At 56.3% G+C, this 120,287-nt stretch overlaps 5 protein-coding genes across 10 annotated transcripts; 3 read left to right on the top strand and 2 right to left on the bottom strand.

Annotated features, from left to right (window-relative positions):
• Positions 1–12,464: 12,464 nt before the first annotated feature.
• Positions 12,465–32,409, top strand: MFSD12 (major facilitator superfamily domain containing 12). Its single transcript, XM_044999004.1, has 10 exons — positions 12,465–12,874; positions 24,271–24,481; positions 26,600–26,723; positions 26,920–27,117; positions 28,360–28,452; positions 28,702–28,794; positions 29,278–29,448; positions 30,013–30,107; positions 30,485–30,615; positions 31,929–32,409. Exons 1-10 carry the CDS (start codon positions 12,598–12,600, stop codon positions 32,015–32,017), a joined length of 1,482 nt encoding a protein of 493 aa, XP_044854939.1. The 5' UTR covers positions 12,465–12,597; the 3' UTR covers positions 32,018–32,409.
• Positions 32,410–43,777: 11,368 nt separating this feature from the next.
• LOC123355958 (GRAM domain-containing protein 2A-like) lies at positions 43,778–69,476 on the top strand. The gene is made up of 13 exons (XM_044998841.1): positions 43,778–44,042; positions 55,380–55,514; positions 56,270–56,351; positions 56,925–56,994; positions 57,071–57,174; positions 57,470–57,568; positions 59,681–59,752; positions 60,730–60,801; positions 63,888–63,951; positions 64,397–64,459; positions 65,509–65,605; positions 66,380–66,484; positions 68,045–69,476. The coding sequence occupies exons 1-13, from the start codon at positions 43,990–43,992 to the stop codon at positions 68,058–68,060; spliced, it is 1,032 nt and encodes a 343-aa protein (XP_044854776.1). The 5' UTR covers positions 43,778–43,989; the 3' UTR covers positions 68,061–69,476.
• On the top strand, positions 68,683–69,666 carry LOC123355959 (translation initiation factor IF-2-like). Its single transcript, XM_044998842.1, has 2 exons — positions 68,683–68,978; positions 69,018–69,666. The coding sequence occupies exons 1-2, from the start codon at positions 68,683–68,685 to the stop codon at positions 69,649–69,651; spliced, it is 930 nt and encodes a 309-aa protein (XP_044854777.1). The 3' UTR covers positions 69,652–69,666.
• A 915-nt stretch (positions 69,667–70,581) lies between these two features.
• On the bottom strand, positions 70,582–76,340 carry C24H19orf71 (chromosome 24 C19orf71 homolog). The gene is made up of 4 exons (XM_044998906.1): positions 76,185–76,340; positions 74,718–74,950; positions 71,311–71,436; positions 70,582–70,773 (listed from the first exon to the last, which is right to left on the bottom strand). Exons 1-4 carry the CDS (start codon positions 76,256–76,258, stop codon positions 70,631–70,633), a joined length of 576 nt encoding a protein of 191 aa, XP_044854841.1. The 5' UTR covers positions 76,259–76,340; the 3' UTR covers positions 70,582–70,630.
• A 4,776-nt stretch (positions 76,341–81,116) lies between these two features.
• On the bottom strand, positions 81,117–119,321 carry FZR1 (fizzy and cell division cycle 20 related 1). Of its 6 annotated transcripts, none has more exons than XM_044998659.1 (14): positions 118,878–119,321; positions 102,848–102,990; positions 98,649–98,774; positions 98,275–98,338; positions 97,866–97,993; positions 96,875–96,957; positions 93,397–93,580; positions 93,101–93,166; positions 91,306–91,408; positions 90,427–90,611; positions 87,291–87,524; positions 87,084–87,188; positions 86,068–86,160; positions 81,117–84,762 (listed from the first exon to the last, which is right to left on the bottom strand). In XM_044998659.1, exons 2-14 carry the CDS (start codon positions 102,914–102,916, stop codon positions 84,721–84,723), a joined length of 1,482 nt encoding a protein of 493 aa, XP_044854594.1. In that variant the 5' UTR covers positions 102,917–102,990; positions 118,878–119,321; the 3' UTR covers positions 81,117–84,720. The 6 variants fall into 6 exon arrangements, with proteins under 6 accessions (XP_044854594.1, XP_044854593.1, XP_044854597.1 ...); XM_044998658.1 differs by having other exon boundaries at positions 102,848–102,993; positions 118,878–119,320; XM_044998662.1 differs by lacking the exon at positions 118,878–119,321 and adding an exon at positions 116,611–116,633 and having other exon boundaries at positions 102,848–102,993.
• Between the last annotated feature and the right edge of the window lie 966 nt (positions 119,322–120,287).

Below are 120,287 nucleotides of genomic sequence, written 5' to 3'. Positions count from 1 at the left end.
TGCTTTAAATTCCCAGCTCTGCATTCTGCAGGCCAAGGGACGTTTCTCTCCGATTTCTCTTTAGTTTTGTTCCCTAGAAGCTATATTTGTCAGCCCACTGGTTTGTTTTCACTTCCTTCTAGGTTCACTGATTCAAAAGCCTTCCTCACATGACAGATGGAAACTTTGAGCTGGCTGATGCAATGGCTTGACGATCTGCTTTGGTAATCGCGGGGGAGTTTCTGCAAAAGTCACAAGACCTGGTGATAATGGGAATTGTTTGCTCAGTGCCTCCCGGGCTCGGCCAGCAGAGCCTCCGAGAAGTCTACCTGGCAGAGCACAGGTAAACTAATCGAACAAAATCTGGCCACCTGTGGCTATTTTGAGCTTCACTATAGCAGTGGGCAAGAGAACCCAGATTCCGAGTCACAGCCATTTGAGCTAAAGGAAAATCTCTGTTAGTGGTATAGGGCCTATGACACGCAGCTGAGCAGTTCTGATTCCACACATCGGAAGGCAGTGGTGCATACACGCACTGTTGGGCGCTTTACCATATGTTGCATGTCTGAAGGACGTTCCACCTGACAGGCTCAGAGTTTTACAAATATTAACTAATTAAGCCTGAATGCAGCATGTGCGATTGCAGGCAGGTGGTGTACGTGTGTATTCAGCACAAACAGCTCCGGGCCCTCGGACACCGAGTATGGGCTCTGGAGACCGGAGTGACTGAACTGGAGGAGCTCAGGGAGACAGCCAGGGGCACAGACCAGGCTTTCCGGGACACAGCAGAGCAGGCCCAGCCCCAGTCTGGCAGCTTCTGTGCTACTGGGGAGGGTGAAAGTCTCGGGGAAGGAGAACAGAGGGAAACTGAGTCCTGTAGTTGGGACCCTCCTTCCAGAAGATGTCCTGGTATCCTCTCGCACTGAGGAAACCCCTCCAGGGGAGGGGACCCTGTTGTTAGGAAGAGACAGGAGACAGTAATCGGGGGTTGGTTATTAGAGAGTTGGGTTGTGATGACCGGGAGAACCACACGGGGAATTGCCTGCTGGGTGCGAATGTTGTGGATCTCTAGACAGACTTCAGTGCAGTGCTGGGGAGGAGCTGGTGGTCGTGGTACATGTAGGTACCAGTGACGTAGGGAAGGGCAGGAGCGAGGTCCTGGAGGACACATTTAGGCTGCTAGGTCAGAGATTTGAGTCCAGACCCTCCCTGGGAGCATTCTCTGAAATGCTTCCAGTTCCACGCACGGGGCCAGTAAGACGGACTGAACTGCAGGGCCCCAGCGCGTGGATGAGACCATGGTGCTGGGAGGTGGGTTTAGGTTTGTTAGGACCCGGGGAACCATGTGGGGAAGGAGGAGCCTGTACAGGAAGGATGGGCTGCACCGAAGCCAAAACAGAACCAGATTGCTGGCGTGGCAAATTCAGCCGTTCATGGAGGAGGGGGGAGCTGAGAGATGTGCAGGAGCACACGGTTCTGAGACATCCCTTAGGGGAGGATTTACTGAAGGGGATTCTCTACATCCTAGTAGAGAGGAGGGGATAGAGGTTGATAACGTGCAGGTAGGAACGGCAGAGAAACAGTCAAATGAAAGAGTCCCATTCAATGACATCACACGAAGGCAGACAACTAACTAGCAGCAAATGTTCTACGTGCTTGTCCACAGATGCTAGAAGTCTAAATATTAAGATGGGTGAAGTTGAGCACCTGGTATTAAATGAGGCTATTGATACAGGCGGCATCACAGAAACCTGGTGGAAGGATGATAACCGGGACATTGTAATACCGGGGTACAATATATACAGGACTGACAGAGTAGCTGTGCTGGTGGGCGAGCGGCGCTGTATGTGAAGGGAAGCACAGAGTGAAATATAGTGAAAATCAGACTCAGACGGTACCAGAGAATCTCTGTGGATAGAAATTCCATGCGTGAATAAGCACAGAGCAGTAGGAATGAATTACCGACCCCCTGACCAGGATGGTGACTGTGACTGTGACAGGCTCAGGGAGATTAGAGAGGGTGCAGTAACAATGGGGGATTTCATCTCTCCCCATACTGAGTGGGGACATGTCACCACAGGACGAGGTGCAGAGACACATTTCTAGACACCATTAATGGCTGCTTGGAGCAGCTAGTCCCGGAACCCACAAGGGGAGATTCTTGATTTAGCTCTAAGTGATGCATAACACAGCGACTATAAATGAAATTAAATTTAACGCCCTTGTAAGGGGGAAAGTACCAAGGAAACCCATCGCAGGAGCATTAACTTCAAAAACAGAACCGGCACAACAATGAAGCAGCAAGTTAAACGGATATTAAAAGAACCGTCGCAAGAGTGAAATGCCTGCAAGCTGCATGGAAATTATTTCAAAACACCATACTAGGGGCTCAAACTAAATGTAAACCCCAAATAAAACAAAACAATGAGAGGACCAAAAAATGTCACCATGGCTGAACAATAGTGTAAAAGAGGCAGTTGGCTGCAAAAAGGCTCCTTTAAAAATTGGAAGTCCAGTCCTACCGAGGAAAATGGAAAGGAGCATCAACTCTGGCAAGTCAAGTGTAGAAGTATAATTAAGCAGGCAAAAAAAAAGGTAAAGTGCAACTAGCAAAAGACACAAAAAGTAACAGCAAAAATGTTTTTTAGTACATGGGAAGCAGGAAGCTGCCAAACAAGCAGTGGGGCCACTGGACGACCGAGATGCTGCAGGAGCACTCAAGGAAGACAAGGCCATTGTGGAGAAGCTAAAGGAATTCTTTGCATCAGTCTTCATTGCAGAGGAAGAGGGAGATTCCCACATCTGAGCCATTCTTTTTTAGGTGACAAATCTGAGGAAACGTCTCAGATTGAGGAGTTGACAGAGGAGGTTTTAGAACAAATTGATAAATTAAACGGCGATAAGTCACCAGGACCAGGTGGGATTCACCCAAGAGTTCTGAAGAAATTCCAAAATATGAAACTATTAACTGTGGTATGTAACCTGTTGCTTAAATCAGCCTCTGTACCAGATGACTGTAACGTAAAGCCAATTTCAAAAAAAGGCTCCAGAAGCAATCCCAGCAATTCCAGGCTGGTGAGCCTGACTTCAGTACCAGGCAAACTGGAGGAAAGTACAGAATTATCAGACACATAGATGAACATGATAGGTTGGGGAAGAGTCAATGTGGCTTTCGTAAAGGGAAATCAGGCCTCACCAATCTATTAAAATTCTTTGAGGGGGTCAACAAGCATGTGGACAAGGGGATCCAGAGGATACAGTGTACTAGGACTTTCAGAAAGCCTTTGACAAGGTCCCCCACCAAAGGCTCTTAAGCAAACTAAGCAGTCATGGGATAAGAGGGAAGGTCCCCTCATGGATCAGTAGCAGGTTAAAAGACAGGATACCAAGAGTAGGAATAAATGGTCAGTTTTCACAATGGAGAGAGGTAAATAGTGGTGTCCCCCAGGCGTCTCTACTGGGACCAGTCCTATTCAACATATTCATAAATGATCTATGAAAAGGGGTAAACAATCAGGTGGCAAAGTTTACAGATGATACAAAATTACCCAGGACAGTTAAGTCCAGAGCAGATCGCAAAGAGCTACAAAGGGGTCTCACAAAACTGGGCGCCTGGGCAACAAAATGGCAGCTGAAAATCAATGTTGATAAATGCAAAGTGATGCGCATTGGAAACCATGATCCCAAGCTAAGTTCCCTGAAAGCCCCACCGGAGCTGCAGTGGCCAGGGGGAGGAGCCCCTCCCCGAGCCACCCAGCCCCGAGCTGCTGCAGTGAGAAAGGGCTGGGGGAGTCCTCTCTCCCCGCTGCAGCCCTGGGGCAGCCTGCACCCCAAACCCCTCAGCCCCAGCCCCACCCCAGCACACCCCCGCACCCCAACCCTGTGCCCCAGCCCCGAGCCCCCTCCCACACGCCGAACCCCTCAGCCCCACCCCCACTACACATCACCTCCCTACTGGTGCACATAACACAATTCATTCCGCACATGGATGTAAAGCGTTCGAGGGAACACTGATCCCAAATATAGATACAAAAAGATGGAGACGAAATTAGCTGTTACCAGCCAAGAAGGAAATCTTGGAGTTATTGTGGCAGAGGTGGATTAAGGTCTCCTGGGACCCCAGGCCAGAGCAAGTGGGGGCTGGTGCCAGAACGGTCACCCCACCCCACCCCTTCTGCCTGCGGTCCTGCCCCTGTTCTGCCCCTTCCCCTGCAGCCCTGCCTCTGTTTTCCCCTTGTGGGCCCATTGGATAATCCACCACTGCATCGTGGAGAGTTCCCTGAAAACATCCGCTCAATGTGCAGCAGGAATCAAAAACGCGAACAGAATGTTGGGCACCATTAGGAAAGGGATAGAGAATAAGGCAGAAAATATCATAACAACACTACAGAGACTAGAAGAGACTGTCTAGGAAGGAGTATCTGCGCTGGTGAGGCCTCAACTGGAGTGTGTCCAGTTCTGGGCACCGCATTTCAAGAAAGATGTGGAGAAATTGGAGCGGGTCCACTAGAACAAGAAGCAATGGGCTTAAACTGCAGTGGAATCTCCATCTCTGGAGATATTTAAGAGTAGGTTAGATAAATGTCTCTCAGGGATGGTCTAGACAGTATTTGGTCCTGCCATGACAGCAGGGGACTGGACTCGATGAGCTCTCGAGGTCCCTTCCAGTCCTTGAATCTATGAATAAATCCACGGTACATCCACATGGTGACTACAGCATGGAATTCTGGTCACCTCATTTCAAAACACTCCTTCGTGTGAAATTTCCTTCCCATAACACACGAATCACAGGTTCCCCCAACAAACTGAATAGCCAGATGGTTTAAAACAACCAAAAGAAAGTTCTTCACCCAACACACGGTCAATCTGTAGAACTCATTGCCAGGAGATAAACTCATTGAGGACAGGTCTGTCAATGACTATTAGCCAAGATGGTCAGGGATGCAGCCCCATGTGCTGGGTGTCCCTAAGCCTCTGACTGTCAGAAGCTGGAACTGGACGGCAGCGGATGGATCACTTGATAATTGCCCTGTTCTGTTCACTCCCGCTGAAGCAGGTGGCCTGTGCCACTGTCAGAAGACAGGATACTAAGCTAGATGGGCCATTGGTCCGACCTGGCAGGCCATTCTTATGGTCCATTTTTCAGATGGGGAAACTGAGGCACGGAGTGGTTAAAGGCCTTATTTACAGTCACACAGCGGATCAGGGGCAGAGCCAAGCCCAGAGCTCAGGAGCCCTGACTCCAGCGCCAGGCGAGTGAGGCACTTGCCTCAGGCACACAAAGCCCAGGGGCGCAGGAAAAAAAAAAGCCACTGGCTGGCACAGAGCTATCCTGTCTCCTAGAGCTGGAGGGGACCCCGCAGGGTCATCGAGTCCAGCCCCTGCCTTCGCTAGCAGGACCAAGCACTGATTTTGCCCCAGATCCCTAAGTGGCCCCTCAAGGATTGAACTCACAGCCCTGGGTTTAGGGGGCCAGTGCTCAGACCACTGAGCTCTCCCTCCCCCCTAAATATTTAAAATCCAGGTGATCCCCCCCCCTCCCCGCCCTGACTTGCTTCCCCCCCTTCCAAGCCTGGAGCAGAGCAGCTCCATGTTGCCTCCCTGCAGCGACTGCTGCCGCAGGGTCCTAGTGCCCCCACCTCACTGCCAGGGCAGACTAACTCTGAGCCTGCCCTTCCCCCTCAGACCCTTTCATTTTCCAATGGGACCCTCCAGCAGCACAGCCCCCCCCCCGCCCGCAGTCACCGCTCCTGCCCCACGCTGGGCAAGGAGGCAGCCCCATCCCCCACCCCCAGTGAGGCTACAGTCAGGGGCAACAGCAGGGGAGGAGGCGCACGCAGCGCCCCCGGCACCCACCACGGGGGAGGGGAGGGAGATTCCTGGACCTGAGGGGCCCTAGGAGCACACGCAGTGACAGTGGGGGGGTGAGTGTGCTGCTGGGGGGGCTCCTCCCCCAGAGCTTGCTGCTGCCGGCAGGGAAAGGGCTGGGGGGAGCCCTCCTCTCTGGCCCCTGTCCCAGGGCCGCCTGCCTGCACCCCAAACTCATCCCCAGCCCTGCCCCACCCCAGAGCCCACACCCCCAGCCAGAGCTTTCACCCCCCCACTGCACCCTGATCCTCTGCCCGAGCCCTGAGCCCCTCCAGCACCCCAAACACCTTATCCCCAGTCCCAGCCAGAGCCCTCACCCCCCTGCACCCCAACCCACTGCCCAAGCCCGAGCTCCCCCACACCCCAAGCCTCCCATTCCCAGCCCCAGCCCTCACCCCCCTGCACCCTGACCCTCTGCCTGGGCCCTGAGCCCTTCCCACACCCTAAACCTTCCATTCCCAGCCCCAGACAGAGCCCTCACCCCTACTGTCACCCTGAGCCCCTCCCACACTCCAAACCCCTCATCTGCAGCCACAACCCACAGCCCTCACCCCTGCACCCCCTCCCTCTGCACCCCTCCCATCCCCAAACTCCCTCCCAGAGCCTTAGGCATGTGAGGGGGGGAATTTGGAGGGGCAGGTTCTGAGCACCACCAAAATTTCTACAAACCTGCCACCCCTGCCCTGCAGACCTGAACTCCCAGCATTCTCAGGACACTTGCTAATCCCTAGTGGCCACTGCTGATATCCAGCACCTCCCTCCTCTCTTAACCTGTGAGTCCCTCTCAGGATTGGAACTGGACGGGAACCAAAGACCATCTTGGAAGCAACATTACCAGCCCAAGCAGTCAAAAATCATGAGTTGACTCCCCAAAATCACAGGCTCTATTGCCGCCGCTTCATCCATTCTTCGGCGGCAATTCGGCGGCAGGCCCTTCCCTCCGAGAGGGACTGAGGGACCCGCCGCCGAATTGCTGCCAAAGAGCCGCTCCTGGGGGAGGGCGCAATTTTATATTCTTGCTTCGGGTGCAAAAATACCTAGTTACGGCTCTGCCTGACTCACAGTCCTGTGCTTTAATCTCAAGGCCGTCCTCCATCTCAGTTGTGTCAGCTGATCGGCCCTGCGGAGAAGTGGGCAGCTCAATATTCCGGCAAAGCATTCTCAGCCCACATTGTTTTCCTGGGACAGTCGACCTTACAAACAGTGTCATAGAATCACAGAATCATAGAATATCAGGGTTGGAAGGGACCTCAGGAGATCATCTAGTCCAACCCCCTGTTCAAAGCAGGACCAAACCCAACTAAATCATCCCAGCCAGGGCTTTGTCAAGCCTGACCTTAAAAACCTCTAAGGAAGGAGATTCCACCACCTCCCTAGGTAACCCATTCCAGTGCTTCACCACCCTCCTAGTGAAATAGTGTTTCCTAATATCCAACCTAGACCTCCCCCACTGCAACTTGAGACCATTGCTCCTTGTTCTGTCATCAGGTACCACTGAGAACAGCCGAGCTCCATCCTCTTTGGAACCCCCTTTCAGGTAGTTGAAAGCAGCTATCAAATCCCCCCTCATTCTTCTCTTCTGCAGACTAAACAATCCCAGTTCCCTCAGCCTCTCCTCATAAGTCATGTGCTCCAGCCCCCTAATCATTTTTGTTGCCCTCCGCTGGACTCTTTCCAATTTTTCCACATCCTTCTTGTAGTGTGGGGCCCAAAACTGGACACAGTACTCCAGATGAGGCCTCACCAATGCCAAATAAAGGGGAATGATCACATCCCTCGATCTGCTGGCAATGCCCCGACTTATACAGCCCAAAATGCCATTAGCCTTCTTGGCAACAAGAGCACCCTGCTGACTCATATTCAGCTTCTCGTCCACTGTAACCCCTAGGTCCTTTTCTGCAGAGCTGTGTCTTCACTATCCTGTCACATGCTATCCAGTCGGATGTCCTGCAGGGGCCAATACCAGATGGTCAGAGCTGGATTAATTCTCCTGTGGGCCTGGGGCTATTAGATTTTGCGGGGCCCCGTATACAAGTCTTTTTCCTAATTTAAAACAAAATTATCATAATTATGGCATCGGGGCTATTAATGCTATATTCAACCTGCCTTAAAGCCGTTCTGTGGTTACATTTCAGTCTTCAGACATGTAGAATATAGTTAAGATAATTCAAAATAGCCTACTTCTTCCCTTAGAACAGCTGCTAGATTAGTTTCTTTCTGGGAGGGAGTTTGGGCGCACAGGGGATGCAGGGTCTGGGGCAGGGGGTTGGGGTGCAGGACGGGATGCAGGGTCTGGCAGGGAGTTTGGGCGCAGGAGGGGATGCAGGGTCTGGGGCAGGGGGTTGGGGTGCAGGAGGGGATGCAGGGTCTGGGAGGGAGTTGGGGTGCAGGAGGGGATTCTGACCTGGGGCAGGGGGTTGGGGTGCAGGAGGGGGCGAGAGGCGCAGGCTCTGGCCGGGAGGCACTTACTACAGGTGGTTCCCGACCGGCGGCGCAGCAGGGCTCAGGCAGGCTGACTGCGTGCCGTGGCCCCACGACACTCCCAGAAGCAGCCGGCTGCTGGCCCCTCTCTTAGCGCCTCTGAGGGGAGGGGGACAGCGTAGCTCTGTGCTCTGCCCACACCCACAAGCGCCGCCTCCGCAGCTTCCATTGGCCAGTTCCCAGCGCGGAACTGCCTCCCCCTCAGAGGCCGCAGAGACGTGCCAGCAGCCGGCTGCTTCAGGGAGCCGTGTGGGGCCATGGCGTGCAGGCAGCCTGCTTGAGCCCTGCCCCGCTGGACTTTTAGCGGCCCGGAGATCACGATCAGCTGGCAGAGGCTCCAGGATCGACCAGTCGATCACAATCAATGAGTTGGTGACCACTGAATTGTTTATAATTATGGATTTATTTGCGCGGGGCCCCCCTTAGCCTGAGGCCCTGGGCTGCGGCCCCTGCGTTCATCCAGCCCTGCAGATGGTTAAAAGGAGGATAACCCCCCCACACACACCCATGAGTGCCTGAAAACACATCCCACCACACCTGTACCTGAGGGGAGGGACATTCCTGGCTGACTGTACAGGTGATTGGGTTCTGGCCCAAAGCACGTCGGGTGAGCACCCCATCATTATCAGCGCTTGCACAGCTGCAATTCCAAGTGGCCTCCTTTTGAAAGTTCAGCCCTGCTGTTTGCCAGCACAAGCTCCTGTGGCAATGAGTTCCACAAGCTGCCCTCAGATTAGCCCTCCCGTCTACACTGCCACATATGGCCAGGCTCGCACTGAGCTGGGGCCTGGGTTTGAGCCAGGTGCCCAGATGTGGTTGATCTGGGGGGTGTCGACAGGGCTGACGTTAGAGGTGAAGGAGGCAGCTCTCAGGAAAAGGCGTGTGTTTCTGTGCGGGAGAGAGACAGACACAGACATCCTGTGTGGACTGCAAAAATAACCATGTCTGAACACAGCTGCAGCCAAAGGATGTTCCACGTGGTTTATTCTTGCCTGTGTGGACATGCTACCGCCAGGCGAGAGCCTCGGTTTGTGGTCTACGTGCCAGGCAGCTATAGCATGGTCTTTAGTAAGGGAAATAACCTGAAACACAAACATGCACGGGGAGCATCCATGTTCACATCAGGATGTCTGTGCAGAGTAAACAGGATCTGGGCAGGGGAGGGTCCTGGGTGAGTGGGCGGGAGGGAGAGTTAGACAATGGGAGCAGGTTGGGGCTGGCACCCTATAGAGCATGGAACCTCCAAACGCACCTGTGGGGAACCCACAGAAACGGGTTCTTTTCTTCTGCACCTGCTGGGCAGGGCACGGACCAGGGGGAGGGGCAGGGCTTCAAGGGACCTTGGACTAGCGCAGAAAAGTCTTCCCAGCCTAGGGAGATTTGCCCCAGGTCCCAAAAGGGTTGGAGGGGCCAGAGGTCAGAGCAGCAGCAAGAACCCACAGCCCTGCCGAGCTGGCAGCGTTCCTTAAAACCTGTCCGACACGACCGCTGCGCTGTGAATGGTGAAATCCATGGAAATCTCTCAGTGCCTCTGGAGTCGGGTCACTCGGCTCCGCTGGGCTAAGGCTAATTAAGCCAAACAATCTCTGGCACATGCAGGTTCCTGGCTGCTGCAGGGAAATGTTAAAAAGTGAAGCCTGCACTTGCACACCTGGGTGTCTCAAAGGCAGCCAGATCACTTTTGACGCTGGTGCATCTATCCGAGGGGTGTGCACTGGGGCAAAACCCCCAGTACGGAGAAGCCATTGGACACCTAACAATGGATTTAAGTGTCTGATTTTAATAATACAAATAATGCCTCACTGGTATGTGGCCGTTTCCAGCTGTAGGCACCCACGGTTGAAAACTGTCCTTCGTATTTTTTAAATGAAGTTAAATCTTAGGAAGTATTTAGTTAGGGCCTGATCCTGCAAACACCGGCGCGTAGCGCTCACTCCCTTCAGCTGGCTCATGGAACGCAGCAGTTACTCACTGCGGTAAACATGGCCAAGCCCTCAGCAGCAGTTAGGTGCATAAGGGAATTAGGAGCCTAACTACCTTGGAGGATCTGGGCCCAGATGCCTGGTAGTGTTCCCAGGATTGGGCCCTTAGATTGTAACTCTCTTGGAAAAGAGACATCGGGCCTGATTCTTGCCTGCCTTGCACCTTGTGTGATTTACACCAGAGTCAGTGGGTGTCGAGTGCTGGTGACAGCAGGGATCCTGCTTCGGTGTTTAGCACTCGCTTCGCATGGACGTACAGAATTAGTGCAGAATCAGACCCCTTGTCTCTTCGGTTGAGCCCGTCCTCTCTGTTGTTGTCTGTGCATACCTATTGCATCGGGTGAATAACAAGCTCGTCATAGTGCAAAACAATTACTCATGTAATTAGAACCATTGTGCCATATTTTTTTCATTGCACAGACACACGCCCATCGAGCGCCCCAGCTCACATGTGGTGCCGTGGTGGGGCCTAAAATTAGCGCTGTGTGTTTGCAGGATCCAACATTAGTCACATGAGTAGCTTGACTCATGGACTAGTCCTGTTGGTTGCAGTTAGGTTAACGGCCTCCATAAGTGCTTGAGAGACACAGGAGCAGTTCGAGTTTGACATTTGCAGCCTGGTTTGCAAAGCACTATTGTGGGTGGCGCGTAAGCACCATCTTTCAGTCAGGAGCAACGTAAAGGGGACGTGAGAACGGCAGGAGCAACTAAAATACAGGGCACACAGAGAGGCGTGAGCAGGTCAGATTCGATGGTCCCAGGGGGCTCTTCTGACCTTGGAATCTGTGCATCTAAGATGAACATGTGGCCAAGGGGTTTCAGAGGCAGAGGTTGTGGCTCTCAGTGTGGGACTGTTTTTGTCCGAGTGTGAGAGGAGGGGCACAGGCAGGCCAGGAAGCCCGGCAGACATTCACAGAAGCCCTGGGAACATGGTCCTGACAGGAAGCTTTTGGGGCACAGTGCTGGCTGGAAAAACCGGCTTGGACCAGCAAGCAAAGGAGCTGTCTGTCTTCTGCTGCTGCCTGAGCCCTGTGTTCAGGGAAACGGGACTTGGTGTATAATCGCTGTACACCAAGCGATTGCACCAAAGAACACACCTGGCTCTACCAGCAATTTCTCCTCCTACTGGAAACAGCTCACAGGGCCCCGGTTGGGTTACCAGGGTAAGAGCAGTACCCACAATGCCCCCTGAATACCCTGAGAAGCGGGACTTGCTTTCAAAGCCACGTTCCCTTTACTCCTTCACCCCTTGCCTCAGCTCTGCGGAGTCCCCCTTCTTTGGGCAGAGGCTCCTTCGCGCATGGCTTCATTGCAAGGCAGCTGCTTAGCTCACTGGCTGGCCTTGGGCACTTCCTCTGCACCAGGCGGTTCCGCATTCGTACCCTCAGTTCTCTAGACCAATCTTACCGGATCCAGCCAATTGCTGGCAAGAGCCCCACAAAGTGCAGGGCCTCAGGAGCGCCGGGTGCAGCCTGCTGCACCCCAGGGTAGCAAAGATTCCACTGGCTACAGAGGGAGCCAGGGCAGCTGCTCCCACCACAACTGACTCTGGGCCTCCCCTGCTTGCAGTGCCGCAGCCCCGCGGTTTACACTAGGACCGGCAGTGACCCCGGGGGCTGTCCGGGGCGCGGCTTTCGGGGGGGCACAGGGGGCACCTGGGCGCTATTTTGATGGAACAATCCGGGGTGTAGAGAACAAAACAGCAGCAAGAGGCAGGTTTTCTTTCCCCGTCAATCGGCGCAGCGAGGCGGGCCAGGCCGGCCCCCCGGGGAGCGGGTAACACGCCCTCGCCGAGCACCGGGGAGAGCTCCGGAGCGGGGTGTGGGGCCGGCCGGCCGGGCTGCTAACAACACCCGGCTCGTTCCGCCTCAAGGTGCTTTCCCCAGCGGCTCAGTGTCGCCGCCCCGCTTTCACCGGTGGGGAAACTGAGGCACGGAGCGGGCCAGCGAGCCCCGAGGCAGCGCTCGCCCTGGCAGCAATCACAGCCTCCCGCTCGCCGCCGGCCAGCGCCAGCCCCGGCCGCAGCCCCGGCTCGCCCCGCGGCTCCGGGGCGGGGCCCGGCCCGGCTCGCCCCGCCCCGCCGCCCTCCCCATTGGCCCCGGCCGCCGGCCGAGCCCGGCCCCGGGCGCGTGGCCCCTGTCCCTCCCTGGCCGCGGCGGGGCGGGGGGCTCGGCCGAGCGGGGCGGGCGCCGGGCCGTAAAACCCCCGCGCCGGGCGCCCAGCGCCAGCCGGCTCCATGGCAGCAGGCCCCGGGCGCGCCGCTTGATGCAGCCGCGGGAGCCCCGCCATGGCCGAGCCCCCGCCGCCGCCGCCGCCGCTCCCCGGCCCGGCCCGGCTCAGCTACGCGCTGGGGCACTTCCTGAACGACCTGTGCGCCTCCATGTGGTTCACCTACCTGCTGGTCTATTTCCACGCCGTGCTGGGCTACAGCACCACCCACGCGGGGGCCCTGCTGCTCGTGGGCCAGGTGGCCGACGGGGTCTGCACGCCGCTGGTGGGCTACGAGTCCGACCGCTCGGCCGGCTGCGGCCGCTACGGCCGGCGGAAATCCTGGCACCTCGTGGGTAAGGCTGCGCGGGGGCCGGGGGCTGCGGGCGCCCTTCCGAGGCAGCCCTTGGGGCCGGGGCTGGAGAGGAGCTGCCCCCCACCCCGATCTCAAAGCGCGGGGGGTCCTGGCGAGCCTGCGGCGGAGCAGCGGCGAGAAGGAAGGAGAAGCCGGCGGGGAGCCCTGCGCTGCTCCCTCCGGCTGGACTGGCCGCCCCCTGTTCCAGCAGCTCCCCGGCTGTCTCCGTTCCCTGGCCGCTGCTCCGCTGCCCGACTTCCCCTCTGGGCGTCCCTCCAATCCCAGGCCCAGGCGAGTCCCGGGGGGGCCTCCCTGCTGGGAGGGGAGGCTGAGGTCCTCTCCTCTCTGGAGAAAGCTCAGGTAAAGGGGCAAACTGACCTTTCCCAGCCACCAGCGGGGGAACCGCCCAAAGGGGATCGCAGGAGGCCTCTCATCCCTGCAGATGTCAAAGGGGAATCTCCTGTGACCATCTGCTCTGGCCAGGCCATGGGTCTGCCCCCAAATCCTTGCACTAGGATTCCAAACTGACAGGTGCAACCTGCCAGCAGGGATCACTCTCCCGCCAGGGAAATGCAGCCACTTCTGGGCTGGAATGTGGCAGTTGCTAAGCAGAGCGCAGAAACACTCTCTGTGCGCTTGGGACAGTGCAGGAGTAGCCATTGAAACGGCTTGGGGCAATGTAGGGCCTGATCCTGCAGACCGTGCTCCTAGGAGTAGGGCTCATCTGCACAGGTGGCCCCGTAAAGGGGTGGGGAGCCTTGCTGGGTGAGGGGCTGGGGAGACCATTGGGGCGCCTGGGTTAACAGTGTCTGGGCTAATCAAAGCCCCTGGGGTTTGTGTTTGAATAATTAACAGTACAAGCTTGGTTTGACTTGTAACAGACTCTGTATCCTGGGCCTGGCCCAGTCGTTAGCCATGCCGACGATGGTGCACCATCTAACGTAGGTGTGCCGGCCTGGGGAATACCGGTGTAACTAGCATCAGGCAAGCTCAGGGCTTCACGGGGGCGGCTACCCTTGTGTGCACTAGAGCCATTCAAACGGGCCCTGCTTGGTGTGATGTGTCCTGCTCTGAACCGGGATGTGAAGCTGCCAGAGCTCCTGCCTAGGGCACTGAGTCCTCAGGCTCACACTTAACTCTGAGGCTGTCGGTTCAATCCCCTGAGACTTCTCAGAGGCTACGTGTACACTACTAAGGTCAGTCGACCTATGTTAGGTTGACTTGCAGCCACCGATGGCTGATGTCCACACTACCCTCCTGCCGGTGGTACCCAGGAGCTTCCGCTGACCGAAGAGGGGCAGTGTGGGGGGCTGAGAGCCAGGGCTTGCAGATCCCCACTGGAAGCCCAGCTGCCACCCAGGGTTTCTCACCTCTGTGCTCTCAGCTGGGGGGGCAGCCACCCAGGGCTTTTCACCTCTGGTGGGGAGATCCATGCCCGGATGGGAGTAGGGAGCTGGGAACTTGGGGGGCAGCAGGGCTCCCGGTGGGGAGGGGATAGCCCAGGTGGCAGCCCGATTTGGAGCAGAGACCAGGTAGTAACCCAGCTTGAGATCCAGGAGCCAGATTTCTTGTCAATTTCATGGGTCCAGTGGCACAGTGAAATTGACAAGAATGACAGGGCTAGCCTTCACCCTACACCTTCCTTGAGCTGGTTTTATGATGTCAGCATAGCAGGGGAGTTGCATCAGCGGGAGGAGGATATCAGGGGGTAAAACCTCTGCTGTTTTGCAGTGTAGGCAAGGTTGAACCTTCTGCTGTATGGGGCACAGATGTCTTCTCCACTTCTCGAGGTATGTCCACACTTCAAACGCTACAGCTGCATCTTTTCAGTAGAGACACCACCTAAGCCAAGGGGATGGGTTCTCCCGGTGGCAATCCACCTCCCCTGGAGGCAGCACTATCTATACCCGGGTCAAGTCTGCATAACTGCTGTTCTCGGGGAATTTTTCACACCCTTGAGAGCCCTGGCCATGCCAATGTAAGTTCCTAGTGTAGAGCAGGCCTTGGAGGGGATGTGATTAAATGCATCGTCTACCATAGACTCCTAGAATAGAATCCTAGAATATTGGGATTGGACTAGATGACCCCTTGAGGTCTCTTCCAACTCTCTGCTCAAAGCAGGACCAACCCCAACTAAATCATCCCAGCCGGGGCTTTGTCAAGCTGGGCCTTAAAAACCTCTAAAGAAGGAGATTCCACCACCTCCCTAGGGAACCCATTCCAGTGCTTCACCACCCACCTGGTGAAATAGTGTTTCCGAATATCCAACTGTAACTTGAGACCATTGCTTCTTGTTCTGTCATCTGCCACCACTGAGACCAGCCGAGCTCCATCCTCTTTGGAACCCCCCTTCACATAGTTGAAGGCTGCTATCAAATCCCCCCTCACTCTTCTCTTCTGCAGACTGACTAATCCCAGTTCCCTCAGCCTCTCCTCGTAAGTCATGTGCCCCAGCCCCCTGATCATTTTTGTTGCCCTCCGCTGGACTCTCTCTAATTTGTCTACAACCCTTCTGTAGTGGGGGGACCAAAACTGGACACAGTACTCCAGGTGTGGCCTCACTAGTGCTGAATACAGGGGGAAAATCACTTCCCTTGATCTGCTGGCAATGCTCCTACTAATACAGCCCAATATGCTGTTGGCCATCATGGCAACATGGGCACACTGCTGACTCATATCCAGCTTCTCGTCCACTGAAATCCCCAGGTCCTTTTCTGCAGAACTGCTGCTTTGCCAGTCAGTCCTCAGCCTGTTGCAGTACATGGGATTATTGCATCTTAAGTGCAGGACTCTGCACTTGTCCTTGTTGAACCTCATCAGATTTCTTTTGGCCCAATCCTCCAATTTGTCTAGGTCACTCTGGACCCTATCCCTACCCTCCAGTGTATCTACCTCTCTCCCCTAGCTCAGTGTCATCTGTGAACTTGCTGAGGGTGCAATCCATCCCATCATCCAGATCATTAATGTTGAACAAAACCAGCCCCAGGACCGACCCCTGGGGCACTCCGCTTGATACCGGCTGCCAACCAGACATCGAGCCATTGATCACTACCTGTTGAGCCTGACAATCTAGCCAGCTTTCTATCCACCTTATAGTCCATTCATCCAATCCATACTTCTTTAACTTGCTGGCAAGAATACTGTGGGAGACTGTATCAAAAGCTTTGCTAAAGTCAAGATATATCACATCCACTGCTTTCCCCTCATCCACAGAGCCCATTATCTCATCGTAGAAGGCAATCAGGTTGGTCAGGCATGACTTGCCCTTGGTGAATCCATGTTGACTGTTCCTGATCACCTTCCTCTCCTCCAAGTGCTTCAAAATGGATTCCTTGTGGATCTGCTCAATGATTTTGCCAGGGACTGAAGTGAGGCTGACCAGTCTGTAGTTCCCTGGGTTCTCTTTCTTCCCTTTTTTAAATATGGGAACTCTATTTGCCTTTTCCCAATCGTCCGGGACTTCCCCTGATCACCACAAATTTTCAAAGACAGTGGCCAATGGCTCTGCAATCACATCAGCCAACTCCCGCAGCACCCTTGGATGCATTACATCTGGACCCATGGGCTTGTGCCTGTCGAGTTTTTCTAAATAGTCCTTAACCTGGTCTTTCACCGCTGAGGGCTGCTCACCTCCTCCCCATACTGTGCTGCCCAGTGCAGCAGTCTGGGAACTGCCCTTGTCTGTGAAGACCCAGGCAAAAAAAGCATTGAGTACATTAGCTTTTTCCACATCATCTGTCACTAGGTTGCCTCCCCTATTCAGTAAGGGGCCCACACTTTCCCTGACCTTCTGGTTCCTAACATACCTGTAGAAACCCTTCTTGTTACCCTTCACATCCCTTGCTAGCTGCAATTCCAATTGTGCTTTGGCCTTCCTGGTTACACCCCTGCATGCTGAGCAATATTTTTATACTCCTCCCTAGTCATCTGTCCAACTTTCCACTTCTTGTAAGCTTCCTTTCTGAGTTTAAGCTCACTGAAGATTTCACTGTTAAGCCCAGCTGGTCGCCTGCCAGATTTGCTATTCTTTCTGCAGACCCCCTGCTGCAGCTGCTCCTGGAGGAGCTGCAGTGGAGGCTTCTCAAATTGGCACAGGCTCCTGGGGAGGTTGGAAAAACAAGGAGGAGTCTTTGTGGCACCTTATAGACTAACAAAAATTATTTGGGCACAAGCTTTCGTGGGCTAGAACCCACTTCCTCAGCTGCCTGGAGTGGAGAATACAGAGGCAGGTATAAATTCACAGCCCGTGGAAAGATGGGAGTTGCCTCCCAAGTGGGGGGTCAGCGCTAACGAGCCAATTCAATTAAGGTGGAAGTGGGTGACTCTCAGCAGTTGGCAAGAAGGGGTGAATACCAAGGGAAGAAAGGTCGCTCTTGTAGTGCTGGTGAGGTCAGTGTAATCAAGGTGGCCCATTTCAAACAGTTGGCGCGAAGGGGTGAGCATCAGTGGGGAAATTAGTTTTTGTAGTGACCCAGCCGCTACAAAGGGGAGGTTGAGTTAATGTGAAGAAATGGGCGCCTAGTACTTTTGAGAGGAAAACCCCCCCAGGCGCTTCCCTCTGATAACAGTGTAGTAATGCTTTGAAACCAGCCCCTCTCCTGCTGTTCAGGCAGAATGCAGAACCCCCAGCTGTGGGGAGAAGAGCTGAATTAACCCTTGGGGCCCCCGCTTCCTTCTCAATTCCTCGCTTCATCTCTGCAGGGTGGCCTGGTACAGACAGGCAGATGCTTATGAACTGAAAGGTAGTCGGGCCCGAGAGACTTGGCTTGGAGGGGACTGTCCCCGATGTTCCTCTTGGGGTGCTTGTCAGCCTCAAACTGAGCCGCTCCCGGGACCTTTGCAGCCGCCTAGTGAAGCGAAGGCCTCTCCCCGTCCGACAGGTGGGTGGGGACACTTTTTAGACGCAAGGGGGTGGGGGAAGAGATTCGCTCAAGAGTCCGTGGCAAGAGCCAGAAAGAGGTTCCAGGAGCCAGACTCCTCCTGCGCTGTTAGAAAAAGGTTACAAAGAGCCGTGTGATGTGGAGGAATTAAGACCTTCTAGTTCATAAGTTGCCCGCTCTGTTCTGTTGTGTACGCCCGGCTGGCCACGATCCCGGGAGGGCTGGGGGTGTGATCTGGGTCCTGCTCGGTGGGTGTAGAGGACACCTGGCCCTTTGCTGGGATGGGCTGTCAAGTGGACGCTGCTCTCTCCTTGTCTCATCTCTTGTACTTCCATCCCCGTCGTATCTGAGCTCCTCACACCCACAGCACCATTGTGAAACCAGGCCTGGAGGGGCTGTGTCCACACTGCACACTAGGGCTGGGCTCTGACTCCAGTTTGAGCCCAAGCCCCCACTTCCACCCCCGCAAATCATTCTGACTCGGGTCAGCAAACACCCAGGATGTGGGTCCTAGGACCCTGCTGGCACGGGGAGGGGTCAGAGTCCTGCTGAGATTCAGGTCATTTTGCAGTGTGGACGCAGCTCAGGTCTGTGCAGTGTTAGCATGGCTGTCAGACCCGGGTCCTGCAATGGTAAACCCAGGTTTACAATGCAGTGTGGACGCTTACGCCAGGGCTTGGACAGCGAGTCCACAAGCCTGGGACCCACGCGCCCTGGTTTACAATGCAGTGTCACCGCTCCCCTAGTGACTTGACCACGGTTACCCTGCGAGCCTGTGGCAGAGAGAAGAATCAAACCCGAATGACCGGAGTCCGAGGCTGGTGCACTCCCTGGTGGGCCGCCCTTCCCCAGCTCGCAGGAGAGGCTGGGAGACAGGGCGGCGTGTAAGCTGAGCCAGGAGTCCCACAGCGGACTGTCGAGCCGCCTCTCTCTGCCTTTGGCCCTAGCGCCTTGAACGGCGCGTGCCAGTTCCGTGGCTGGCTGCCTGGGGCACATCCTGCCCCCCATGCCCAGGTCTCTCGCTGATCCGTGTGCCCCGAGGGTGCGTAGCCAGGGGCCGGCCCCTTTGAGTGGGGGCCTTCGTTTCCTAGGCTGCTGCTGCTGCAAGGGGAATTCTTCCCCCCCCGCCCCCCGAATTTGCAGCTCTCCTGAGCTGCTGTCACAGCTGCAGATTCCAGACATCTGGAAGTGTCCCTCAAGGAACGTCCGGGTCTGGGGGGTCGTAGCGCTCCCTGCCTGTGTTCTGACAGGCCAGAGCTGGAGCAGCTGGGCACGAATGCTGCTCACGCAGGACTTCTGGGCAGGGACTATTCCTGTCCGGGGGAGCCTGCACCTGCTCTGGACTGGACACGTGTGTACCGGCAGCTCTCGAGGCAGCTGTGTCAGGCTCGCCTCCCCAGACTCAGGTGTGGTTGGAAGGAGCTGATGTCTGCTGCCCGCTGACCCGGAGACACGCTCTTCCTCCCTGCAGTCGGGATTCAGAATGGGCAGTGTGGGCCGGGGGTGGTGCCCCAGCCTGAGACTTGGGAGAGCAGGTTTTGCCCCGGCTCTGCCACTGACCTGCTGGGTGACCTTGGGCAAGTCCTTTCCCTTCTAGCTACCTCAGTTTCCCCTCCTACCCATTGTCAGTCTGCTTTAGAGTGTGAGCGCTCTGGGGCAGGGACTGTCTTCCTCTGGGCTTGTGCAGCACCCCACCCACGGGGGCTGGATCTGCGCTGGTGTCGCTGTCACACCCCCACGATCCAACCTCTGATACTCTGGCTCTAGAGCTGGGTGGTGTGGAAACTGGCCTCCCCCACGGTCCCTGAGGCTCTGCAGCCCGAGACGAAGCCCAGTGTGAGGACTCCTGGGGACTCGGCGGGTTTTGAATCAGCCCCTGGAAGAGGTGGAGGGAGGTGACTGTGCAACCAAACCTCCCTGGCTGCTATTAATGGAGACTTTGACCCCTGCTAAGCACGTGCTGCTCATCCCTGGGCCCTGCCCTATGTAGCATCTGACAACTGACATGGAGCAGAACTGGGGGCTTGAGCCCAGTATCTCAACTGCTCCCAAACATGGCTTAGGTTTGGGTCCATCTCTAAATTAAACCCTTGTGAATTGCAGACAGTCCTCAGCCCCGGACTGTCTGATGAAACCTTCCGAGAGCCCTTTTATCTCCACATGACAGGAACCTCTTTCATCTTGTGTCTTGTGCAAAGCCGTTATTCACGTGAACCTGGCAGGAGGAACAGACCTTCCTGGGGCTGCTGGCTTGAGCGGCAGGAGTGCAGATGGCCCAGATGAAAAGCACAGTGGGTTTGAATCCTTTCGTTCCATTGCAGCTCTGCCCCAGCACTGGGGGCACGTCCTGACCTGCATTGAGACACAACCCCCATTGATGTCCCCACTCGAGGGCAGTGTACGGCCCCAATCTTGGTCTTTGAGGTCAGGCTTTTGATCCCGGGCTGGAATAAGGGGACACTTTCAAGCTTGGGCAGATCCAATTTGTCGTGAAAGGCATATCACAGTCCACTCAAAGCTTGTGGGTCCTGTCATGAGGCCAACTTCCTACCGATTCCACAAAGACTGATCTCTGTGCTCCGGGATGGCCAGCCGAGGCACCTAGCATGGAGCTGATCACAGATGGTAAATGTCTGGGGGACAGAGGTCTGGCTTAGGCTAGGAAATCTGCCCATTAGCAATGACGGTTGCAGGGAAATGTGTGTCCAGACCATGTTAGGAGGCCATGCCTAGCGCCAGCTGCACTTTTGCTCAAGCTGCTGCTGAACCTGTTGTTGGCAACAGGTAACTTGTCTAAAGTGGACCAGGCCTGCAGGGAGCGAGGGAAGAACAAGTCTAGCGCTGCACTAACTATGGGGTCATGATACTGGTTGCAAAATATGAGTGGTTCTCCCCACCCCGCCCCTGCAAGTGGTTCCTCTTCCAGTCAATGAGTCAGTTCTGGGGGGAAACTGTGCCACCTGGGGTGATGGGGGAATAAGTGATGCCATGGAGGAGAGAGGATCTCGTGGTTAGAGTTGAACTGGGACTTGTGAGATTTGGGTGGATTCCCCGGCTCTGTCCCCCCTTCCTGAGTCATTTTGTCCACACTGAGCCTCGGTTCCCCATTTTACAGAGAGTGCGGGGGGGGGGGGGGGAGCATTCCCTTAGAAATCATAGAATCTCAGGGTTGGAAGGGACCTCAGGAGGTATCTAGTCCAACCTCCTGCTCAAAGCAGGACCATCACCAACTAAATCATCCCAGCCAGGGCTTTGTCAAGCCTGACCTTAAAAACCTCTAAAGAAGGAGATTCCACCATCTCCCTAGGGAACCCATCCCAGTTCTTCACCACCCTCCTAGTGAAATAGTGTTTCCTAATCTCCAACCTAGACCTCCCCCACTGTGACTTGAGACCGTTACCCTTTGTCTTGGGGCTCGTGTGTGTGAGAGCTGAGCTGGTTTAATTTACGGGGAAATGAACCCCCCAGCCCCAGTGTGGATGCCCTGGCTCCGGTGTAAGAGGCTAAAGGAAAATATCTCCGAGTTGAACAGGTTTATGTTAAAGTGAAACGAGCTCCCCTTGCGCTGACGAGCATTCACACGGGGGTGGGCACGCGCTGCACTGACTTAGCATGTGCCAACACTACAGTGTTTCAGCTGCACAGCTGGGCGCTGCAGCTTGGCCACTGTAGTGTAGACGTGCTACCGCGGCAGAAGGGGGTTTCGATGCAGTAGTCGATCCACCCCCTCGAGGCGGCAGCCAGGCCGACACCAGGTCTTAGTTCAGTTTAACTGCACCTCGGGTGGGATTTTCACACCCCTGAGCTAAGTTTCAGATATAGACCAAGGTCTAAGGGTTTGTCTACACGTGGCATTAATCAGGAATGGCTAATCCGCTTTCCATTCCTATCCTGCCTTAATCTGGATTAGTTTTCATGTGTAGACGAGCCCTGAATGGGTTCAGATTCACACTGGTAGCCTGAACTGGTGCCACTGTCCTGTTTAGACAAGGCCTGAGATTGTTGGGCCTGCAGGGCAGGGACTTGCGCCAAGGGTCTGCAGCGCCTGGCGCGACAGGGCCCTTATCTGGGGGGAGGCCTCTAGGCTGTACAAATAAGCCCCTGCACAGAGAATTCAGGCTGCTGGAGGGGGGGCGGATGGACTGGGCTGGTCTGCACTGTGGGGGTAGGTCGGCTTAACCACCCCGCTCAGGGATGGAAAACGTTTCCTGCCCTGTGCGATGTGACGACTTCAGCCCCAAGTGGGCACCGCTGGGTGGACGGAAGAATTCCAGCTCCCGGGGAGAGCTCCTGCCGCAGGCGCACCCCGAGGGGACGATCTCTGCCTTTGCCGCACAGCTCCGGAGACAGGTTAGAAAACACTCCTGTTAGGAGACCATTTCAAAGCGGAAGGAGCCGGGGAGAGCTGGGGGCTCCTTGGCCGGCCTGACCAGTTCAGACCAGTCACAACGGCAGGAAGAATTAAAAATTGGAATTGTGGCCCAGACGCCGGGGCAGACCCATGCTGACGGCGGAAGAGATTGCGCCAGCCGCGGTGCCCGCGAGCGACCGGGAGCCCTGACGTAGAGCGGGGGCCCTTCAGCGTCCCGGGCTGGCTTCCGTGGCAGGGAAGGAGCGTCTCTGTGCGCTCCGGGACACGGGTTAGGCAGCAGGCCACGCGTGAAGGCTGCGGCCCAGTGCTAGTGACGTGAAGCTGGAGGGCAGTTTTGGCTCTGCTGCGTACGCTGACTGAGAGCCCGTTGTGCGGAACGGGAGCTGCGGGGAGCGTCTCTGGTTTCGCTCTGACTCCGCCTGGAATTGGTTTCTGGCCCTGCTGGGCTTTTTAGGAAACTGAAACCACCGCCCGGTGTGGAGAAAGCAGCTGGGCAGAACGGAGGCGCTGGGCTGGGACGCGGGGGGCCGGCGTGCAGACTCGCGGCGAGGTTCCTAGGCCCGCTGAGCCATCGGTGCCTCTGATGCACTGATCTCGGGCCCCCAGCCAATGCGCTAGGGCGCGGCTTGTGCTGGCTTCTGGCTTCCCTGTTCTCAGCCTGGTCGTTTGCCTCCAGCCAGGGGATGGAGGGTCTCGGCCTGCTCCAGCAGCTGAAGGAAATGGCCCGTTAGCCACGCCGTGCTGTCTCTCCTGGCCAGCCCTGTCTCGCTCGTTCCCGTCTCCTGGGGACGGTGTATGTGCCTTGTGGTAGCAGAGCCTGCTCCGGGGGTGCTGGGGCATGCGGAGGGGGGTGTGAGTCACCGGGAGACGAGCGGGACTGGGTGGGGAGACCAGCCCTCAACTACCACCGGATGCTGAGGGTCAGACCCCAAACCTTGTGGGCTTCTCTGGCCAGTGAAGGCCGCAGGCCTCCCCCAGGGGGTGGGGGAGCGTTCTCCAAAATCCCCTCTAGTGCAGTGCCTGTGAAAGGGTTCATGGAGGACGGGCTGGAGCCGGCGCCCTGTGGGGCAGGGGGGATAACCAGCCAGTGGGGCTGTTCAGCTGTCGCGTTGTGCTAGAAATGGCAAAGCCCCGAGAAATCCGGGGCTCAGGAGTGCAGACAGCAGCCGTCAGGGCTAAGCGCCATTCTCGCCTCATAGACCCAGGTGGGGCCGCGGCGGCGCCCCCAGTGTGACCCATGCCGCTGGGGTAACGGCGCTTGCTTGGATGGGAGCCAGGCGGCTGGCGGAGCCGCGTTGATGCTTGGGGTTGGGTGGGTTGTAGACAGGCTCTCGCGGACCCTTTTCCCCTGCCCCGGCGGCTGGCTCTGCCAACTCCAGGATTGGAGAATCCCCCCGAGCCCTCGCTGGCCCAGACGCTGCACTAGGGCTGCCCAGCTCTATGGGGGCAGAGTCTGGCGCGCTCCAGCCATGGGGCTGGTTCCTCAGTCCTCACGGCAAGCGAGCCGGCGGCTGTCTCTGGCCGAGATCTGCATTGTTCCGGCGTTGGCGGCTCACTGTGCCTGCGCCCTAAGGAGCCCGGTCCAGTGTTCGGATCAGGGCCTGGCGTCGTAGCGCCTGGGTCCTACGCAGGCTGGCTGATCCTGGGGCTGGGCGTGGCTCTGCCTTTGTCCCCCCCCGCCCCCGATGAACGGCACAACGATGAACCTTGCTGGGCGCAGACAGCATCCCGGGGCAGAACTGGCCGGCAGTGCTGACTGCTCCCAGCTTTCAGTAATCGGACTAGGAGCTTGGCTCTGGCCTGCGAGTAGCTTCTGTGGTAGCAGGAGGCCGGGCGGGCACCCCCTGAGGCAGCCTGGCCAGAGACAGGAGCCCCCCCAGAGTCAGCTTGGGAGTCCCCGTGCCCGGGCAGAGGGCTGCCGGCTCCGAGCACCCACGGAGCAGGAGCAGGAGGACGAGAGGAGTTGGCTTTACAGGCCAGCGCGCTGCAGACACGCTGCCCATGGCGCAGATCCCTGCTGTGCGCCGTGGGGTGCCCAAGAAACTTGGGACTGGTGTCCCCCGCCCCCCCCTTCCCACCACGCCCCCACTCCTGGCCTCGTGTCCAGCCGGGCCCAGCACTGACTTCTGTGTCTTGCCTCCCCAGGGACTGTCTGCGTCCTGCTGTCCTTCCCCTTCATATTCAACCCCTGCCTGGGCTGCAAGGAGGCCACGCCCCAGTGGGCCGCGCTCATCTACTTCATCCCCTTCATAGTCATCTTCCAGTTCGGCTGGGCGGCCACCCAGATCTCCCACCTGTCGCTCATCCCCGAGCTGGTGACCACAGACCACGAGAAAGTGGAGCTCACAGCGCTCAGGTAACCAGCCCCGGGTGCTGGCGGGCCTCGAACAGCACAGGCTGCTTCTCCGGCCGCTAAAGGAGCAGCACCATCAGCTGTGAGCCAGTAGTGGGCTGTTATCCCCATTTAGTGTGGGTGATTTTCCGACCCATATGATGCTGAGGGCCTGGCCTGTGGGGTGTCCTGCCCATCACTCCGTGCCTTGCCCAGCTCCCAGCACCATGGAGATGGGTGCAGGGGGGCCCCAGACCCTACGGGGCTGAAAGCTGTTTCAGTCTCTGCTATGGGGCTGGCCTGGCTTCCTCTCAGCCCTATGGCTGCTGCTCATGTCCAGTCCCCTCTGGGGCTGAGAGGGTTAATTTCTCCTGCACGGCTTGTCTGTTAAAGCCCAGCAGTCCCCAGGTCTGGCTGACCCTGAGCTCAGGCCTGTCAATCATTCTTTAAATCGCCCCCCCCCCCCCGCCGTGTCCTGCCTGCCTCCCTGCCCCCAACAGCAGTGGGCCGACCCCCGACCTCGCGGTGGCTCTTCTCCTGGGGGGTCCCCCCGGCTTTGGGTCAGGCCTGTGGAGAGTGACCCGTGCTCAGGGCGGCCCACGCTCTGTACCCCCAGCTGTACCCTGCAAGCTGCCCGGCTCCGAGCATCAGATCTCAGTGGGCATGACAGCCGGTGTCTTGGGAGCACTCGGGCTGTGCCCCCTTCCTGCCCTCCCCCCCGCAGCTCCTGCGGCTCAGGGAGCGACGGGAACCCAGCCGCTCCATGGCAGGAGGGGTGGCCAGTGATACCCCAGGTTTGGGAGCTGCAGACAGATGGACTTTCTCTCTCCGCCCCGTCCCCCGGTTCAGTGTCCAGACAGTGGTGCCCTCTCCCCGTCTGGCTCAGGAACATGAGGGCCCAGCTGCTACCTGGCATTACCCTCGCGGTACCAGCCCCTGCCTCCGGGCCGGGCGAGGGGCAGCCTGCGTGGCCCGAGGAGGCGACGTGTCACTTGTAGCCGTGTCCGTGGTCTCGGCTTGGCGTAGAGAAGCCCCCGAGCGCCTGCACAAACCTGTATCCGGCGGGGGTCCACAGCGACAGGCACGTTGTAAACAACCCCCCCCCACACACACCCCAGCTGGCAGCTGCAGGGGAGGACGGGGGGGCGGGTGGCTCTGTTTCAAACACCGAAGCACTTGTGAAACCCCCCCGGCCTGGCTAGAGGGGCTGGCGGAGGGTCGTAGCTGCCCAGGAGCCTGGGGGTGGCTGGGTCGGGGGGCCTGGTTGTGATTCTAGCTGGAGGGGCGGGGGGCTGCCCTGGGCTGTGCTCGGCGAGAAGAGTCAGTCACACATCACACACCAGCGAGTGGCTCTGCAGGTGAACAGGGCCCAGGGCTGCCCCCCAGCAAACCCCGGAGGGGGGGAACGGCCCCATGGCTTCGCAGGTGGAGCGTTACGGGCCCCCTCCAGCCTGCGCGGTGCTGAGTCAGCAGGTGGGGAAGCGTCTCTTATCAGCCAGCGAGCGGCAAACAGGGCCCGGTTATCTGCCATCAGCGGGCGGAAGTCCCCTCCGCACTGGGTCTGCGCCCAGCAGATAACCCTCCACAGGAAGGATGTGGCGCCGCATTGGGGCTGCGGGAGGCGTCACTGCCTCTCGAGAAGCTGCCGTCGGTCCAACCGTCTGTCCCGTGCAGCCACGCAGCTCCCTGCCGCAGGACAGCGCCCGGGGTCGCCTGTGGAACCACGCACCGGGGCGGGGCAGGGCTGGGCGGTCCCATGGGGCAGAGGAGAGGCTGGGCTCGGCTGTCGTGGCTCTAAAGGGGGGTTGGGACCACGGCTGCTGGACAGGGACCCTGTGGGAGGTCTGGATCCTGGCGTGTCCTGCCCAGTCGACGCCAGTCTGGCTCCCTCCAGCAGGGGGCAGCATTGCGTGTCTGTGCAAATTCACCCCCGCGGGAGTGTTCACACTCACCAGCTCCCCCCCCCCCGGTTTGTGCTGCGGACGTGCCTGACGCTGGCTGTGGAATGGGGGGGGGGGGCTGACTGGCTCGGGCTCCAGATCTTGTTCTGCACCAACGTGCAGCGTTTGCCCCCCATCTCTCTCGTGCACGTGAGCACCCGGGCGGGGAGCGCCCCGTGACTCGCTGCGTCCTCTCCCCCAGGTACGCCTTCACCGTCGCGGCCAACATCACCGTGTACGGCGTGGCCTGGCTGCTCCTGCACTTCCAGCTCGGACACTCGGGGCCGACGGAGCAGCTGGGCAAGCCTGACATCCACGTCTTCCGGGTGAGTGCGGCGGGGCCGGGGGCCGGGCCCCGGGCAGCACAGCTGTGATGGGGGAGAAGCTGTGAGGCAGCGCGGGGCTTTTGGGGCAGTTGTGGGTCTCTTGGCAGAGACTGGGATCAAACCGGCCTTCCCCTCAAAGTGCCCCCGAACCCCCGGCTTCCTGAGGATTTGCTGAGTCTTCTTCCTGTGCCCTTAGAACCTGTCCCTGATCGTGGTGGCGGTGGGCGCTGTGTTCTCGCTCCTGTTCCACCTGGGCACCAAGGAGCGGCGCCACCCCCAGGCCAGGCTGCTCGAGCCCGAGGAGCACACGCCGCTGCTGCAGAAGGGGCACAAAACCCCCCCGCGCCCACTGCTGCTGTGGAAACACTGGCTGCGGGAGCCTGCCTTCTACCAGGTACGGGGTGTGCCCGGTGAGGGGAGCCGGGGCGGGGGGGTCCCATGTGTGGGGAGCAGGGGGGCCTCGCAAGAGATGGGCATAGCTGCGTGGCAGGCCTGGCAGCTGGATCTGTGTATCCACAGGACAGGTACGGCGCAGGCAAGCGCCTGATGCCCCCAGCCGTACCCCCTCTGACCCCTGCCTGGGCCGGGCCCTGCTGGGAGGGGAGGCCAGTCTCCAGGCTTGGCCTCCCAGTCATGCCAGCCGTGCTGGTGGCTTTCGCCGTGGCTCCCCCGGACACAGGAGCCCTCAAATAGCTACTGAGCACCGGCCCCTGCATTGTCCCCGCGGCTCAGCACCTGGTGCTGGGTCAGGAGCATCCTGCCCGGGGTGTGACGGGCTGCCTGCCCCTCCGGGACCTGCCAGGGAGAGCGTGGGAGTGTGGCCAGCAGCTGGCTGCCGCTGCCGCTCTCGGGGGCTTTGCACAGCTGTGTGGCACCCAGGGCCTGTGCTGGGCCTGGGGAGAAGCACAGCTTTGGGTGGCTCAACAGCGCCCCCCTCAGGCCAAGGCAGGAGTAGCACTGCCTAGTGCAGGGGCTCTCAAACGGAGGGTCAGGACCCCTCAGGGGGTCGCGAGGTTATTACATGGCAGGGTCATGAGCTGTCAGCCTCCAGCCCAAACCCTGCCGTGCCTCCAGCATCTGTGATGGTGTTAAATATATTAAAAAGTGTGTGTAATTGATAAGGGGGGTCGCACTCAGAGGCTTGCTGGGTTAAAGGGGACACCAGCACAAAAGTTTGAGAGCCACTGGCCTAGCGGGTGCCAAGGGGGAGGGGTGCAGGGGGGTTCGAGCAGCAGCACAGGTGACCTGAGGGGAGAGAGCCGCCCCACTCAGGACGCTCAGACCTGGGCACATGTCACTGCGCCCAGCCGGCCCCATGCCCAGCCGGCCAGGCCTCTGGGCACCCCAGCGAGGCAGGTAATGACTCTGGATTCAAGGGGGCTCATTGGGGGAGGGACCCTTGTGCGGTAGGAGAGAAGCCCCCTTTGGTATAGGAACCTCTGTCTTCTGCCGCACAGCTTTGCCCAGGGGCCTGCAGGACCGGCCGGTGCTAGCCCCCCGGGCTCCTTGGCTCTGCGTCCCGTGGCTGCGATGTCCCATGTCTCCCCCAGGCGGGCAGAGGGCCAGGGTCTCCGTTCCTGCCAGCACAAGCCCCTCTGAGCGGGGCTGGCGTAACGGGCTGGCGTGTCTCCTCTAGGTGGCGATGCTGTACATGGCCACGCGGCTGATTGTCAACCTGTCCCAGACCTACATCGCCATGTACCTGACCAACTCGCTGATGCTGCCCAAGGTGAGTGAGCAGCAGGGGGCGCCAGCGCTGGGGGTCGCTTCACACCAGGCACCGGCGCGACCAGGACAATCCTGCGATGCCCATGGCAGGGTCCCTGTGTCGCTGGCGGGGGTGGGCTATGAGTGGGGAACCCCCTGGGTGGCTGGCGGAAGGCAGAATAGGGCAGGGGGTCCCAGCAGTGGGTGGGGAGGGGGGCACAGACCCTTGGGATGTCTGAGCCAAGCACTCTGCTCTGTCTCTCCTCCCCAGAAATTCATCGCCACCATCCCCCTGGTGATGTACATCAGCGGCTTCCTCTCCTCCTTCCTCATGAAACCCGTCAACAGGTGGATCGGCCGAAACGTGAGTGGGATGGGGGGGGGGGTGTCCCGCTGTAACGGCGCACGTCTGGGCCTGCGGGGAGATGCCCGTTGGCAGGAGTGACCCGGGCACCTAGGAGTGCCCATGCGGGGTGGGTGTGATGTGCCCCGGGTACAATCCAGACGGAGTAGCTGTGCCACCCCTGCCCTTTACATGCTTTGCTGCCGTAGCCTCCAGCACGCGAGTCCCTCCCAGCCACGTCTGTGTGCTGCAGCCGGCCAGGCCATGGCTCTCTCCAGCCCGGGAGCACCACGCGCTGCCGGCCCGAGCGTCCCCCACCCCTTCCTTCAGCCTTTGCTCGTATGGCTGCGTTCCACCCCTTGGCGCTCGCCTTTGGAGCCTTTCCAGTTTCTCGGCATCCTCCCTATACAGGATCCTACATACGGCAGCTCTGTGGAGTCCTGGGTTTAATGAGTGTTTCTCCTCCCCGCCCCCCTTCTCTCCCTGCCCTTCGCCTCCGAGCAGCTGACCTACTTCATGGGGTTACTCATTATCCTGGCCTTCGCCTCCTGGGTGGCCCTGGACAGCCGGCTGGGAGCGGAGGTTTATGGAGCCGCTGTGCTGCTCGGGGCTGGCTCGGCCACCATCTTGGTCACATCCCTCTCCATGACGGCTGACCTCATTGGGAGCAACACGGTAGGTTCCTGCGGGGACGAGTGATGCGACGGGCGCAGCCGGTGCCCCTGGGGGTAGAGCAGTGGGTACGACCTCCCCTTTTCCGGGCCCTGCAGGGAAGGGCTAATCCAGGCTGCCCGAAGCAGCTGGGAAGACGCTCAGGTGCCCTGGGGGTGTATGGCAGGGGTCACTGAGGGCTACCTTCCTTCAGCACAGTGAGGTCCAGCACGGGCACCCCAGGCTCTCTGGGTTTGTGGGGCTGTCTCCGCTCCTGGGTTTCTGAAGTGGCTTTAGCGAGCCCGTGGGTCTGTACAGAACAGGGCGCTGGCCCTGGCACCAGACGGGAATTAACTTCTGCTGCAGGAACGAGTTTGCCCACAAGAGGGCACGAGGCTCCCTGGTTCTGTACGCGGCTGATCCGAGCTGCGCCCACCCTGAGCTGGGTGAGAGGCCTAGGGGGTCCCAGCAGGCGGCTGCAGGGGGCCCGAGCCGGGGCGGCTGCGGGAGACGCCAGAGGAGGCAGAGACGTGGGTGGGTCGAGCCCTGGGGTGTGGAATGAGGCTGATGCTGTTCGTTTCCCTGCAGCACAGCGGAGCCTTCGTCTACGGGGCCATGAGCTTCACGGACAAAGTGGCCAATGGGCTGGCGGTGATGGCCATCCAGAACCTGCACCCCTGCCCGTAAGTGTCGTGGCTGGCCTGGGACGTGGGCCTGGGGCTGCCGGAGAAGGCCCTGCAGCAGGCACCTGTGTTCTCACCCAGTCCGGAGTATCTGCAGCCGAGACCTTCCAACTCCCAGCACAGTGCCCTGCTGCTCGAGCTGAAGCGTCGCTCCCCTGGCTGCCGGCTGTATAGGCCAACCAGCGGGGGGCTGCGGTACACTCTGGCGGTGCCTTACCCTGCATTGTGCCAGCCCCAGAGCCAGCACGTGCCCCCTCCCAGCTCCACGGGGGCAGCTGCCATCCTGCCTTAGGGACGGCTCTGTCCCCTCTCCGGTGCATGTGGGGCTGGGGGAGCCGGGGGCCCTGCTGGAGTCTCACTTGTCCCTTTGCCTTCAGGACCCAGCTCTGCTGCGCCGGCTGCGTTGAGTTCTACCACTGGGTGATGGTGGTCGTCACCGGGGGCGTCGCGGTGGTCGCCACCGTGTGTCTGTCCTGCATTATGATCTGGCCAATCCGGGTCCGATTCCGTGAGTCCTGTGCCCTGGGGGAGGGGCTAGCGGGGGGCTGGCAGCAGAGCGGGGGCTGCAGGGAAATCTCTGCACAGGCGGGGCTGGTTTGTGAGGGAGGGTGTCTGTGTTCAGATCCTGCTGGCTGGGGGGCGGGGGGGGGGGCGTTCTCTGCTACCCTAGTCCCGCCAGGGGGTGCTGTAGCAAGGCTGGTTGTGGGGAAGCTCACAGCTACTGCAGTTCCAGCCACCTCCACCAGGAGGCACTGTAGGGGAGCCAGATAACGCACAAGAGGCATTTAAAGGCGCTAGAAAACCCGCTCTCCTCTGACATGGTGACTTACACCAAACCACTGGAGGGTAAAATGAACAGGGCTTAAGCTGAGGTGCTGCTGAGCTGGGGGGCCAGGCCTGTTAGCAGATGCTCCCCCCCCTCCCCCATGCATCTCCCTCACCCTGCTGACTCGGTGGCAGCTCTGCTCAGGGAAGCATCTGCAATGGCTCTAATGTGACTATGGGGCGCTGGATTTTGGGGGCCACTGCGGCTCCTTAGCTGAACACTGGGGGTGCTGCCCAGCCTCTGCTCCTGCCGCTCTCTGAGCACTCTCTACACTACAGACGCCCCCCCCCCCCCGCTCCAAGCAGGGTAGTTCTACCCACCTAACCCCCATGCAGACAGCGCTGTCCATGGGAGAGCTGCTCCCGCCCCTGGGGTGGGTGGGGGGTGGGCAGGGGGAGAGCGCTCTCCCGGCGGCCTGGAGCATCTTCGTTAGCGTTTCAGCGTAGACGTGCCCTCGCTCCTGTGAAGCTGGTGGGAGGCAGCGGGGCTACTGGTCAGAGCACAGGGCTGGGCGCCAGGTGGCCGGGTTCTGTGCTGGACGGTTCCGCTGGCGTGTAGCTGGCCTTGCCGGGGTTCTCTCCAGCGGGGCTGGCAGATGTGGGCTGAGACCTTTCAAAGCTGCCCAAGGGATTTGTGCACCCAGCTGCCCTGAGGATGAGCCGGGAATGAGGGTACAATTATTGTAACCGCTTTGAACGCCGCAGGCCCAGAGTGCTTCATGCTCCTTGGCAGGGAGGGGGGCCTGGGGCCCGGGGCTCTGGAGAAAACACGGCCTCCTGTTAGTCATCGCCCCGCCCGCTGGTGGAAGCCCCTGGGTTAAGATGGACGCTAGCGGGCAGGCCCAGTCCAAGCGTGGGGCCACGGGATGCAGGCTGGGGTCCTGCCAGTCAGCTGCTTCGTGCTTTTCTGGCCCATGTCCCGTGCCTGGAGGGGGCCTGGGGACCTGTTAACCCAAAGGCCAACCTGCTGCTGCTGCTTCTCTCTCTCTGCTGCAGATGACGTCTCGGTGCTGCCGCTGGCTGGGGCAGGGCCGGGCGAGGCTGGGAGCCTGGGGGAAAGGAGCCGAAGCAGCACCGTCAACTGAGCCGGGCGCTCGCACTCGGAACCGGGCCTGCGCCCCTTGCACTTTACACCTGGGATGCTGCAAAGGAAGGGAACCGACGCTGGGCCCCGGGGCAGGGCCGGTGCTGAGCTCGGGCGGCAGGTCGGCCTGGTCCTTTGCATCCGCCTCCCGCCACTTTCCTCCCCCCGTCACTATGTAACGTCGCCCCCTGCTGGCAGCGGGGGGGAATCCCATGTCTTTGCACATGTCCAATCCTAGGACTCGCTGGGCGGCGGCACGAATCGGGTCCGCCCCATGCACTGTGGGAAGCTGGGCACTAAACGTTTTAACACGGGTCGTGCAGTCTGTCTGTGAAACAACCTTGTTTTTAAAACGAGAACCAGCTCGAGTAAAGGGACAACGTCTGAAGGACAGCAGCGTTGTGTGCAGGGGCTCTGCGTCTCCACCGGCAACTCTCCTGCAAACTGCGTTTCCGACGGGGGGCGGGGACCTGCCCCTCCTTCACCCCTTGGAAATTCTGCTGCTCGGCCTCTGCAGGGGGGATCTGGCTGCAGCATCACAGCGTAGCCAGCGCTTGTGAGATTTAAAGTCTCAGCTCCTGGAGTCAGGTGACTAATGGGAATTTTGACTTTGATTTTGTTTTAAGCAAGTTTCCAGCTCTTGTGGCTGCAGAGAAGTGTGACAACACCCCCCCCCCCCCCGCCCCCAGGCTCTGACCCTAGAAGGGGAACCCAAAAAGTGCTACTTGGGCTAAAAATCACAACTCTTTAATCTCAGGATTTGGAGGTGGCTGCTTGTGGTTGTGGTTTTTAACACTTGGGCCCACAGCGCCTGCCTGTCCCCAGCCACCTCTCCCCCACCCCCTTCCCAGGGACGGGAGCGCTGCTGACGTGCCTTCCCCGGAACTGCTTCTGCCCCACGTACAGCTTCCCCGAAGCAGCCGGCCGACCCCTTCCCTGGGGGCTGCCCCTCCCAGCTGTGCAGCTGCTGTCTGACTTCCCCCCCGCCCCCCCCAACCTCCCCACGGCTGGGAGGCAGGTTCCCCTGGGCTGGGATCTCACAATGCCAGGGGTGCACGTCCCCTGGCCTGGGTTACTGCCGGGCTGGCCAAAGTGCGGGGTGCAGGAGGGCAGAGGAGCATTACGTGGGGGGACAGTCCCACTCCTCCAGCCCCCCCAGGGGCTTTGGCTGCCAGTAGGCGGGAAGAACTAGCCCTGCTGCTTCCCACCTCGCTGCAAAGGCAGGCGGCTGCAGTGCCTCTGGGGAGGAACAGGGTTGTGGCTGGCAGGGCCTGGCCTAGCACTGCCCCGTCTGGGGGGCAGGTGGGAGGTGGTACCGTGGGGGCATGGGGGAGGGAGAGATGGTCCCCCCCCCCACCCCCTCCGCGTGACCAGCTGGAAGCAGCTTAGCACTGAGTTCACAGGGAGCTGGAGCTGCCCAGAGCCAGTCGTTTAGCTCAGGCCTGGGCACGCCGGCCTGCCGCTGCGGGGCCGTGTCCTGCTCTTCCGTCCCAGCCCCGAAGGCTCTTCCCCCAGCTCGCAGCTCTCCAGGCTGCCCCAGGGCTCGGAGCGTCGTTTAGCGTCTCCCCCTTCCTCTTTCCGCGAATAAACCCGCCGCTGATTGCATGGCCGGGCTCTGCTTCCTGTGAGCTGGAGGGGGACAGGCCCGAGCCCTCGCCCTGCTGGCTCCTCGCAGGGCTGCTCCCAGTCCCCTTCCCCAGCCTGCAGCAAGGCCGGGGGCCGCCACACCCCTCGTCTGTGCTGAAAGACCCTGTCCTAGGCCACCTCCGTCTGCATCACTCAGCAGCCAGGGGGCCGAGGCCTGAAACTCTCCTCTCTGTGCCCATTGCCAGCTGGGCTGAGCGCGTGAGCTGGGCTGGTGGGCACCCCGGCTGCCCCAGAGATCAGCACTACCCTCCAGGGCTCTGGCGTAGGGGTGCCAGGCAGCTGGGTTTTGGCCGGAACACCTGGTCAGAAAGGGGCCAGGCGGCTCCGGTCAGCACCGCTGAGCCAGCTGGGGCGAAGGCAGGCTCCCTCTCCGGCTCCCTGGGGCTCCCAGGAAGCAGCCGGCATGTTCCTCTGGCTCCTAGGCAGAGGGGCAGCCACGGGGGCCCAGCACGCTGCCCCGGCCCGAGCACCGGCTCTGCAGCTCCCGTTGGTCAGGAACCATGGCCAATGGAAGCTGTGGAGGCAGTACCTGTGGGCAGGGGTAGTGCACAGAGACCCCTGGCAGCCCCTCTGCCTAGGAGATGGGGGGGACAACATGTTGCCCCTTTCTGGGACCTGCCTAAGGTCAGCGCTGCCCAGAGCCCCCTCTTGCACCCCAAACCTCTTATCCCTGGCCCCACCCCAGAGCCTAGGCCCCAGGCCAGAGCCCCCTCCTGCAACCCAAACCCCTCATCGCTAGCCCCACCCCAGAGCCCACAGCCCTCCTGCACCCCTAGCCCAGAGCCCACAGCCCTCCTGCACCCTTAGCCCAGGGCCCTCACCCCCCACACCCCAACCTCCTGCCCCAGGCCAGAGCCCCCTCCTGCAACCCAAACCCCTCATCGCTAGCCCCACCCCAGAGCCCACAGCCCTCCTGCACCCCTACACACCCCAACCTCCTGCCCCAGTCAGAGCCCCCTCCTGCATCCCAAATCCTCATCCCTGACCCCAGCCCCAAGCCCACCCCCCCTCTCCCTCCTGCACCCCACCCCACCCCCCAGCCAGGTGAAAATGCCTGAGTGAGGGAGGGTGGGGGAGAGCGAGCAATGCGGGGGGGTGGGCTCAGTGGGCTCTGGGTGCTGTTTACCTTAGGCAGCTCTGGGAAGCAGCTGGCATCTCCCTCTGGCTCCTAGGCGCAGGGGTGGCCTGGGGGCTCTGCACAGTGTGTGCTGCCTCGACCTGTGGGGGCTGCCCTCGCAGCCCCCATGTGCTGCAGTTCCTGGCCAATGGGAGCTGCGGAGCTGGCGCTTGGGGCGGGAGCAGCGCACCGAGCCCCCGTGGCTACCCCTGCGCCTAGGAGCCGGACATGCCAGCTGCTTCCGGGAGTCACGCGGAGCCAGGGCAGGCAGCCCTGCGGCGCCGCCCGCTGCACTTTTAACGGCCCCATCAGTGGTGCTGACCAGAGCTGCCAGGTGTACCGGACACCTGGCAACCCTAGCTGCCTCCTGCACCCCAACCCCCTGCCCCCCCGAACCCCTCCTCCATTCTGAACCCCTTGGCCCTAACCTGGAGACCCCTCCCACACCCTCAACCCCTTGTTTCTGGCCCCACCCCAGAGCCCGCACCCCCAGCCCAGAGCCTATACCCCCCCCACACGCTCCGAACCCCTCGGACCCAGCCTGGAGCCCCCTCCTATACCCCAAATCCCTCACCCCCTCCCACACCCCGACCCCCAGCCCGGTGAAAATGACCGAGTGAGGGTGGGAGAGCGTGAGGGAGGCTGGCGTGAGTGGGGGCGTGGCCTCAGCGAAGGGGCGGGGCAAGGGTGTCCAGTTTTCTGTAACTAGACAGTTGGCAACTCTAGTCTGTCCTCCTGAGCGGGGAGAGACTCCCCCCCCCGCCGACTCCCCCTTGCCTGCCCGGCCCAGGCAGTGTGGCTGGCTGGCTGGCTGGCTCCCCTATGGCCCAGCCCCCAGCAGCCACACGGTCCTGCCTGAGCTGGGCTTTTTCAGGGCTTGTGTTGGGAACCGTTTGGGGGGTGGGGCTGGGACCCCACGGCGGCAGTGTGGGGCCATGGCCCCCAGGAGAGTCTGAGCCCCACTTGCTGAGCTGGACAGGGGGGTGCTCCCCGCTGGCACCTCGCCCACTGGGGCGCAATGCCTGTTCCCGCTGCCCTCTGAGGCCCAGAACTCAGGGACGGGGGGACAGGGCCGAGGCTCTCTGGACGCTCGGGGGGGCCGAGGCTCTCTGGACGCTTGCGGGGGACGGACAAGGCTCTCTGGACGCTTGGGGGGGTTGAAGCAGGCTCGTTAAAGGCGATTGGGGTGCAGTTTAAGCCAAACCAAGCAAGGTCTGAGCTTCCACATGGGTTTGACCCAAATTAACCCCCTTGCTTCAAATGCGTTTGTTCCACTAGCAGGACTTGCAGACAAGGCCTTGGTCTCCCCCAGGCCTCCCTCCCGCACGGGGGCTGTAAGGTTCCCCACCACCACCCCGACCCTGGGCTGCCAAGGGCCCTGGACAGAGTCTGCAACCTAGGCCTGGGCCCCTCCCTGGGGCTCTGCACAGCGGAGGGGAGGGGGAGGAACAGCAGGATCCACCTGAGAGCCCCGAGCCCTGGGCCCTGCAGCCTCCCAAGGACCCCTGGAGCCATTGGCTGATCTGATCTGGGCTCGCCCAGAACGCGGCAGGCAGGAACTGCGTCATTAGCTCCGTTTGTAAACCGAGATTGTGAACTCTGCGGGCAGGGGCTGTCTCCCTGTGTGGTGTTTGTACAGCACCTGGCACAACCGGGCCTGGCCTCCCAGGCAGTAACACACAATGAGCTAGGCCAGAGGTGGCAAGGGAATTGCCGGACTTTGGGTGTCCAGTCAGTAATATTGACCTGACACTGTCAGGTCCCCTTTTCGACCGGACTTTCCGGTCCAAAACTGGCCACACTAGTGTGTGTGTGTGTGGGGGGGGGGGGGGTGTTAAAGGGCACATGTAGTCCCACTTTCCACACCTGTCACACGCATTCACCATTCAGCGACTGGGGGGCTGCGCCAGGCGCTGCCAGGAGACTCACTCCTTCGTAGCTTTGCAGCGGTGGGGGGTGCCCAGGGCTGGTGCCTTTAGCAATGGATGCTGCAGCTCAGCGTCTCTAACCGGCCTGGCTATGCCCAGCCTCCAGCCGGGACCCTTCGCTCATCTCATCTCCACGCCGGCATAGCCCAGGCCAGGTACCCTGCAGCGAGACCCATCACCAGCGTTCAGCTGAAGCAGCTTCCAGCAGGGCAGCCAGCCTGGCTCCAGAGACGGGGAATCTACCACGTCCCTCGGCACTTTGCTCCAGCCCTTCAGGGCTGTGAAAAGTTTGTGCCTAATTTCTAGTTTGACTGTGGCTGGCTCCAGCTCCCAGCGGTTGGTTCTTGCTGTACAGAGCCCTTTGGGCCTGGTGTTTTCTCCCTGTGAGGTGTTAGACACTCTGCTCAGCTCACCCCCTGATCTGCTTTTTGACAAGCTGAGCAGCCTGAGCTCCTTGCGTCGCTCGGTGTTGGGCTTTCTTCCCAGCTCTCGGATCAGTTCCGTGGCTCTTACCCGCACGCAGCCCCGGTTTTCACCCTCCTCTTTAACTGTGGAGCCAGAGCTGGACACAGGTAAAATCACCTCCCTGCTCCGGCTCACCATGGCCCGGTTTATCCAGCCAAGGGTCGCATCAGCCCTGTGTGCCAGGGAGCTCAGGGTGAGGTGCTTGTCCACTCCGACCCCTGACTCCTTTCGAGAGTCCCTGCTGGCCAGAGCCGGCCCAGCGTTCCTGGCTCCTGGCTCTGTGTCCTTGTCCTGTTTGGCTGGGTTCAGTTTCCCAAGCAATCCCGTTCGCTCTGTATGACTGCCCTGTTCTCGTCCTGCATCACCACCCCCGGCCTTGAGCCAGCTGCAGATGTTAGAAGCAGCAGCTGAATTCGCTGATGTACTTTGCAAACAATAACTGATCCATTTCCCCCCCCCCCCACACACTCTTCTGTGTGCAGTCAGCAGGCGGGATCATTAGCCCCATATAATGGGGGAAACTGAGGCACGGGGTGTTGCCGTGACTTGCCTGAAGTGGCCCAGCGAGTCACTGGCTGCCAGCCTTGTGCTCAGACCAGATCACACATGAATCCCCATTTCACCTCTCGCTCTCCCTGACGCATTCACGGTGCGGACAGGCTGGGAAGGGGTTAATACTTCCCCAGGGCCCTAGTGTTTGCAGCCGGGCCTTCACCCCAGCACACTGGGCTACACAATTACCGCTCCTAGAGCATTAATCAGCAGCTCCGGTGAGAGCTGTAAGCTGCACAGGTGGCTGAGCCCTGGCCTGCCTCCTCCAGCCACCCCAGGCTCATGGGCTGTGCTCAGCATTACGCAGGGAAGCAGCCCAGCCTCCTTGTACCCGCTCTGCTTAGGGAAGCCCTGAGCCTGCTGCAGCAAGAGCTGTGTAGGGCGATAACCAGCAAACCCCTGCATCCGGTCTCAGGCTGCCCCAGCCGGCGCCCTCACCCTCAGAGAATCTCAGGGTGGGAAGGGACCTCAGGAGGGATCTAGTCCCACCCCCTGCTCAAAGCAGGACCAACCCCAACTAAATCATCCCAGCCAGGGCTTTGTCAAGCCTGACCTTAAAAACCTCTAAGGAAGGAGATTCCACCACCTCCCTAGGGAACCCATCCCAGTGCTTCACCACCCTCCTAGTGAAATAGTGTTTCCTGATATCCAACCTAGACCTCCCCCACTGCAACTTGAGACCATTGCTCCTTGTTCTGTCATCTGCCACCACTGAGAACAGCCGAGCTCCATCCTCTTTGGAACCCCCCTTCAGGTAGCTGAAGGCTGCTATCAAATCCCCCCTCACTCTTCTCTTCTGCAGAATAAATAACCCCAGTTCCCTCAGCCTCTCCTCGTAAGTCATGTGCTCCAGCCCCCTGATCATTTTCATTGCTCCCTGCTGGACTCTCCAATTTGTCCACATCCCTTCTCTAGTGGAGGGACCAAAACTGGATGCAACACTCCAGGCCTCACCAGTGCCGAATAGAGTGGGGAAATCACTTCCCTTGATCTGCTGGCAATGGAGCCCAATCATATCCAGCTTCTTGTCCACTGTCATCCCAGGTCCTTTTCTGCAGAACTGCTGCTTAGCCAGTTAGGCCCCAGCCTGTAGCAGTGCATGGGATTCTTCTGTCCTAAGTGCAGGACTCTGCACTCATCCTTGTTGAACCTCATCAGATTTCTTTTGGCCCAATCCTCCAATTTGTCTAGGTCCCTCTGGACCCTACCCCTACCCTCCAGCGTATCTACCTCTCCCCCCAGCTCAGTGTCACTCCTCTTCAGGCACGCGCACACACACACCTGCTAAAGGCTGGCATGAACCCGCAGAGCCCTGAGCCCCACCTGCTCTGCATTCACATTGCCACGCACACGTGTGTGTGCAGTGACATTTGCACACTCGTGTACACTTACGCACACCACAGTGTGCAGCCAGCCCCTCAGCGTGCAGCTCAGAGCGCACACCAACCTGTGGTCACACTCGCACACCCACTGACATGCTGATGAGACGTACCACTGCTCTGCTGTGTGATGAGCTTGAGTCGCCAGCAGCATTTGAACCCAGGCCCAAGTGGACGGCGTGACTCCTTCAGCTGGCGGCAGTAGCCGACTGTTATCCTCTAGCTGGGGGGATATAACACACCCTTGCACTGCACACACCAGGGACGGACCCGGGTCACGCACTGGTGTCTATTTGAATTTGGAAGTTTTGCAGCTTAACACCTCAGCCAGCCACCTACGGGCGTGAGCTAGCAGGACTCTGGCATTTCACTTCTTGGATGATGGAACTGCTGGGAGGAACCTGGCTGGTGGGGTAATTCAGGGCCGCCTCCCCCACCCTTGAAACCTTAGGAAAAGCCATTGGAAAGAAAATCACGAACACAACCGCAGACACATTCAGGCCCCTGCCCTGCAGCTGTGGAAAGCAGTGCTAGGACCCAGGATGGGCAGCAGGAGTCCAGGGCTCTGCTGGGGGATCTCGGGCGAGTTTGCCTCTGTTTCCCCATCTCTATAACAGGGATAATGACACTCAGCAGCCTCTGTGATGGTCTTGACGATCTACAGCTTGGAAGCCCTGCATAGGTGGCAAGGAATTCTTCTAACACGCACTGGCACGATCCCCCACAGACAGCAGGCAGAGGTTTGGGCCGCGGTGTGGGTTCGAATGCCGCTGCTAACTCACGGAGGCGATCACCATGAATACAGCTGTGGACGCACACCAGAGCATGTGCGTGTATCTTCAGTGTGGTGATGCGTGTGCGAGTGTGTGTGTTTGTGTGCGTGCTCGCTGAGCTGCACGCTGTGTGTGCACTTGTCTGGATCTAGGGGTGTATGTACACGTGTGCGGGTGGCTGTGAATTTGTGCACCGAGCTGCACCAGAGAGCCACGCCTCCCCCAGCTGATCAAAGAGCTGCCTGGCTTCCTGCCCCGTGCTGTGACCTCTCTTTACAGCTAAGCGCTGTAGCGTTCCCACGGCCCGGGCGTCATGCACTGGGACTGCCCAGCCAGGCCTGATGCCAACGGGGCACAGGATGGGGACCCAACGCTAGAGTCTCTAAGGCAACAGAAGTCCAGCTCAGCCTGTGACAGAAAATTGGTGATAAAAGTCAGCAAAAGTTACAGCCAGAGACTGGCTCAGTCCAAAACAAAGGTCTGTTAGCAGCCAGCGGCTGCGTTAGATCCTGACTGCCAAGCAAGAGAATGGAGCTGGCCATGAATGAACCAAAATTAGTGCTGAAAATTAAGCCTAATTGGTGGACAAAGTAATGAGTAACAGTACCTGTATGTTTAGGTTGATGGGGCTGTTGCCATGGGACGGAGCAGGCTGAGAGCTCTGTTCTTGGTCCACATTTCACCACAGAGCCTTGTGAAGACCTTGGATTCTCTGGGCCCATTTATTCCAGCAGCTCCTCGCGTGCAGGGGCCCAGTGCGTGAGGGACAGGGGCTCAGGGGGCCGTGTGCATGGCCTCCCCCCCGCACAGACATGCTGGATTGCCAGGGCTGGGCCCGAGGGGATGCACGGGTGACGAACTGGGAATGTTCTTAATGTTTTCTCTGAATACAGTGTTGGTGCCTCAGTGTCCCCTCTGCAGTTCTTAATATCTAGGTGGTGGGATCAGGGGGTGTGATTGCTGCAGAGCAAGGGGCCAGTGCACCTAAATGCCTGACACTGTCTCCTAGCAACTGATGGCCTGGGCCCCTCCTCTGCAAAGGTGCCAGCTGAAGGTGTTGGAGACAAAGAGATCAGGTGACCTCCTGACCCGAAAAAGGAGCTGAGCAGAGAGGAGGGGCTGGAGGGGTTGTTAGTCTGGAGCTGGCTGGGGACGAGGAGTGAAGGGCAGACGTGGGGGTCTGGCTCACTGTCCCCCAGAATGGACCCGGCCGAGGGGTCCGGTTCTCTCTACCTACAAGCTCTGTGTTAGACCCTGTTCCTGTCATCGAATAAACCTCTGTGTTCCTGGCTGGCTGAGAGTCACGTCTGACTGCGCAGTGGGGGGGCAGGACTCTCTGGCTTCCCCAGGACCCCGCTGGGGCGGACTCGCTGTGGGAAGCGCACGGAGGGGCATATGCTGAATGCTCCAAGGAGAGACCCAGGAGGTGAAGCCATGTGAGCGTCTTGCCCTGCAGACAGGCTGCTCCGAGGGAGAGGAGGCTCCCCAAAGTCCTGCCTGGCTTTGTGGGGAGCAGTTCCAGAGCAGCGCCCGGGGACTCCGTGACAACGGGCAGTGGGCCCCCGGCAGTGATGACGTGCCCGTTGTGCTGGCCCTTGTCCCGGCCGGGCTGACAGAACTGGGGAGGAGGAGGTTGTGCCAGCAGCAATAAGGAAGCAGGGCAGAGCTGGAGTAAACCAATTTGCTGGAATGTGGCCTTGTGAATCATTCCCAGCCTGGCCTTGAGGCATTAGGAAATCCAGGCTCTGCCTCTCCCACGGCCTTCAGCCTGGCTTCGGGGGGCACAGGGCAGCAACTGGAGAAGGGGGTGGACAGGCAGCTTCCGGCGACATGCGAGCCGTGGGGCAGGGTGCCCCTTACAGGCTGTACTCTGCAGGGCCCGGTCCCAGAGGGGTGAGCTCAGCCAGCGAGCTGGAGGAAGCAGCCCGGAGGTCAGGAAGGGATCTTACCGCCCCACAACGTGGGCAGGGATCCACCCCTGGCCAGGGGCTCTGGAACCATCAGCTACCTGGACGCTGCCTCATGCGAATCTCAGGCCCTCCACTAAGTGTCCAGTGAATACAATGGCAACAAGTTTTACTCCACAGCATCCCTGCTGGGACTGGGGGAGCGGGGGGTCCCCCACAGCCAGTGCTCCTGCCCTGCCCCCCCAGCATCCCTGCTGGGACTGGGGGAGCAGGGGGGTCCCCCACAGCCAGTGCTGCCCCATACCTCACAGCGCCCCCTGCTGGGACTGGGGGAACAGGGGGGTCCCCCACAGCCAGTGCTCCTGCCCCACCTCACAGTGCCCCTGCTGGGACTGGGGGAGCGGGGGGTCCCCCACAGCCAGTGCTCCTGCCCTGCCCCCCCAGCGGCCCTGTTGGGACCCCCATACCTCACAGAGCCCCCTGCTGGGACTGGGGGAACAGGGGGGTCCCCCACAGCCAGTGCTCCTGCCCCACCTCACAGTGCCCCTGCTGGGACTGGGGGAGCGGGGGGTCCCCCACAGCCAGTGCTCCTGCCCTGCCCCCCCAGCATCCCTGCTGGGACTGGCTCCCCCACAGCCAGTGCTCCTGCCCCACCTCACAGCGCCCCCTGCTGGGACTGGGGGTGACCCTCCTGCTGGGAGCAGCTAGGGCTGTAGTACCTGAGCTTCCCCCCAGCCAGCCCTGGTCCCGGGAGAGGCATCCAAGTGCCAGCGACTGGCTGGTGGGGGCACCGGTGGCAGGAGCCCCGGGGGGCTGCTGGACGCAGCGTCTCCTGGCAATGGCGGGCGTCTGGAAAGCGCGGCGCAGGCAGCTGTTATGTCCCTGGGGCTGGGGAAGGAGGGAGGGGGCCCCGGGCAGTGGGGAGCAGCCAGTGCTGGGGGGCACTGGGGGAGGGGGAAGGGGGCCTCGGGGGGCTAGGCAGGGGGGCAACAACTAGGCAGGGAAGGTAGAACGGGAGGGGCCCTGAACTCAGGGTGAGGGGCTCTGGGTCAGGGGCCCCGGCTCCGCTCCGCTCTGCCCCCCCTCCGCCCTTCCCTTCAAGGACAGGAGGTTTCACAGCTCCCCAGCCGCTCACGTGGGCATCACAACACTAGCACCGGGGTAACCGCCCCCCCCCCCCCGGGGCTGGGGCTGACGCCCCCACACACCCCTCCAGGCACGGGGTAACCATGGGTAACCGTGGGTGCTGCTGCCATGGTTACAGCGTATGGAGGAGTCAAGAGGAAGCGGGGTAAGGGAGGACAACCCAAGTAACCTGGCACCTCCCAGACATCCACTAAGCCTCACGCCCTGGGGAGGGAGCAAAGTATCAGCCCCACAGGAGAAACTGAGGCACAGAGCAGGGCAGTGACTCAGCTGAGGTCACCCAGTGAGGCATGAGCCCAATTCCTGCCCCCTCCTGCCCTGCTCCTTCCCATTCCCAAGACTCCTCTGCCACTGCTCCTGCCCCCTGCTGGCTGGAATCTGAGTAGCTCAGCTGTGTGTCATAGGCCCAACTCTGCCAGCAGAGATTCTCCTTTCAATCCCTGCTTTTGTGCACAGGGACTCTGGGTTCTGGCCCCAGCATGGCTGTGGGGTGCTGGGTGTGCTCCAGAGTGACGCGTGTGCAGTGCCAGGTGGCTGTGCCTTCAGCCCAGCACCGAGGGCTGTCACAGCTCAGTTCAGGAATGTCCGGGATGGACGGGGGCGTCGGAAGCTTTTGTGGGGCGTAAGCTGCCAGCTGGCTGTGGCGTGTGCTGGCGTGTGCCATGCGTGTTTGTGCACGGCTGTGGGCGAGGGGAGGCAGGAATATAAAGCTGAGCTCAGAGCCGGCGGCGGTGCAGAGGCAGCCTTGCCACGCTTGGATTTCCTTGAAGGAGGAAAACACCTGCTGGCCGGTCGCCGGGGAAACCATCACGAGGGAGAGTCCGGAGACGCTGCGGCTCGGAGCGAGCAGCCCGTGGTGCACCAGGGCCGCTCAGCGTCCACATCAGCGCCGGCTTCCTGGGGCACGTCTCCCGGGCCGGCTCAGTCCCAGCAGGCACCGAGTCTGAGCTTTGAACTCTGCTCTGCCTGCCCAGCTGATAAAGCAGCAGCTGGGAGCGCGCGGTGGAGTTGCAGACGGACAGGCAGGAGCGCGGCCGGGGGACCGGGACACCGTGGCCAATGGAGCCCCGGCTCAGCGAAGCGGACACTGCCCTGGGCGAGGCGGCGGAGCCGTAAGTGGATTTCTCCTTCCAGGCGTGTAGGAGCGGGCTCTCCACGGGGCCCTGGGGCTAGGGCGACCGGGGACAGGCCTGATATTTGGGGCATTTTCTTCTATAGGCGCCTATTACCCCCCACCCCACTCCCGATTGTTCACACTTGCTGTCTGGTCACCCTACCTAGGGCTGGCCCCAGCCCTGCCGACAGCCTGCCCCATGGGACACCCTCGCCCCACCCCTGGGCCCTGAGGAGCAGCTCCGGGAGGGGGGCTGCAGTGTCTCCGTGTGCCCAGACACCCACATGCCGGCACTGCTAGCGTGCGGGCTCACGGCAGCCGGGCTCTGAACTGCCAACCAGAGGTGCCGGGCTCTGAACTGCCAACCAGAGGTGCCGGGGCTCTGAACTGCCAGGCCCAGAGGTGCCGGGGCTCTGAACTGCCCGGCCCAGAGGTGCCGGGGCTCTGAACTGCCAACCAGAGGTGCCGGGGCTCTGAACTGCCAGGCCCAGAGGTGCCGGGCTCTGAACTGCCAGGCCCAGAGCTGCCGGGGCTCTGAACTGCCAGGCCCAGAGGTGCCGGGCTCTGAACTGCCAGGCCCAGAGGTGCCGGGCTCAGCCCTGACATGGATTAAGCACTGCACGGCGGGGTGCTGGGACAGCGTTTGCAGTGCGGGAGCTGGATGCCACTGAACAAACCCGTGTCTGATGAAAAGCAGGTGTTCGGATGCTGTCACCTGTAGTTCCAGCGCCCCTGCACACGCATGTGTGGAGAGAGATCTTGGTCCAGTCTGTCCTCTCCAGGCTAAACTAATCCAGACTCGGGGCCGTGCCCTGGGGATTCCTCTGGGTGTGTGTCCAGGTTCAGTGCCTGTCTTGGCTACAGACTCCCATGGTAACCTTGGGCAAATCTCTGACATGCTCCATGCCCGCGTTTCCTCCTGTGGGGTGCTCGCCAGGCCAGGCCCCGGCCTGGGAAAGCTGTGCCATGCAATCTGCTAACGGCGGTAAAGCGCTTCGGAGCCCCTGGGGCGGCAGGGCAGGGGTGTGCGGCCTGGAGAATTTGTCTTGCTCTCAGGGCCTGCAGTGTGTTCCGGCAGCAGATTTGATCCAGGGGCCGGTGTCAGCTCCCATGGCTGTGGCTGCCTGGCTCTGCAGCAGGTGGGGGTGTCGGGGGTGGGGGGTGTAGGGAGAAAGGGGGTGCATGGTTTGGGGGGGCAGGGTGCGAGTGGGGCAGTGGTTTGTGGGAGGGGGTGTCTGAGAGGTGGAGTGTGCTGGGGGGCAGGAGTGTGCACTGGGTGTGTCCCTGGGCTATGCACGTCCCCCACATGTGCCTGGGCGCTGCCCCCCTCTGTGTGCCGGGGCCGTGGGATGCAGAGGCATTTCGGGCCCGGGCTGCTAAGCTGTAACACACACAGCACAGCTCTCTCCGCCCCAGACATTCAGCAGTGTCTGCCTGCCCCATCCAGCTGGCTGCCGCATGTGCAGCGGCCAGAGCCAGGAGGGGAGGGCACCAGACACGGCCAGTCAGTCCCTTCTGGCAGCAGGGCAGCCTGGGCTGGGCCTTGCTGTGAGCCCAGCGCTTGCCAGCATCAAAGGGCCTGACCTGGCACATGGAGATCAGCGAGCCGGTCGGAGTAGGGACCCTGGTGGCCAGGAGACATCGCCTGTGCCTGGATCACGCCTGCTCGGTCCTGGGCATCGCTGTGGGTGAGGCCTGGGACCTGGGCCTGTTCCCAGCCCTGCCACATGCTTCCGGGATGATGCCCCCGCCCTGTGCCTCAGTTTCCCCATCTGTAAAGGAGGGAGACCGATATCTCCACCCCTGGGCACACCGTAGGGCTGCAGCCATTGACTTGTATCAGGGGCCCGCTGCTGGAAGGGATGGTGTGTGTGCAAAGGAAAATCACTTCCACAGCCCTGTCCCCTGTGTGATTTGCACTGGGGCAGGAGTATCATCTCCCTGTATCCCAGTTGGGGAAACTGAGGCATGGAAAGGGGTGTGACTTGCCCAAGGTCACCCACTGAGTCTGCGACGGAGCTAGGAATAGAACCCAGGAGTCCTGGCCCCACTCCCTTGCTGAGCCTTCCCGCTTTCGACTGCGTCCCCCCGGACAAGGAAGCAGCCGCCAGGTAACCCTCGGAGAGGCCAGGCGGATTCAGGATTCAGGCCGGGGGCCATCTAGCCTGGCACCCTGCCTTGGGCAGTGGCCAGCATCCCCCAGGACAAGCACAGCTCCCCGTCCCCAGGAAAGGAACTGGCCACCACTGCCATGGCCGAGGGCAGATACTTTGTCAGCATCTGGGTCTGCGCATCCTCTTGGTGAGCAGCAAAACTCCCAGCAGAAGCTTGGCAACCAAACGACCCTGGGGGCAGACACGCTCTTCCCCCCTCCCCTGGGGGGAGGGGTTTCTCAGCTGCTCCCCACAATCCACAGGTGCAGTGACCCAGGCAGAGTATCCAGGCCCCCAGAACACGCTGATGGGCCCTGTCCTGAGCGCACTCCCAGCAGGAAACTGCATTTTCTGGAGCCTTTCCAGATAATCTCCTGCCCCTGCTGGGAAAATCTTTATCTCGGAGGGGCCGGAGAGTTCGGGAGCAAGGTGCAAACCACCATAAAAGCTCAAGGCTGGGGAAAGAGAAACAACCTTGCAGCAAACGTGGGTGACCCCATGGAGGCGGCTTGTTTTTCTTTTCCCTCGAACGCTGGGAGAAGTTGGACGTTTTGTCGGGCGTGAGACTGGCAGGTGGATTCTGAATCACGGCTCAGCCCCAGCCCTGCGCCGTCCTTTCACCTCCCAGGCCCGCTGTCATGGCAGGTTCCTACCCTGCCGCGGTGATGAACCTACATCCATGGACGCGCTCCCCGCCCCACGCAAGCTGAAGAGCTGGCTGCTGTGCGTAGCAGGGCCCAGCCACTAGAAAGCAGCATCAGGCAGCCACAAAGCACGAGACGGGGTCTCTGTCAGGCTGCAGTAAGCCCAAAGGCTGGGCTAGAGAACCCCTGGCCGGGCTAGGTGCTCCCTGGGCTCTATTCTCGGCTCTGCCACTGGCCTGCAGGGTGGCTTTAAGCAGGGCATTTGGTCTCTTTGTGCCTCAGTTTCCCCGCTTGTATAATGGGGATAATGATCCCAACCTCCTTTGTGAAGCGCGTACAGATCGACTGGGGTCAGTAATATTCATCCATCCTGAATTCCCAGCTGTGGGCTGCCTTAGTGAATTGTTCAGTGGAAGCCAGCCAAACCCCAGCGCCAAAGACTATCCACCAAACCCCAGTTAAGAAGAGATTCTCTCTCGGTGGCTCTCTCGCCCGGCAGTGTCGCTGCATTGCGCACTATTATTCTTCATTATTTAACATGAATGTAGCAGCAACATCTAAAAGCCATAGCCAGGCGGAGCCCCATTGTGCTGGATGCTGTACAAATATAACAAAGGAGAAGTCGGGTTGCATGGGCCATGGGCTGGGTAACACCAGGAAAAGACTCCCTGCCTGTGAAGCTAAAGGGGATCTTCCTAAGGAGGACCATGTGCAGAGGAGTTGGAGCTGCAGCAGACATTCCAGCCCTGTGCACCCAGGCTGACGCCACGGTGCCTCCCCCAAACTCCTCCTTCCTCCAGCCTGTGCTCCTCCCTCCAAGTTCCATGCTGGTTGCTAGAAGCCCCTACCCCAAAAAGCTCACTCCAGAAAACGAGAGGCCAGAGGTGGATGAGAGAGGTGGGGTGAGACGCGGAAGATGGGGTGATAAATAATGACAGGGGATAATTCCTAGCCGGTCAGTAGAGAGGTCCCAGCTCTCCCCGCGTAGCTATCCTCACGCTGAGCTTCCCCCTCCACGTTACCAAGGAGGGGAGTTTTGAGGAGGGCCGTGCAGGACAAGGTGGTGGCTTTGTGGGAGCTGTTCCCGCGTGCGCTCGCAGGGGAAGCATGAGGGTGGGTTGGCAATAGGTGGATCTGTAGGGCTGGGGTACGCTGGGGAGGGCTTTGTGTGTACGGACAAGGAGCCTGTGAGCGATGCAGCTCCTCACACACCAGCTGCTTCACCACCCCTGAGCTGGGCAGCCGTGGATCCGGCCTGCGCTCTCCTGGGGACGGCAGCCTCGCCTGACCAAGTCTCCCACAGGGTCTCCCTGCCCGCCCCCACCCATGCATGGCAAAGCCGCCCCAGCAAAACCCAAAGAGCTGCCGCAATCCCTTCCAGCACGGCCAGTAACACCCTCCTGCCAGGGGCCCGCTGGGGCTTCTGCTTTGCTGCGTAACGCTGTCTGCCTGCTGGTGACCTCACCCTCCTGTGGCCTGTCTGCGTGTAGATCGCAAGCCCCCTGGGGCTGGGACCTCATAGGTATTTAGGCACCTAATTCCCACTGACTCCAATAGGAAGTGGGCATCTCAATACCTCTGAGGACCTGGGCTTGTCTGCTTCGTTACGTCTGTACAGCACCCGGCGCAGTGGGACCTGCTCCTTGGCTGGGGCCAGCAATAAATAACAATGGCACAGGCTGGCCAGCGTGGGCCCAAACGGCTGTTTCCAGCCCCTCCTGGTCCCATTAGAGCTCTGCTGGAAGCCAGGAGGTGAGCGCCAGGCCCGGAGCAGTACAGGTGGTTCTCCTCTCTTCTCAGCAAGCTCCGATTTAAAAACCCAAAGCCCAGATCCGCCGTGCGTCCCACTCGTACCACCAGAAATAGAAACTCCCCAGGGAAGGCAGGAGTCCAAATAGACGCTGATGTCAGGACAGGGACGTGACGCACAGAGAATGGGCCTGAATTCAGCTCCTACCCAGCAGAGGCTACATAAGCGAAAGGCATTCTGAGTGCAAATGAGCTGTCACTGCTGACTTGACGTGTGTGAAATCCAAGGGGTATATTTAGCTGCTTGCCAGACATTGTTCCTGCTGTGACATCTAGCTGCGGTGACTATAGAAACAGCTCTGAATAAGCTCTATATGGCCACAGCTTTGCTACCATATATAGGGGTCTCCCCACACTGGAATGTGGCCATCTCTGGGGTGGAACAGAGCAGTGCAGCTGGAATTCCAGCCACGGCTGCTTCCCCTGCATGAAGGATTTAACATCACTGCCCTGGTGCCTTCTCCACCAGCCCTGGGCTACAGTCTGTCGGACAGTGGCCCTGATTTCCACCCTTCCTGTGGGTGCAGGGCTGCATACCTCGGGCTCTGAAGGCGCTAATCAGCCTCGGCACCGTTGGCCATCCTCATCTCTGTCCAGTGCATGAGGTGCACACAATAACTGGCATAGAGCAGTGTCTTTCCCCAGCCGCTTCCACCTGCCACCAGGGGTAGATGCAGCTTCTACTTGTGCATGAGAAATTGGAAAAGGCTCCTAACCCCCTCCCCCCGCCACACACACACCACCGTCTAGTGTGCACCAACCACGCTTAGCAGACTGGAGACCTTGGTGTGTGTGTGTCGCCTTCTTTCACTCTACTGGAGCTTCTGCCTGTGCCAGGTCCGCCAGTAACCAGCACCACCAAATGGTTCACTCCCAGAGTCTGGCGGATGGAGGCAGAATCTTCACCACAGCTCTGCGGCTGCCTTCTCCCAGGGAGCCCATACAGTGGGTGGCATCTAATCAGTTACACCAGTGTGAATCCAGAGTCACTTCACTTGACTTCAGTGGAGTGACTGAATTTACGCCTGTGTCAATGAGAGCAGAATCTGGCCTGCTGGTTTGGTTGGGGGGTGAATTTTATCACCATAGCCAATCGTGTGGACACAGTAATACCAGAAGAAAGGTTTCTGTTACTGGGATAGCTGATTTCCCTTCTCTTGTACTGGTGTGTGTCCACATTAGGATGTTGTATCGCTTTAACTATACCACTACAGCCCCAGAGAGCCCGCGTGCGTGTGGAAACAAGGCTACGGCAGGTTGTGATGAGGCTGTCTCTCAGCCTAGTGGGCCAGAGTCAGCGTCAGGCTAGCAGGCTGGCGTGATTCTGCAGGGAAAGCCCTGTGCTCCCCTGCCCCCATGGGAACTGTCCAGCTCCCTGTAGGTTGCCAACCCTCCAGGATGTCCGGGAGTCTCCAGGAACGAAGGCTTATTCTTTAATTAAAGATGATGTCGTGTGATGACACCTCCAGGAATACGTACAAGCAAAACCGGCAACCCTAGCTCCCCAGGAGAGCGACACCCGCTCTGCTGGAGACACCCCGGGAAATGCCACCCCCTCGGCCCCGGAGCCCCTCTCACAAGTGCTATGGGGCATGGAGTTGGGGAACAGCGAGGCCTTTCTTTGCTGTGTTGGGGCCAGTCCACACTTTCCCACCACAACTGTGGTTCGACCAGCGCTTGGGGGTTCGACTCAGGGATTCTCTGTGTGATGGGAGTTCCCTTTCCCCGGGAAAGCGCCATTTTCACAGGCAAACCCCCAAATGCTGCCATGGTGCCTCGGTCGCTATTATCCTCTATGGGCTGGGCTCCCGAACTGGACTTCATCTCCCGGGATGCCCTGCAGCCAGGGACTCCCAGGATGCCCTGCCTCCCTGCCCCAGAGAAAATGACATTTATTTTCATTTCCACCAACATTTTCAAAGGGAAATCCCCCCGTTTCCCAGCAGTGCGGCTGTGCCCGGCCCCGTTACACCCCAGGCGCGCTCCCTGTGGAGCATGGCCGTCACGTTCTCTCAGGGGCACTGCAGCACCGGAGAGGAGACGCAGATGTGCCGCTGGTGGCTCTTGCTTGTGCTGTTTCCCTTGGTGGCGGGGATAAAGCTCGGTGGTTTGAGCATTGGCCTGCTAAACCCAGAGTTGTGAGTTCAATCCTTGAGGGGGCCATTTAGGGATCTGGGGCAAAAATCTGTCTGGGGATTGGGCCTGCTTTGAGCAGAGGGTTGGACTAGATACCTCCTGAGGTCCCTTCCACCCTAATCTTCTAAGATAAAGCCACCGCAGACAGAGAGTGCACATTTTGCTGGGAAAACACAGTGCTCCCATAGAATCAATAATGCTTCACTGCCCTTTGCCATCTGTAAGGCTCTCGAACTGCTCTTTGGAGACAGGAATGAGTTAAGTATCAGGGAGGGAATCCCCATCAGGAAGAAACCCGAGGGGCAGAAAAGGGACGGGAAATTAGGTAATGCAGTGAGGCAGTGGCAAAGAACCCAGGAGTCCTGCCTCCCAAGCCCGTCTCCCCCATGTCCAGAGCTGTCAGCCCAGCAGGACTGAGCTGTCCCTGCTGACCGGAGGACGTTGGTCAATCGGGGCGGGTTCAGAGAAGAGCTACGGGAATGATTAAAGGATTCGAATATCTTCCAGTGTTGCAGGCAGCGTTGTCGTAGCTGTGTCGGCCGCAGGATATGGGAGGTCATAGCTTTTATTACAACCCCCCCTCCTTTTTGTCCTATGGCTACAGGGTGTTTACAGGCCACTTCACCTCGAGCGGGCCCTTGAAACGTGTTAACTCCTTATGCTGAACAATCCGTATTTAGCGGGGCCAGGACGTTTCGCACCCTGAAGAGGAGCTCTGTGTAACACCGAAAGCTGGGCTCTCTATTACCTCACCCGCCTTGGCTCTCTAATCGAGAGGCCTGGCCAACCTGCTTTATGGCGACAGACTCACGGAGCGCAATCGATGGAGCTTAACAAGGAGAAGGTTAAGGGGCGACTTGTTTACGGTCTGGGGAGCACATCGTTAATAATGGAGGCTTCAGGCTAGGCGGGAAAGGGCTAACACGGGTCATTGGCTGGAAGTTGAGGCTAGACCAATTCAGACTGGAAAGAAAGCGTAAATATTTGACAATGAGGGTAATTAACCACCAGCACAACTGGCCGACGGTTTTGGTGGATTCTCCATCCCTGGCCGTTTTTAAATCGAGCTCGGATGTTTTTCTAAGGAAATACGCTGAGGCAGTTCTCTGCCCCGTGTCATGGGGGAGGGCAGGCTAGAGGGTCACAGTGGTGCCTTTTGGCGTTGGAATCTCTGGATCCGTTAACGATCTGCCCAGGAGATGGAGCTGAGACCTCGCAGGATGGAGCTTTATCATGTGGAGGGTCTCGGGGGAGTGAATGACCCAAAAATCGCTAGGTAAAGGGCTTGGTCAACATTTTTTCCACTAAAGAATTTTTCATTGAAAAATGCCCTTTGGGGGCCCATTTCCCCCAAAATAGGTGTTTTTCGAAATAGCACCACAGAATAAATATTTCCTAATTATTTTTGATCGAAAGTGTTACCTACGGTTCCAGGTTTTGAAATGAGACATTTTAAAATGTTGTTTAAGTTTCAAAATAAAATTTGTGTTTCTGGGGGAAACAAAACAAAACAAAACAAAAAAAACATCCTGCCCTAAAATAACACCAAAACTCTTCAAAAAAAAATCTTATTTTGAAAATAGATCAGTGATGAAAAATGTTGATTTAAAATGTCTGAGCATTCTGGAAAAACAACAATATTCTTTGGAAATATTGTGCAGGTAAATCAGAACTGCCAAGTCCAGATGTTCAAAAATCACGAGACTGGCTTAAAAATTGACTTTTAAAGAACTAGGGTTTTGACTTGCTTTCGAGCCATTAGGGGTTACCTTTCCAGTGTTTCTCTGCAACCACAAGGGCTAGAAATGACTGTTCTTTTTTTATTACAAGCTGTGATTCTCTCATATTCACATGACTCCAGGAGCTGGGGCTTTAACCAAAACAATAGTTATGGCCAGACTTGCAGGGCTGGCAACACTGCGCCCCCATGCTGTAGCCCTGGGCTGGGGAGTGTTGGAGTCAGTGGTTGCTCACTAAAGGCACACCTGGGCTCTGCTTTCAGAGCAGGATCTGCTTGGGCAGAGACTGGGAAGTGAGACCAACACTCAAGCGAGAGGAATGTGCTGGTGGCAAATGAGCCATGTGCTTGCAGTAAGTGTGTTCGTTCTCTGGGTCCGGCCCTTTAAGGAAATGGTATTTGGGAGCAACGCCTCCCTACAAACTCGCCTGGGCTGGTCCCAGCAAGCTGGGCCAGCTGTATACAGCCAGCCGGGAGGAGGCTGCAGGCTGAGGGGCAGGGACTGGAGCAGCATCGGCGCCAGGCAGAGGAGCGTGTGGGGCAGACAGGCTGGAGCGCAGCAGGGATCCGGAGCCCAGCAGAGCGAGTGGGAACCCAGGGTGGGACGCGACCCCCCGGCTGTCTCAGGGATGAGGTACAGGGCGCGCGTTGGCTCCGGTCTCAGCCAGGGTGGGGGTGCTTTGGCCCACGTGCAGGATCTGTACAGGGGGTGGGAAGGGGGTACTGGGAGCTCAAAGGCACAGCTCTGAGCCCCCCACTCTGCAGCTCAGGCTCGTCTCCTGTTCTTCCACCCCCCTTCCATGCTCCCAGCTCCCAGTCAGCAACAGAGACGGAAAACCCCTTTGCTGGCAGTGGAGCATCTCGTGTGCCGTGGGGGCTTGTTGGCGATGGGGGAAGCTGAGCCATAGGCAGCCTGGCTATGTGGCAAACCAGTGTCGTGGCTGGGACTCAAACGCAGGAGTCCTCTCCCCCACGCCACCCTGTTCGCTCTAACCACTAGGTAACGTTTCCTCCCGGAGCTGGCAATCTAGGGATTCCGTCTCCAAGTCTGCTCTCTAATTAACAGGCCGCCCTGCCAGAGCTGGGAACAGAACCCAGGAGTCCTGGCTCGCCGTCCTCTGCTCTTACCCACAAAATCCCACGCTGTCCAAAGAGGCCTGTGCTAACACACAGCTATAAATACTCTGCCGGCAGGGCCTTGGCGCATGGTGAGGAGGAGAGTTCAGACTGGGATGGGAAACCGGCAGCTCTTTTTCTTTTCATGTGTGACCGACACCAGGATGTTTCGATCAGGCCCCAGCTGCTTTAGAGGAAGTTGCAAGAGTCCCTGCAGTGATGGGATAACCTTCCCCCAGGGGAAGTTCCCTCCTGACTCCCGTGATTCAAGGTCCGGTCATGCCGTGCCCTGAAGCATGAGGGTTTATCTCCCTTCTTTTGCCTTAGGAAGCAAAAATCAAAAGCTCCATAATCTAGCCCATACTGAGCACCCTCCTGTTCCATTGCTCTGGGTCAGGGCATTAGAATCTGCCTGGATGCTGTTACCATCTGACATGCAGGATATTACACAAATTGAAACTGAGCTTGCACTGTATCAACACAGTATTATTAACTTCCAGCTAATTACAGCCAAACCTCGTTAATTCCCCTAATGGGAGGGACGCTTGTTGCGAGTGATTAAATGTTGTGAGTTAGCAAGTAAATGAATAAACTTCTTTAAAAAAAATAACGAAAAGACAGAAAAATGGGCTTTGTGCTTTTGTTCTGCCCGCTGACACTAGCTGGTGCTGTGCTGGGGGGGATGGAATCTGCTGATGCAGTGTGGTTGGGCTGATAGGGAAGTGGCGTCTGTGTCAGGACACCTGGGTTCTACTCCCAGCTCTGCCATTGGCCTGCTGGGTCACCACCTCGCCCTGTGCCTCAGTTTCCCCATCTGTAAAATGGGGGTAATGATACTGCTCTCCTATGTAAAGCGCTTTGGGGTCTGCTGATGGGACGTGCTCTGTGAGATCTCACAACAGCCTCCCTCTGCGGAGAAGCAGGAGACGGAGGAGCCCGTAGGGCTCATGTGCGGATTGTGGCAGGGCAGGGTGAGGCTCGGCTGGGCCCAGGTGTGCAGCAGCAGCACTGGGATTGGGGCCGTTTGATGCTGCCCTCTTGGCTGTGGGATTTTCACGCAGCTTGTCGGCCCGTTTGCTGTGTCTGTGAAGCCGGCTTTTCAGTAGGGGTGCGGCTGCCCCCGGGGCCATCTGATCGGCCTGTCTGGGAACAAAGGGGGGGTCATCAGAAACAGGACCAGGCTGCATACTGCACCTGCCCGTGGATAGGCCTTGCCACAGTCCATGGCAGGACAGGTACGAGTCCTAGAGGAGGTGCAACTGGGTACTGGAGAGCGGGTACCCACCCAGGCTGGCTGCACTGTGAAGAGAGCCCTGCCCCCTCCCCATTAAGATCAGCCACAGGGTCCTGACTCTAAAGACCCCCCAGGCCGTGGGGGTGGGGGTGGGGGGCAGAGAGGGCAGGGAGCCCGCGGGCATCACCCAGCTGCGATGGGTGCCCTGCGCTCCGATGCCCCACATGTCCCTGGAGTTTCTCCATGGCCTGGGGTAGCTCCACCGCTGCCCGTGGGGGAAACCAGCCCGTACCTGGGAGTAGGGCGGGCGGGGACGGCCATTGGATGCGAGTGACAGCAGGGACCCGGGAGTGATGGCAGGGGGTGGGGGGCTCTGCACTCACATGGTAGCTGCCAGCCTGGGCACTAGGGGAGCAGGAATATGAAATCCCCCCCCCACCTTGGGGAGATGGGGAGCCTCCTCTCTGCCCCCCCATCACCCCACCCTGCTCTCTGCCCTCCCCAGCTGCCTGGCTGACCCTGCCGCCAGCGCCGGGAAACTCAAGAGGAGCAAGAAGATGCTGGAGCCGAAGAAGTGGCAGAGCCTGGAGGAGACGGGGAGCGATGCCCCCCAGCCAAGGAGGCGCCCCAGCCTCTGCAGGTGGGGCCCTGTCCCTCCCCCAGGGACCTCCCCCAAGAACAAGCCCCTCCCCCCCAATTCCCTTCTCAGGCCCCTCCCACCTGGGCCCAGGCGAGCTACACTGCCCTGGAAAGCCACAGAGTCACAATCCCCCCCCCCCCGCCCCCGGACCCTCCTCAGCACCTCCCCCCACTGCTCGGGCTGCCAACTTTCTAACCGCACAACCCCCCACACCCCAGTCCCGCCCCTTCCCCGGGGCTCCGCCCCTTCCCTGCCCCCCCCTACATTCCCCTCCCTTGGTGGCTCACTCTCCCCCCCCCAACTCACTTTCACTAGGCTGGGGCAGGGGCAGGGGCTTGGGGTGCAGGCTCTGGGCTGGGGATGAGGGTCTCACCCACAGGCACTGCCCCCCCAGCTCCCATTGGCTGGTTCCCGGCCAATGGGAGTGCGGAGCCGGTGCACGCAGAGCCCTGTGGCTCCCCTGCCTAGGAGCCGGACCTGCTGACCGCTTCCAGGGCGCAGCGCGGAGCCAGGACAGGTGGGGACGAGCTGCCGTAGCCCTGCAGCGCGGCTGACCGGACGTTTACCGGCCCGGTCCGTGGTGCTGATCAGAGCCGCCAGGGTCCCTTTTCAACCGGGCGTTCTGGTCAAAAACCGGACACGTGGTCACCCTCCATGCTGCCTGCCTACCCCGCAAGGCCAGCCCTGCCCTGTGGGGACCCCTCGCCCCGCCTGGGGCTCTGCCTCGCTCACCTTTGGCCTCTGGTGCATTTCAGATCCAAGACCTATGACCCATCCTTCTCCAAAGAGCCCGAACAGGAGCCGACCCCGGGCAGGCAGAGGGCCGCCTCGGCCGCTGTAAGTCCCCCCAGACTGGGATGGGGCACAGGGGGTGGGGATGTGGGCTGGGGGCTGGGATGGGCACAAGGGTTTAGGATGGATGCTGGGGAGGGGTGTCGGGGGGGTTGGGATGGGTACTGGGGGTGGGTTTGGGATACCTCGGGGAGTTGGGAGGGGGTGCCGGGGCAGGGGGTGGGGGTGCATGCTGGGGGTGGGATACCTGCGGTGGGGGGATGCCCGCAAGGGGGGTATTAGGATGGGTTGCTGGGTGGGGGGTTGGCACCATCCATTTGCCAGGTACCTGGCATTAGCACTGGGCTGTGCCAGCTGCCGGAGGAACGGCTCTCCTGGAGCGGGGTTGGCAGTGCCAGGCAGGTCCCGGCGGATCCATCCCCCCAGCCAGCCAGGGAGATCCGGGACACTCCCCGTGTGCCCACAGCCTCCATCAGGTCCCGCGTGTGCCTCCTCCCCTGCCCCCCTACCCCCATGGGCTCCGGGGGGGCCGTCCTAGAGACCCCAGGGCGGGGGGCGCAGAAGGGGGGTGGGGGGGCTCGTTCTCCAGGGCTGACCCTGCCCCTGTTCTCTCCCCAGTATGCCAAGCGCCGGGCGAGCTACCACAAGGCGTTCAAGGAGATGCCCGAGGAGGAGGCCCTACTGGACAGTGAGTGCCGCTCCCCCCCCCCGCCTGCCCCCCTGGGCCTTGCCCACTCAGCCACCTCTCTGCCCCTCGCCCGCAGGTGTCTCCTGTGCCTGGCAAAGGGAAGTCCCCTATCACGGGCGCCTCTACATCTCCCAGAACTACATCTGCTTCCACTGCAGCATGCTGCTCCGGGACGTCAAGGTAGGGCCCTGCGCTGGGGCACACGCCGCGTCCCGCGGCTGCTCGCGTGGGGGGGGGTTGTCACGGGGAAGGGGGTTGGGGGGGACAGGGTGGGACGTGTGGGGGAGGGGAGGTGGGCTGGGGGAGGGGTGGGTGGGACGTGTGGTTGGTGAGGGGGGGGCACTCCCGCCCCCTGGGTCCTGGGGACCAAACAATCGGGGGTGGTCCCTGGCCTCGGGGTCCTCGCCCCTCCCCGAGCAGGAGCGATGCCGTGAGCCATGGGCCCCTCACCCGCTGGCCCCCTCTCGCCCCGCAGGTGGTGATCCCCGTCTCCTCCATCGCCATCCTCAAGAAGGCCAACACGGCGCTGCTGGTGCCCAACGCCCTCAGCATTCGGACCGCGGAGGGCGAGAAGGTGCGAGCAGAGGGCAAGACACATGATGCATCCACCCGCCCGCCCGCCCGCAGCACCGGGAGCAGAGAGAGCCCTGGGCAGCCCAGGCGGTGCCCCCCCATGGCACCGGGAGCAGAGCGAGCCCTGGGCAGCCCGTGCGGTGCCCCCCCCATGGCACCGGGAGCAGAGCGAGCCCTGGGCAACCCGTGCGGTGCCCCCCCCATGGCACCGGGAGCAGAGCGAGCCCTGGGCAGCCCGTGCGGTGCCCCCCCCATGGCACCGGGAGCAGAGCGAGCCCTGGGCAGCCCATGCGGTGCCCCCCCATGGCACCGGGAGCAGAGCGAGCCCTGGGCAGCCCAGGCGGTGCCCCCCCCATGGCACCGGGAGCAGAGCGAGCCCTGGGCAGCCCTTGCGGTGCCCCCCCGCATGGCACCGGGAGCAGAGAGAGCCCTGGGCAGCCCGTCGGTGCCCCCCCCATGGCACCGGGAGCAGTGCGAGCCCTGGGCAGCCCGTGCGGTGGCCCCCCCATGGCACCGGGAGCAGAGCGAGCCCTGGGCAGCCCGTGCGGTGCCCCCCCCATGGCACCAGGAGCAGAGCGAGCCCTGGGCAGCCCATGCGGTGCCCCCCCATGGCACCGGGAGCAGAGCGAGCCCTGGGCAGCCCGTGGGGTGCCCCCCCCATGGCACCGGGAGCAGAGCGAGCCCTGGGCAGCCCGTGCGGTGCCCCCCGCCATGGCACCGGGAGCAGAGCGAGCCCTGGGCAGCCCGTGCGGTGCCCCCCGCCATGGCACCGGGAGCAGAGCGAGCCCTGGGCAGCCCGTGCGGTGCCCCCCCCATGGCACCGGGAGCAGAGCGAGTCCTGGGCAGCCCATGGGGTGCCCCCCCCCCCGGCACCGGGAGCAGAGCGAGTCCTGGGCAGCCCGTGCGGTGCCCCCCCATGGCACCGGGAGCAGAGCGAGCCCTGGGCAGCCCGTGCGGTGCCCCCCCATGGCACCGGGAGCAGAGCGAGCCCTGGGCAGCCCGTGCGGTGCCCCCCCCATGGCACCGGGAGCAGAGCGAGCCCTGGGCAGCCCGTGCGGTGCCCCCCCATGGCACCGGGAGCAGAGCGAGCCCTGGGCAGCCCGTGCGGTGCCCCCCCCATGGCACCGGGAGCAGAGCGAGCCCTGGGCAGCCCGTGCGGTGCCCCCCCATGGCACCGGGAGCAGAGTGAGCCCTGGGCAGCCCGTGCGGTGCCCCCCCCCCATGGCACCGGGAGCAGAGCGAGCCCTGGGCAGCCCGTGCGGTGCCCCCCCCCCATGGCACCGGGAGCAGAGCGAGCCCTGGGCAGCCCGTGCGGTGCCCCCCCCCGGGCACCGGGAGCAGAGCGAGCCCTGGGCAGCCCATGCGGTGCCCCCCCCATGGCACCGGGAGCAGAGGGAGTCCTGGGCAGCCCGTGCGGTGCCCCCCCCATGGCACCGGGAGCAGAGCGAGCCCTGGGCAGCCCGTGCGGTGCCCCCCCCCTGGCACCGGGAGCAGAGCGAGTCCTGGGCAGCCCATGGGGTGCCCCCCCCATGGCACCGGGAGCAGAGCGAGCCCTGGGCAGCCCGTGCGGTGCCCCCCCCCCCGGCACCGGGAGCAGAGCGAGCCTTGGGCAGCCCCGCCGGTGCCCCCCCCATGGCACCGGGAGCAGAGCGAGCCCTGGGCAGCCCGTGCGGTGCCCCCCCCATGGCACCGGGAGCAGAGCGAGCCTTGGGCAGCCCAGGCGGTGCCCCCCCCATGGCACCGGGAGCAGAGCGAGTCCTGGGCAGCCCGTGCGGTGCCCCCCCCATGGCACCGGGAGCAGAGCGAGCCCTGGGCAGCCCATGGGGTGCCCCCCCATGGCACCGGGAGCAGAGCGAGCCCTGGGCAGCCCGTGCGGTGCCCCCCCCATGGCACCAGGAGCAGAGCGAGCCCCACACTGAGGGCTGGGGGAGTGCAGTGGCGAGGGGCTGGAGGGATGGGCTGATGGGCAGTGATGGACAAGCGAGCCCCTCGGACCAGCCTGGGACAGGGAGAGCCACATGGGGGGGTGGGCCGGGAGGGGTGGAGGGCGCAGGCTGCGGCTGGGCGCTCCCCAGGAGTCAGGCCAGTCCCTTCCCCCTCTCTCCTCCCGCAGTTTCTCTTTGTCTCGGTGAGGACCCGGGAGGCCACGTACCAGCTGCTGCGATCGGTCTGCAAACACCTGCAGGTGAGGACTGTGCCAGGCGGCTCCTGTGCCCGTTCTCCCGGGTCTCTGGCTGCACGGGCTGGGACGCTTCTGGGCGGGGGGGGGCAGGAATGCTAAGGCCCCTCTGCTAAGGCCCCACCCTCCCGACCCCCGGCTAGTCCAGCCCCGGGCTCCCCTTACGCTCCGCCGATGCCCCTCAGTCCCCAGGGCCGTGCCAGCCCTGCCCCCCCCCAGGCACTGGGCCGATGCCCCTCAGTCCCCAGGGCCGTGCCAGCCCTGCCCCCCACAGGCACTGGGCCGATGCCCCTCAGTCCCCAGGGCCGTGCCAGCCCTGCCCCCCCCACAGGCACTGGGCCAATGCCCCTCAGTCCCCAGGGCCGTGCCAGCCCTGCCCCCCCCCACAGGCACTGGGCCGATGCCCCTCAGTCCCCAGGGCCGTGCCAGCCCTGCCCCTCCCAGGCACTGGGCCGATGCCCCTCAGTCCCCAGGGCCATGCCAGCTCTGCCCCCCACAGGCACTGGGCCGATGCCCCTCAGTCCCCAGGGCCGTGCCAGCCCTGCCCCCCCCCAGGCACTGGGCCGATGCGCCACAGTCCCCCGGGGCGTGCCAGCCCCGCCCCCCCCCCCCGGCACTGGGCCGATGCCCCTCAGTCCCCAGGGCCGTGCCAGCCCTGCCCCCCCCACAGGCACTGGGCCGATGCCCCTCAGTCCACAGGGCCGTGCCAGCCCTGCCCCCCACAGGCACTGGGCCGATGCCCCTCGTTCCCGCCCCCGGCCCCGGGGTTCCAGAGCAGAGGGAGTGAGTCAGGCTAACGTACCCAGTAAGGAAGAAGGTCCCAGAGGTGACCCATCCTGGGCCTCCTTGTGCCTGGGAGCCGCCCGCCAGGTCGGGGGAAGCCCCCGTCTCCTGTGCACTGCGCAGCACAGGGCTGGGCTGGCCAGCGGCTCGAGGGCTCTGCCGCCTGCCCGGGGCTCACTCTCCTCGTTCTCGTTGTCCAGGACGGGAGCACGAGCAGCAGCCCCCCGGCCTCGCCCACCAACACCAGCTCCGAGCTCCGCGAGAAGGCTCTGGTAAGGTCCCCGACCCGCTGGCTGGCGGCACAGGCTGTGGGCAGCAGGGCAGAGGGGCTGGCGCCGCTGTTAGCAAACCATGGAGATTCCTGAGAGCTGGGCCAGCTGCTCCTGGGCGGCTCTGTGCGTTCCAGGCCTGGGCCTCTGCTGCCAGGCGGCCCAGTGCCCACTCGGCGCCCGGCTGCCAGCTCACGGGGTGTGTGTGACTCTTTAAGCCAGACGTGGGCAAACTACGGCCCACGGGCCACATCCAGCCCGTGGGACCATCCTTCCCGGCCCCTGAGCTCCCAGCCAGGGAGGCTGCCCCCGGCCCCTCCCCTGCTGTCCCTCCTCCCCCCGCGTGGGCAGCGCTCTGGCCCGCTGGGCACTGTGGGGAACGCAGCTGGCTCTGGCCGGGTGTCACGGCTGCCAGCTCCTGCTGCTGGTAAGGGGTTGGGGAGCAGGGGGTTGGGTAAGGGAGTGGGGGTCCTGGGGGCAGTCAGGGAGGATGGGGTGGAGGTTGTGGGGGGCAGCCAGGGAGGAGGGGAACAGAGAGGGTTGGGAGTAGGAGTCTCAGGGGGCCTGTCGGGGGCGGGGAGGTGGATAGGGGTCGGGAGAGCAGTCAGGGGAGAGGGAGCAGGGGGGTTGGATAGGGGGTGGGATCCTGGGGGGCAGTTAGGGGTGAGGGGGCCCGGGAGGGGGCGGTCAGGGGACAGGGAGCAGGGGGGTTGGATGGGTCGGGGGTTCTGAGGGGGGCAGTCAGGGGGTGGGGGTGTGATAGGGGTCGGGGCAGTCAGGGGAGAGGGGTGTTGGATAGGGAGTGGGTCCCAGGGGGCGGTTAGGGGCAGGGATCCCAGGAGGGGGCAGTCAGGGGACAGGGAGCAGGGGGGTTGGATAGGGGGCGGGGGTCCCGGGAGGGGGCGGTCAGGGGACAGGGAGCAGGGGGGTTGGATAGGGGGGTGGGAGTCCCAGGGGCCTGTCAGGAGGTGGGGGTGTGTGTGGATAGGGGTCGGGGCAGTCAGGGGACAGGGAGCAGGGGGGTTGGATAGGGGTCGGGGGTCCCGCGAGGGGGCAGTCAGGGGACAGGGAGCAGGGTGGTTGGATAGGGGGCGGGGGTCCCGGGAGGGGGCAGTCAGGGGACAGGGAGCAGGGTGGTTGGATAGGGGGCGGGGGTCCCGGGAGGGGGCGGTCAGGGGACAGGGAGCAGGGGGGTTGGATAGGGGTCGGGGGTTCTGAGGGGGCCTGTCAGGAGGTGGGGGTGTGATAGGGGTCGGGGCAGTCAGGGGACAGGGAGCGGGGGGTTGGATAGGGGGGTGGGAGTCCCAGGGGCCTGTCAGGAGGTGGGGGTGTGTGTGGATAGGGGTCGGGGCAGTCAGGGGACAGGGAGCAGGGGGGTTGGATAGGGGGCGGGGGTCCCAGGAGGGGGCAGTCAGGGGACAGGGAGCAGGGTGGTTGGATAGGGGGCGGGGGTCCCGGGAGGGGGCGGTCAGGGGACAGGGAGCAGGGGGGTTGGATAGGGGGCGGGGGTCCCGGGAGGGGGCGGTCAGGGGACAGGGAGCAGGGGGGTTGGATAGGGGTCGGGAGTTCTGAGGGGGGCAGTCAGGGGGTGGGGGTGTGATAGGGGTCGGGGCAGTCAGGGGACAGGGAGCGGGGGGTTGGATAGGGGGGTGGGAGTCCCAGGGGCCTGTCAGGAGGTGGGGGTGTGTGTGGATAGGGGTCGGGGCAGTCAGGGGACAGGGAGCAGGGGGGTTGGATGGGTCGGGGGTTCTGAGGGGGGCAGTCAGGGGGTGGGAAGTGGGAGGGGGTGGATGGGGGCGGGGGCCAGGCTGTTTGGGGGCTACCCGGCCCTCCATACAGTTGCGCACCCCGATGTGGCCCTCGGGCCAGAACGTTTGCCCGCCCCTGTGTGCGCAGGAACACACCTGCCTGGGCACCCTGGCGGCTTGGACATGCTGCTGCCCGGCTCCAGGGGCTGGGGCTTTCCCAGGACTGGTGCTGTCTGGTGCGGGTGGAGGTGGCAGCTGGCCAGCAATCCTGGCTGCCTGGGGCGTCTCCATGCCCCCTTCTGCCGCTCTCGGCTGGGCTGCCCCAGTCAGAGGGACCCTGTGGGGCAGCTGGAGCAGCCTGGCCTGTGAGCCCAGGGCACGTGGGACTGTGGGCAGAGCCCAAACTCCCAGGAGGGGGAGGGGCTCCGAATCCCAACCCCAGGCCGAGGCAGACCCCCGAGCTGGCCCCCTGCTCCACGGTGCCCCCCCTTGCCTTGGGGATCCCTGAAGCCGAGGCTTCTCCTTTGCCACACAAACCCATTGGCACTGCCAGTGTCTTTGCAAAGCGCTTGGGGAGCCAGGCGCCCCCGGCGGGACGCTGAGCAGAGCAGCTCTGAATGCAGCCCCCTGCCCAGTGTAACCCCGGGCTCTGGCATCCCTGCCCTTCGCCACAAAGCCCTTGGCACGAGGGGGGGGTGATTGCCCCAGAGCGGCCGAGCTGGCCTCCTGCTCGTTACGGGTGAGTGCCCCTTGCCTGCGGGGTGCGGCAGCGCCCGGCTCAGACCCGGGCGCCTGGCGCGGCGCGAGTGGCTGGGAGGGAGCAGCTGGTGGAGCCTTGACGGAGCTGCTGGGCGGGGGCTGCCCGGGACCGGGGCTGCAGTTCAGCCCCCGTCAGCAGGGCCGGCTCCAAGTTTTTTGCCGCCCTAAGCAAAAAAATTTTCCTGGGCCCCCCGGCCTGACCCCAACTCCGCCCCATTCCAACCCCTTCCCCAAATGCCCGGCCCCGCCTCCTCCCCGGGCGCGCCGCATTCCCCCTCCTGCCTGGGGAGCAAGCCTGGGGTGGGGGGAGGCGGAGGTGAGCTGGGGAGGCAGCGGGGCCCAGGCCCAGGAATTTAGGTGCCGAGGGACAGTTGAGGCGCTGAGGGAGGTCAGGCACCTGCAGGGAGAGGCAGGAGCTTTGTGCACCTCAGAGGGCCAGGCCGGAGCGGTGCTGCGCCGCGGGACGGGGAGCGGGAGCAGGTTGTGGCCGGCGCTGGCCGAGATGGCAGGAGGCAGAGCCCAGCGAGCGGCGGGGAGGGAGCCCGGGGCCCCTTTTGTGACCTGCAGCTTTTCCCCTTCCAGACCTCGAGCCAGTCGGACCTGGAGCTGAACCCCCCCGAGCCTGACGGCCTCCCGGACCAGCAAGGTGAGCCAGGGCCCTCAGCGCCTGGCCCCCCAGCCCTCGCACACTCAGCAGCCCACGTGCAAATGAGCATGCACCACGGAGCTCCCTAGGGGCCTCCTTTCTCTTCCATTCCGGGCAGCATCCTGCGCCCTCGGCCTGCGTCTGAGCCTCGCAGCGTCCGGCCAGGAGCCTGGCTCCAGCCACAGCCGCTTCTATTAGGTGGAATGAGTTTGACCAACCTCCACTCCGCCCCCTCCTGGCGGGGTGGAGCTGGTGCCGGCTGGCACTGTGGCCCCAATCCCCTGCCCTGCCTGGGACAGCAGGACCCCCAAAGGCAGGCAGAACACGCCATGCCCGGCCCACAAGCCACGGCCCCCCCCCAACCTCCCTGGGGCGGCACACGGGAGCCCGGCACCGGGCTGGGCACAGGCAGCGCCAGTGACTGGGTCTCCTGTTGTGTGTGCAGACGGGCTGGGCCCAAAGCAGAGCAGAGAGGACGAGGGCGAGGAGACGGCAGCGCCGAGCAAAGGTAAGCGGCTCCCTCCGGCCCAGGCTCGGGGTGGGGGTGCCCAGGCAGGACCCCCTGCTCCTGCTCTCCTGTGGGCACTGTGCCCCGATGCAGAGCTGAGGTGGTTCCACGGACCCTCCCCGGTGGCCATCCCTGGCACAGGACCCCGGGCACCCGCCTGCAGCCACTCGGGGCATTGTGACAGGTGCGGCCCTTGTAGCTGTGGGCAGCTGGGAAGGGAGGTAGCTGGCATCCCCTGGCTGCTGAGCCCCCGTCCCGGCTGGTCCTAGCAGCTCCCAGAGGTGCCTCCCAGCTACACGTCTGCCCATGGGGCAGAGAGCTGCTGTCGTGGTGTTTGCTGCCAGGCGTTGGCACATCACCCCCTTGCCAGCCCAGAGTCTGAGCACGCTGTGGGAGCCCTGCTGGCCTCCGTGCAGTCACCCCAGCCTGACCCTTGGCATGGACCCGGCGCAGGCTGCCAGCTGGGACACGCACCGGGCACCAGGCCGGGGAGCCAGTCCTGGAGGGGTCTCGCTGTGGCATCCCTATGGGACTGGGGTGATGTACGGCACCTGCCCAGACGTCCTCTGGATGGGCCCTGAGGGGGCACAAGCCGCGGAGCGCGAGCCCCTGGGCTTGGCAGCCCCAGCGGGGGTGGGGGGGTCCTTTGTCCTCCGGGCTGCAGAGGGTGGCTGCTATGCAGGCGGGGGGGGGGGAGGGGCTGGGCAGTGGGGGCTTGGGGGGGGCTGGGCCGTGAGGGCTTTTTGGGGGGCTGGGCAGCAGGGGCTTGGGGGGGCAGGGCAGTGGGGGCTCTGAGGGGGAGGGGCTGGGCAGCGGGGGCTCGGGGGGGCTGGGCAGTGGAGGTTCAGGGGGGCAGTTGGGGCTCGGGGGGGCTGGGCAGCGGGGTCTCGGGGGGGCGCTCTGGAGGGCAGGGCAGTGGGGGCTCTGAGGGGGAGGGGCTGGGCAGTCCTGGGGGGCTGGGCAGTGGCAGGTCCCCCCGATCCCTCCCAGGGTAGCTAAGGACCACAGCCCTGCCTCCCCCCACCAGTGACGGCTCCTTTTCCCGGCAGCGGGGTCGTGGCCAGGCAGGCAGACGAAGAAGAAGCCCAGGGGCTGGTGGGCGCAACTGAGCACCCTCAACGTCGTCATCCTCATCTACCTGCTGCTGTGAGTCCCGGGGCAGCCGGGCCAGCGGGCACCAACGGGGCCTATTCGAGTGTGGCACCGGGCAGCGCTAATAGCAGGGCACCCCCCCCTTAGCTCTGGTGCCCGCGGACTCAGCCTGGTGCTCCTGGCACAGGGGCAGAACGTGCTGGTCTCCGGTCTGTGCGCCGAAGCCCCAGCCATCCTGGCTGCCGGCTCTTCCCCTGCGCTGGCTCCTGCCCGCGGCTCCGTGCCTGGTGCCATGCATGGACAGCCCCTCTCGCTGGGTGGGCGGCATCTGGGGGCGTTCCCCAGCTCCCCGCCGGGCTGGGCCTGTCCCAGACGGAGCTCGGCGGCTCCCAGCGCTGTGGGGCTAATTAACCACTGTCACACGAGAGCTGGGAGTTTGCGGTTCTGCTCCGGCTAAGCCCAGCTCCCCGCGGGCAGCCTGCCCTGGGCTCCGGGCTCTAAGCCGCTATTTGTCAGCCCGGCTCTGCCAGGCCAATGCTGCTGCCTGGTGTGCCCGGCCGGCCCGGCTCCACCAGGCCAATGCCCCTGCCCGGTGTGCCAGGCTGGCCCAGCTCCGCCATATGCGTGCCCCCCCCCGCCCGGTGTGCCAGGCCAACCCAGCTCCGCCCAGTGCATGCTCCCCCCCACGGTGTGCCAGGCCGGCCCAGCTCCGCCCGGTGCGTGTTCCCCAACCCCGGTGTGCCCGGCCGGCCCGGCTCTGCCAGGTGCATGCCCCCGCCCAGTGTGCCAGGCCAGCCCGGCTCTCTGCTCACGCTGCCCTCCCCCCAGGGTGGTGGTGCTGCTGCTGTCCTCGGGGTACATCGGCCTGAGGATCGTGGCACTGGAGCAGCAGCTGATGTCAATGGGGGCCTGGCCGGAGCTCGACCTACACCAGTGAGTAGCAGGGCCCCGCAGGGGGAGCAGGGCCCCAGCGAGCGGGAAGGGCCCCAGCCCCCGCTCCCAGCCATGGGCCAGGGGCCAGGGCAGCAGCGGGCCCCCAAACCCTGGGTCCCTTGGGCAGGTCACGTCCCCTCCTCGGGCTGTTTGAGGGGCGGCTGCTGTCTCGTGTTTGTGCTGGGCCGGCCCAAGGGGAGATCGAGCAGCCCCTGCTGGCCGGGCATGTTGGGGGACCCCCAGCCCCTCCATGGAAAACACGGGGCCCTTAACTCAATGACTCCCACCGAGCGCCACGGCAGCTGGACCCCAGCTTGGGGCTTGGCCTCGGGGCGGCACCGCGCCGTTTGCAGGGGTCTTTGCTGGGGGCCGGAGCAGGCAGTGCCCAGCTCCTGGCGGGCCGAAGGACTCACTGGAGCCTGCAGCTGTTGGCCCTGCAGGGGGCAGGCGCTGGGGGCACATCCAGGCTGATGCAGGACCAGGCGTGGAACCCAGGAGTCCAGGCTCCCAGCTCCATGGCCCAGGGGGCAGCAGGCAGCCATGCTCCTGCCAGGGCTGTGCAGGGCGGGTTAGTTCTTTACCAGGCAGAAACGCGGGTCAATTCCCTGGCTCTGGGCCCATGGCTGCAAAGCCGCTCGGCCTTTTCCTGCTGTTCCCGTTCCGCTCATTTCACACGGGGCGCGTGGGGGGCGCGTGGGGGGCAGAGGCGGCCCCAGCCGCAGAGCAATTGGCTTTCTGCCTCCCCGTCCCCCCCAGAGAGCTGCGGCCCCCACTCCGGGCACGATTCCCGACCTGCTTGGGGTTAGCGGGAGGTCGCCTCACTAGCACCCAATCACCGTGTAGGGAAGCAAAGGGGGGGGCACCCAGAGCCCCCGCTGGTGGGGCTGGACCTGCTCCTGGCCTGCTGCGCTGTCCCCCCAGCTCCATGCCAACCAGGGGGTGCTCATCACCCCCCACGCTGGCCCCCTTGGTCAATGGCAGTTCTGGGCTGGGGGGGGCAGGCAGGGCTGCGGGGGGGTGGTGCTGAGAACAATGCCTGTGATCAGTGCTGGAGCAGTAATTAAAGCCCATTTAGTCAGCAGCGAGCGACGGGAAGGGACTGAGCTGTTCCCCAGCGGGCGCTGCCAGCGGGCTGGGAGGCCGGGCCCCTGTAGCCATCACAGCTTGTGAGCAGCACTAGCCCCAGGCTGGCAGGCTCAGCTGCGCCGGGAGCCCTGGCCCATGTGGGCTGTGGGCATTGCACCAGCGGGACGCTTCGTCCGCAGCCCCCCCTCGGGTTACTCCCCCGCCGCAGCCCCAGGACCCTGCACCCAACAGCCGGGGGTTTGTTAGCTGGTCACCACCCCCTGCAGGGGGAGGCAGCTGTGGTTTCAGATCTTGGCCCCCCAGTAACCGGGGGGATTCCATTTGCTTATGGAGGAGGGGGCTGAACCCCCCCCCCCCGGTGCCCAGCCCTGGCCCCCTGAGCCAGCCTGTCTTCTCACGCTGGTGCTGCCTCCCGCAGCTGCAGTAATTTGTCCCGCTCGTTTGCTTAACCAGATTTCTCTTGTTTATGTAAAGGTACAAGACGACCTGAAAGCAGGGAGGCCTCAGGCTGCACTCAGCACCGGAGGGAGCCTCGTGCCCGAAGGCCCAGGCTTGCTGCTGGCAGACGCCGCCCCTGCCAAACGGGCTGGGATCCCGTGGCCGCTCCTCAGCTCTCCCCTCATCCTGAGCAGAGCTGGGGCTGACTTTTAAGGAGACCAGGGGAGGGAAAGGAAGCGACAAGGCCTGGCCCAGGAACAGCTCCTGGCTGATGAAATGCAGCCAGAGCAGAGCCGGTGCCGGTGCCGGGGACAAGCTGAACTTCTCCTGAAAGAGCCCTGTGCTGAGCGTTAGTAGCGCACCGGCTTTCCCTGGGTGACCTGCGGAAGCCCGGCTGCAGCTGGCCCGTTGCGCTCAGGATTCCTGCTCAGCCGCAGGGTTTGGAGCCTCAGCTGCGATGGACGCAGGGCCCGACTGCACTGAGCAAGCAGCTTCCACGCAAACTTCAGCTGAGGCCGCAAAACCTTGATGGGCTCATTCCTGCTGCCGCGTCCTTGTGCCAAGGAAATGGGCGTTTTCAGCTTCCGCCCTCGGCCACTGGCGAGCGGGAGAGTATTCGGCCGGGCCAGGCCAGGCCGGGCGCGACGCTGCCTGGCTCTCACAGCAGCTGTGCCATGGGAGCTGGCCTCTCGGGCCCCCAGGCAAGGCACAAGCCACCTGCTGACCTCCCCCGGGTGTTTCACTCCTCCAGCACTGAGCATCACCACCCCCCCCGCCGCTGTCTGAGCCCCCCCGGGCTCGCGTGTGCTCAGGGCCCCTGCTGGGGGGGAGACGTGCTGCCTGGGCTCCAGCGGGGCTCCCTGCGGGCACGGGCTGCTGTGGGAGGCAGCTGCTGTCAGCCTCCAGGGGCGCCAGCCAGGCCTGGAATGCACCTCTGCCCGCCCACGGGAGATGGGGCTGCGGGTCCCCTGGGGGTTGCGGGTCCCCTGGGGGTTGCGGGTCCCCTAGCGCCGCTGGTCGCACTGCTGGGAGGACCGTGGCAGAGCTTGGGCTGCGGGTTCTGGTCAGTTACAGGCAGGGGGCTGGGGGTCCGGGGCAGAGCACTGAACCGGTGGGTACGGCCCCCGGCCCGTTGCTCCAGGAACCAAGCCCAGCGCCCTGGTGCCCAGCTGGCTCCTAGAGCAGAACAAGGGCCCAGACCAACCCGCTGGGGCGAGACTCCAGCTCGGCCTCCGGCCCTGTGCCCCATGGGCCGGACGAGCCGGCCCCTCCCCTGCTCTCCATTCGGCTTGGTGCTGCAGGCCAGCGCTCAGAGGGTGCCCGGGGAGAGGCCAGGGCAGCACCGCAGGGCCGTGCCCCAGGCTGGGCAATGCCAGACGCTCCCCTGTGTCATCCCCCCCGGGGCCGTGAGAGGAGGGTGGGTAAAGGGCTGGGCTCTGTTAGTAATAAAGACAAGCTCCAGCTCCGGCTCGTGTGTCTGCGGCAAAGCTCTAGGCCTGCAGGGAGGGCTGGGCGCCCGGGACAGAGGGATCCCACTGGCTGGGGGAGGAGGGGGCCACTTGAGTCCCTGCTGTCCCCTTGCCCTGCAGCCTGGACCCATCAGAGCCAGGGAGGGTGGAGCTTGGGCACTCGGGGAGGGATAGCTCAGTGGTCTGAGCATTGGCCTGCTAACCCCAGGGTTGGGAGTTCAATCCTTGAGGGGGCCGTTTAGGGATCTGGGGTAAAAATCTGCCTGGGGATTGGTCCTGCTTTGAGCAGGGGGTGGGACTAGGTGACCTCCTGAGGTGCCTTCCAACCTGGTATTCTATGAGTCTATGGGGGTGTGGGTCGGGGAGTGGGCCCTGGAGAGATGGGGGGCCAGGCAAGCCCAGCTGCCCAGGCAGGAGAGTCCTGGGGCCTGGAGATGGTCTCTGGGGCAGAACGGCTGCCAGCCCCGGGGGCTGCCTGCAACGGGAACACTGCAGGGGTGAGATGGGGGGTGAGCCCTGCCCTGGGCACGGCCAGCTCAGAGCAGCAGTGGTGCCGCCGAGGAAGAACAGAGCAGCGGACCCCGGGGGGCCTGAGCCCCTGCCCCCAGCAGCAGCCATGTCCCCTACAGGGCCCCAGGCCAGTGGGGGGAGGAGCCCAGAGCAGGTTCTGCCCTTGGCACCTGCTGCCAGGGGAAGGGGGAACGGGGCCCACACGCAGCACCAGCGCCTGGCCGGGGCAGCAACAAACAGCGTGGGGGGGGGCTGTTAACTCCTCTGGCTGCCCCTCACTCCGGCCCCAGGGCTCAGCCGTGGGGCAGAGCTGGGAAGGCAGCCAGGAGTTCCCCGTGGGGCGAGGCTGTGTGCCCGGGGGAACCCGCTGGCGGTGGCACGGCGGCCGAGGCAGGTGCCTGGGTGGGAAGGGCCTGCTGCCAGCTCAGCCTGCACAGACACAGGCCTGGCGCGAGTACCCAGGGCTGCCAGCCACAAGCCCAGAGCCAGGCTCATTGCAGGAGGACACTGGGAGGGCCCCTGGCAGCCCAGCAACTCGGGCCATGGGGAGTGACGCAGCCCCCAGCCCCACTCACTCCCCCCCCAGCCCCACTCGCTCCCCCCCCCCCAGCCCCCACGGAGGCAGCCTGGGGCACAGCAGCGTTTACTGGTGGGTGGACGGCTGGTGGCTGAAGAGCGTCCAGGTGCGGAGGTCCCTGGTGGTGCAGGCGGGCGTGTGGGCAGCCAGGTAGGGGACGTAGCCAGCGCGGCCCTTCAGCTCACTGCTGGCGCGGTTGCGGTTGACAACTGGCGAGGGGAGGAGAGAGCAGGTGAGTGGGGGGCACGGGAGAGACGTTGGAGCAGCCCGGGGCCTGCCCGGCCAGACCTCGCCCCTGGTTTAACACTGCTGGTCCCTTCCCCAGGGCGCTCGGGAGCTGCTTCGCGGCTGGGGGACAGGAGAAGGGACGTGCCCCACCTGTGAGAGGCCGGGGGGGGCAGGCTGCACCCGGCCCCACCTCCCCCTTTACATGCTCTCAGGCTAATGGCAAGAGACTCGTCCCCAGGGCACCCGGGCAAAGGCGGGGCCGGATCAATAGCCCTGCCCAGAGCGGGAAAGCCATTTGCCCAAGGCAGCTGATGGCGGCGTGAGGGGCAGAAGCCAGGAGTCCCCCAACCCACTGCCTCCGGCCCCTGCGTGTGTGTGGTGGTGGTGGGGGGACATGGCGAGTGGGGGACAGGGAGCAGACTCGGAAGCAGCAAAAGGTCCCTCCGGGGTCAGAGGCAGTGACCTGCTCTGCCCCCTCCCCCCCCCCAGCCCTAGAGATCCAAGCCCCACGCGCTTACCATGCTCCTTTCCTAGGACGGGTCTGTCTTGCCACCGGAAGGCCCCCCACCTGGTACTGGGCTCCAGGTACTGAGCAGGGACCACGGGGTCAAACCACGACACCTCCCGCAGGTGCTGGCCATAGGCTGTTGGAGCAACACAAGCACAGCGGAGTCACCGGGGAGGGCAGCCAGCCAGGCGCGGCTCGAGGAGATGCCCAGCCTGCCCCAGCACCCGTTCCCAGCCGGGGTGGGACTGAGCTTCGCAGCAGGGGCCGCTCCTGCTGAGCTCGGCCAGGTAGCCTTGAACCCGCCGCGTCACCTGCCTTAGAATTATTTACCATCCTACTGAACACAGCTCTGGCCAGTCCTAATAACCCCAGCTCTGAGCCTTGTCCTGTAGCCATGTAACCGCCAGCCGTGTTACTGCCTTGTGGCAAGGGGTTCCACGGGCTGGTTAGCCACCAGCACATGCAAAGTGTGAGATTTTACAGCCCAGGCAGCCTGCAATCACCCAAAATACTGGGTTTAAATGCATAGGAAATACATTTCCTTGGCCTCAGCTTGTCAGTTACTTGAAAACCGATGTCCCCGAAACAGCCCAAAGAGTCACCTGGGGGGTCAGGGCCGGGCACAGACAATTTCAGCCCCAAAGGAGACTTTCCCAGGAGGTCACAAGCGAGCGACTGTGTGTCTTGTAACCCTCCCGTGAAGCACAAGAGCTTTCGACACTGAGCCGGCGTTCCCCAGAGAGGGAGGAGTGGGGCTCTGGAAAGATGGGCTGGTGGGAGGCGTGGGGGCAGAGAGAGGTCTCAGGCCCAGCTGATGCAATTTTGCATCACACCGTCAGCGTGGCTCCGTCGTGCTGACTTGCCTCACGCCCTGAGCCGTGGTGACCGGCCCTGGGGCCTGAGTCCTGCCGCAGTGCAGAGCAGAGCTCCTTCTCCACCTCCAAAACAGGTGCCAAAGCTCCCAGCACAGCTGTCCAGGTCCTTCCAGCTGCTGTGCAAAGAACGTGAGCACCCCCTGCTGGACCGTTGGTGCATCGTACCGACCCCGAGTGCCCGGTGTGCAGCACGGCCCTGATTCCCCGACATGCCCCCGAGGGCCCCGGCCCGTTCCCACAAGGGGAGATACGCAGCAGCAGCGACGGGCGCGTGACTCATGCGGAGCATCGGAGCCTCGACTTGCTCCCACTTCCCACAGCCTTGGGGCGCCCTCAGCCCTGCCCCCCCACAACCACTGCCTGCAGCGTCGCTTGCGTACGGCACGGCCTTGACGCTGCCCCTGGGGAAAGCCTGCATTTCCCCTGGCCTTGACTACTGCAGCTCTGGTGCAATCCCGGCCCCTGCTCCCACGAGGCCGGCTAGCCAGGCTCCCGCCTACGCGCACGGTTAGAGGGGGTCCCAGCAGCCCTGCCTGGGAATCAGGGTCAACTCCAGAGGTTCTTTTACAAAAAGCCACCAGCAATTAGGCCGCTGGTGGTGCTGCTCAGCGCCGTGTTTCCGTGCGCTCACGTGGGGGCCTGTATCCAGCCGTTGTCTCGTCTTGGCCAGGCGGCTCTTCAGGGCAGGGAGCGGCTCCGTGGTCTGTGTTCGCCCAGTGCCCAGCACGGTGGGGTTCCAGGCATTAGGGTAACACACACACACTAAAAACTCATCATCTAGGCAGAGGGCCATTGCCCCACTCAGCTCAGCCCCTAACGTCCCATGCCATGAATTTGCATTGGAGCCACGTCACCTCCGCGTTCATTGGAGATGAGACTCCCAGGGCCTATAAAACTGCAGACGTGATTCCCCCGTTGCTCTGACCCCAGGGCAGAGCGAGCGCAGAACCGGCCTGACGCGCCGTGGCCCTGCAGCTGGGGGTGTGCGGACACAGGGCAGCAGGCAGTCGGCCCAGTAGCTTTTAGGGCCTTGGCTGGGGCTATTACTCAATGGCTGCTCCAATGACGTGTTTAACACGCATCGAGCACAACGAAAGGAGAAGCTGCAAGGTCGTCGCTCAGGTTTCTTTCAGCACATCGTAGGCACGTTCTTAGTAGTTGTTTTTATTAGCGACGTGCCTTGGGGCACGTCTACACTGCAAGACCCCTGCCCCCTGGCAGTGAGTGTAAGAGGCCAGGGCTACAGCCCTGTTCCCCCAGGGTTTGCGCTCCCGGGCTGGAAACAGCGGCTCCAGCTCCAGGACCCAGCGCGGCATGGGTCTCAGAAGGCAAACGAGAGTGTCTGTACAGCTGTTTCCAGCCCCGGAGCACGAGGCCGAGTTTGAAGCCCTGGACTCGGAGACTCACTGCTGCAGGGTTTTGTTGCCATGCCAGTGGAGTCCTAGTCCCTGACTCCAGTTTCTGTGCGCTAGGGGCTGGACACACACAACACGAGGCCAGTCCCCTGCCGCCGCAAGCCTCAGCAGAGATTTTTGAAAAGGACGATTAGATGTTCTATTTCCCAGCATCCTACAAATGTGTCTTAAGGACACTACAGATGAGTAGCCCGCCGGCTGCGATCAGTAGCCCGATGCCTCAGGGAATGCAGCACCAATGAGCGTCAGAGCAGAAAGCTTTCAAGGAAGGTTCTGTCTAAGCCCCTGCTCTCTTCTGGATTCCAGTGCCAAGCAGCGCTGGCCCAGCTGGGAACCTGGCATGGGAGGAGCATTCAGAGAGACCAGCGTGGAAATACGATTTAAACTTTCAGATCAATGATTATCAGCCTTTGCACTTCCACAGCCCTGTTCATCAGAGGATCTCAAAGGGCTGCACAAACATTCATCTTCACGATTCCTTTTACAGGCAGGGAAGCCAAGGCACAGCGTGGTTCGGTGACCGACCCACAGGTCACACAGCGAGTTGGGGGCAGAGCTAGGATGGAACCCAGGATTCCTGCCACAGTGCAAGACTCAGAAGTGAGCAGCCACCCTGCACATTCGCCCCCAGTTACTGTGCCCTCGCTGGTGCTGCATTCCCCCGGGCAAGGTGCTAGGAACGCTGGGGTCACCCCCCGGTTCTTGGCGCTGCACTGAGCTGTTGCATGTATTGTGGGAAAACTCGCCTGCCCTTGTTCAGCACCGGGCCGGTCTGCAGAGCGAGACCCGTCCGGGCGATGACAGGAGCCAGCTGTGGGTATCAACAGGCTGAGTGTGGGAAACAGGCGGCTGGTGCCGGGCTCCAGGGGAGGCATTTGGCAGTGGCTTGTCGCCCTGGGCAGGCAGCGCAGGGTTTGCAAGGGGCTCCCGCGGGGCCGGGCTGCAAGCGGACACGGAGCAGTGGCCATAGCAGCTGCAGGGTTTCGGGCTGTTGGGCCCCCTGTGCCGACCGGCTCTGGGAACGGTCTCGCTCTGCAGACGGGCGCGGTGCAGGACACGAGACGGAGGGCGGGTTTCCAGCTCTCCGTCTCCACACGGCGCCCCTGCCCCCAGCCCCACCTCCTTACCAGGGGGCAAGGTCTTCCGCTCCCTCTCGGCATGGGAGCAGGCCCAGCGGTGGGAGGCCTCGCGGCTCAGGCCGCTGCTGAGCGTGTACCAGGCGTCTCGGTTGTCGCTGTTGCTCAGCCCCGTGTACCAGGTCTGGGGGATGGCGTCTCGGCCCATGGGGGTGCACTTCCAGCGCACGGCCTGCTTCAGGACGGGGGCGTTGCGGGGCCCGTGCAGCGCGAGGTACTCGTCACTGCGGGGGAAAGGAGCCGTCACTGCGCTAGCGCCCGCCGAAGGAGGGGTTGCACACACACGTATCCTTGGTTCACCCAGGGGTCAGAACACACATGTGCACGCGCGCGCGCACACACACACACACACACAGGGCCAGTGCAAGGATGTTTCGTGCCCTAGCCGAAACTTCCACCTTGTGCCTTCCCCCGTCCCCGAGCCCCCGCCCTGAGGCACCCCCCCACCCCCTCCCCGAGCACGCCATCGCTGCTTCACTTCTCCCGCCTCCCAGGCTTGCGGTGCCAATCAGCTCAGGTGCCGCAAGCCTGGGAGGCGGGAGAAGTGAAGCAGCCACGGCGTGCTCGGGGAGGAGGCGGGGCAGGGGGGAGGAGTTCCCCTGCGTGTCCCCCCCCCCACTTGCTGCAGGCGGCCCTCCCCGCGCTCCCCTGCCCCAGCTCCCTCCCCCTAAATGCCAGCGGCGAGCGGGGCGGCCGAAGATCTGGCCACTGTGGTTGCTGCCGAAGAAAATGCTGCCCCCCAAATCCTAGCACCCTAGGCGACCGCCTAGGTCACCTAAATGGTTACACCGGCCCTGCACACACACACGCGCACACACACGCACACGTGTATCCTTGGTTCACCCAGGGGTCAGAGCACACACACACACGCGTATCCTTGGTTCACCCAGGGGTCAGAGCACACACACACACGCACACACACACACACACGTGTATCCTTGGTTCACCCAGGGGTCAGAGCACACACACACACGCACACACACACACGCACACGTGTATCCTTGGTTCACCCAGGGATCAGAGCACACACACACACATGCTAGCGAGTAACCAGTTGCTGTCTAATGGAGGCAAAGGCTGCCTGCCAGCCACACGCAACATGCAGGAGCCTGAGATTTACATGGACTGGGGGCAGGGGGTCCATTGAGAACCTGGTAATGGAGGAGAACAGCCGGCAGTGAGGGGTAGCGGGGTAGTGAAGGGCTGGTTTCAGGGTTGCGTCCCATCCCCGCTGAAGAGGTATTTCTGTTCCCTCTTGGCCGCCAGCTTGACTGCCTGGCGCAGACACCCCCCCCCCACGGCATTCTGGGAGCAGCCCATCATCCCCACTCTACCACTGGGGAAACTGAGGCCCAGCGAGGCGAAGTGACAGAGCTGGGACTGGGACTCAGGAGGGCGAGGGATTCCGGGTATTAGAAGAGCCAGAGACCTGCAGGCGGACGCCGGCGAGCCTCTCACCTGTACAACGGGGTCGGGAAGTCTGTCTCCAGCGTCCCCTGAGGGACGTATGGTCGGTCTGCCTCCAAATCCATCCCTCCGTGCCTGCCTCCTGCAGGCCACGCCGCCCCTGCCCGGGCTGCTGCCAGCTCACTGCTGCAGCCAGTCAGCCTCCTGGGCTACTGTTGCCCAACACAAGCCTGGCAACCATCCCCTAGCAACCAGGCAGGCTGGCAAAGCAGGAAGCAGCTAGACTGTCTGCCAGGAGGGTGCCCAGGGCGGAGAGTGGCAGGCTTCGGGCAGCCCCCCTGGGGGCAGGATGCAGGACCATCCCCTCCGGGGGAATGGGAAGGTTTTCTTCTGGCTCCTCCGTATGTCCTTGCAGTATGAGGCAGGGTGCCCTAGGATCGGATCCGGCCAGAACCTGCCTTAACACCCACCCACCCCGTGAAAAGGGTCGCAGATCGCAGCTAGGGGCACTAACCACTCCCTCGCCACAGGCAGCACTGCAGCCGCCCCAGCCCGGGCTGCCAGACCCACCCCAGGCTACGTTACACCCTCGTCCGTTCGACTCACTCAGTTCCCACCCCCCACCCGTGAACGCTTCTGGCCCGGCTGCAGAGAATTCAGTTTTCACCCCAATGTCCAGATCCTACCTCCAGCAGAGAAGCCTCCCTGCAGCACCCAAACCACCTAGCCAGGATGCCCAGTATGGCATCGCGCCCGCTGGAGTAGGGTAGATAGTGCCCAGGAGAAAAGTGAGGTACAGGGGACTCCAGCAGCAATCAGCTCCCTCAGTTGTGTCTTTCAAGCACAAAGTATTTGAACTCACAAGGGAAGCGGAAACCTCCTTTAACCAGTCATTTCAAACCTCCCTCCGCCACAAAGGGCATTCTAGCGCGCTCAACGGGCAAGCTGAGATCTGCACTTCTTCCTTCAAAGGGAGACAACGGCCCGGCTACACGCAGTGCCTAGCCTGGGGTGTCCAGTAGCACCGATGGGGAACCGATTCCTTCCTGACCCCTGTGATCAGTTTCTGTCCTGAAGCCTGAGGATTCGGTTGGCCCCATCTTGGCACACACAGCTGCATGGATTATTATTGTTTAGTAAGACAAGTGTGCCGAAGTGGGGATTTTCCCTTGTTATGGTGTATGTGAGTCTTACTGTGTGTGACTTCTGCGGCGACTGCTCCAGCTGCCTGCACGGGGGTGTCAATAGGTGGCCAAATCCAGGCGGCGAGAGCCTTTTCAGCGGCTCGCAGGGCTGACGGGGGCTCACGGCTTCAGTCCCGAGGTGCTTCCCAGGGGGCTGCAGCTCGGATTCCTAGCAGCTGAAGCCTCGAGTCCAGGAGCACGTCCCACGGGGCTGACGCCCCACCGGAGGCCCGCAGGGAGTTGGGACTTCAGCCGTGCCGGGAAACACACTGGGACTGCAGCCCAGCCTGAGGCGCGCTGAGACTGGGGGAGCCCTATCAGCAGCGTGTGGGACTCCAGGCTTCAGCCCTGCCTGAGGCCTGCGGGGACCAGCGCTTCGGGCTTGGTAACGGGGGTTCCCAAACATTTATCCAGCTCCAGTCTGTGCACCTGACTTTAAACCCTGACGGCAGGAGCCCAGCTGCCTGGGGGTGGGAGCCAAGCAGCCCCTGGAACGCTACCCACCGCCCCAATCAAAATCTAAAATGGCACCGCTGGGTTACAGACCCTGCAATTAAAACGTCTGCTTGGGAGTGGCTGTTTGTCCCCTTGCTGCTAATCAGGGCTGCCCCTGCCCCGCAGCAGGTGCCATTTTCCAGGAGAGAGGAGAGTTCAGGGGCTTGCAGCAGCTCTGCTCTTCCCCTCCCTCTCCTCTTGGCACAAGGAGAGGGCTCTTGTGCCTCTCTCTTCCCCCCTGCACCCCGTCAGCCCCGCTGGGACTCGCGGCTTCAGCCCTGCCAGGAATCGTGCCGGGACTCGGGGCTTTGGAGGGGTAAAGCCAGGCTGATTCTGTTGAACAGATCGATGACACTACATTGACGTGATATTTAAGATCCCGAAGAAAAGAAAACACTGAACCAACGGCTGCATCAGCATTTCAACTCAAAACCCAATGTTAAATGTTTTCATTTTTGAAAATATATTCATTCTGATGGGGGCTTATGAAAAGGGCTCCCAGAGAGTATTTTAATATCAAAAATATACCAGAACTGCAGGAGGAGCAAAGGGGACCCAAGGGAATCCCACTGCCGGGGCTTTCAAGGACATGTAATGGCACCGTGGTTAAAAATGGCAACAAAAAAAGGAAAGTTGACACTGGAAACTGTTCATTTAAAGCAGAGGGGGGTTAATGCCGACTGTTATTTTCCCACAACACCCAAAGGGTCGACCAGTGTGTTTAATTTGCATAGAGACTGGCTGGTGTTAAAAGCAGGCACATCAAACGGCACTAGGATTCTGACCACAAATACTCACTGGCTTCCCGGTTAAGATGAGACAAGATTGCTTCATTAACGGATGCATATTTTCAGAACACAAATATTATTTTAAAGGCTACTTGTGCTCAGGAAAAGGCGACTGAAACTTCGTCGAGGTGCGTGTGGGTAATGTCAAAACACAGGAAACCTTTTACGGATGCAGACATTATTAAGCAGTGTATGGTTACTACAGCTGAAACCTTTTACAGAGAAGACAGACAGCGTTGTTGCCTTCAGACAACTGCCATGCTCAGACACAACTGGGGAGATGCTGCATTTCCCATCGTTGCTAAGCGGCCGGGACACTGCAGCTGTGAATCAGCAGAGGTTCCAAGAATTTGAAAATGTTAAAGACATTGTCCTGTTTGTAAGGAACCCATTCGTGGTACAAGCAAATGGTATTTGGTGGGATCAAGCAAAAGCATTCTTTTCAGATGTTGAAAAAGCAACACTCCAGCTGGAGCTTATTGATTTACAAGCAGATGATGTGATTAAGATGCGGCACTGAAACTATGTCTGAAACTTTCTGGACAACTCTTGTGCCGGACTCCACGTATCCACACTCGAGGAAGGCGGCATTTACCATTTTGGCTGTTTGGTGCAACGTGTGTGAGTCGCATTCGCAACACTGAACATTAAATCTCGTAATCGCTCTGTTCTGACCGATCATCTGTGCAGTCACCTCCGTCTTGTCTGGACTGAACTCACTCCAAACTTCCAGGCCCTTGTCCAGCAGAGGAGCTGTCACTTTTCCCACTGCTGGCGAGCACTAGAATCGTTATATATTATTCACACCTATTTCATTTTACATTTGTGTTGCTGTATAAAATTACATTTTCAGTGGTGATACTAGTTTTAACAGGGATTTCACAGTCATTCATGGTTCTTTTTTGCTTAATAAACATGTAGGTGGGTGTGTATGTTATTGGAAAGACTTGACTCATAAAAGATAAAGAGTTCATATGTACGAAGTGTCATTTTCTTTCAAATAAAACTGATACTTATGTTAAATAAACCACAAAAGGCCTGAAAAGTTTTGAACGTGTTTATCTATGTGTAGATATGCCTACATTACAATAACAGTATTTGACAAAACTCATTCAAAACTTGAAACAGTTGCCTGAAAGTTTTTAATGCTAATATTTGCATGTTTGACATTTTATTTAAGTACTTTCTCAAAGTCTCAGATAAATTACATCTTCCTTGGAGGTTATTTTTAGGTTATACTGTGGTTTGATTTTATTTTTCACTTAATGCAGTAAAAATATAAGCAATATAGGCCCTGGGTATATTTCACAGCATTGTACGTGTTCATTGAACAGGGGCACTTGTGTTTCTCTGGAGTCCAGACCTTGACTACATCTTGACAAAGAAGTTTGGACCTTGACAAAACAGAATTGACTACCCCCCTCTCCAGCGATCACAAGCAATTGCAGGAGCTTTCAGGCCCGAGGGCTGGCGCCAGCACACCTTCCAAAACACGCTGCTGGGGGATGCACACGCAGGGATCCAATTGCAGAACATGCTCCTTGCCCTCCTGGCCCCATTTTTTATTCAAAAAACTTGTCGCTGTTGAAGAAGATTTAGGGGAGGGGGGAGGAGAGAAGAACAGACGTGACCCGTCCTGAGTCTTTAGCCTCAGACCCCTGCTGTAGATTTTCTGGCCTGGATTCTCCAGGGGAATAAAACACGGGAGCCAGAGGTGGGCAGGCCAGAAGTGCATCCAGTGGAAGGAGTGGCCCAGGCAACGTTCAGGGTATCATTACTGACATCAGTTAGTCAGTAAAATAGCTTCCGCAGACGCTGTCTCACGTTCTGTTCCAGCATCCCAAAGCCATGCTGTTGTGAGAAACGTGCTTCCTCTCCAGCCATAGCCAACACTCTGGGATCTGTACAAGTCTGTACAGTAAGAGCCCAGTTCATTAGCACTGTAGTTAGCTGTCAGATCTGAGAGGCAAGGTTTGTATCTGCTTAACAGTGCTGACAAATGCTAAGTGGACGGGTCCCGGGTCTACACGCGTAAGAGCAAGAGCCAGGCTGGCAGGCCAGTCAACATACCAGTTCCCTCTCTGTGTCTTATTAGGGCAACAGAAGCCATCACGGCCACGGGAGAAGAGACTGGAGCAAGACAGATTCCATCCTGGTTTGCACGGCATTAAAAACTGCCCGCCAGCCCCAGAATCCTCAGCCGGGTTTTCAGATCACAGCAGGGGGAGGGTTTTTTGTTATCTGTTTGGGTTTTGGGGGGAGGGGGGGGAGGAGAAGAGGATGAAACATCACTTGATTTGTACACCAATGAAAATGGTTTGGAATAGAACATTTTGAAAAGTGACACAGTCACTGTCTCTCTGGCCCTGCTTCTCCAAACCAGACCCTCGCCCCAGGGAAGTCCACGCGGCTGAGGGGAAAGCTCGTGTACTTGAGCACAGGATCCACACAGCACTTTAAAGCACATCACCACTCACGAGTTTCACGTGAAGCTTTACAGAAAGCGACACCAGGCGTAAATTGACAATGTATTTAATGCCAGTTACATTGCTCGACATGAAAAGTTACAATGGTCTCTGTATTTTTTTCCACCATATGATGCTTTGTATGTAACAATGCCACAAGTTCTTAGAATTTACCTGCATAAACTCTGGGGAGACCTTTCAAACTGCCTGAACTGTACAAGTCAGAAATGTTATGGTTCATACATTGAAATAAGTGTACGTGAGTTTTTCTTTCATTTACAACACTATTGAGCACACTCCAGGCAGCCAATCGCTTCACACGAGTTGCATACATGAGATTCTGGACACAAACACCCCCAGCACCCCTCCCCACCCCCTGGAAAGATACCTTTTGAGGACACTCCACTAGCCCCAGCAAACCACCTCCTTTAGCAACCACATGGGAAACAGGGAATTTGTGCTGGTATTTTTTTTATGTCCACTAACGACAGTTTTTAACATTGCTCTCCCACCACCTCTCCAGCCGGGTAGCCGATACACTCAACCATAAACCAGCTATGGGATCGGGAATCAACTACTCATCCCTGCTAAGCAGAACCATAGGAACACAAAGTAACCTGTCCTGCTCCCAAAGCAGGTGTCAGCCCAGCCTTCCGAGCAGAGGATTAGGAACGCGCAGAGCAGAGCAGAGGATTAGGAACGCGCAGAGCAGAGCAGAGGATTAGGAACGCGCAGAGCAGAGGATTAGGAACGCCATCGTTCTGAAACACTGACAGAAATAACGTTGTTAGAAGCAGAGAATGACAAACTGAGCGTCTAGAAGGATGCTCGCTCTTGACTGAGCTCTCTGTCGAATGCAATTCTCTGCTTGAGATTTCAGTGCGACACACAAGGAAGCTCCCATGCGTAACTGCAGCACAGACTCCAGAGCATCTCGATTTCTCTGTGGTATTTCCTCCCTCCACTCCATTATATTTCTGGGGATTACTTCAAAACCAAACCCAACACTGCAGGCCTAAAGGAAGGGGACTGTCTGCTCCCTTCCCCTTTCCCAGCAAACCCTCCCCAATAAAAAGCAAAGCTCGTCTTACCCTGAGTTCGAATGTTCCTTTTACCAGCTGCCTCAGCAAGGGTGGCTCTCTGACGTAGGGCGCACAAGCCTAGGCTGATCACACGCCTGACAAACAGGAAAGCTTGCTCCTCTCCAGCGTGTGGCATTGGGGGGTGGGGGGGTGGAGAGGGGTTTACTGGCAGGATAGTTACCAGGACCACTGCACAACCAAGCCTGTACCGCTCCCCCCAACCATCCCTGCACACACCATCAGACTTTCCACCTTTCCTCTGCACGAGACACTTTCCGTTTTCCTCCTCGTTAAGTGGACACTTACACAACTCGAGCAGAGACAAATTTACTCCCCTTGTTTCCCTCCATTTACAGATTTTTCTCCAGGAGGAAAATGTTTCGTGGGTGGTTTGGACATTGAGCTCGGGGACTGGGGAACAGTTATCACAAACGAGGAACAAAGCCACAGTCCCCCTCCTCCCAGTCTCTGCCTGAAGACGTGCGTTACTTTCCTCTGGGCCTTTCTCCACCATAACTGCCCCAGGGGTGGAACAGGCCCCCGTTACAGACCATGTTTCACTGCAAGGGACGCCTTGGATTCAGACATGCTAACCTGTCAGATCATTAAGTCAGGCAAACAATTCCTTAGTGCTTTAGTGATGGGACGGTGGAGGATGCCAAACGCGTAACAAGCAGCAGAGAGGCATCAGGAGACCATTTTTGCAGTGCCTTGGAATTTTGTGGCGAGAACCAGAGTAAAGCAGATCTGGGCTGAAATGGTTTTTGGAGGAGCGTGGGAAGGGGGCGGCGGGATTATTCAGGTCCCATTTTTGGCTTTAAGGGCTCCAATGCCGTCAGCTTTGCTACGGAACCCCGTGTCGAGAAGCACTCAGTCCCCAGAGCCCGACAGCCACGCGCTAGCTGGAAATGGCACGCTGGGCCAAGGCTGCAGTGAATGGAATCAGTTCATAGCAATTCTCTCTGCCAGACTTGCTACCTGAAATCTGCCCTTTCTAAAGGGGTCGCTGCTGCTCTAGAGGAGCAGGTATCTCCCACACCTTCCCTCCCCCCCACCCCACCTGGGCAGGCTGGTTTCGCAAGAAGGTATCTGCCTACACACTATGTACAACAGGACAAGGTCTATATACACAATAGCCAAGAGAAGAGACAGCACTTACATCCACACATTTTACAAAAGGAGGCGAGGGGGTGGGCCAAACAGCCAGATGCACAGCAGGCGAGCATTGGCACATGTACAAAGTAGACAGGAACTGGCTGCTGCAAGCATAACAGCTTCTCTTTAAATTAAAAGCAAGACACACACACACGCACATACACACACAAGTGCTTAGCATCACACCTCACTGCATTATTCCAACAAACTGGCAGGATCTCTCTTCCTGAAACTTAAAAATGGGCCTCTGGCTCTGACCTAATTGAAGTTTAAAAAAAAAAAAGGCAACACTTCGCCCTTGCCTAAAATACCTTGCACACAGACTTACAAACACATGATGTTTCTTCCGTCCCATGTGGAAGACAGGCAACAATCTTAAAGAACCTTTGTCTTTGAAAACAGATCCACAACAGTCTTTCTTTCTAAATCCATCTCAACTGCTTTTGTCCTCATAGAGACACTGCAGCAATCAGTCTGCAATAATTGACACAGCATAAAGCTCTAAATAAATACTCCTGGGTCTTTAAAAAAAAGCCATTGTTTCCCCATTAAACTAAAAGTCTTGAGACCAGCTTTGAACGTGTAATATCAATAATTCTTTTTAAAAAAATAATCATCTCTTTGGATTGTGCAGTAATCTTTCCTACAGAGGAGGCAGCTGCTGTTAAAATCTTTTTTAAAAATTCTCAGCTCCATTATTTTAGCCAGATACTAAGTGTGCTGAAAATTAAACTCTTAGGTGAACGTCCATGTCAAGTATTAGTCATTTTTTTTAAACGGAAGAGAAAACTGTGTCTGAGGAAAATAAGCAGTTCTCCTTTTTTCTACTTGGAATATTAGTCCCAAGCAAAACCAATACCCATTCTACATGCGAGAGGCTTCTTCCCAGTTCTAACTTTTGTCCTCTCCCACCAGTAAAGTTTGATCCAGTCTGGCTAACTCCGGCTTCCGAAGAAGTGTGTCAAATCAGAGAACGATGAAGAACCCAGAGCAGCATTCCACACCCTCCTCACAAACCAACCCACCCCCTCACAGAGCACTCCTCTCTCACAGAGGTTACAAAGCAGCAGTCGGGATGCCCTTGGCCTAGTCTTCCTTATCATGGTCCACGTCACACAAGCTCTACCCAATGTATAAAATTAGATACTTTCGTTTTTCCCTCTTGCACCTGTTCCCCTTTATGAAGAATGAATTCTTTACCTTTTGATAGTTGCATCACCCTCCCAGCCCCACCCCAAATACTGTCCAATATGGTTCGCAATCATGTATTTAAGAAGAATCTTGAAAGTCCATCCTCCAAACCCACTGGCACTCCCCCTTCCCCTCTGCTGGTTGATAGTGAGAGGTTCCATGCACGCCAAGTTAGTGGTTTTCTCCTGGCACATCGTACCGGGGTCTCCTGGTGTGCAATACGGGGTTTACCGTATCCTGGTGAAGAGATTCAGGACAGACACAGACTCCTGAAAAAAAAAAATGAAGAGACAAGTTTTGAACTCAAGATCCCCACTCTAAATACACCTCCACCCCGATATAACGCTGTCCTCAGGAGCCAAAAAAATCTTACTGCGTTATAGGTGAAACCGTGTTGTATCAAACTTGCTTTGATCTGCCGGAGTGCGCAGCCCCGCCCCCCTAGAGCACTGCTTTATCGCGTTATATCCGAATTCGTGTTATATCGGGTTGCGTTACATCGGGGTAGAGGTGTATTCACTAGAAAATGAGTTGGGCACAGATAGCTCCACCACACTGCCTCAGCCCTATCCCCCACACATTCATTTCTGCCATGAAGCCAGGGCTCGAGGCAAACCACGCCTATGGAAATGGGTCTGGGGCTTGCCTGACATTAAAGGGCAAAGCTTCATAAGCATCCCCGAGATTGATGTTGGTCAGAGAACAACCTTCCTGTGCTCATGCACATATACGGGGTACATGGGGAGTGGGAGCATGGCAGAAGATGGTATGGGCTAGTTTTGCAGTACAAGTTTCTGTGAAACAGGGATTGCTGCGTACGTCCTACACCAGAGCCACCAGAAACCAGGTGGAGACTGTCAATCAATCCATTAATTGCTGGTCTCTGTCTCTCTGTGGTCCCTCCGCATGGTATCTTGGTTCCTGGCCACCTCTGCCGTCTCTCCACATCTGCTCAAGATGCCTTGAGACTACTTTTCAAAAAGAGCCCTGCAGAAACTTTTTGCTGACCCCCACTGAGAAGTCATCTCTAGAATGGTGACAGTTCTCAGGGACTTAAGGGAGTTTGATCCTGTCTCCTAAAGCCATTGTGCCAGAACTGAAGAATATGTATCCAAATGACACTGCAACAGTGTATTAAAATGATAGGAAGGAACAGGCTAAGGTGGACACCCTACACCGCTGCTACTTAAAACGAGCGGTGTGGCATGGCACGGCACCAGCATAACCACCAACGGTTCAATCTTAAGAATGTGACACCGATGGCCTTTAGTTGTACTAGTTACTTTACTTATTCTGTGCGGAGGCCTCATAAATCACTACTTTCAAGTGAGGATCACAAACCACTTAGCATTTGATCAAGACTCAATCCCCCCCAGCTGCTCAGAGAGAAGTATTGGGTGTGTGATCATTGTACACATAGGTAAGTGGAGGAATACAAAAGCAGTGAAGTGACTGTCCAAGGTCACACAGCAAGTGACTAGAGCTGGATAGACGATCCACAGCCTCCCTCCTAGAGGACTCCCCCTCACTGGGCAGGACCAGGAACGAACTAGCCACACACACGAGCGATTTACCTTTGTTGAGCGAGTTTTGCTGAAGACATTCCAGAACCTCAGGGTTTCATCTCCTGCTCCTGTAACTATGGCCTCCCCATCAGGAGACATTGCCTAAGGCGAGAAAGAAAACAAAAGCACAAACAGTCTTCAAAATACCTGTTCACATGTTGCTAAACAGTAGTTTAAAATGGAGGCCTCCCCCGCACCAGAATACAAACTTCCCTTCTCCTCACCTCCCTTCAATTCCCTTCACCTTCTCTCTAATGGAGGTAAACCAGGCGCAGCTGCCTTTGCTTTCCTCCTGCCTTGTCACCACTGCCACAGGCAAGATGCAGAACTTTGGAAACAAGTCGTAGTTTATGCTGCTACAGATCCGTAAGGTCATTCACATTCTCTCTAGAATCGCACTTCTCTTTAGAAAGCCAGGAGTCAGCTGTTAGGATGCCAACATCACCCTACACATTATTAACAAATGAACTAGCCACAGTGTCTAGAACAGTATGAGGCAGGCTCAGCTGATCCCATTCTGTGCTGAAGCTTCCCCACCAGATAAGAGATGGAACTGGATTAAAACAGGACTGGATGTTTTAATGCACAACCATGAAGAGGAAAAAACAGGTGAAATAAGGAGGATTAAAAAAGTCTTCTAACTCCGAAAAAACTTTCAGCTTTTATCAATTTCCCTTGAGATCTGTTTGCTGTCCCAGGTATCTGTGCGCCTCAGAAGTGAGGGGAGTTGGAGTTTGACAACCTGGGGCTTGTCCAAAGGTTAATTTGGGTCACTTTTTGTCAAGTGGTGCAGAAGAATCCCTCACTCCAGTGTCAGCAAGCAGGGACAGCCAGATCCCAAATGCTCCTGCTGAGTGCAGTGAAGCTTAGTCTTGTTTGTTTCACTAACCAAACCCTGGGTAGCTAGGAACCAGCAGATACCAGTACTAGGCAGTGTGGGTTCTGTCTCAGTGCACAACCCAGTCGCAGCAGAACCAGAAGCAGTAGGAGAGATCACTAAGCAAAGGGCATGGGTTCTAGCTTACCAGGTATAAGACTCTGTACGAATGCCCGGTTAGTTTTGCTACTTGGGTTAACGAGGGATATTTCCAGACGAGAATCTGGTTCTGCGAGTATCCATGGGTACTCACCTGTAGGGGGAAGACAAGAATTACAAGAGAGAGAGTCAGCGCTGACAGTTCCTGACGCAGGGAAGCTCAGCAGCAGGACTCCAACCCCCCGGTTCAACTTACTAGTTCATTGGCATGTTTGGACCAAGCTAGATTGCACACTTGTGAGCCAGTATCAATGCACTGCAAGGGCTGCCCGGTTAGAGTGTTCCAGAACCGAATGCAGCGGTCAGCTGTCCCACCACCCGAGGCCAACAGGCCATGCTGGTGTGGAGACCACGCAATAGCTTTCACTGCTGCTAGGTGCTCTGTGTATTGCTGGACAGGACTCAAGCTGGAGTGATTCCACACAAGGAGCTGGTGGAGAGAAGAAACAAGACTAATTAACATACAACTACAACCTCCGCTCCCCTGCCCTCCAACTGAGGAGACAGCACCGGCTAAAGCCCAGCCTGGTGAAGCTTGCCCTGCACAGCTCAGCCAATGCACCTCCATCTTAATGATTAGTGATTCCTGTACTGGGGCCTCTCCCTCAGGGACAGCCAAACCTGCTCAACACAGGGGTCCTTCTGCAATCTGGGGCTAGAGCAGGGGTCAGCAACCTTTCAGAAGTGCTGTGCCGTGTCTTCATTTATTCACTCTCATTTAAGGTTTCGCGTGCCAGTCATACATTTTAATGTTTTTAGAAGGTCTCTTTCTATAAGTCTATAATATAGAACTAAACTATTGTTGTATGTAAAGTAAATAAGGTTTTTTAAATTTTTAAGAAGCTTCCTTTAAAATTAAATTAAAATGCAGAGCCCCCCGGACCGGTGGCCAGGCGCCGGGCAGTGTGAGTGCCACTGAAAATCAGCTCACGTGCCGCCTTCGGCACCCGTGCCAGAGGTTGCCTACCCCTGGGCTAGAGTGAGATCTACAAACTCGTGTCACTTGGGCTATGTGCAGTGCTTGAACTCTGGTCTCTTGACATGAAAGACTGAATAATCCAGCCATAATAAAAAACTTTGGAAATCTGTTCTCCCCCCCGGCCTCTGAATGAGAGGAGAAGCTGAAAGGGCTTGGGACACAGTATCTTCCATCACACCAATGTCTGGGGAGTTAATTGTGCAGGAATCGATCCCAAGGTGCTCTCAGAACTGTTCTTGGTACCATATGTAACCATTCTTTGTTCTCTGGTAAATAGCAAACCTGAGCTGTGCCTGTTACAACAGAACAAACGCGCAGAAGGGAATTTCAGCGTCAACGAAGTTAGTTAAAACTGTGAAAACATCCTTCACTGCACACTGCCAAACTTCACGTTTAAGTGGAGCCTGTTTAAACCAGCGTCGCTGAAATCTAACACCCTTCAGGCCAGACATACAGGTGGAGATGCTCCTCATGTGCTTGGGTAACAAAGCACAGTTAAGGTGCCTGTAGTGAGGCAGCCTGGCTCCCGACGGCCCCTGAGAGAGAGGAACCAGAACAGCCACCCCAGTGGGCGGAGCTACCGCCACCTGTTCCCGCCCCCCGGAAGTCAAGGGGCGGGACAGGAAGTATAAAAGCCCGGCCCCAGCGCTCAGTTGGAGCCCAGCGGCCAGAGAAGACAGACGCTCCTGCCCGGGCTCCTGCCCGGGCTCCTACCGGACCGAGCCTGCCCCGAGCCAGGTACCCTGATACGGACGGACCGAGCCTCCCTCGAGCCAGGTATCCCGATGCGGACGGACCGAGCCTCCCTCGAGCCAGGTACCCCGAGGTGGACTGGCCGAGCCTGCCCCGAGCCCGGTACCCCGAGGAGCGGCCCGAGCGTCCCCTTGACCCGAGTCCGGAGGAGCGGCCCGACCTAGACAGCCCTCAGCACGCCGAGGAGCCCATGGTGTGGGACCCCGCTGCCAAGCCCCGCGATGAGCAGGGACCCATGGAGGGGGAGACGGGAAGTAGCCCGGGGGTAGCTGACCCCAGTCTGGCTACGACAGAGGAAGAGCCGATGTCGGTGTGTTTCGGTCAGGACCCCACCGACACAGCAGCAGACTGACTGCCGCTGGTAGGGCCCCGGGCTGGGACACAGTGGAGTGGGTGGGCCTGTGTCCCCCCTGCCACCCCACTTACGGGTGGCAGTCTCCCCCTCACACCAGCGCTCAGGCATAGAAGCCTGCACGCACCTGCTGTTGCTCAGCTCCTGCCCGAGGACCTGAGCCCCTTGAACTATTGGTTGCTGCCCCGCCCTGACCTAGGGCTTGGGCTTACTGACTATTGTTGTTGCTCAGCTCCTGATGCAAGGACCTGAGCCCTGAACTATTATTGTAGCTCAGCTCCTGATGCAAGGACCTGAGCCCTGAACTATTATTGTAGCTCAGCTCCTGATACAAGGACCTAAGCCCTGAACTATCATTGCTGCTCAGCCCCTGCTGTAAGGACCTGAGCCTAGAACTGCTGTGTTGCTGCCCCGCCCTGACTAAGGGCCTGGGCTTCCTGACTTTGTTATTACTGCTCAGCTCCTAAGGTAAGGACCTGAGCTCTGAGACTAGTGCTACTGTCCCGCCCCTGGGGCAAGGACCGGAGCCCTAAACCTAGCACTCAGTGTTTGGTGCCCCGCCCTGACTGCGGGCCTGGGCTTACAAGTGGCCCTGGGGGTTCAGCTCCTGCTGAGAGGAGCTGAGCTCAGGACTGCTGTGTCACTGACCCACCCTGATTGAGGGCCGGGGCTTAGCGTATTGACTTTATTGGTGCTCAGCCTGCAGAAAGGATCTGAGCCCCTGGACTCTGGTGTGCTGCCCCGCCCTGAGCTAGGGTTAGGGCTTCTTGACTTTGGGTTTGCTCAGCTCCGGCTGCAAGAACTGGAGCTTAGAACTGGCTTGCTGCCCAGCCCTGACTGAGGGCTGGGGCACTGCAGTGACCGTGTGCCTTTGGTTTAGCCCCTGCCTGAGGGGCAGAACCCCGAGACCTTCAGAGCCCGAGGACTGATTTGGGGCCGTGTAGTGAGGCGGCCTGGCTCCCGACGGCCCCTGAGAGGGCACGGCCCCCAACACCAGACTATTACAGTGCCCTATTGATTTTTATCTACGACGGACACTAGAAAGTTGTAGGATAGTCTAGTTTAGCCACATGGGGGAGGGGCGGGATGGTCTGTCAATCACCTCGCTAGTAACAAAAAGGCATCGTCAGAGAAGAGAGAGGCTGGAATTAAGAGCTGACATCTCTTTGAAAGACGGCAGCTTTTAAGACAGGGAGCGCAGGTTCAGCGATGAGGCCGAGCCCACACCCACAGCAACCAGTACTATACCTTGTTATCATTTCCACCTGACGCTAGGAGCTGGTGGTCTGTGGACCACTTCAGCCCACACACCTCCTGCCTGTGGCCCTGAAGCCGTCGCTCAGACTGTAGTGGGGGGGTCCGGATGTCTCTCTGAAGGATCATTCTGTCCCGACTGCCAGAAGAAAGCTGGTCTGCATTCCACGCCAAAGCACCTGAAATGCAGGCAAAGGAACAGAGTGAGAACTCCAGGCAGCTGTCAGTGCAGGATTCCTGGGGGTAAGTACCAAGCCATTATAACCAGAGGAGGACTAAACAAATCTCTTCTTGAGCAACTTTTGTTGGAAGATCAAAAAGCTTTTTACATACACAAACCCTATGGAAGTTCATATTACACCCACTTTACAGCTGGGTAAACTGAGGCACGAGTGGTGTAACAACTTGCGTGAGGTCATCAGAACTCATGAGGTGTCTCAACTCCCAACCCCTGACACGGTCACCAATTCACACTGCCTACTTGTAAAAGCTACTCCCTGAAAATCAGGATGAACTGGAATCCTCAAGCAGCCAGCCTGGAGGGTTGAATGTCATTGGTTTCAACAAGGCGTATTAACAGGACACACCTAGGATGCCTCATCACACAACACCCTCCACAACTGTATGTGGCGATGATTCGTACTATCACTACCCCCAAGAGCAGGCCAGTGAATTTAAAAGGACTTTAAAAAAAAAAAAGGCTATTTCATAGAAGGTTTGGGGAAGGAGTGACCATTCCCACACTCCCTTTTGGATCATAAATGAGAGCAATACTGCAATATTAACACAGCCTTATGGGATCCCTCTTCTATGTTAGCAAATGCCATTTTCAAATGGTAAACTTCAGCTCTCTTGCCTCCTGTTCTTCCTTACCCACTCTGGCTGTGTGACCCTCAAGCATGGATAATTTCTTCCCTGCAGCCGCGTCCCAGATCTGTACAAAGCCCTTGTGAGTTCCAACGGCTACCAAGTTCCCCTAAATACACAAAAAGAAAACTTGCAATCAATAAAGTCAGTAAGTAAACGTACAAAGAGATCCAAGAGCCGCACGACAGATTCTGAGGGCTTGTCTTCACTACAGGGGTAAGCTGACCTAAGTTATGCTACTCCAGCTACGTGAGCAACGTAGCTGGAGTCGATGTACCTCAGGTCAACTTAGCGCAGTGAAGACACCGGGGTGTGTCGACAGGAGACGCTCTCCGGTTGACTTCCCTTACTCTTCCAGGATCGACTGGAGAGCGCTCTGCCATCGATTTAGCGGGTCTCCGCTAGACCCTCTAAATCGATCCCTGCTGCGTCACTTGCAGCAGTGTCAATCTCCCCACAGTGAAGACTAGCCCTCGGTCCCTAAAAGGCAAAGGGAGGGGGAGGAGGAGTATCATCTCTGGAGATTGCACATCTTGTAAGATCTGTCCTGCTCAAAGGAACTCCAGCTGTTAATCAGCAATGAGTTGAATGAAGAAGAAATTTTTGCAATACCTTAACACACAACTATTAAAAGAAGATCTGTAGAAATGAAAACTGAAAAGTATCAATAGATCCTTTTAAAGAAGGATAATATTGGCACTTCTTTATAGAGCACCTTTTTCCCCAAGGCCCTCTAAGTTTTTTATAATCATTACCTAATTACATCTTTACACACACCCCAGACCCCAAGATGTTTTAACAGATAGGGTAAACTGAGGCACACGCATTAAGTGACCTGCCCAACATCATACAGTGAGCTATTGGCTGAGTTGGAAACAGAACCCAGGAGGCAGTCTTGACTCCTTGTCTTCCACTCTAAACTCCATGTGAGTGCTTGCTAAAGAGACAGTGAATACCTGTCCACACAAGCTATTGGTTTAAACAGGATGGGAGATGTTGCTGAATTCCTTTGCAATGGGATACATCACTTTGGCCTCAACCAACCAACCAGCCAGGCAGGATTTCATGGCACTACACAGAGCATCAAACAGAGCATCTGGAGGTTCTGCTTCACAAAAGGCTTTCCTAGCAGGATGCTGGGCTCTTTTACCCCAAGCCTTCCCTGGAACGAGGAAGACAAATCTGGCATGACAAGAATATGGAAAGTAATTAGAGCAAAGACACTGAGCACATCAGCTCATGCACAGCATCTCTCCAGAACACGTAGTCCGGAACCTCTCTCTAAGAGCACTCCCAGGGAGTTGCACTGCAGCAATGGCACAGTGTGTACAAGAGCACGGCTCACTCACATACGGATATATTTGTGGTCAATGTTGGAGGCAGTTCTACACTCACAGACCAGTCCACGTCCATCCCCACTATCCTGTTATGTAGGCAAGGCTTTTCTTTTTCTTTTCTTTATTTTGGGGGTGGGGGTGGGGTGGGGGAGAAAGGGGGTCCAGAAGAACACACCTCAAGTGCATATATCTTAGGCTTTAACAAAAAAAGTAGAGAGAAATGCTCTTTGGTATCTCAACTGAGGTCATGTGTTGCTCACTGAACTTAATCTAGGTGGTTCTCACTCCGGCGTGAGACTCTGTGTGTTCCTGTCAGCTAAGGAGTGTCTCTAGTGACATACGGAGGATCAGATGTTCTGAAATGTTGAGCTCTTACAAATGCAAATGACGTTAACAGGAGCTTTGGGCGCTCAGCATCTCTGAAAAGAATGTCCTAACGGTCTGTGTGGTAGTATTATACTGACCCGTTCTGACCAGCCCACTGATGTCACAGAATCGCCTTCCACAGACAGATCACACAACCGGGTCACCTTGAAAATTAGGAAATAAAATGGAAGTTAGGACTAAAGAGGCAAACTAGGAGATTAGTTGCTTAGCAAATTATTTGGAACTAAGAGCACTAGTACCTTGCACCGCACAGATGGTACATTCCAGGGTACTGGAAAGAGTACTGCAGAATACGAAACACAAAGGCCGATCCAACTGACCCGCAGTCCATTTTACTTTCTCCCATAGCAGGAAAGAAAGGCCCATGCCTTACCTGGCTAGTACAAGCACTCCATAGGTAAACACAGGTACCGAGGCCAACACTGAGAACATTGAGAGAAGACCAGTCCACTAGGTTCAGGTAGAAGTCATCCTGCAGCTCTGGAGCATCCAGCACTTTGAAAGGAATCTTGGAGATTTTTCTTGTTGGTTTTCGAGGTGATCTTAGCAATTTCTGACTGTTCACACAAATAGAGACGTGATTGTTTTATGAGGCTTTGAAGGTACAAAGAGATTTAGATAAACTCCTACTGTTTTGATCATTGCCTTTCTACCGAAATGTCAAGATTGAAAGAGATCGCACTATTCCTTCAGTGCTGCCACCCTCCTGAGGCGAGCAGCCAGAGGGAAGTAATGGACACAAAATGAAAAAGGGAAGCTGCACACAGCAAAGCTGCCCTGTGACACTGAACCAGTGAGGGTTAAGTAATCAGCAGGCTAAGTGACCCAAAATCAATCTTTAATAATACATTAGAGGAGTATTGAAATGGTAAACAGGGCTATTTCTCTTAGATCGTCATCAAAGCCACGTTAAGCAGACTTAGGCTTTGTCTACACTAGCACTTTTGTCAGTCAGGGGAGTGGAAATGGCCTTAATTTTTTTAAATGTAAACCTATATTGTCAGAGAATTAGAAGTAGATTCTAACTGTGTTTGTCGGTGTTTACCTATATCTGTTAAGTTTACCAATGTGATCTAATTAGCTTGTAGATGATAAACTTCTGTTCCTGTTGTTACTATAGTCTATTGATTCAGAGATCAAAAAGGAATGTTAACATTTAGAGGAAATTTGTGGTGTACTAATATTACTACAAATTTCAAAGAGAAAGGTAGACAGACTGTCTATGAACTGCTTGCATGGTTAATTACCTCATGCTAATGAATGCAGCTAGTTACTAGCGTGTGACTAAGAAAGATTTACTTCAAAGCAACAATAGGTATTGCCTATCTTTCATCCAAGAACGCCTGCTGTGATGTTTGCTGTCAAGATGCTACCGTAGCCTGCTAGAAAACTATAAGAGAACTCTAGGGCCTGAAACTTTTGATCTCAGATCTGCTCAAACTTCGTCAGGGGACGTTCAAGTCACAAGACTGAGGTCTCCAGGTGTGCCCTGGACTATCCTTGCAAATTCTCATGGAAGAATTTGAACAAATTCTACCCATGGACTAAACTATTGGACTGATTCTAAAAAGACTTTTACAAATGAGCAGCTCGCCATCGCTGCTATGAAAATGACCTGAGAACTTTATTCATATCTTACTCTGGGGGAATCCTGCACTACTTCGCATGTGCATAATTAATGAGCCACATGTTTCTAATTGTTTGAACAGAAAAAAGCGTCTGCTGAAATCTTGCTGCAGTTCTGCCTTTTGTCCACCAGAGGGCACTGTGGCAATAGACCACAGCAGCAGCTCCTGGCTAGCTAGGGAAGAGAAAGCGCCTGCCTTCTGCCCAGTGTCCGTCAGGTCAGGTCAGGGGACAGGGACTATGGGGAGACAGACAGCATGGGTGCTGGGGGTGGGCTGACAGAGGCTCATAAGGGCTAGTGGGAGAGGACAGACTGGGGCAGGGGCTGAATGGGAGTGGAGGCACAGGGCCATGGGGGAGGGCGGTGCAGGACCACATGGGGATGGGGGAGGTGGTGTCTGAATGGGGGTGGAGGGACATGTGGACAGGAGGTGCAGGAACACATGGGGCAGGGGCAGATGTGCCTGACTGAATGGGAGAGGCCAGGAGTCAGCCAGGGTCTGCATGGGGGAAGCTCCCAACAATCCCGCCTTGCCGCCCCTCCCCCACCCCCACAAAAAACCTGTTCCATACTTTTCCCAACCACACCCAACAACCCTCTAAGTTCACACCCAGGCTCCTTCCCAGCAATTTACTTCCCTCTCCCTTAGCTCCTCCGTTATCCCTAACTCCCCATAGCCTTTGCCCTGCTTCGGAGGGGTGCGGGAAATACGGTTCTGTATTGTCGTTGAAATGAATTCCTACTCAGAGTTCTGTAGTAATACGCCTAGTAAGGAATCTATTTGTCAAAAAACATTTCCTGACTCTCTTTTGTTGTCCGTATTGTTACCCACATACTTGCTGACAGGTATTTTGAAATAAATGACCAAAAATAATTGAAACTGGTGTGATTATATTGTGTTATTTTGACAAATAAAATATGCAGAATTTTAAAATATTGTGTGAATAATTTTTAATTTTGGGGAGCAGAATTCCCCCAGGAGCAATATCTGTATGTATAATGATCTTTTACCCATAGCAACTCTGTCTCTTCTTTTTTTAAATAAAACTTAAATTAATGAATGAGAATTGGCTGTAAGAATGTATTTAGGTAAGAAGTATTAATTCACCCGGTGGGTAACGTGTCTGGTTTCTTGGGATTGGCAGAACTTTATACATAGTGAATAAGATTTTAAGTAACCCTCCCTATATTAGATTTGGCTGTCCAGGGGGGAGCCCAGGGCTGGATTGCTTAAGGGGAACTGTGTTTTACCTTCTGGGTAACCAGTGTGGTATTACAGAAGCTGTTTTGTTACTGGCTTGGAGAAACGAATTATAAGAATAAACCATCAGTTTTGGGGATTGTCTGCCCCATCCTTTGCAGTTTGCTCTGACTGAGTGATCTCCGTGGCCCCTCCAGCGACCACAGTAACATGCCCAAAAAGGGGAGGCCACTTAACACTCCTGATATGAACAACTTCTGGTTAATAGCAACATTTTGCTGGGAACCAATCCCATCTCATTAGACTACAATGTTAATTGGATTCAGATATTAACAGGCATGCTGCTTTTTGACAGCCTTTTGACATGCTTTTCCGGCTGCAGCCCTGCAAACCTGCCTGCTGTTTGGGAGGAGGATGCCGGGCTTTTCATGAGAGCAGGAGCTTGGGGGTCCCAAGGGGCTGCATGGTATCACGGTGCTCTCCAGGCTGTGCCCTGCCCTGGTACCAGAGGCCCAGGCTTGGCACGTCCCAGTGCTTCCTTCCCTGACTATAGCCCTGCAAACCTGCCTTCAGGGATGTGGCAGGGAAGAGAGCACTGAGACAGGCCGAGCATCAGCCACAGGCAGGTTTCGAGAGCTGCGGCATGGGAATGCATATCCCAGTGCTGGCTAGAGCCTCACAAACCTCCCCGCCAATTCCCTGCCCACAGCCTCCTCTCCCAGCTGCCAGCACTGCCTTCCCTGGCTGCAGCCCTGCAAACCTGCCTTTCACTTACCGGCAGCCTCTGGATAATAACAGCAGTTGTTAGCAACCTCTCGGTTCCCAGCAAGTGGAATCTACTGTATTTCTAGGATTGTTTGCACAGAGACAAGATCCTTGCTCCTTAGGTGTCTGACTACTCCTGCTGCCTGCTTCCCCTCCTGAAATCCCATAGCTGTACAGCAACCAATTATAACTCTAGTCAGAGAGCTCCTGAAAACCCCAGCCCCCATTTTTTCCCCACCCATAGGTAGCCAGCATTACCTTTTGTTGCTGACAGGTGACAGGGAATATGGGGAGACCTCATTGCCATCATCTGGACTGGAGCGTTTGGTGCTGAGTGAGTACTGCACAAAGAAGAAAGCATTGGATACAAAAACCCCACACAGTACAGGTCCTGACGTGCCAGAGGTTTACAAGATCACCTACAATGTAATTAATTAACATACATTACCTAGTCACAGGTCCCTCCAAAACCCTGCATTGTGGTGGCCCCACTGTTTTACTTTCTATCCTCTTCAGTCCCTTCCCTGAAAGATTCCTTTAAATCTTGCTCTACAGCAGGGGTCGGCAACCTTTCAGAAGCGGTGTGCCGAGTCCTCTTTTATTCACTCTAAATTAAGGATTACGTGTGCCAGTAACACATTTTAATGTTTTTAGAAGGTCTCTTTCTACAAGTCTATAATATAGATAACTAAACTATTGTTGTATGTAAAGTAAATAAGGTTTTAAAATTTTTTAAGAAGCTTCATTTAAAATTAAATTAAAATGCAGAGCCCTCCGGACTGGTGGCCAGGACCCAGGCAGTGTGAGTGCCACTGAAAATCAGCTAATGTGCCGCCTTCGGCACCCGTGCCATAGGTTGCCTACCCCTGCTCTACAGCAATACTGAGAAACTAATTTCTGTTGAATCTCAAAACCTCTCCTTCATTTAGGGAACACACCAAGGCCATGTGTTAACTTGCCCACATCCTTTCCAAAACAATTTTTCAAACCCTCCGTCATAACTCAGGAAAGAAGAATTTCTGCAGCAAGCAGCAGTTCCTCATGCTCTCTGTGGAGTCAGTGGACAGTGTCCACTGGATTTTGTCACTAACACAACCCACCCCAGTCATTCCATACTATTGATGACTCACTTTAAACCTTGGCTAGACTTCTTAATATAGCTACTACACTATGCACCGGCTGCCATATTTGAGGAGTGTCCAACTCTCGCATAAGCAATGCGGACCGATGCACTGCTAGCTAAGCTTACCGTGAAGAGGCTCTTCTTCTCCGGCGTGGATGGCTGCAGTCTCCTGTCCTCTGTCTGCGGGTCCTGCACTTTCTCAATCCCTGCTCCCAGCAGTTCGTTCTTTAGCAAGGCTGAGTAAGCAAGGCCATCTGTGCAAACATACAAACGAGCTCTTGAGCAGAGTGTCCTACGCTAGTGGTTCTCAACCGGGGTATGCAGTGGCCTTGCAGGGGGTACGTCAACGCATCTGAATGGGCTCTGGAGACCAAGGTATCATATTCCCTGTGATGGGGCCTCCCGGTCAGGGCTGTGGCCCAGTTGCTAGGGCAGCAAGCGAGATGCTTGCACTGCTGTTGCCCATGTTATATTTGACTTCAGTGTCAAATCAAAAGCTAGACACGAAGGAACAAGTGGTACAAAACACATCTACCTTTGCCATTGTCTGAGGTAGCATCCTTTGCTTTTCTGTTTTGACTTGGTGACTTTTCGTTTTCCTAGAGGGGGGGAAATATATGCTAACAAAACACTCCAGTCACTGCAAACAAAGTTCTCCCCCCCCAGTAATGGGAAAAGCACCACCACCTTCAAAAATCTGCAGCAATCGATTGTGATGCTGAGGCATCAAAGAGTGAAGCAGCAAAAGAGATGGAGGGCAGAAGGTGAAGCAGTGGGGAAGGGAAGGTAATACTCTGCTAGTCCTCTGAAGTAGTTTTCCTGCCAAACAAACTTCTTTAACTCCATGCAAATGCCCCCATCCTGCTAAGAAAAATACCTTGTGCTGTGTAACTCGGGGGTAATACTCACATTTATTCTGTGAAAGTTAATGCTCCAGTTGGCCCCAGCTCTTGAGGGAATGAAACGGTCTCCATGTTTACTGGGGGAGGACATTGGAGAGTTGGAAGGTGTCAGTGTTCGTCTCATCTCAACTACCTGAAGTTTAAAAAGTTACATATGGAGAAACACTGCAAGAACCAGGCAGGAAAAATGTTGGCTCACAGTGGGCTCTGAAAGGCAGACTCCAGAAATCTGCTTTCATTAGGGCCAAAGAAACCTGGAATGACAGAACACATGGTTTGTCACTTACAAGCCTAGTAAGCACTCCTTCCACAGGCACGATTCCCACTGACGAGTGCTAACAGGAGCACTTAAAGAACCTGTCTCTCCACATGCTCCCTCTCAACAGTGGAGACCAGCTGGTATGCTCTTGCCAATGGTCCCAAGGTTTGAAATCTGGGCAGCTGGAGGCAGGGCACTGTGAGGTATTGGCATGACTGGAATCCCTTCCCCTATTGGTCTGATTCAGGCCTCACGTAAACATACCTTATAAGAATATCTCTCACACAAAAAGGTAGCAGGCAGTCAGCCCGATCTTTTTTCTGTCCTTCCAGAATGAGAGGGCATTGACCCCTGAGAGTCCCACACAGGGAGATCTCAGTACCTTGCTCCTCCCTAAGCCTTTTGGTTAGAGTGATCTCTGCCATACCCAGGCTGCTGCCGTAAGCACGCCAAGGGCCCACCGCGGCATACGAACAGGAGTAGGTGTGTGCACATTGAAGACAGCAAATTTTATTAAGGTCAGATAAATACAGCAATGCTTCCAAGTCCTCTTGGCACACCTATGGGAGCAGAGTCATGGCTGCCGTGTTGTGTGGGAAAACGTCACCTTAACACTACTTCCTAGTTTTCTAACATTTGTTTGTTTTCTCCATAATGCTAATGTTCTTGTAGGGGGTACATAAAAGGGACCTCCTTTATATTTCTTGGTTTTGCTAGAGATATCATGTGTAACCCAGAAGTATCCCTTCAATGTGCATGTCATTTAAATACAACATTGAACCTAAATCAATTACATCAAGTAGAATCTCTGCAGGACTACAGGTAAGTGTGTATTTTAAGATCTTAGTAATGGCAAAAGGTATTACGGAGTTCGTAGCAGATATGCACCGGAACTAATATACGAATCCTCCTGTGGGAGTTTTATTTCAGTTAAAAGCCATTTACGTGCATCATGTCAGCTGAGGACGCGTTCCAAGACTCAGTAAGATATGGAGATCAGAGATCACAGTCTTTAGACTATTTACACACACTACCTAAGGCAAAGAAAGCAAGAACAGTGAAATACCAACATAAGTGGATGACATAGATTAGACCAGGGATCGGCAACCTTTAGCACGTGGCTCACCAGGGTAAGCACCCTGGCAGGCTGGGCCAGTCTGTTTACCTGCCGCGTCAGCAGGTTCGGCCAATCGTGGCTCCCAATGGCCGTGGTTAGCCACTCCAGGTCAATGGGGGCTGCGCGAAGCAGCGCGGGACGAGGGATGTGCTGGCCACTGCTTCCTGCGGCCCCCATTGGCCTGGAGCGGTGAACCGCACCCAGTGGGAGCCACGATCGGCTGAACCTGTGGACGCGACAGACAAACAAACCGGCCCGGCCCGCCAGGGTGCTTACCCTGGCAAGCCGCATGCCAAAGGTTGCCGATCCCTGGATTAGACTGTATCACAGGCTTGTAACAATTTGAAGGCCTATCCAAGTAGAGACAGAGGCTGCAATTTGGGGCCATGTCACAGCATACAAGGACCTTAACACACTAGGGGCTAGCTGGAGGACAATTCTCTCAGCACAAGTGTTGTGTAAGGAAGCTTCAGGCCTCACTAGAAGACCCACCACAGGAGGCAGTATTGCCAACCCCAACTGTCCAAAAGTCATGAGACTGGTTTAGAAATCTGATCAAATTAAAATTTGTGGTTCTGGGTGCACTTGAGACACGTGTTCAAGCTTTTCTCTGCAAACATGAGCGTGAGAAACTTACTTTTTAAAAACATGAGCCAAGATTAATGTAATCACTTGTCTCCAGGAGCAGGGGTGTTAAATAACACACCAAATATCACAAGTGTCACACTAAAATTACAAGAACTGGCAATACTGGGCACCATGGCATAGCACGATGGCCATTCAGGGTGGCACCAGAGCCTACAGTGCCCCTTGGGTCCAGCTGCTGAGCCTAACTTACCCTAGCTGCCATTTTAGGCCCCAGAGGCACCCCAAATCTGGGAGGCACAAAGGTGCATTAAAGTCACCTTTGGCCCCCTTCCACTGGAATGCGATGTCTCTCCCAAAGGATTTCAGAAGAATATTTTACTTGCCGCACCAATTTATTAGAATTGTTTGTGGGGGTCAGCAAACATTTGGACCAGGGTGAACCAATGGATATAGTGAACTTGGACTTTCAGAACGCCTTTGACGAGGTCCCTCACCAAAAGCTCTTAAGCAAAGTAAGCTGTCATGGGATAAGAGGGAAGGTCCCCTCATGGCTCAGTAACTGGTTAAAATATAGGAAATGGAGGGTAGGAATAAATGGTCACTTTTCAGAGTGGAGAGAGGTAAACAGAGGGGTCTCCCAAGGAACTGTATTGGGATCAGTGCTGTTCACCATATTCATAAATGATCTTAGCAGAACAGTGAGGTGGCGAAGTTTTCAGATTATACAAATTACACAAGATTGTAATTCTTCACAGTTTTCTTTGGATTTAACTAAGGGATCTCACTAAACTGGGTGATGGGGCAACAAAATGGCAGATGAAATTCAATGTCGATAAATGAGAAGCAATGCACACTGGAAAACATAATCCCAACTATACATACAAAACGCTGGGGTCTAAATTAGCTGTTACCAATCAAGAAAGATCTTGGAGTAATCAAATCATTGATAGTTCTCTGAAAACACCTGCTCAGTTTGCAGTCAAAAAAAGATAATGTTGAGAAATATTTAGGAAAGGGATTGATAATATCATAATGCAACTATATATATATCCATGGTATGCCCACACCTTGAATACCGAGTGTAGCTCTAGTTGGCCTAGCTCAAAGATATATTACAATTGGAAAACGTACAGAGAAAAGCAATAAAAATGATTAAGGATATGGATCAGCTTCCATCTGAGGAGAGACTAAGAAGACTGGGACTGTTCATCTTAGAAAAGATGACTAAAGAGGGATAGGATAGAGGTCTATAAAATCATGAATGGTGTGGAGAAAGTGAATAAGGAAGCGCTATTTACCCCTTGACATAACTCAAGAACTAGGGGTCGCCTGACAAAAAATTAATAGGCAGCAGGTTTTTTGTTAAAAAGGGAATTACTTCACATAACACAGTTAACGTGTGGAAGCCATTGTCACGAGATGTTGTGAAGCCCAAAACTATAACTGGGTTCAATTACATACGTTGATGGAAGACAGCCAAGCTGGTCAGGGATGCAACCCTAATAGCCAAGAATGGACCTATGTTCTACATGGCCTTAAGCCTCTGACTGCCAGATACTGAGACTAGATGACCGGGGATGGATCACTCGATAATTGCCCTGTTCGGATTATTCCCTCTGAAGCATCTGGCCTTAGCCAGCATCAGAAGACAGGATACCGGGCTAGAGGGACCACTGGTCTGACCAAGTATGGCCATTATTATGCTCTTATGATGTAAAACACCACAGAAAAGCTGGAAGATCTGTGTGTGTCTAAAGTCCACCTATCGTATACCCCCAGCATTCAGAAGATTAGCTAGCTTAAAAAAATTTAACTGTCTATATTCCAGTAGTACCTAATGAGATTATATAGTTTCCTGATGTCAAGTACTGAATAATAAAGATGTTATAACCCCCTGGGGCTTCTGAGTATTACATACATACAGACAGAGATTTAACCAATTTTAGCTGAGAAAACTGGCCAAGTTAAGAAGTTGTTTGACTAACTGTTTCCCAGGACAATTCAGAAACTTAGACAGTAGAGCATTCCAGTCAAAGGTTTGGTTTAATTTATAACTAAAGGCCTGCATGCTATTAAGTAGCTCATATAGGAAGCTAGATAGCCTGTCTGAAGGACAGTAGAGAAAGCACATTACAGCTCACAGAATAAAGTCTGTTCTTTGCTGGGGGATGTGGGAGGGGCAGTGGCACCTGGATAAGTCACTAGGAGAATCATTAGGCACAGTGGAAATGTGCTGACTTACACAAGGCATCGTGTTTTCATTCTGGATGTTGATCTGGCGCAGGAGACGTCTCTCATAATCCTGGTCCATGGTGGAAAGGGCGGGGGCTGGGGAGTCTAACAGTCCCAGGACCTTCTATTCATGAAGTCTAGCCAGTAACCAGTCTGCTGCAACAAAACAGGAAGAAAGTCAACAAATGGTGCATAGTCCCATATACAAACCCACTGCCACCACCAAATTTCATTTCTATACCACTGCCCACGGGAGATGCTCAAAGCACTTTACAGACATTAATTAATTAAGCCACCCAACCAGCATGAGAAGCACATCAAATTTCTGCCACAATCTGTGAAGGGAAGCACAGAGAGGTTAAGTAAGTAGCAGGATCACAAATGGAAGCTAGAAGTCCCAACTCAAATCTTGTGCTTCAAGACACAAGACCATTTTGCCTCTCTGTCGCACAGTATTCAGAATTTCAATTGGTAAAGCATAGCACAGAATCAGTGCATTGGCTGGTTAGGAATTTTATTTAAGTTAATGTTTAAAATTAAATATACACAAGTTAAGAGGGAAGGTACTGTACATCTGGAGTCAGGCTTGAGTTATGAGGGATTATAGGTATCGGTTACAAAAATCATGAGATACATACATATCACATAACCAGCATAGACCCAGATTGGGGTGTGGGAGTTTTTAAAGCCTCAGTGGATAAGTGGGCTCGGGTACGCCACCCACAGAATTACATTACACAACTCTATTACCCTCATGGCTGCTGCTGATAGCACCCAGCTCTACAATTCTGGGTGGATGGTTGGTCCTAGTCTCCACTGAGACCTGGTTTATGCTTAAAAATTAGATCTACCTAGCTATGTTGTTCAGTGCTGTGAAAAATTTCACCCCCTGAAAACCACAGTTAGGTTAACCTTATCCCCAGTATAGACACAGCTAGGTCAGTGGAATAACTTCTCAGTCGATCTAGCTACCGCCTCTCAGAGAAATGGATTAAACTATATTGATGGAAAAACCTCAGCTGTCAATGAGGAAGTATCTACACTACAGTGCTACAGCTGTAGCTGCAGTAGAGAGGAGCCATGCCCTGACTATCTTTCAGTCATAAAATCCAGGAGGATGTGATTTCACAACAGATATTCATTTACATTTGGTTGGTAAGAGTTTAATTGAATGAGTCATACAAAATTAAACATTATCTTTCAAGTTCTATTCTCAGTCTTACAGCTTTTCACCTACTTACAGAACTTATACCTTTAGATTACCAGATCACACTTATCATCTGTTTTTAAACAGAACTCCCTTTTCTTTCAGGCATGAGAAAGGACAACTAAAGACATCATTCATCTGACAAACTTTTCTCATCTACTGCATTGTCACACTAATGTAGCTTCCTAAACGGACCAGTGAATAAAGGATGCATTTTAGGACTCTGTGGCTACAATATACAGAAAATGGCAACAGCAGTTTGTTGGGAATATACAGGGTGTCTCATTTTCGGTTAAATCCTGTGTGACGTTATGAGTCTGATCTAATATCTCATAGAAGGATGACAGGGTCAGAAAGAGTTAATTAACTCACAGACTAACCTGACCCATGGCCAAACTTTAGGAACTGGTTAGGCAGATATGTAAATGAATAGGTTTCAGAGTAGGGGGAAGGAATAGCTCAGTGGTTTGAGCATTGGCCTGCTAAACCCAGGGTTGTGAGTTCAATCCTTGAGGGGGCCATTTAGGGATCTGGGGCAAAAATCTATCTGGGGATTGGCCCTGCTTTGAGCAGGGGGTTGACTACATGACCTCCTGAGGTCCCTTCCAACCTTGATATTCTATGATAAAGCCCTGTTAGTCTGTATCGGCAAAGAACTGGAGTACTTGTGGCACCTTAGAGACTAACAAATTTATTTCAGCATGAGCTTTTGTGGGCTACAGCCCACTTCTTCGGATGCATAGAATGGAACACACAAACAGAAGATATTTATACATATTTATCTTTGGTCTGTGTGTTCCATTCTATGCATCCGAAGAAGTGGGCTGTAGCCTACAAAAGCTTATGCTGAAATAAATTTGGTCTCTAAGGTGCCACAAGTACTCCTGTTCTTTATGTAAATGAATAGAGCTTTGAAATGCAAGTCTGCATTGTCAGAGGTAGAAGGATAGGTGTTTGCTCAGGTCTTGTGATGTAGGGAAACAAGTCTTGTCTATTGCTATAGCTTTAATTCAAAGATCAAAAAAGGATTAACAACATTTAGGAAGATACTTGAGTGAAATAGTATTATTGTCTATGCGTCTCTTTGAAGGTTGTGGTAACCTGTATCTGAACTGTTTAATGGATAAGTTACCCTGTGCTAATTGCCAGGATGTTTGGGAGAAGGAGTTAAGCCTATTGTTTTCTCAGGCCAAAAGGCTGCTGGAAACGTGTAAGAACCCTGGGACATGATCCTACTTCATCTCAGATCTGCTTTGGGTTTCAAGAGGGGGAAACCTTAAGCCAAAAGGATTGAGATCCCCAGTCATTGACTGGAGTCACCCTGAACATGGACATTGGACTATAACCTATGGACTGTTTCTAAAAGGACTTTTGGCAACTACAAGCTCACCTCTACTATGTATTTGAACCTCAAGAATTGAATTTAAGTCTGTATATTGATCTTTTAACCAACACGCTCTCTCTTTTCTTTTTTAATAAATTTTAGTTTAGTTAATAAGAATTGACTATAAGCGTATGTTTTGGGCAAGATCTAAGTTATAATTGAATCTGGGTGTGTGGCTGATCCTTTGGGATTGGAAGAACCTTTTCTTTTATATGATGAGATAAGATTTTCAGTAATCATCATCATATGTTTGACAGGTGTGTCTGGACAGAGGCCTGAGGCTGGGCACTTTAAGGGAACTGCGTTGTTTGGACTTCTAAGTAACCAGTGAGGTACTATAGAAGCTGTTTTGTGCTGGCTTGGTAAATCTAAGTATTGGAATATCCACCAGCGTTTGGGTTTGTCTGCCCCGTTCTGTTTGCAGTTCACCCTAATTGAGTGACCTTAGCTGGCTCCCATGGGCAGCACCGTCACATCCTGACCAAAGCAAAAACTGGTAATCCTGTTTGTACATGATATACACTGACAAAGCTCATCACATGCAGATTTTGAGATGTTGACATTTTGCAGAAAACATGATTTCAGTTAATCACTGAAAGATGAAAGTTTTCATTTGGGAATGTTAACACACTTACTATCCTTTGCTTAAAACAGACCAGAAAACACCGCTAGATTGGCGTCAAGTGAATGTAATATAAATGAGAAGGGTTTATATTCTCAGACCAATGTTTCCTCATGCATGTGCATCAATATGGTTAATTTAAACTTTAAACCAATCACTGCTGTTGAAATGAGCGATGTCCCAATTTACAGTGCTCAACTTGTAACACATATAAACAAACGCTATTCAAGGGAAGATATTTTTGATCATGGATACATCTCGTTTATTTCTCAAAACAAGTCAGTTTGCCTAACAGAACACACCAAAACCTTTAAACATATAGCCGGATTTTTGAGTTCGCTCAACACTCAGCAGCATGTATTGTAACTCTCTGAGCACATAACTAAGCATTGCATTAGATTCATAACATTATAGTAATCTTTCATTTCAAGATTGTGTGATCCCGGAAACTAAGGCCAGAAAACATTATCCTCGTAAAATGTATTGCTACTTTCAGTAGCAATAAGAAGTTTGTGTATTTCTTTTTAAACCTTCCAGAAATTTAAGGAATTTTTATTTTAGTAAAACCAGGTAAAATGGTACATTGTTCTCATGGCAGCAACTTGGGGCTGAACTCTTGAAAATATGGCCCTCAGGACCTGATTCAAAACCCTCTGAAGTCAGTGGAAAGACTCCCAACTGACTTCACAAAACTTTGGAAGAGGCCCTAACTTTTTGCAAAATTAAGAGTCACTAACAACTTCTGAAAGCTTTAAAAAAAATAAAACCCCAACATCTTACTGCTACTGAAGTACCAACATGTCACTGGGATAGCCATGTGACACCCATGACAGTCACTAGTGTCAAAACCAGAATTTCAGGAAAACCATTCACTTTTCACACTACTTAGTAGGAGATCATCTGTATATGTATCAATAAAATGACAGCGTAATCCAGCATAAGAACACTCCATCTACTTTGAATCATGCTACTAAAACTGTGCAGTATTTTAATGCAAATCACTGTTACACACAAGATTTGTCAGTTGTATAACAAGTTAAAGACAAAAAGTAAACTTAAGTTTGCAAGACCTCAGTGAAGAAGTTCACAAACTTAAGGTTGTGTGACAACAGTACCCCAGCCACACTTTGTATCATGTATAACAAAAAGTAGCTTTAACACATTTAACAAGGAAAGGAGAAGAGAAAATACTGCACAGGAGCATCAGGGCAAAAAGTGCTAATGGTGCTCAGTCAGCTATATAACTTTCCAGCTTGTATGTGTTTGAAACCAAACCTATACCATTCTTTTAACACTAGATGTTTGCATTTAATTGTCTAGAATTTTTTTTAATTATAAAGAGAACAATAACTAGAGGTAGACTGCTTGTGCAGTTTATGAATTCCACTGGCTTTGATATTCCTACTGTCAAGTATAGCATAAATATAACCTATGTTTGGAACTTACATAAACGGTTTAGCACCCATTTTAAAAGGATCACCGCCAACTTCTATATGAATGAAATGGGTAGGCAGGGTTTGTTAAAGCCAAATGTTCAACTCTCTTGCCCTGCTGGTGTGATCAGGGTCAAGAGAGTTCAACTGTGGTTGAGGGGGTGGAGAAACCTGTGTCTGATACCCAGTGTCAACATGGCTAAAGAGTTACTCCTGAGGGAATTCTGCACCAAAAAAATCAAAAATTCTAAACAATATTTTAAAATTCTACAAGTTTTATTTGGCAGTAAATAAATGCAGAGGCTCCAGCATGCCAGTGGGGAGCACAGGCCACTTTATCATGCACAAAAGTGGGATGCACAAAAGTGGGAGATCTCCCTGCGGCCCCTCCACCCTGGGACACAGACTCAGTGGTGAGGCTGCACTCAACCCTGACACAGCACAAGGCCTGGGCCTGCCCCAGAAACACCCTGGGGCCCTGCCCCTCTGTACCAGGCACACCAGGTGTGGGGCAAGCAGACTCAACCAGGCAGGATCCAAGTGTGAGGGGTCTAGGTGTAGGGGGATCTGGATGCACAGAGGCTTGTTGGGCAGGGGGTTCCAAGTGAAGGTGGTTGGGGCTCAGCTGAGGGGTCTGGGTGCAGCTAGTTGGGGGTCAGTGGCATGGGGGTCTGTAGGTGGGGGCTGAGGATGGGGCATCAAGGTAGCGGTTTGAGTGCAGGAAGTGGGAGGTGGTCTGGGTGCAGGAAGTGGGAGGCCAGAGGAAGGGGAGCCTGGGTGCAGCAGGGCTCCAGATGCAGGGGTTGAGCTTCACTGGCTGGGGTTCAGGTGTAGAGGGCTAGGGGAGTTCTGGATGTACCGGGTGAGGCTTGGCAGGGGTGTCTAGGTATGGGAGGTCCGGATGCACGGGGGGCTAGGTGGATGGGGGAGCAGCTCCCCATACAGTGACCCCTCCCTCCCCCCACAGCTGAGGAGTGATAGGGACAGGAAACGGGAGGATCTGAGCTTCCTGCAGCTGGTGGAGGTTTCTGGGGTGGATCTGACATAGCCCCAGCAACGTCTTACAGGAGAAGAGAAAGTCTCATCCTCTCCTGCCTCCAGCCTAGATGGGACTAGCAGGTGATCTTGGCTCAGTGTAGGAGCCACATGGTGATTTACCTCTCCGCTGGATGCTCTGGGTGCCTTTAACAAACAATGTACCTGCACTGCTTGGGAGTGGTGCGTGACTGCTCTTGCAGCTTCCCTTTGCTTCCATCAGAAAGTCATTTTTCTGCAGGGAAGCAAAGAAATCTGCAGGGGACATGAATTCTGCACACATGCAGCAGCACAGAATTCCCCCAGGAGTAAAGAGTCCAGGGTAGATATAGCCCACGTGTCAGGATACATATTCCACAAGGCAGCAAGGCATGTACAGTAGATACGAATACCAGAGTTACGAACTAAACTAGTCAACCACACATCCCATTTGGAACCGCAAGTACACAATCAGACAGCAGGAGAGAGAGGGAGGGGGCGGGGGGAAGTAAATACAGTACTGTGTTAAAAGTAAGCTACTAAAAATATAAAGGGAAAGCAGCATTTTTCTTCTGCATAGTAAAGTTTAAAAGCTGTATTAAGTCAATGTTCAGTTGTAAACTTTTGAAAAAACAACCATAATGTTTTGTTCAGAATTACGAACACCTTGGGAATGGAGGTTGTTCATAACGCTGAAGTTCTACTGTAATTAGAACAGCATTCAAACAAAATGTAGTTATTTTGTCAACTAGTTAAACTGGCATTCAGAATACCATTGGAAAAAAGTTTTAAATGCATGGATATTCTTTTTCTTGATCTAGAATTTAAGTGATCTTCATACTAATGAAAAAGGATCATAATTCAATGTCTTTGACTATAGAAATTATTACATATTTCTTGCGGAAGAAAGTTAAGATGAAATTGCAGTCAGATTTTAAGTTAAGAAAGAGCCTTCTCAAATAGTTGAAGCTGTCTGTTTTAACTCCAGTTTATGCTTTTTTTTTGCCACTAGAGAAAAAAAAAGTTATAATAATGCCACCAGTGAATGTAATACTTATTTTTCATATGCAGCGCCGGTCAACCTGGGTACAAGTTAACAGTTGCTTAATTAGTAAAAATAAATACTCCAGCCCATTAGAGTATACACCAACATGCACTGTTCTTCAGATTATAATTTTCAAGAGAAGCATGTTTTGCAGTTTACATCCTAAGAATTTTTATAGCAAAATCAAGTTTAAAACAGAGCTTTTTTAAAAGTTCAACAAAATCAGAAAAGCTGCTCTCAGCTTGGATTAGTGTGTTTAATTTTATTCAAGATTTATACTAAAATATTAGAAAGAAATTCAAAATATCATCTGAAGCTCTCAAAGAACTTTACAACAAAATAGGATTCCCATATTTTACTGAGAAGAAAACTGAGTAAGAAAGAGGTTAAGTGATTTGCCCAAGGTCACGCACAGCAGAGTTCAACTCAAGTCTCCAGGCTCCCAATCCCATGTTTTAAATCACTAGACAATGCTACCTACAATCAAGACTATGACCAGACAACAAAATGAAAGAAGGTGTAGCAAGGTAACTGGAATAAATAGGCTAAACTGCATACGTCAGTAAGAGTGGTGGTAGATTGTATAAGGTCATTATTGACTCCTGTCTCTTATATTTTTAGAAACTGGACATAAAAAGTCAGCAGAGGCTAAATACAACCAACAAGATCTCAACCAGTGAGTGATGTAATAAAATATTATTAATAATAAAAGGTACAAAATTATGTTTAACTGAAAACTGGCTCCATATTGTTTAAACCAAGTTTTATAAGAAAAGAGAAATTCTGCTAATAAAATATATTGGATTTACACTAGTCAATGGAGATATTCTTTTATCATTCGGTCTTAAATCTGAAATTGGCTCATTACACTTATGTGTCTTAATAATTGATACTCTAAAGCAGTGGTTTTAAAACTTTTTTTCTGGGGACCCAGTTGAAGAAAATTGTTGATACCTGCGACTCAGTAGAGCTGGGGATGAGGGGTTCAGGGTGTGAGAGGGGGCTCTGGGCTGTGGCCAGGGATGAGGGGTTTGGGGAGCAGGAGGGGCTCAGTGTTTGGGGTGCAGGAAGGGGTTCCAGGTTTGCGGGGCTCAGGGTTGAGGCAGGGGATCAGGGCGCAGATTTAACTCTGGCGGCTCCTGGTCAGTGGCGCAGCCGGGGTGCAGAGGCAGGCTTCCCGCCTGTCCTGGCACCCAGACCGCGCTGCGCCCTGGAAGTGGTGAGAAGCAGGTCCAGCTCCTGGGCAGAGGTGCACAAGCAGCTTCACGTGACTCTCGCCCACAGGCCGCATGACCCCCCTGCCTAGAAGCTGGACCTGCTGCTGGCTGCTTTCAGAGCGCAGCACAGTGGCGGAACAGGTACGCTCTAGCCTGCCTTAGCTGGGCAGCACCTCCAACAGGACGTTTAACGTCTGACATGCCGCGACCCAACCCGAAGTTTGAAAAATGCTGCTCTAAAGAAATACCCAGGCTTCAGCATAAATTAAACGATCTATAACAGCATATTTGAAGAGAGAAGTAACAACAAGCATCAGCCACGCGTGCCATCAGCTACCATCCTGGATGCCTCCCAACCAGGGCACAGCACAGAGACAGCTCTAGTGATGCAGAAGAGACAGCCTTCTTATGGCCATGGGCACAGGCAATATCTCCATGCCCACAGTGCTGGACCTCTCTGTAGCCTCTGACACACTGCACCAAAAGGTACGGCTAACCCACCTACAGAACACAACAGGAGTAGGTGATCCTGCACTACCATGACTCCAATCATCACTCTCCAGCAGAGCGCAGCATGGATAGGTAACTGCTCCTCCTCTCCAGAGGCCCTCACCTGCAGAGTCCCAGAAGTAGAGCCTTGCAATGGATACAAAATTTGTATCCGGATCCAATCTGCGATCTGCAAACATGGTACACGGATATAAAGTGGATATCTGCAGATTTGCAGGGCTCTACACACAAGATCCACGACACCCCCTCTCCTCTTACTGAGAAGAGATAGCGAGATGCTGTGGGCTCAGCTGTCAACAGAACGCAGATGACACAACTACACATCTCATTCTCAGCTGATGAATGAACCACCACTAAAACATCACAGTGCCTACGAGAAGTCAGCTCTTACATCATGAGCTGCTGGCTCAAGCTGAGCTCAGCAAAGATCAAAGCAATGCTGGTCTGAAAGGGGAAACACCTTGAAGAACTAGCCAAGCGTCTTCACTTTCCGTTGAAGTCTCACAGCCCCCATTCATCAAAGTGGCAGAGCCTCAGGGTCCTGTCTGACTCCTCACTAAGCTCAGCTAAGTAGCATCACTACCTACAAATGCCTCTCCACCCATGTCATAAGTAAATGCAGCCAGACTGGTAAGTCCTATAAAAGAGATACAATATGAGCAATGCCAATCCAAGCATCTCTTGTGCTGCTCCAGCACTGTCCCTCTATAGTGCAGTTTCTATGTCCCTTCAATCCTTGGCCTTGTTGAGACTGCCAGCATAGGAGGTGAGGTGCCAAACGTCACAGCAATGTTTTTTTACTGATATTGACACCTATCCATTAGGAAACGGACTTAAATACCTCCCACACAAACATATTTTGCATAAGCCACTGGGCAGAATAAAGGAAATGAAAGTTTTGTGAGTAAAGACACAAGATGAGTAAAAACAAACTGATGATGTGGTTCTTGTTTGGTCATAGACCACCGAACTCTACAGAATTTGTTTTTGTTGTACAGTAGAAACGCAGAGTTAACACCAGACTTACAAACTGACTGGTCAACCACACACATCATTTGGAACTGGAAGTACTCAATCAGGCAGCAGAGACCAAAAAAACCACACCACCCTGCAAATACTGTACAGTCTTAAACAAACTAATAAAAAAATAAAGGGAAAATTAAAAAAAATATATTTGACAAGGTAAGGGGACTGTTTCTGTGCTTCTTTCATTTAAATTAAGATGGTTAAAAGCAGCAGTTTTCTTCCGCATTGTAAAGTTTCAAAGCTGTATTAAGTCAATGTTCTGTGCAGCAGCAGTCAAAAAAGCGAACAGAATGTTGGGAATCATTAAGAAAGGGATGGATAATAAGACAAAAAAATATCATGTTGCCTCTATATAAATCCATGGTACACCCACACCTTGAATACTGCGTGCAGATGTGGTCGCCCCATCTCAAAAAAGATATATTGGACTTGGAAAAGGCTCAGAAAAGGGCAACAAAAATGATTAGGGGTATGGAACGGCTTCTGTATGAGGAGAGATTAATAAGACTGGGACGTTTCAGCTTGGAAAAGGGATGACCAAGGGGCGATATGATAGAGGTCTATAGAATCATGACTGGTGTAGAGAAAGTAGATAAGGACATGTTGTTCACTACTTCTCATAACACCAAATGAAACTAATAGGCAGCAGGTTTAAAACAACCAAAAGGAAGTCTTTTTTCACACAATGCACAGTCAACCTGTGGAACTCCTTGCCAGAAGATGTTTTGAAGACCAAGACAATGACAGGGTTCAAAAGAGAACTAGATAATTTCATGGAGGACAGGTCCATCAATAGCTATTAGCCAGGATAGGCAGGGATGGTGCCCCATGTCTCTGTTTGCCAGAAGTGGGAATAGGCGACGGGATAGATCACTTGATGATTACCTGTTCTGTTCATTCCCTCTGGGGCACCTGGCATTGGCCACTGACGGAAGACAGGATACTCTGCTAGATGGACCTTTGCTCTGACCCAGTATGGCCGTTCTTATGTTCTAAGCTGTTAAAAGACCATAATGTTTTGTTCAGAGTTACAACCAACCTCCATTCCTGAAGTATTCGTAACTCTGCGGTTCTACTGTATACAGTACAATCCCATTTATCCAAGGGGATCTGGCTCGTTGTGTGTATTAATACTCAAGTAGCACTTTGACAGAGGTTGAGGGGAAAAACAGTTACTGCATGGATAACCATGCATCCTAGAGCTGCCATGTTTTGAAGGAAACATTATCTCCTGGCCTGTACATTCCAGGACTACATTATCTTGCTTTATTGGAATCTGCCGATATACGTTTCTTTTACGCCACAGCTGCCACATGCAGTCTTATGTACAAGCCCCATGTGTCTAATTGTACTGTTATCCCAAATATTCACATGCATATACTGTAAAAAATGAGCTCCATGAAGGCACTATAAGAGTTTTTATCCAGACAATTATATTTTGTACTTTTTGTTTTCTAATGCCTCATGGATATGAGTCAACAGTGTGCCCTTGTTGCCAAGAAGGCTAACGGCATTTTGGGCTGTATAAGTAGGGGCATTGCCAGTAGATCGAGGGAGGTGATCATTCCCCTCTACTCGGCACTGGTGAGGCCTCATCTGGAGTACTGCGTCCAGTTTTGGGCCCCACACTACAAGAAGGATGTGAAAAAATTGAAAAGAGTCCAGCGGAGGGCAACAAAAATGATTAGGGGGCTGGAGCACATGACTTATGAGGAGAGGCTGAGGGAACTGGGATTGTTTAGTCTGCAGAAGAGAAGAGTGAGGGGGGATTTGATAGCTGCTTTCAACTACCTGAAGGGGGGTTCCAAAGAGGATAGATCTAGACTGTTCTCAGTGGTAGCAGATGACAGAACAAGGAGTAATGGTCTCAAGTTGCATTGGGGGTGGTTTAGGTTGGATATTAGGAAACACTATTTCACTAGGAGGGTGGTGAAGCACTGGAATGGGTTCCCTAGGGAGGTGGTGGAATCTCCTTCCTTAGAGGTTTTTAAGGTCAGGCTTGACAAAGCCCTGGCTGGGATGATTTAGTTGGGGATTGGTCTTGCTTTGAACAGGGGGTTGGACTAGATACCTCCTGAGATCCCTTCCAACCCTGATATTCTGATTCTATGAGAAAAAGTGCATGGAACTGTTAACAGTGCTATCCTAAGAAAACAGGTCTGCTGTATTGTAACCGAGTCTTACCAGACACCTGCAAATCTAAACCAAAATTGTAAAATGCATGAAGTCTGTAATTCTTGTAGAATTTTGCTGAAAAGCAAGCCATAAAATAAATAAATAAATAAAACAAAAAAACAGAACACACCTGATGTTTTAACTACTTAGAATACAATCCAGTCCCAGCCATAAAGAAAAATAAATCACAGCATTTATATAAATGCAGCAGCCCCAACCCACAACTTCACAAAATTCTATTTGTACATAAACCACAATTTTTAAATGTGAGAAACTTATCAGGATGGGAATTACTATTAGTGATGAACTCTTAAGCATGAAGCACTGTGCTAGCATCAAACACACCATTTCAATAACACTCAGCACTTCTCCCCAGGAAAGTGAGCACAGTGCCTTCAGAGAGCTACAAATCAAGTAAAATTAATTTAAAGAATAAAATGTTAAGATTGGGGAAGAGGTTTCATTTAGTTTTAGTGACTATTCCAAAGGAAGACTCTCCATCTACTGTAAAATAAAAGAAGCTGAGTTTAGGATTTCTAGACCTATGAATTACAGAACTTGTGCACCACCTCCTAAAAAAACATTCTAATCTTAAAACAAATGAAAGGGGGGAAATGGTTAGTAAGGAGACTGACAATAAGCTAGAGAGACCAGGTGGATGAAGTAACATCCTCCACTGGTTAAAGAGGCAAGCTGTCAAGCTTACACAGAGCTCTTCTTCAGGTCTGGAAAAGCTATAGAGCCCTTTCCCTCTAGGCTGTTTGTTTATATACAGCCTAGGGGCTAATGACACCTTGTTGTTGTCTTCCAGTGGTTTATGGGAACTGAATTTGGGTCTAGTCCCCAGCTGACAAGCGTTCACCTCATGAAAATCACCATCACAATTACCACCATTGTTACCAGTTTTGGCAATGAAACCAAGGATTGAAGAGGCCACAGAAACTGAATTACCCTTTTTGCTTCTAACAGAGACTCTTTCCAAGTGGGGTTGAGGTACATTGGCTGGGTAGGGAGGCCTCAAAATAGAAGTCTATTAGCTTTGTTTTGGTTTAGATGTACGTATACTACACTTCATTCCCTTAGTAATATGGATGCACCATACATCCGCTCAAGGACCTGTCTGGATTCTTGTAGTACATTTCAAGATCATAACCATTGTTCACAAGGACTGATTAGGGTAGAAATGAGAACAGCAGAAGACACATGCATGCAGTCAAGCAAATCTAACACACTAAGGCCTTGTCTACACTGCCACTTTACAGCGCTGAAACTTTCTCGCTCAGGGGTGTGAAAAAACACACCCCTGTATACTGCAAAGTGCTGTAAAGTGGTAGTGTAGACAGTGCAGCAGTGCTGGGAGCTACTCCCCTCATGGGGGTAGGTTTTTTACAGCAGTGGGAGAGCTCTCTCGCGGCACTGGTGCCGCAACTACACAGCCACGTTAAAACGCTGCCACGGCAGTGCTTTAACGTTGCTAGCGAAAACATACCTTAAGTGTGCTGCCCTTGTTATGGAGACTAATAGATACTCCAGTGTGAGAATTTTTAACAGCTGTTTTTAAGCAAGATTAAATTTTGAGCCTATCCACTTTGACGGCATCCCTATAAAAAAGGGAACAGTTTTGTGTTATTGAATGGTGCTGGCTTGATACTCTTGGAGAGTAGAACCCTCTATTCGTAGAATTGATACAGTACAGGCAGCAGTAGCACAAGTTTCCCTCACACTGCCCCATCGCTAGGTCTAAGGAGCAAATTCAGTCCCCAATAGCCCAGTCCAGTCTTGGTCTTTCTGCCAAGATGGCCAACTAAACTGACAGCCAGTGCCAAATGTGTTGCTATTTTTCATAACAGGGACACTTGTCACACCAGCACCTGGACAAATTCATTTCACAAAGGATGCTGAAAATGCAAGAAAACGATTTTTGGCTCCCAGGCTCAATACAGAAGGATCCACGTTTGAAAACAGTGTTGACGCACTAGTCAAAATCAGCCCCTTTTTAAACTCGGTTTGACTATCATTGACACCAAACCACTTCCAAAAACACATTCACAAGCAGTTGATGTGTATAGGAAATAGGCGCAGTTAAAGAAAACATTCAGATACATATTGCAACATTATAGCCCAAAGTCTTGTTGATTACCTTAAAGTAGGGCTGTCAATTAATTGCAGTTAACTCATGTGATTAACTAAAAAAAATAAAAATAAATCAGGATTACAAAAATTGATTGCGATTAATTGCAGTTTTAATCACACTGTTAAAAACAGAATATCAATTGAAATTTATTACATATTTTGGATGTTTTTCTACATTTTCAAATATTTTGATTTAAATTACAACACAGAATACAAAGTGTACAGTGCTCACTTTATATTATTTTTATTACAAATATTTGCACTGTAAAAATGACAAAAGAAATAATATATTCACCTCATACAAGTACTGTAGTGCAATCCTGTTATGGTGAAAATGCAACTTACAAATGTAGATTTTTTTTTGTTACATAGCGGCACTCAAAATAAAACAATGTAAAACTTCAGAGCCTACAAGTCCACTTAGTCCTACTTCTTATTCAGCCAATTGCTAAGACAAACAAGTTTGTTTACATTTAAGGGAGATGATGCTGCCCGCTTATTTACAATGTCACCTGAAAGTGAGAACAGATGTTTGCATGGCACTTTTGTAGCCAGTATTACAAGGTATTTATGTGCCAGATATGATAAACATTCATATGCCCCTTCATGCTTCGGCCACCATTCCACAGGACATGCTTCCATGCTGATGAGGCTTGTTAAAAAAAAAAAAAAAGCATTAATTAAATTTTGACTGAACTCCTCAGGGGGGTGGGAGGGGAGAAAAGAATAGCATGTATCCTGCTCTGTTTTACCCGCATTCTGTCCATATATTTCACGTTATAGCAGTCTCGGAGGATAACCCAGCACATGCTGTTTGTTTTAAGAACACTTTCATGCTGATTTGACAAAACACAAAGAAGGTACCAATGTGAGATTTCCAAAGATAGCTACAGCACTCGACCTAAGGTTTAAGAATCTGAAGTGCTTTCCAAAATCTGAGAGGGATGAGGTGTGGAGCATGCTTTCAGAAGTCTTAAAAGAGCAACACTGTGATACGGAAACTACAGAACCTGAACCACCAAAAAAGAAAATCAACCTTCTGCTGGTGGCATCGCACTCAAGATGATGAAAGTGAACATGCGTCAGTCAGTCTGCACTGCTTTGAATCGTTATTGAGTAGAACCTGTCATCAGCATGGATGCAGGTCCTCTTGAATGGTGGCTGAAGATGAAGGGACATATGAATCTTTAGCACATCTGGCATGTAATTATCTTGCAACACCGGCTAAAACAGTGCCATGTGAATGCCCGTTCTCACTTTCAGGTGACACTGTAAACAAGAAGTGGGCAGCATTATCTCCTGTAAATGTAAACAAACTTGTTTGTCTGAGTGACTGGCTAAACAAGAAGTAGGACTGAGTGGACTTGTAGACTCTAACATTTTATATTGTTTTATTTTTGAATGCATTTTTTTGGTACATAATTCTACATTTGTAAGTTCAACTTTTATTATAAAGAGATTGCACTACAGTACTTGTATGAAGTGAACTGAAAAATACTATTTCTTTTGTTTTTCACAGCACAAATATTTGTAATAAAAAATATAAAGTGAACACTGTACACTTTGTATTGTGTTGTAATAGAAATCAATATTTGAAAATGTAGAAAGCATCCGAATTTTTTTTAACAATGGTATTCTATTATTAACAATAGGATTAATGACAATTATTTTTTTAATTGCTTGACAGCCCTACCTTAAAGAGATGAGAACTACTTCTGTAAATCTTAAATAAATCATCCCCAAAGTATGACAGGGCACTGCATTGGCTCCGCTGGAGCAGACCTGTGTAAAGCCAACCTGAATAAGGAGGCCCTGTGCACATCTGCCAGCCAAACGGTGCCCAGAGTCAGGTCGAGGGGAGGGCTGGCTAGGCCCCCGAAAAGAAACGTGTGCCCCCCTCACACACACATCATGTTTGCTGGGGCCCCACGCCACCCCTTTCACCTCCCTTACAGACACTGCTGGGGCCCCGGAGCTCAGGGCACTGGCTCAAGTGACCCCTTCGCTCCCCCCAGGCCGAACCGTGATTTAGGTGGGGAGCGGGGCTAACCTGGAGCTACCCCCCCCGCACACAGATCAAAGAGCCCTGCGCCCCCGGGGGCCCGGGCACCCCCGCCCCCCAAGGCCTGAGCCCCGCGCCAGGGGGATCCCGGGCCCCTCCGCCCCCCAAGGCCTGAGCCCCGCGCCCCCGCGGTAGGGGGAGGGCCGGGCCCCTCCGCCCCCCAAGGCCCGAGGCCTCCCCCCGGAGGCAGCCGGACGCAGCCCCGCACCTACCCAGCCAGCCCGGCTCCTGCTCCGCCTCCTCCTGTCACTCTCCGCCGGCCTCAGCCCTCAGCGCTCCCCAATATGGCGGCCGCTCCTGCCCGGCCCCTGCGCTCCCCGCGGCTCCGCCCCCTCCCCGCGCGGTGCATCACGGGAGCCTCCTCCCCCTCGCCCCATTCGAATCAATACAGGAAGGAGGAGATACGCTCGTTGCCCATGGCAACCACTGAGGCCTAGTGGCGCCGGGCTGAGGCAGGGGCAGGGCCTCCATTTAAAGTCTTTCCGCCCGGGGGCAGGGGGATGGGTTCGGGCCTGGGCTGGAGTTTGGGAGTCGGCCGGGCCTGGCGGGAGGTTGTGGAGCCGGGGCTGCGTTTGGGGCCTAGCGGGAAGTTGGGGGGCTGGCGGAGGTTATGGGGCCGGATGTGGGTTTGGGGGACTGTCGGGGCGTTGTGGCCCCCGGGGTGGATTTCGGGGGTTGTAGGGCCGGGGATGGGTTCGGGGGCTGGAGGGGAGTTGTGGGGTTGGAGGGCTGGTGTGCCATTGTGGGTTGGGGTGTTGTGGGGGTGGGCTTGGTGCCTGGTGGGGGGTTGTGGGTTTGAGGGGCTGGCAGGGGGTTGTAGGGCTGGGGGTGGGTTGGGGGGTTGTTTGGGGGGCTGGAGGGGTGTGAGGGGGTTGTGGGGGTGGGTTCAGTGCAGTGGGGGGTTAGGAGATTGTGGGGGGGTTTGGGGCCTGGTGGGTTGTGGGTTTGAGGGGCTGGCAGGGGGTTGTGGGCCCCGGGGTGGGTTGCGGGGGTTGTAGGGCTGGGGATGGGTTCAGGGGTTGGGGGGCTGGAGAGGAGTTGTGGGGGTGGGTTCAGTGGGGTGGGGGGTTAGGAGGTTGTGGGTGGGTTTGGGGGGTTGTGGGTTTGAGGGGCTGGCAAGGGGTTATGGGCCCATCGCTGGGTTTGGGGCCTGGCAGGGCTGGGGGGTGTCCCATTGAGAATTATTACACAATTTGCCATCATCTCCATGGCACGGTTGCCATAGTGCCGGTGAGGCAGTAATGAGAACCGCCAGGTGATGTGCTCTGCTCATGTTGCTGGCTGGGCCGGGTTTATAAAAGCAGAGCCAGGCCTCCGTGGACATAGTAGAGGTCCGAGAGCAGGGGTTGTATTCCACCACCCAGCCTCCCTCCCTGGCATTGTCAACTGGCCTCTCACAGTGACTGGCACTGGTGCGTGCACGTCTCCCTGCAGAAGCCTGGGGTAATGGTTACTCTACAGCCCAGCCATGGCATATAACAGTACCTGATGTATCTGTGCAGGGAGGCACCAGAAAATCTAACTTTGCACAGCAGACCCAGTGTAATCAGCTCTTATGATTTTATTGCAACTCACCAATATTTGATTTGTTTCCTAAAGGGCCCACTTCTGCAGTCACATGA

Source organism: Mauremys mutica, chromosome 24 (genome assembly GCF_020497125.1).
Source record: "Mauremys mutica isolate MM-2020 ecotype Southern chromosome 24, ASM2049712v1, whole genome shotgun sequence".
In the NCBI taxonomy this organism is placed as follows: domain Eukaryota; kingdom Metazoa; phylum Chordata; order Testudines; family Geoemydidae; genus Mauremys; species Mauremys mutica.
This window is presented reverse-complemented; position numbering and strand designations above follow the sequence as displayed.

Coding starts and splice junctions, on each gene's coding strand:
- FZR1 (XM_044998659.1), bottom strand. CDS start 102,916: ATGGACCAGGATTATGAGAGACGTCTCCTGCGCCAGATCAACATCCAG. Junction 93,167..93,396: donor GGAGTGCTTGTACTAGCCAG/GTAAGGCATGGG, acceptor CTAATTTTCAAG/GTGACCCGGTTGTGTGATCT. Junction 90,612..91,305: donor GGGTCACACAGCCAGAGTGG/GTAAGGAAGAAC, acceptor CCTGCATTTCAG/GTGCTTTGGCGTGGAATGCA.
- LOC123355959 (XM_044998842.1), top strand. CDS start 68,683: ATGGGAGCTGGCCTCTCGGGCCCCCAGGCAAGGCACAAGCCACCTGCT. Junction 68,979..69,017: donor GATGGGGCTGCGGGTCCCCT/GGGGGTTGCGGG, acceptor GGGTCCCCTAGC/GCCGCTGGTCGCACTGCTGG.
- C24H19orf71 (XM_044998906.1), bottom strand. CDS start 76,258: ATGGATTTGGAGGCAGACCGACCATACGTCCCTCAGGGGACGCTGGAG. Junction 74,951..76,184: donor TTCCCGACCCCGTTGTACAG/GTGAGAGGCTCG, acceptor TTTCCCCCGCAG/TGACGAGTACCTCGCGCTGC. Junction 71,437..74,717: donor GCGGAAGACCTTGCCCCCTG/GTAAGGAGGTGG, acceptor TTGCTCCAACAG/CCTATGGCCAGCACCTGCGG.
- MFSD12 (XM_044999004.1), top strand. CDS start 12,598: ATGGCCGAGCCCCCGCCGCCGCCGCCGCCGCTCCCCGGCCCGGCCCGG. Junction 24,482..26,599: donor GTGGAGCTCACAGCGCTCAG/GTAACCAGCCCC, acceptor CCTCTCCCCCAG/GTACGCCTTCACCGTCGCGG. Junction 30,108..30,484: donor CAGAACCTGCACCCCTGCCC/GTAAGTGTCGTG, acceptor CTTTGCCTTCAG/GACCCAGCTCTGCTGCGCCG.
- LOC123355958 (XM_044998841.1), top strand. CDS start 43,990: ATGGAGCCCCGGCTCAGCGAAGCGGACACTGCCCTGGGCGAGGCGGCG. Junction 55,515..56,269: donor AGGCGCCCCAGCCTCTGCAG/GTGGGGCCCTGT, acceptor GGTGCATTTCAG/ATCCAAGACCTATGACCCAT. Junction 64,460..65,508: donor GACGGCAGCGCCGAGCAAAG/GTAAGCGGCTCC, acceptor TTTTCCCGGCAG/CGGGGTCGTGGCCAGGCAGG.